The 143337-nt window shown below is 38.8% G+C and overlaps 10 protein-coding genes across 15 annotated transcripts; 4 read left to right on the top strand and 6 right to left on the bottom strand.

Annotated features, from left to right (window-relative positions):
* Window positions 1-7395: 7395 nt before the first annotated feature.
* dpt (dermatopontin) lies at window positions 7396-11503 on the bottom strand. Its single transcript, XM_020918895.2, has 4 exons — window positions 11149-11503; window positions 8156-8281; window positions 7973-8080; window positions 7396-7900 (listed from the first exon to the last, which is right to left on the bottom strand). The coding sequence occupies exons 1-4, from the start codon at window positions 11424-11426 to the stop codon at window positions 7834-7836; spliced, it is 579 nt and encodes a 192-aa protein (XP_020774554.1). The 5' UTR covers window positions 11427-11503; the 3' UTR covers window positions 7396-7833.
* Window positions 11504-28298: 16795 nt separating this feature from the next.
* On the top strand, window positions 28299-37264 carry atp1b1a (ATPase Na+/K+ transporting subunit beta 1a). The gene is made up of 6 exons (XM_020918842.2): window positions 28299-28569; window positions 33436-33564; window positions 35113-35268; window positions 35397-35581; window positions 35829-35909; window positions 35988-37264. The coding sequence occupies exons 1-6, from the start codon at window positions 28476-28478 to the stop codon at window positions 36246-36248; spliced, it is 906 nt and encodes a 301-aa protein (XP_020774501.1). The 5' UTR covers window positions 28299-28475; the 3' UTR covers window positions 36249-37264.
* Window positions 37191-60959, bottom strand: nme7 (NME/NM23 family member 7). 2 transcript variants are annotated; one of them, XM_055164659.1, is made up of 12 exons: window positions 60874-60959; window positions 58525-58626; window positions 58087-58253; window positions 56894-57004; window positions 55017-55067; window positions 54375-54582; window positions 53234-53339; window positions 47523-47587; window positions 46560-46628; window positions 46084-46185; window positions 38044-38151; window positions 37191-37329 (listed from the first exon to the last, which is right to left on the bottom strand). In XM_055164659.1, exons 1-12 carry the CDS (start codon window positions 60901-60903, stop codon window positions 37297-37299), a joined length of 1152 nt encoding a protein of 383 aa, XP_055020634.1. In that variant the 5' UTR covers window positions 60904-60959; the 3' UTR covers window positions 37191-37296. The 2 variants fall into 2 exon arrangements, with proteins under 2 accessions (XP_055020634.1, XP_020774500.1); XM_020918841.2 differs by lacking the exon at window positions 60874-60959 and adding an exon at window positions 59836-59948.
* On the top strand, window positions 60242-63513 carry zgc:172121 (uncharacterized protein LOC337599 homolog). 2 transcript variants are annotated; one of them, XM_055164664.1, is made up of 8 exons: window positions 60242-60537; window positions 60699-60766; window positions 60843-61000; window positions 61063-61166; window positions 62292-62453; window positions 62711-62916; window positions 63140-63219; window positions 63296-63513. In XM_055164664.1, exons 1-8 carry the CDS (start codon window positions 60433-60435, stop codon window positions 63364-63366), a joined length of 954 nt encoding a protein of 317 aa, XP_055020639.1. In that variant the 5' UTR covers window positions 60242-60432; the 3' UTR covers window positions 63367-63513. The 2 variants fall into 2 exon arrangements, with proteins under 2 accessions (XP_055020639.1, XP_055020638.1); XM_055164663.1 differs by having other exon boundaries at window positions 60250-60537; window positions 60831-61000.
* Window positions 63392-69345, bottom strand: LOC110154798 (basic immunoglobulin-like variable motif-containing protein). 2 transcript variants are annotated; one of them, XM_020918839.2, is made up of 11 exons: window positions 69204-69345; window positions 68104-68496; window positions 67804-67939; window positions 67515-67644; window positions 67324-67419; window positions 67118-67222; window positions 66937-67031; window positions 66490-66622; window positions 66332-66415; window positions 66153-66249; window positions 63392-65869 (listed from the first exon to the last, which is right to left on the bottom strand). In XM_020918839.2, exons 2-11 carry the CDS (start codon window positions 68428-68430, stop codon window positions 65582-65584), a joined length of 1491 nt encoding a protein of 496 aa, XP_020774498.1. In that variant the 5' UTR covers window positions 68431-68496; window positions 69204-69345; the 3' UTR covers window positions 63392-65581. The 2 variants fall into 2 exon arrangements, with proteins under 2 accessions (XP_020774498.1, XP_055020633.1); XM_055164658.1 differs by having other exon boundaries at window positions 63392-65833.
* A 268-nt stretch (window positions 69346-69613) lies between these two features.
* On the top strand, window positions 69614-76676 carry si:ch211-201h21.5 (uncharacterized protein LOC555526 homolog). Of its 3 annotated transcripts, none has more exons than XM_055164662.1 (6): window positions 69614-69635; window positions 72035-72221; window positions 72605-72787; window positions 73155-73266; window positions 73371-73507; window positions 75048-76676. In XM_055164662.1, the coding sequence occupies exons 2-6, from the start codon at window positions 72039-72041 to the stop codon at window positions 75402-75404; spliced, it is 972 nt and encodes a 323-aa protein (XP_055020637.1). In that variant the 5' UTR covers window positions 69614-69635; window positions 72035-72038; the 3' UTR covers window positions 75405-76676. The 3 variants fall into 3 exon arrangements, with proteins under 3 accessions (XP_055020637.1, XP_055020635.1, XP_055020636.1); XM_055164660.1 differs by lacking the exon at window positions 69614-69635 and adding an exon at window positions 69895-71286; XM_055164661.1 differs by lacking the exon at window positions 69614-69635 and adding an exon at window positions 69895-71286 and having other exon boundaries at window positions 72021-72221.
* Window positions 76677-76682: 6 nt separating this feature from the next.
* tmem131 (transmembrane protein 131) lies at window positions 76683-106276 on the bottom strand. The gene is made up of 41 exons (XM_020918984.2): window positions 106029-106276; window positions 103272-103333; window positions 103149-103189; window positions 99543-99611; window positions 98179-98299; window positions 95969-96085; window positions 95317-95439; window positions 95158-95238; window positions 94740-94887; window positions 94394-94450; window positions 94238-94299; window positions 94048-94156; window positions 93761-93869; window positions 92641-92794; window positions 91232-91402; window positions 90728-90838; window positions 89938-90072; window positions 89285-89389; window positions 89114-89200; window positions 88700-88852; window positions 88545-88620; window positions 87833-87947; window positions 87576-87714; window positions 87271-87380; window positions 86958-87030; window positions 86649-86800; window positions 85957-86099; window positions 85530-85716; window positions 84499-84684; window positions 83829-83981; window positions 82686-83011; window positions 82380-82561; window positions 82172-82302; window positions 81986-82098; window positions 81668-81814; window positions 81452-81584; window positions 80852-80970; window positions 80363-80426; window positions 79540-79640; window positions 78548-78702; window positions 76683-77835 (listed from the first exon to the last, which is right to left on the bottom strand). Exons 1-41 carry the CDS (start codon window positions 106150-106152, stop codon window positions 77572-77574), a joined length of 5208 nt encoding a protein of 1735 aa, XP_020774643.2. The 5' UTR covers window positions 106153-106276; the 3' UTR covers window positions 76683-77571.
* Window positions 106277-109377: 3101 nt separating this feature from the next.
* LOC110154900 (EF-hand domain (C-terminal) containing 1) lies at window positions 109378-117474 on the bottom strand. The gene is made up of 10 exons (XM_055164718.1): window positions 117336-117474; window positions 116369-116590; window positions 115994-116281; window positions 115626-115775; window positions 115164-115356; window positions 114676-114902; window positions 110665-110808; window positions 110051-110264; window positions 109766-109909; window positions 109378-109478 (listed from the first exon to the last, which is right to left on the bottom strand). The coding sequence occupies exons 1-10, from the start codon at window positions 117399-117401 to the stop codon at window positions 109441-109443; spliced, it is 1686 nt and encodes a 561-aa protein (XP_055020693.1). The 5' UTR covers window positions 117402-117474; the 3' UTR covers window positions 109378-109440.
* A 3580-nt stretch (window positions 117475-121054) lies between these two features.
* cnga3a (cyclic nucleotide gated channel subunit alpha 3a) lies at window positions 121055-128994 on the top strand. Its single transcript, XM_055164719.1, has 9 exons — window positions 121055-121233; window positions 123648-123759; window positions 124160-124240; window positions 124332-124508; window positions 124901-124960; window positions 125376-125576; window positions 125699-125800; window positions 125893-125999; window positions 127518-128994. The coding sequence occupies exons 2-9, from the start codon at window positions 123659-123661 to the stop codon at window positions 128912-128914; spliced, it is 2226 nt and encodes a 741-aa protein (XP_055020694.1). The 5' UTR covers window positions 121055-121233; window positions 123648-123658; the 3' UTR covers window positions 128915-128994.
* Window positions 128923-136836, bottom strand: ube3a (ubiquitin protein ligase E3A). The gene is given in 12 exon segments (XM_020918945.2): window positions 128923-130105; window positions 131068-131211; window positions 131297-131370; window positions 131451-131606; window positions 131690-131793; window positions 131796-131853; window positions 132049-132254; window positions 132392-132536; window positions 132637-133814; window positions 134908-135173; window positions 135364-135407; window positions 136579-136836. Coding segments are annotated over 11 exon segments (2454 nt in total). The 5' UTR covers window positions 135366-135407; window positions 136579-136836; the 3' UTR covers window positions 128923-129984.
* Between the last annotated feature and the right edge of the window lie 6501 nt (window positions 136837-143337).

Here is a 143337-nt window from a genome sequence, read left to right as displayed (position 1 = left end):
ACATCAGTATTTTCTGCTAAAACAAAGATCTCAGATCTACATTCTTTTTTTAAATATGTTTTTTTCAATGTATAATATATATGGTAAAGGAAACACACCTAAACTTGGGAAGCCTACTTAAATGGGAACAGATATGGAATCCCCTATTGGACTTGATAAACTTTCATGAACAGCGAATCTGGAATGAAATATTTAATTTTTTTACCTGTAGGCGTATTTATCTGTTAAGTGCAAGTAAGTACTTCTCTCCAGTATGTCTGGGTTTGAGTGGACGTGTGTGTGGTTGCACATCTGAGTTTGGATGGCTGAGTGTGAGGTGTGTGTGTGTGCGCATGTGTGTGTGTGCATCTGCACATGTGTAATTATTTTTTATGTTTAAAAACGCAATAAAAATATTTCTCAATATTCAATTTCAAACAAACACGCTATTAAGCCAGTAAGACATTCTGTGAAGAAAAAAAAGGAATAAAAATATAGAGGGGTAGGAAATTCACACCGGTAGTTCAGGGAGGACGTCTGCAAAGCTCTAAGCTTTCCCATCAGTGACAGCATATCAGGTGGTTGCTGCATTTTTGCAGGAATAGTCCTGGTCTGTAAACAGCCAATGATGGTAAATGGTTGAAAGAGGCTTTTTGTTGGCTTTGGAGCAGTAGCCAAGAAGAGCAGGACCAAAAAGCATGGGTCTCTGACCCCCCTCTGACATTTTACATCTGTCACAAATGGGGTAAGTTGAAGGGTAGATTCTGTCCAGCCTAACTTTGAAGCATTGCAGACGATGGACAATTTTAAACTGTATTCATTTTTGATCTGCTGTTAATAGAGCAAGAGTGAACCTTGGATAGACACTGTACCAGCTCTGCTTGTGTACAAGTCTCACCATGACCTGGCACCAAAGGACATGTGTGACATGTTGGTGCCATATGAACCATCTCACACTCTGAGATCAGGGACCAGCCCCCTGCTGGTGCCCAGAGTCAGGACTAAACATGGGGAGTCTGCGTTTCAGTTTCATGCAACTAAAACATGTGAGACAGGCCGCTATTTTGACTTTGTTTAAATCCAGGCCCAAAATGTTAAAATGTCTGTTAGCTGTGCATATGACTGACTAAACAGATAATAAAAGTATTGTTTCTGTGATGTTGAATCTTATGCTTGCAAAACATTAAAATACATGTTCACAATATCAAAGTTTGACCACATAGACACAGATAATATATTATGGTGAAATCTGTGGAAGATAAAATAAACAGAAATTTAGCCCTTAAAAGAAATAGCTTCCTTGTGTTTCTGTTGATCACATAGAATTTAGCAGTCTCTCCTTTACTTGGCGTTAGTGAGATGGGAAAGAGGGGAGGTGTTACATGAAGCCAAGAGGTCAAATGAGGTGATAAGTGCCTATTGTGAGGTGTGGTTAAAAATCATTGGTGCATTTTGATTTAGTGTAAACCTGAGCCTGTCCCAGCTGCTGCTTTGGGCCTAAGGAGAGTCACTCTACACACTGGAGACCGCCTGATACACAAACAGATGCTCACAGTACATGCCGCTAGGGAACACCCCAAAATAGGCGGTGACATCATTTGTGTTAGAGGCCAGGTGAGAATTGGATTAGTATTTGCTGTTTAACTATAATATGGAGGAGTTGACTTTGGTTTGGTTAGCCTCTCTGTAAATTTCTTGGCAGATCTACATGAAGATCTACAAAAACTGTCACAAAGTTTGAAATAAAGAAGTATAGCAAAAGAAAATTCAATTCTACACTATATCTGTCTAAGGGGATGAGCAAACTATAATGAAACTAGCACTCCTATTTGTCTGCAGTTTCTGTTATTAGATAGGCGGTGAAACGTCTTCACTTTAAAACTTTTGTCCAGTTGATAGAAATGTATTTCCTTTTGCTATAGAACCTTAGCCTGATTCATCAGCTGGTTTCATTTCGTGGAAACTGTCTGATCTTGTAGCATTAGCAGGATTTGTTCGCTTGATGGTAGATGAGTACTTTTTTTATTTAACCAATCGCTGCTATTTGATCGTGATGTATGTAATGCGCTGCTAACGGGGTTAAATGGTTTATTAAGCTTTTCCTAGATCCCATAGGAAGAAGGGGAATAACATCTTTCCCCTTGATAAAATTCAGCAAACATTCTCTTTGTTACGGCTTTAAATCATCGATCTTGGGAATCGTTACCAACACAGAATGTATGACTCTTCACTGATTGGCTGTTGCCTGCACTCACACTTCCAGGATTTTTTGTGAACCACCTAGTGTATTCCGATTCCTGACCTAGTCACTGGAGAGAAATTAAATTGAGCGGAGGCACTAGGTGGCGCCAGCCTGGCTAATGGAACCTACCTGGGCCACTGAGGGATTACACAAAGAAGAAAGTTCAAGAAGTAGTTTTTCACATAGCTTTAAAAATCTTAACTATTGTGAGCTTTAAGACATGTTATAATAATACCTAGAATTGTGATTTGTTTCATTCACACAAGTATGAGTAATCCTATTAAGTAATTAATAGTCTTAAGTAATTAGTCTGTCTACATTCTCTTTTACTTTGTCATACATCTTTTTTTTTTTTATCTCTAAAGCTCAATTCGCTCTGTTTTACCGTTAGTTCAGTAGAGATTGGCAATTCCACGGAATAATTTATCCAAATGATTCTAGTAAAGGTGTATAGAGTTTTAAAAAACAGTGGAGCACTTCCTGTATTACCACATGACATCACAAGGTGGAAGAGAGTTTTTCAGTTTGAGAGAAGAAAGGGGTTTGGGTGGGGTTTGTGAATGAAACAAAACACAACACAAGGTATGTTTATGATGAGGAAACATTATAACAGAAAACAGTTTAATATTGGCTCTTTAAAATGTGGCTTTATTCATTCACAAGGTGTGATTTTGAACGCTGACATCAGTAAGAAAAACATGTGAAAACAACAACATATGTTTTCGGTTTAGTCATTTCCTTCAAAAATAGTGAAGTGCTCATAGAGTAAGACAGACCTGCCCTATATCTGAAATTATGACACCAAAAACGTCATGAACACAATCCACTCATCACTACAGACGGAGCTTGAATTGCACTCACTTGTTGGGTTCAAAATGTTTGGCAACTAAATATTTGAATTTGTTGGAGTAATGTCTGTTTGGAAATAGCATCATATTTGAACAAACTGGAAAAAACGTGCACATACACACCTCCTCCCTCAAGGCCCCTGCTCATTTATCCTTATAAGACCCGCAAATCTCCTTATCATTATGTTTTCTCTCAAATTATCTTCATTCATGTGTTTGTGATTGAGGACAGTACTGTGGTTCTCCTCGGGCTTTCTACATGTGCTCTGAGATTGTTCTGTAGTGGCCAGTTATGATCTAACCCAAGCTCAGATGAAATGGTGTGGGAGGAGGAGCATGCACCAACACCACAATAAAAAATAAAGAGATATTTTTATTTGAGTAATTTTCAGAATTATGTATTGTTATTGCTGGTGATGATGACGACCATCAGATGTGGTGTTTTTTCTTCTTTTTTAATATATCCACAAGGAAAAGCCAAAAGTTGAACCTCATTTCAACTGCAAAAGCCACTGAACTTTTACAGGGCCCATATTACAGTATATTCAAATCTATGTTATAATGTAATTATCTCATCACAAACATAGAGCTAGAGTAGATTTGGCACTTCCAGAGCAGAAATTATCCAAATTATTCTAGTGAGGGTGTAAGGAGTTAAAAAAAAAAAAAAAACAGCGGTGCCCTTCCTGGCTGTATTATTAGACTGTTTTCTATTTGAGAGAAGAACAAAATGCTAACTATGCTAGATTTGTGAGTTAAACATGTGTGAATGAAACAAAACACAACTTCGGATATGCTTGTGATGACGACATTGTAACATAGATCAGAAACTAGCACAATGTGGGTCTTTTAATCAGTGGACTTTTAGACGAGAATAACTTGTATTTGGAAGATAACTACAGAAATCAGATTACTCATCAGCTAACATCAGATAACTTTTACATGGCATTTGAATAATCTAATAACTCCAGAAATCTGATCAACACAGCTGCTGTCAAAAGCTTTACACTGGAATGCTCAAATGTTAAAGGTGCATTGTGTAACTTTTGTGGTGGAGGGTCTGTCAAATGCTTGTCTCCGTGGAGATGCTTTGTCTGGAATGTTTCATAGTATAGTATTAAACTTTCTATCATCATGGAGACCAAACTAAACCAAACTAAACCAGATCTGTGAAGAGGCAACCCCACTCACAGTCAGAATGATTGTTATGTTCTTTTTTGGAGCAATAAAATGACTTATAATTTATAAATGTAAGATATAATGGTTTAATAAATGTAAGGTATAATGGTTTAATCTAAGGTATAACGGTTTAATAAATGTAAGGTATAATGGTTTAAAAAATGTAAGGTATAACGGTTTAATTAATGTAAAGTATAACAGTTTAATAAATGTAAGGTATAACCGTTTAATAAATGTAAGGTACAACCGTTTAAAAAATGTAAGGTATAATGGTTTATTGTCACACTACAGGGCCTCCAACCTCCAACAAAAACACCAAAGAGCTACTCATTTTAGCAGTCACAAGAAATTGAGTATATAAAGAGTCTGGGTCTTGGGGTACTGTTAGATACACACAAAGTTAGGCATCAAAACAATACATTTAGAAATAGTAATAGCCATTATTACTCAACACAATGCATATAATTCAGAAATCTCTTGGCGAGCTGCTTGGAGAGCTAGGTTGGAGATCCCTGCTGTAGCTACAGCAGGCAGAGCAATGATATATCCACAGAAAAAAAAAAAAACGTGACAGACCCCCAACCAAAAAGTAACATCGTACACCTTTAAAACTACTATTTGATCATATTTTGACTTCTCTCTGCACACAGTATCCACTTGGGTAGCTCTTTTAAACCCCAGAGACCAGAGTCGTGTGGCGGGACGAGAGAGACAGCTGTGTGACTATGTGGTGTTTGGCTCTTTTCCCTAAAACAGCAGTCGCCAAAAACAAATAGCACACAGAAAGAGCTACTGGCCTGGTCCCCAGCCTATTCACTGCTGTGCCATTTCGACCCCTTCACTCCATTAAGCCCCTATGGAGTTAAACAGGCCTTTGCAGAGCGGAGCGACGCAGAAAAGAAGAATGAGGCAACACAGTCAGTTTTTCCAAGTATCCGGGCCGTGAAAGCACCTGTTTGATCCAGCAGAAAAGGCAAATTAGTCAGTGGAAAGTTCATTCAATGCCTGCTTGTTCAGTGAGGTTTAGGAGTTGGCAGAGACTCTAAACTGCTGTAAATTTAACCAGGAGAGAGACTTAAAGGGCACCAGGACACAGGCGATTGTAAAGGATTATTTGTTAAGTTGGTGAATATTTGTTCTTAGTGAAGAGGAGGAAGCAGAGAGGCTGAGGTGACGGATGGTTCTGCTGCTTCAGTGGAGATGAGTCTGCTGAGGTTTGCTGAAGAGTGTTTTTAAAGCACTACCTCACTACTAACTCACTTTTCTGGGTAGAGGGTTCACCAGTGACAGCTTCTTTTTTTTAAATAAATATAATAATAACAAAAAGACATTTTTCAGGCAACTACTAATATTAACTAGTAAGATATTATTGTAACAAAAAATGCTGACTGCGGGAAGACTGAAAGGAATCTGAAGGCCCACAGTGTTTGTCACACATTTTGCAGTAGACTTTATGGTGACTAAGTTTATTTGCATAACAGGGAACAGATTAGTATCAATACATTTGGAACATACTTTTGGATATACTATTATTTTGACTCATAAAGACTGAATGAGCCCGTTTTGGACCAACAACCGGGCCAGAGAGACGTGCATGTTTTCGGTTTGTTTACTTTAAGATTCACTCAAGCATCGCGTAATATGAACTCAGCGTCTATACTGGAGAAAATCACACTCTAAGTTTCCAACAATGTATAGCACAGCTGTATTTACCAATAAATAGCTTGGTAACTTACGTTTTGCTGATTTACTGCCTGGATTGTTCGTCTGGAGTTTTGCGGTTGTTGCAATGAATGAATGGGAGTCTCTGCAGCATCTGTGTGCGTGTAATCCTTATTTCCTCTGCCATAAATTTATGTCCCAGTTCATTTTTAAGCCAGTGCAGATTGTGCTGGCGTGTTTAATAAGCAGGAATCAGATACTCTTGTAAGCGATGCTACAGCAGCAATACTAAACCTCATCAAACCCTTACTTGTACTCAGTCACACCTCTTCTTGTGCACATTTTCCTTTCACCTGGTGTCAGATGTAATGTGAGGCTGTTCCTGTGTCCTGTGGAGTTTGTCTTTGTGGTGAGACCGCGGGGTTTATGGGACACTCCACAGGTGTTTACAGAGTGAGCTGCTGCTGCTGCTCTGTAAAAACATGTTCACTGAGACCTTCGGGCATAGTCGGGTTTGGGTTATGGGCATGGATCTCTGGTTATGGGATGTACCCGGGTTGATCACCCTCACGCACACTGCTCAAATGCATAGGACACCCAGATGCGAGGAGCTTACTGGTCAGATTTCTCTCTTTTTCCAGAGCGCACCAAGCACAAACTGTATAAAAAAGTATATGGCCTAAGTCTAAGTCTACTATATAAAAAAGTTTATATATACAGTTTATGGCCCGAAGCAGCTCAGTTGCTTACTTTGAATCTCAGAAAATTATGAAAGTAATTAAGATATATTTTTCTTGTGATTTATGCTATTTATAGTGAACATTTATGTAACATTTATAGAATAATATATTGCAGATCTATCTAAAATTTTAATGTTAAATTGTTTTACAAATGTGCATGATTGCTAGGGAGGGCGGCATCCATTGTCCATTACAGACCAGCTGCCACTGGGGTACACCTGCTCCAATGCTCTTCCTGGAATGTTTCACAGTATGGCATTAAACGTTATCAGTCTTTATGGAGACAGGCAGGTATTTATCAAGGTATTTTTAACTTAACTTTTTTGTAATGTTATTTTATACCAATGACCTACATTCCTCTGGTTTATAGATGTTTATACACAGAGTAAATAGCCCATGTCCATTTAACATTATGACTGTTTTTTCTATGGTCTAATAATACTATACTTGTCATGTGACCATTGAATTTAACCCACATTTTATTACTGAGCTTTGAGGCTTGGACTGTAACACGTTTGCGTGTGTTTAGACAGATTTTCATGTGGACACAAAACAGATGATCCAATATGGCCGACGCAGATGTCAAACACTTGCAGCTCTGTTTGGGCAAAAGAGAGTTTTATCCTCAGGCGAGTTTAGTCCTTTAGAAGCTGCTGGTATGAAGTATGGAGTTCATTCTGACTGTGTTTAGTGCAGATTACTCCCTGGGACCATAATCTAGTAGTTTGTAAGACAGTTCAAAAGGTCAAATGTTTTTACACTTTATTCAGAGCTTCCATCCATATGTGAGGTGGTGGATGTTTACTACAATGTTATGCCCATGACCACACTTGAAGCTACATGACTAGAATGCAAAGAGAGGATGATATTAAAGTATGTTCTGCACACACTGCAGAGCTCTGCTGGATCCAGGTGATCTTTAGCATAAATCCAGATTGTGTGAGAGGCTCCACTGGTGTTTGCTTTGGAAAGCTATAATCAACAAGACCAAGGAATTAAGCCCTACCAAAGTAAATGAAAAAATAACATTTGTGTGTGGTGAGGACAGCTACCTCCAGCATCCTTTCGTTGTGAAAATACTGTGAGTTAACATGATACAGGTTAAAAAATGCTGAATATTTTGACAGGTAAAAAGTACATACAAAGTAGAATATAATGGGTATTATTATACATAAAGTGCAGCTTATAAATTCTCATAGTCACAGTTAAAATCTGTCATCCTGCAGAGGATGTACTTCCACTGTCGGTCCCTGAAACACAACAGGAGTAAAGTCAATGATATTTCACTCTTCAGACACGCATACGTGCACACACACACATACCTGAGCACTCCACTGAAGGTGGTCTGAGCTCCTCTGATGAAGTATCCATAGCTGGGCACCACCATCTCACCCTCCTCCCTGTAGAACTCCGGGACATCTGTGGTTTTCCTGTTTTCAGCATATGAATCTAGTGTGTATAACATCATTTAGCTATAATAATAAGAGTGTGTGTGCAGTGCGTACATGCAGGAGTAGGGGCAGCGGCGTTCATAGTAGCAGCAGTAGAACTGCCACTCTCTGTCCAGGACAGACTCAAAGTATTTGCTTTGGACTCCAGCGACCAGACCATTACGAGAGCAGGTGGACGTCCTGTAAGAGACAGACAAGACTCATGTCATCAAAATTCTCCATGATAGCGCCATGGAAGTCTTTGATAATGCATCGGTCAGTACACAGTGCTTTAAACATGTATGTTTTTCCGGTGAGAGCAGTGTTATGGTGACAGATGATGTGTTTAGGGCCCATACAATGATTTGTCCCCACAACACAGATGTAGTTTTGCATGTTTCTCGCTTTTAAGTGGGACTCTGCCTCAAGACCTGGAGATGGGTCCCTGGGCTCTACAGTGAATACTCTTGACAGGTTGCACAGAGCCACTGAAGTGGTCAGAAAAGCAGAACTAAGCAGATGTAGGACAGAGAAACATAGAATTATTTAAATTAAACAAATTATTTTAGTTCAAATCAAAGCAGAACAGCAGCCCTTCGTGCCACCAGAGCAACAGTAGTCTGGTATTGTACCAGTCCTGTGTTTGAAAACCTCTGCCTTACACAATAATAACAATATTGTGGATCAAATACGAGCCACTCAGCCATTTGTGGTTCTTTATGATAGATACTGGTGTTTACAATGGGCAGAGAGCTACAGTCTCCTTCAGTAAGCTTTTCTTATCGGTGATGCAGGCCTTTAATTAGATCAACCTTTCTATGGCGCTGACAGAGGTGGTTAGCCTAAACTGTTTATGTGTCTGACCATGAAGAACGCAGCTAAATAAAATGATTACACAGGCACAGGGTGGAGGCTGAAACACATACTTTACCTTTCAAATTTCTATTGTGAGCGAATGGTGAGTTACAAAGTATATAAGATGTGATATGTCAGCTTTGACTTAATGGTTCTTGAAATTCATTTTGCAGTAGCTGAATGTTAGATCATTTAGAAGAAATCTTTTAATAGTTCCTAAACATTTGCATTCATTGTTTCACTTGGACCAGACTTTTTCCATAAGTTATTGACATCATATTTCAATATTGACATCAGTCTAGATGTATGTAAAACTAGTGTATTCTTTAGAAAAAAAAAAAAAAAGTTGAAAAATCAACATTTAGTTTTGTCAGCCTCAACACTCAACAATGCAGATGGTTTCTTGTGGAGAAAAAAAAGTCTTCAAATTACTTGTTACACCCTTGCTGAAACCACCAAGCTGACCTCAATAAACAGATACTGATGCTGAAAGAGGCTGTGTTGATAAGTCCTACCCACGAAAAATGTCAGGCCTTGTTCCTTTGAATGAGCAAACTGCAAAATCATTTTCTAATGTAATTGAGGAAACTTTGAAAATCTGGAAATAATTCTGTTCAATTTTTTGGAACAGTTATCTAAAACCAAACCCGAATCTTGGGTGGCCTTTGGACTGGGTTAATCCTAATCAGTAATTTGAGATGATGTGGTTGATTACTCAAGGTTATTTAAGATTGAGTTGGAAAACTAATCCTCTATTTATTGCCAGTAATCAAGGAGATGAACTATGTTCCACGAATGGCCAATGATGGATATTTTTGGGTGAGGAACACAAGCCAAATTAAAATGAAATTTGTTATCCAGTTGTGGCTTTTAAATATCTTTATTTAACTGTGTCCTAGCTAAGTTTGCAGATGTCACCTTCACACTAGATCTTCAGCTGTTGGTGACAATAGCACCTGCCTGGGCTTATGTTTTCTGCTAATACCGACCTTTAACATTTGTGTTGTTGGACAAAGAGAGCCCAGGACCTAAAGGACTCTCCTGTATAGGGAGAAGGCAGCCACCATTGTACATGCTGTTATAGTCTTTTGTGTGATTGAAAGGGTAGCATGGCTGGGGTTAGCATGAAGAACTGGCAATAAAACCACTTGTTATAAGAATGAAAATGAATTAGGATTTTTTCAGTTTACAGTGTATACTGTACATACAGAAAAATAAGTTGCACTTTCAGGCTTTCAAAAGCAAATAGGCACTAAATCAAAACTAAAACATATTAACATTTTGATGCTCTATCAATAACCTACAGATTTGTTTTTGCCTGGCAAGCCAACCCCTCCTACTTTCTGTTTAATTGTTGGGGGATCTGGGACCAGGTGCAAATCCTTTCCCTTTTTGTATATTTGGGCCAATGCAATTACAGGTCACAGTAAACGGGTGTTGTAAGATCAGTTCCTGGCTCTGTCAATTTGCTAAAGTTTTGCATGTGTACTTCTGGTATAAACCACACATTGCTTACTGGAAACTTGGTCTATTCAAAGTTAATGAAGCTCTGTGTTGTTTACTGGCACTATAAAAGTCAGAATGAGACTGGGGCATAGCATTCTACAGAAGACTGGAACCATCAGTGACTCTCTACATGTGGTGGACATCTTTGCGCCACGGGAGAGGCTCCGGACTTCAGCTGTTTATTTATGTACTCATTCTTATTTACGGATCATGCTCAGAAGCACAGATCACATGGGACACAGACCTAGCCATGACTCACACAGATCATCTCCTGCATGTGTGAATATAATGTTTGTAGGGAGTATTAATTATTCATGGAAATCATTGCAATTGAAAAAAACATTTGGTATATTGCACTTTTAGTATCTGTATTTCTTTTTCATTTAACTTGTCTGGAATGATCTGCAGAAAGCTGACACAGCATTTACATTGTCTAGAATAGAGATAGATAAGCATTAAACTTTGATTTATCAATAAACAGTTGTATTTTGTAGTAGGATTTGTAAGGTTTTACTTATGTAACGAAACCACACCAAAACAAGTATTATTATTCTAGGAGGAAATGAGGGAGCACAAATACCATTCACCGTTATTACCTAAAAATCATTTGTTCTGATGTGAATACTCATCTACTTCCCTCAGCTGTCCCGTGTGCTTTGGGGGGTTGTCTCGCATGTCTAAAACCTGATTGAAAATGTAGCACTCACCACTCTAGCCCGGCACGGTTGATATCGTCCCACCAGCAGTCTGTGGGCTGCCCCAGACCCTCTGGAGTGGGCTGACATTCAAAGCTCCACAGCCGATCTGACCCGTCCTTTTCACTGAAATAACTCCGGATGGCCACCAGAACCTCTCCATGTGGGCATTGGAAGTTAAAACCTTGCCGATATGCGTTTACCCATCCCATGTCGTAGTGGTCATTGTGGTACTGGGGTGCAACTGACCCCAGCATCAGTGCAAATAGGACGAGGAGCGGGATAAGCATGGTTCAAGAGATGCAACGGAGTGCAAGAAGTGGCTCACAGCTGCCTGACTTTAAATAATCCTCTTGTGGGCCAGATGTTTTATGTCCAACACCCATCTCTGTAATTTGCAGCAGCTCAGGGAACACATCCCCAAGTTAAGATGGATGTGGGGAGGTAGAGGCCGGACAGGGTGTCAACTTCTTCTGTCTTTGCTGCAGATTTGGCATTGTTTTGGTTTTGCAATAGAATTCATTGGATGTTAGATGTTTAGGTTATCATTCATCACATGGAAGACTTTGTAAATATTGTTAATTAAAACCAAAAGTAAGTTCTGGGTTTAGGTTGGTCAAAATGTGAGCCTGGATTTTGTTGCGGCTTAAGACCACCTAGACTGAATTACTTGCACATTTTAGTCTACACTCTGCAAACGCTGCTTGAAAGTTATTATTTTTTTCAGAACAGCATATAAAACACTGCTGCAATTTTCAGTGGACATTTGAGGTACTGCAACAAAAAATTCAGTCCCAGAAAGATTTATGAAAGCTTTCCAGAGTTATCTAGACATATGCTTTTTCTGTTTTATCACAAGATTTACTCTCCCCTCAACAACCACTAACTAATAGCAAAATAAAATAAAGTCCGAACACAATAGTTGTCACCCTTGGACTAAATAACTACATGAAACGCATGTCACATACAAGTCATGGTATATTTCTACTAACACATGTGTGCTGAGGATCTGTTACCATGGCTGGCACTAAGCTCTAAATTTAGCAATCCAAATAAGAGTTAAAGTTTCACCAGACAGTTATTTTTGCCCCTTCTTGCACAGTGAAGTTTTACAGGCTGTAAAAGTGTGCCATGCAGGAGGACAGACTTGGCAGGATAGGTTTTGTGACTATAATGATGAGCTCTCTAATGTGGAGACAGTGATATCATCTTAATAAAGCAACTCCGCAAATTCCAAGTCCAAGTCAAGTCCAAGTCGTCTGCTTTGAGCTTCAAGTCATTTTAAGTCTTTAAACCAAAGTACCAAATGTAGCTTAGATTTTTTGCAATTTATATGAATTTTAAGCTTTCCTTTTTAAATGTCCTGTCAAGATCTCAGTGTGAATCATTACAGTCAGAACAGAAAGAATTCAGATTTAAAAGTGCTAAATAACAATTATTTTTGTCACGTAGTCTGCACTGAAATGGAAGGATCATGTTCTATGTAGTTCCCTCTGTTTTACTGTATTGTACTGTAAATACTGTAATACATTTGAGGATACTACATCACAGTACTTCAGTTACATCCAAAGTAACAAACAGAGAACTGGATGGGACATGTTCCAGTTTATTCCTGTAAAATCACGCACCGCATTTATCAAGTGTAAAGACAAAAGTATTTTCTAAAAAAATATATATTTTTTTTAGAAAAGCATCAAGCATCAGCGTTTGTCTTCTCAAGTCACACGGCTCAAGTCCAAGTAAAGTCCTAAATCAGTGACCTTCAAGTCCGAGTCTAGTCCCAAGTCTTAATCCATTTCATCAAGTCAAGTCTCAAGTCCTAAAAATAGTGACTCAAGTCTGACTTGAATCCAAGTCACAACTTTCAAATCCCCACAGCAGGATTGAGAGATGGGCCAAATGCAGAGAATTTGCTTCATGAGGGATTATTTAATTATACCTTAACCTTTTGTTGATTTTAATACTTGTATCTCACTGATGTATTCTGTTCAAACTCTGATTGAAGTGTGTCTTGCCCACCAACACAAAAACAATACGCGACTGTGTGATGTTCTGAACCTGCTACTCTGTTATTGTGATGTGGATGAACCCTAAAACCATTCTAGTATCTAATTAATTACCAGACTATGTCCTTATAATTAGTGACATTCACACTGTTGTAATGAAGGATTTCTGCCTGATCGGTCTGCACGACACTGATTGTGCACATGAGTAATGATATTTAGTCCACAGCTCTCGCCTCGTCAACACGCCTCTGCTCTGGTGTGAAACAGCTGATTGCACTGGGAGCAGGACTCGCAGTATTTATTATCACGCGCTGACGTACTTGGATCATGAGCGCAGGTGTTGATGCTTTGTCATGATGCTAACGCTATATTTGAAACTGCCACAGCAACAGAACGACTGAGGTGAATACTTTATCTGCACGGAGTTGACAGTATGGAGATAATGATGATGAATTGAACCATATGTTTTGATGATAGAGAAGATAGAGATGAGAAAGATATACACAACATTTAAACTGCCAAACACCAAATGTACTCTCATGACATTCAGAATTACATTAGCATCTTTTTGCACTGTTTTTGCACACTATCCATAATTCTCGGTTTATCACAGTCTCATTTGCGTCACTAATATAATTTGTCACTCAGGCTAGTCATTCCCAGGCCATTAACTCTGCATACACAAACTTAACATTCATTCTTCAGCAAATTACAAGTGACATGATTATTAGGCTAATTTTACTGCAATAAATATCGGCAGTGTTTACCATTATGAAAAAGATGGTGGCTACCCATAATATTATATAGGGATGTAACAATAACTGAAATATTGTGATATTGTATCGTCAAAGTTCTCACAATAATATCGTGGACTATCACATCCATCCATCCATCCATTTTCGTCCGCTTATCCGGGGCCGGGTCGCGGGGGGAGCAGCCTAAGCAGGGACTCCCAGACTTCCTTCACCCCAGACACGTCCTCCAGCTCCTCTGGGGGGACCCCGAGGCGTTCCCAGGCCAGCCGAGAGACATAGTCCCTCCAGCGTGTCCTGGGTCTTCCCCGTGGCCTCCTCCCGGTGGGACATGCCCGGAACACCTCCCGAGGGAGGCGCCCAGGAGGCATCCGGAACAGATGCCCGAGCCACCTCAACTGGCTCCTCTCGACGTGGAGGAGCAGCGGCTCTACTCCGAGCTCCTCCCGTGTGACTGAGCTCCTCACCCTATCTCTAAGGGAGCGCCCAGCCACCCTGCGGAGGAAACTCATTTCGAGCGCTTGTATCCGCGATCTCGTCCTTTCGCTCACTACCCAGAGCTCATGACCATAGGTGAGAGTAGGAACGAAGACTGACCGGTAAATCGAGAGCTTCGCCTTTCGACTCAGCTCCCTCTTCACCACAACGGTCCGATACAGCGACCGCATCACTGCCGAAGCTGCACCGATCCGCCTGTCAATCTCCCGTTCCGTCCTTCCCTCACTCGTGAACAAGACCCCGAGATACTTGAACTCCTCCACTTGAGGCAAAGACTCCCCACCCACCCGGAGAGGGCAAGCCACCTTTTTCCGGTCGAGAACCATGGCCTCGGACTTGGAAGACCTGATCTTCATCCCAGCCGCTTCACACTCGGCTGCAAACCGCCCCAGTGCACACTGCAGGTCCTGGCTCGATGAAGCCAACAGGACAACATCGTCCGCAAACAGCAGAGATGAAATCCTGTGGTCCCCAAACCGGACCCCCTCCGGCCCCTGACTGACCTAGAAATTCTGTCCATAAATACAATGAACAGAACCGGTGACAAAGGGCAGCCCTGGCGGAGTCCAACATGCACCGGGAACAGGTCTGACTTACTGCCGGCAATGCGAACACAGCTCCTGCTCCGGTCATACAGGGACCGGACAGCCCTTAGCAAAGGGCCCCGGACCCCATACTCCCAGAGCACCCCCCCACAGGACACCACGAGGGACACGGTCGAATGCCTTCTCCAGATCCACAAAACACATGTGGACTGGTTGGGCAAACTCCCATGAACCCTCGAGCACCCTATGGAGAGTGTAGAGCTGGTCCAGTGTTCCACGGCCAGGACGAAAACCACACTGCTCCTCCTGAATCCGAGGTTCGACTATCGGCCGGATTCTCCTCTCCAGTACCCTGGACCATCACAATATATCAAATTACAAGTCTCTTTGCTTAAATTAAATGTTATAGTGCAGCAGTAGCTAAAAATCAAGACAGAGAGAATTACATGGACCATGATCCTTTGCTCCATTTCAGTGCAGACTACAAGAAGAAATAACAGTTCTAAGCACTTTTAAGTCTTAATTCTTTGGATTAAGTCTTGTCAAGGCATTTTAAGAGGAAACAGTAGCATATTAACAGTTGTGTTAGCCTCCACAAAATATCGCAATAAATATTGTACAGTGAGATATATATTGCGAAAATATCATACCGAGAGATTTGGATATTGTTACATCCCTAATCATGAGCCTCCCCACCATATCGTGAGCTCTCCCGCGATGTCGCAATAAATATCGTACCATGAGGTTCATACCATGATGATATCGTAGCGTGACACTTGGATATCATGACACCACTATAATTATATCTTTAAGTCTAAAAACAAGTTGAACAAAACTAGTCCATCGCGTGTCTTCATTAAGATGTTTTTGTGCATTATGGTTTGACATTATGGCCAAGGAGACAAGCAGAGGGGACATCAAGCCAAGTTATAGGTCAGATCTGAGAAGAGGTGATCCTCGCTCAGGATATAAGCACAGGAAAGATAATGTTATACTGCAGAACAATCCAGGCAAAGCAATAACACTTTCTTTATCATGAAAGTACGCCTGCATTAACACAACATAGACTTTGTATTCTGTAGTTTTTATTTGTTTTGGGGGTTTTGTGCATAACTTACCACATCTCTGGTAACTTCTCAAATACTCTTTCTCTATTTTACTACAATAGCCAATGGCCTCCGACTTTTAACTTGTGTATGTTTCAAAATTCCACAGTCTATATGAGATATAGGATAGCATCCAACTGTATTATCTAATGGAGCCATCAGTTCTGGCTAAGTGGTTTTTCTCTTCGACCGACCAGAAGTGTACAAATCTTATCCCATGAGAGATCATCCTGAAAGTGGCTAAAAATAGACCGTGGCTCATGTTTGGGAACTGTGAGAGTGTCGAGGAGAGGAGGTTCACTGAAATCCAATGGAGCAGAGTGTATTAATAGTCACAGTTAAACATACAGGTGCTATTTCGAGGCCGGCTATTGGCACCTGCATGTTGAGGGTCTTCATTCATAACACCTTCATGCCTGAGGTGGAAGAAGTTATAATATGCACACAAGTGGTGGCAATCTTATTTTAGCTAATAAGGCAGCCATATTAATACAATAATTCCCACCAAGCATTTAATCCTTTAGTTATTTTCTTTGTGTATTTCTGATCAATCTAGGCTTTTTGGACGGGGGTGAAGAGTGAGGAGAAACATCCAGTAAAGTGTCTATATGTCTATAGCCTCTGACTACATGTACATGTATGAATGACTACAACTACTACTATTACTAAATAGTACTAAACTAAAACAAGTACTAGTTATCTAAGCTACGCTTAATCAAACTTGAGGCCTTAGTAAGTCTGTAATGGTAAATGTCCATATTATTATCAGTTACAATCAAACAATAAGAAAGGATTATGTCAACAATCTGTTTCCTAAATCAGAGCAAATTAAAAACTCCAAGCAGCAGGCGTAATAATGACCCAAAGGTCAAAGAGAAAGAGAATGTTTGAAATACACTTCAAAACTCAAGTAGACTAAAAGTCCTCTCAGGCCTTGTTTTCATGACAAAGTGAGACATCTCTGCTCTGAACTAGTGAAAATCATAGCTTTATGTCAGATTTTGTGAAATAATACAGTGCAGTGGAATCACATGAAACAGAGGTAAGACGACACGTGGTTCCTCCTCTGAAGGTAAATATTTGGAGCCTTTAACCACATCTGCTCTTCAGACGCACATCTACTCCTGGCCCATCGCTCCCTCTGGCAGCCATTTTGAAATGTCACAGCTGTCTTCCTATCTTGTCTAGAGCCATGGGAACAGTAACTGATGAGAACTGTGCAAATTTGTTGAGAATTTCACATTTTCAAGATTTTACAGCTGTGTTTATCATCATTTCTTGTGTCTCTTTTGGAAACTTTTGTGGGAAGAGCACAAAATACGCACACATTTTATTTCTTCTGTGGAACTGAAAGTTGGCTCAGTTGCACTTAAAGAAATACAAATCATCCATTCAGGTGCAGCTCTATACTTTTGACATTAGATTAGTGCATTGTTTCTTTTTTTCTTTTTTAAATTTGTTTAAGGGACAGCACATGTTAATGAACATTTAAAATGTAAATGTGCAAAGATTATAGTCAAAATGGCTAATTTCCATCTTCAGTCCCTCGGTAGATTGTTGTCAAATTATCAGGACAAGGAAAAGTACAGCAACAATCACAAAAAAGTGCGCAACATCAGCACACTCACTATACATATAATTCATTTCAGACAGTTCATTTGAAGTTAAAAGTCAAAAGTTAACCCAAAAACACCTCAATATAAAAAGGTCATTTTGTTAAACATGGTGACATATTTGATGTCTACTGTTGGTGTTTTTTATATTTAAAAAAAACTACAGTTACAAATACCCTTAGATAAAGGCAAAGCTTGATATTAAACTGTGAAGGAGCAAAACTATAAACCCATTTTGGTAACTTGTGTCTCTATGTTGTCAATAATATGACCTCATAGCTTTCAGCTCATTTCCAATCTCATTTTGTCGAAGTGGCTGGGCAACATCTCAGCCTATCACGTTTTCTCTGTTTGGACATTGTGTTCCTGAGTATGACAACACATGCTATTGAGTCATCAATGTGAACTGAACTGTTACAAAATAAAGCACATATATATATATATATATATATATATATATATATATATATATATATATATATATATATATATATATATATATATATATATATATATATATATATATATATATATATATATATATATATATATATATATATATATATATATATATATATATATATATATATATATATATATATAGGGAATAAACTTGGAAAATTATTTAACAGCAAGTTGTCTGACAGAAGTTATGATTATATTTTTAAATAATTGTTGATGTCCTGGAGGATTAAGGCAGTGTTGTCCACTTGAGATGTCCTTGAATCATCAGATAACGTGACATCACCTTTTAAACATGTACAGCCCACACTGCATCATGGGAAGTGCTATGGATGACGCTGCAGTTGCTAATGCTCACATGCTTCTTTATATCTGTTTTGTGTGATATTTTTAGATTTTGAATTTAGAATAGAGTAGTAAGTTGTTTTCATGCCACAAAGGCATGGAAGGCATACAAACAGAAATAGAAGTTAATCATATTTATTAACATTTGGTATAAATGATTTAGTCTGGATGCAGAACATTCACAGCATGAGCAGTTTGTATCTCCGAGCAAACACTCATTCATTATGTCTAAGCAAAACAAAGTTTGTATGTAATTTAGAGGGCTCCAGATGTGGCCAAATGAAAAATGTCCTCTTGCTGCTCGCCTGTGCAAAGCTGACATCTTGTGACTGTAGCAGCAATCAGTGGTGAATACTGACTTTGAAACATTTGTGCATGTATTTATACATTACAATTATTATTCTATTTTCTAGTTATGAAGATAAAAAACATTAAAAGCAATTGTTCTACAATATGAACAGAGCTTGTTTGCATATCAAGAATTTTATTTTATTTTTTTCATTTTTAAGATAAGATATAAGATAAGATATGCCTTTATTAGTCCCACAGTGGGGAAATTCCAGTGTTGCAACGCACAATTTCAGAACAGCAGGAAAAGGTAACACAGATAATAAATAATAGCTTAAAATAATTAAAAAATAGACTTAAAAATAATTGCACATGGTTATGATTGACTGGTACATGTTCAGTGTTAACAGTGTTTGTTGTAAAGTCTGACAGCAGCAGGAAGGAAAGACCTGCGAAACCTCTCCTTCACACAGCGAGGGTGAATCAGTCTGTCACTGAAGCTGCTCTCCAGAGCAGACAGAGCGTCCTGCAGGGGGTGAGACTCATGGCCCAGCATAGAGATGACCTTAGTCTGGACCCTCCTGTCCCCCACCTCCTGCACTGAGTCCAGACAACAGCCCAGGACAGAGCTGGACTTCTTGATGACCTTGTCCAGCTTCTTCTTCTCCCTCTCTGTGATGCTGCTGCTCCAGCAGACCACACCGTACAGGATGGCTGATGCCACCACAGAGTCATAAAAGGTCTTCAGGAGTGGCCCCCCCACTCCAAAAGACCTGAGTCTCCTCAGGAGATAGAGCCTGCCAGTGTAAATTCATGCAAACAAATGCCCCTCCTGTCACATTCAGCCACATACAGATTATACTTTTTGGCAATATGCCTTGATCACAGTTTTACTACTAAAGATTACATTTCACTGTGATTGGGTAAAACCAATGCCCTGCTGTTTGAGCCTAGATCCACATTAAACAGGGAAGCAACAACTCACTATATGATTATGAACTATATTACCAAAATATGTGAATTCTCAAAGTCCGAACCCTAATCAAAGCTACATCTTTGAACTTGAATTTCATTTGCCCTCTACAGACAGACAGCCATTCCTGGTATGCGAGTTGTGTAACTGCTACAGAAGCGAAAGGACAGCCTTGGCATGAGCCACTCCAATTTAGTAGCGTTTCACTGATGACATTAAGGGCCAAACCAAAAAGGCCAGTGGAATACAGCAGAGGAAAACAAAAGTCGTCCTTAGCTCTCTAACCTCATTAGAGCAATGTATTTTGGCTGGCAGAACAGAGGATGCGTCCGAGTCGGGACAGGGAGGCCGGACACTGATAAGCCTCCAATGACAGTTCTGATAAAGGGGCAGCTCCAGTGATGGGACAGACAGGGGAACAGTCACGCCCCACCATTTTAGGATCATCATGTCCTGGGCCTTTCATTGTCATGCAAATGGGTTCTACAGTCTAATGCCAAATCAGTCAATTAAAATGCTGTATTTATTTGCTATATTCCTAGGTTGTGGATCCTGTTCACTGATGATGGCAGCAAATGTTTTTCTAATTTTGATTAGTGCATTGAGCAGTTAAAAGAAAAGAAAAGAAAAAAAAACACTGTGTCAAAACTCAAAAAAAAAAAAAAAAAAGTTGAATGCAGTAGGTGGTCAGTACTGGCTTCATATGATCAGAGTAAAGACTATGGCAGTGAGAGGGACGAAAATAACAAAGGACAAACTACACCGGCACCTAAAGTACTGTGAGAGCTCAGGCTGCATTTATCAAAACAAAACAACTTCACAGCAATGATACCTTCATTGCTGACATGAAAACAGGCATGGTTTAAAAATACTTTACTGCTGCAAAACCCATGGTGCCTCAGCCGCAACAAAACAAAACAGTTATTTTATGTTGTTTGCTGTAATAGCAAAATAGAGAATAAGGGACAGATTCAGAAAACACATATAAAGCATAAGGTACTGTGTGACTTATTCAGTGATGATAACATTAGTGCATAAGAGTACTCAACACTAGAGACACTAGAGTATTTTTATAAGCAAACCAACAACACATTGCTGGCATACTAAGTATCCAAGATATACTTTTACTGCAGTACAAATACCACATATGACTGATTTATGTGCCACTCTGTCCCTGTTTTTCAACAACTAAAAAGTCAAAGAGACCTACAGTCAAGTGGGCAAAGAATACCATGCAACAGCTGCTTTAAGAATGTATTTTTAATATTTTTGAAAGTTAAAGCATTGTAGATGTTGTACATAAAATATTTAAAGACACAAGGACTGTGTTTTTGATTTGTGTTTACTGTTTGAGTGTTATTGAATGTGTATAGTGTTATTTGTTGTCTCTTGTCCTGACTACAGATGGAAAGAAGCAAAATCTGGAATATTTACATTGAATGTTCATTAATGTGCATTATCCCTTTAAATACATCTAAAAAAGCTATTTATGGCTCACATAGATCATAAAAATTGTAAAATGCCATGACATAAACAGAGATCCATGTTTTGATCACTGGTGAAGTGGGGGACAATGAAGTGTGCTGACTGGGATTATTAATCTGACACAGCAAAGGAGCCAGTATTGTTTGTATCCTGACATCACACCTGCTTATGCATTTCTTAATATTGATGGTATAGCAAAAGGATGGGTGTGTTTTAATGACAAAATGGGCAAGGCCTGCTATTTCTTTAAAAGTGACTCTATTTTGGCCATAGACTACATCTTAAAATTCCCAAATCTATTAAAATGTGATCAATTGCCAACCCCTAAAGACACACAAAAATGCAAAAAGAAGAGGTGGTAAACTGTATGTTTACTATGATAGAAGAATTTTCTTGGATACTCCACCACTGTGAAATTATGGTTAGGCTGATCAAGGCACTGTAACTGTAAAACAACATTTAGGCTCCAGCCCCTGCCTCCTGCTATGTTTCCATAAAGGCACATTGGGGTTGCTTTGGGGACTCCCTGGTGTGTTGATGGAAGTGTGTCAGACTGGGACATAGTAGAGCTGCATGTTAAAGATAAAACAATCTAAGAGCAGACGCAGGTCACACTGTACATCTGTACTCTGGAGAAAGGCTCTGATAAACCTGCCTTTTATCTCACATGAATACAAATATACAAACATTCTCTTTATAAACGTGTGATATCATTGCTTGAAGCATCCTTGCGTATGAATTTTTACAAGAATCACATTTGTACAATTTCAGAATGTTTTAGATATGGTATGCAAAGCTAAAAAATAATAAACATGCCCAATTTTTCCTGGACTTAAAGTGGGACTAAACACGTAAACTCCACCCACAACCATGTCTCAAATAAACCTGCTAAACTGGGCAGTACCTGGAGGATTAAAGTGGAGCATGAGGGGGAAAGAGGGGTGAGAAACAATGTGATTGATTTAACAGCTATTCACATTTCATACTCTCCCTGCACATATTGTCCCTGCTCACCTGGCTGTAATCAGAGCAGACCAAAAATCTGCAAATGTAACCAGTTTGCGCTAAAATTGGAATAGCAGACAATGCTATCAAAACACCACATAGAGTTAAGTAGCAAAAACAGTTTATAGCATTAAAAAATAAACACGTGTTTTTACTGAAGTAAACAGTTGTACAAACATAAGGGAGCATGTTTTGCATTGTGTTTATTTAAAACCAGTATGGACACATACATGGATGCAGGTATTATTATACCTAGCATAGTGTTTATGCTTCACATCAAATGTAAGCTTGTACGAATTATGTTTTAACTATGTTTGAATGTATTAAAACATGTATAAATAATGTGTCTGCGAGTCCTCTTCTTTTACTTCTTTACACTTTGGTAACAAAAAATTGGTAGTCCAGCTATCCAGCTTTGAGCATACTCAAACTCCTCTGCATGCAAATTGCAAAATGCATGCAATGAGCAATTGATCTGAGGTAACAGGAAGTAATCCCACATTCACAGGCAGGCATATAGGTCACATGATCATTGTGTGGCTTCACACTTCCTGTTTATGCCTCTGGATGACATCAGAATAAGGATGGGTCTATAAATTGAGTAAGTCATCACATCATTTGGCTACATCAATCATAACATCTGAAGTAGCCCAAGCCTGAGAAGTCACTATTGTCACAGTACAGTATATGGAAAATAACCTAATAATGACATGCTGTCCATTGATTTAATTTTGAAACTCAGTACTACTCTCCCATCCTCCCTGCAGGGCACCATGGCATCCTGTCCCATAGCTCTGGCTTATCACAGCAACAATGTGATTCAGAACAGAACTCAAACTATTAAACATTTAAATCAACTCACAAACTGGATTACAGAACAAGAAAAGAGACAACCAAGTCTAAAAAGATAATAGTGGAATAAAGGCTAAAAATATACAAGTCTAACTCCTTGGAGTAAAAAAGTGAATAAATGCCAAACTCTACAAACTGTGGTTACCATGAAGAGTTTTTTTGTTTACTAGGGAAATACCAATCTGGACAAATAGTTTCACTTCCCACAAAGTAGGAAATAATTGTGACATATACAAATACATATTTAGACTTTTTAGATTATTCCAATGGCTTTTAGAAGTAGCAGGTTTCCAAGAGGTGAAGAACCACTCCTTATTGCTATTTAAACTAACTTCAATCCTCGTTTAGTCTTGATTTAATCCTAGTTTAGACTTTATAACTCCTTAATAAAAAATCTAAAAATCCAGATTTAAACCAGATAAAGTTGTGGGTTAAGTTGGTTTAGTCCTTCTTTGACCTTAACGTTAGGAATTTGAAATTCAAATAATTAATTCTAGTCATTTTGACAAAATAATTACTGGATGTTTAGTGATACAGTAAGTATTTCATCCCTTGCTTATTATGTAAGATTGTATACTGACAAAAAAAAAAAAAAGAACAGTCTATCATTTTAATGGTAGATTGTGAGAGACAGAACATCAAAAAGAAAATCCAGAAAATAACTTTAAAGAAAATATATAAACTGATTTGCATTTTATTGAGTGAAATAAGTATTTGAACCCTCTAGCCAAAAAAGACTCAGTACCCTTGTTTGCAAGCATAGAGATCAGACGTTTCTTGTAGTTAATGACCAGGTTTGCGCACATATTGCAAACATATTTTTGAACAATTGCACCAGCAGTTGTCTTCTTAACACCCAGCTTCTTGCTTATGGTTTTGTAGCCCATTCCTGCCTTGTGTAGGTCTACAATCTTAGCCCTGACATCCTTTGACAGCTATTTGGTCTTTTTCCTGTTGGAAAGTTTGTAGTCTGATTGATTGACCGATTCTGTGGACAGGTGTCTTTTCTACAGGTGACTAGTTAAAACAGGCATCTAATTAAGGTGATGAGTTTATTAGGAGTGTTTAACTGATCTGTGGGAGCCAGAACTCTTAATAGTTGGTAGAGGATCAAATACTTATTTCACACTATGAAATGCAAATCAATTAATATTTTCTGAAATGTGATTGGATCTGGTTTTTTTTTAAATGATATTCTATCTCTCAATATAAACTTCAGCCCCTGTTTGGCCATACAAATGTCTACATGCTGACCCGTAGTTACAAGTGTGGTAGTAGTAACAGGTTTCTTTGGTTACAGAGGCATGCCTCAGGGACATGAATGGTCAGTTTGTCCACAGTGTGAGTGCTCAGTCAGTTCTGCTTATTCACCTGTGTCACAACATTAGGAGAAAGGGCTGCACACGAGGAGAGGGTCCAGCCATGAAAGCAAATGTCATGCGAAGGTCAAACTTACCCCCAGAGGTCAGTGATCCCTCTCATCCATGCTGTTTAAGCTGTTTAAGAGAAAGATGTGTTGAAAAATCATACACAGGGTATGACTGGCAAATATTTCTGTCAGAAAAATTATGCTTTAAAAGTATTTTGTATTGATGAATAGAGGGTATGATTTAACTTTTAAGTAAAGCAGTTGATGAAAAAGAATTAAAATGACATAACTAAAGTCAAAAGGCAATACTGGGAAAACATAACTACACAGGCACAATAAACCAAGGCGATTTAACTACACCTGACTACCATAAACATAATTATGCACCATTGTAAAATCTGCCCTCTTTAGCTTGTTAACAGTGTATCTGATGTGTACAGAATGTAGAGTACAGAATGAACAGACTTGGCTCTTGAGCCCTGAAACCTGTCCGATTAGCTTTTATTATCTTCTATTTTCATATGAACAGACTGTGTGGTCTCCCCAGGAATGTGCAGGGAGTGAAGTGTAGCTCTCCTCTGTTACCTTTTCAGACAATGACAATGTTCCCAAATGTTTTATGGGCACACACGGATACTCATTTTGAACCAGAATGCTATCACTTTCTTTCGCATGCCTTTCAGAGTTCAGTGAGCATAGAGAATGAGTCTGCTGAGGTTTTACTTTACTGTTATATGCTCGTAAAGGAGTAAAGCTCAAGACCCAGATAACCTACCTGCCACTATCTAAAACCTCAACAATGTGTATGTTTGATAAATTGTGAGGTAACAGTGTCCTGGTTTGAGTGAATACTTGAGTGAATACTTCATTGTATCTTGAACAGGTTACTTACTAATATCTCCTTCTTACTAAAGTTTAGATAACCTTAGCTAAGCTATAATACATTGTGAATTGTAATGTCCTTCTATAAACAAAGCTGGAGATTCAACAAAATATAATAACACTGGTTTCTGTTGGTGATAGAGGATATATTAATGCTGAATATGGCCTAATGTATATATGCAACAAGTAATTTAGAGTATTCTTAAAAATGACTCCTCAGCTAGGGATCATATGCCCACATAATTAATTAATATTTATTCATAATTAATAAAGAGGAAAATCATTCAGTCACTGATAAATCTACTGTTCACTGTCATGTTGTCAAATTGTCTTGAGTCTATAAGCAGTGGTAGAGCGCTAAAAGCAAAGCAAAGTGAAAAAGACAACAAACATCATTGGTGAGTTCACTTACTTGATGCCCAAAATGTCTTGTAACTCTTCTCAGTGACTAGAGCCAATCAGAGGGTTTCGCTGCTGTCAAATTTATTAGAAAGAACCTAGACAGGAGACACACGATATAGCCACACGTCACAAACTGAATTTATGTTTCTTGTCACCAGATCATGAAATAAGCTCTAAATGAGTCCTAGCCTTTGTCAACACTGCACTAATAGGAAGAAACACAATTTAGCTGCAATTCAGTCATTGTCTAAAACTGTCCATTGGCTCGTGACTTCAGCATACTTTGTGACCTTTCAGGGTCACAGAGTAAATTCTCAAGTGATATTCATCATTCCCTGAGTCAATCATTACAAAAAAAAACCTCCAACATACTTTTACACAAGGTCTGTGTATTCACACAAGGTCTGTGTATTCACATGACTGGCTGATATCTGTTTTCATTATGTAGCAACTTCATTAGACCTACTTGACTATTTGTTATTCATTCTGTGCAGTTTAATAAACTTCTATTTATTTTAATTATTGTTGTTTTACAACACCAAAATTCTGTTCCAACAGCCTGCTGTGCCACCCAGGCATTGTTATTGAATTATCTGTAATAGAACAAATGGCTAATAGCTGAAACTTGAACTAGGAGCCCAAACCGTCACAGTGTGTGAAGTGAGGTGTTTTGCCCGTGTCGGTATGTCACTACTGAGCTGTCAAATAGTCAGTGCAGGAGGCCTCTGTATATAGACTCTCTATTGTGGATGAGCTCAAGTCCAGTACAGCCTCTGCATACCACACTCAATCCACAGGCCTCCTCAGAATACTGCACCTCCTGGTAATCTTGGCAAACCCTTGATCTAAAAGTCAACACTCCACTACCATGTTATCACAGCACAATCAATAGTCCAACAAAAGGAGCTGTGACATTGTTTAACCCTAATTGAATGGGAAAGGAATTGTGGGTTTTATTTATCATTAAACAGACACACAGATAACCTATGAAATTACATTGTTATTTACTGTATTATGGCTAGATCCTGGTTCAGAATGGAACAAGGAAAAGGGAAACCTGTGTCTAAGTGCTTGTGCAGCCTCTGTTTTCTCTAAACAAGTGAAAAACACTTCCAGTCCAAGAGACACAAAATTATGGTAAGCAAACTGTGACACAACTTGATGGATGCACTGTAAACTGTAATTCAGCTCTTGCGTGATGTGCAAGAGAGTTTATGTTGGACCATAGCTTTGTCAATAGTATATTCTAAAATACTAGGATACTTAGTCATTGGGTCATACTTAATTTCAGCCAAATATTTATTTTTCGGAAAATGCTTGTGGAAACCAATTTAAGCTAGCCAAAACATTATGTCATTCTTCAAGTAATCAACCAGTACTATTACAAAAAAACAATACCATACCAACCAGAAATATTTTTACTAATGATACCTCCAATTTATGTTTAACATTTATGGAAAGATGCATATTCTTAGCTGGCCTAATCACAGCAAAGTGCTTGTAGCCTGCAGTTGGAAGACCTTGTGCAGGTGGAAGACCTTGTGCCCTTGCAAAGATGGATTGTGGACTTCATGGGTATTGTAACATTAGAGCAATAGGCTTCACGAATTCATAAAACCAAACTTAAAAACATACAGATGTGCTAGAATCAGTTTCTCTAAAATCTCTTCTAACAAGCTAAGGCTATGTAAATATGCATATCTCTAATTCCTTCTTTTCCCCTCTTTTTTTTTTTTAAATAATGATGATTACGATGATGATAGTGATAGTAATAATACTACTGTTGTCATTATTGTCAGTACTGTTGTTACTGTTACTACTGTTGCAATTATTGTATGTATATGTATGTATACATAGAGATATATGTATGTAAATATGTATGTATATGTGTGTATGTATGCATGTGTGTGTATACACATTTGTATATATGTATTTTTGGATGTATTTTCTGATTAATATCCCTGGGGGTTGGGGGGTTCAGGTCCTGGGGCAGGGTGGGGTAGTGGGTGATAAGGGTAAAATGTATCTGAAATTTTGTACTCGTGTGCTCTTATTTATTGTTTGCTAATGAATCCCTTCCACCCATGAACACTAAAAATCAAATAAAATATTGATTACAAAAAGTAATCAACTACTGTCGGCCTAGTATTATTGTTAAACTGGCAAGGCAATGAACACTGATGCCATTAAAGTGACTAAAAGTTGTTTAAAAACTGAAATAGGTTAGTTCTTTTAGCCAGATTAACTTGACTTTTCTGTCACCTCTAGTTTGCCCTGTTCAGGGTACAGTGACGGTTGCCATGGAGATAAGCAGCATCATTATGGCTCGTTACCGTTACCAAACTATTCTGGTTTTAGCCTATTATAATTTGTATTATTGTGCTATGTAGGCCTACCTATCTCCTCTGTGGCCTACCCCGTGTGTGCTTTGGGCTCTTTGCTTGCGTAGTACAGACCCCCCTTCGTTCAGCGTGGTCTCTTACGCAAAAAGAAACGGTAGGTTGTGATTTGCTGTGGCGAGCCCTCCCCTCTCAGGGTGGCAACTTATTAGACGAGTTTGCAGGCGGAGTCGGTTTCTCTGTGCGCTAAATTGTGTATGTGTGTGTGTAACATCCTTTACAACTGCTGAAGTCGGGTACGAGACTGTCCTTTTGCGTTTCCTGTAAGGGACAGTCAACACACAAGGCACAAGGCACTCTACCCGATCCGCCTTCAGACTCCCAGAGCGCCGCACAAAGGGGATTTTACCTGGGAGTATGTCGCCAAATAAAGAAAGTGATGGTGGATGGCAGAAATTTCTCTGGAATCCTGAAAAGAAGGAGTTTTTAGGGCGTACCGGCGGCAGTTGGGGTGAGTGAATGTTTTATTTTTCCACGAGTTTGTAAAAGTTATTGTGATCACTTGTTATTACAGTGACATAACATGCAAAGTGTCTCCGCTCAATGGAGGATTTTGTTCTTCTCTCGCCATTTCCTGAACACAGACGGTTAAAGACAGCACCTGTTAGAGCACACTGTCAAACGGCGTGTCGTGACTTCGCCTTTCAATGGAGGCTGCTGCGGCTCCGAGAGACCCGAGTTACATTAGCGCTTAAATACATTCATTTGACGCGAGTAGCCGGGATAGAAAAGCCCACTGACCCGGTAAAGGTTGCATGCAGGCTAATTATCAAAGACTAATCAATAAAACTATCCCTGGAAACACGATTTGCCTCGTTACAGTGGCAATACAGGCCGTTACTCTTGAAGAATCAAATGAAATGTCCATCATAAGTAATGTTTTTGCTTGTAATACATCGTTAAAAGGCGGATTACACGTGTTTAGACTATATGGGGGGCATTGATTTAAAATGTCCCCGTGAAAAGGTCATCTTGAAGGACAGACAGTTGGTTGAGTTTTTTTTTTTTTCTCTCTCTCTCGCTCTTCAAACCGTTTGAACAGTGAAAGTTGGGTTGGGTTGCTCCTTTAACACTATTCATCCAACCTCCAGGGCTTGATTAAAGTCGCTACAAGGACATTTTATTCTTGCATTAATAAGCCCAGCGTTAATCTTTTGGCTACTGCGTACCACAGGCTCAACATACACACGACCAACTCTAATCGTTTTAACCCTCTTTCGTTACTTTAAGGCGGACAATGCACGGCTTATACGGGCGGCATTTGATGGGATAACTCACTACCTGCGTTACGTACCGCTAATCACATCCACTCTAACCAATTCAGGAGTTATAATAAAGGGTATTTCTGTGTGGATAGCCGGGTTGCTTCACAAACTGCTTGGTAACACGGGGCTGAGGACCACATCACGACTCATGTCTCAAGGGCCGCCTCTTCCATATTTTTTTTCCCCTCTGAAAGAAAAAAATGACATTAGACGGCATGGTGTTTTTGCAGAGAAAGTAAATGTTCACGCACTATAAGACACTGAAATAAGTTTTGGTCAACTACATAGCTACTTTAACGTACAAATCTCAGCGTAATAGTTAATTATTCAGGAGGAGTTTGTACCGAAAACAGTAACACGACGGATTTAGTTAGCATTAGCATTGCCGTGTTTTTACTGTCAATAATAGGCTATTACATTTGCTCTTCGGAGCGAAACCTCGATGGCACGTTAGATATAACTGAGCTAACAGCGTTACAAGCAACAGGTAGCCATGTTTGTTCTCCGTTTTCGCCGAAATTGTGAATAAATGAACGCAGTTAATGGACTTGTTGCTGTAAAATGGTGTACTTTGCTTTTTCACGGGGAAGGTGTTACAAATCACGAGTGTCCGTATGGAGGGCATTTCGCGCCGTTTTAGTGTCAACATTAGTCAGAGCTTGGGAAAACAGCGAAAGCTAAAATGAAGTCGTAAAAAGAGACACGCACAGATGAAATGGGGGCGTTTAAGTGTGGTGTGAATGTGCTATGTATGTATGTCCTGTCCACATGCTGCTGCAGAGTGTGTCCGGGTCCGGCCCGTGTGGGTGGGGGAGGGTCGCTCTTTGATCCATTCAAACTCAAAACTGCACTCTGGGACTCTCATGGGGTATTTACATTTCAGCCTGTTTACTACTTTTACTTCCACATGGACTACAAACGGGGCAGATAGTGGAGTTTGGGCCATATAGATTTTTACAGTTAGTGTATGGTCCAAATGTAAGCTGTCGGCATATTGAAAGTGAAAAGACAACATTGACTGGAAACTCTAAAATTGCTTAATAACTAAGAAGTGACCCCTGCTGTGTCCATGCAAAAAGTCCCATTGAGAGGAAGACCCAAACATCTGAGATCTGAAAGTGAAAGGACAACATTGCTGGCTACCTGTATGCAAAGTGACCAAGATTAGAGAGAGATAAAGATAACAATAAAATAGCCTTGATAAAGAAGAGTCTATTGGTGACTACTGGAGTTCCACACAACTTAACTTTAACTGTTTCAATAAACTCAAGCTTGTCCACAACTGTCCAACAATAAGTAGTGACGTGGTAGTTTGTTATCATCATGTTTTGCACACACCCCTCTGTACATCTGGTGTATATAAGATAGTTATAGGGGCTATACACAGCAGTTCATCTAAGTTTACAGCAGTGTAGTAGTCGTCTCTAAGGTGAAAATGTGCTGTGTGCTACTGGGGAATCGACAAGCATATATTGATCAGGAACAATTTACATTTTTACTCCAGAAAGTCAACATTAAGTGCCAACAGCATGGACCCATGGCGTTATTATTTAATAGTGATATAAAAGATTCATTCAGTGTGGGCCAAATTATTGTGAACTGGTAACTGCATGTCCCTAATTGGTTCAGCGTCAACATGGCAGGGAGACACACCTTGTGCATGTGTATATTTGTTTTGCAAATCCCCGCCCACGTCACTAAACATGCTCACTCCAGTACTACCATTCACTATAATTTATGTTTCTATCTCTCTCTTGGAAACTTGCACATTTTGCAGGACAAGTATAAGCACGACTTGCAGCCTGATAGTGCAATGCGCCCCAGCAGGTGCATCTTGGAGCAGCCGCTTTGCTCGCCAACATGCTCATTAGAAAATAGCTCAGCACATGTCTACAGCAGGTGGAGAAATGTAGCAATTTTGTAATTAATGAAAGCCGCAAAACAAGATTTGTTGCATTTTAGCGTTGTAAATATTCAACGGACTCTCACCAATAAAAGGCAGATCTTATACCCAAATAAAGTGCAGGTAGCAGGAAAGCGAAGTGTGAATACAACACAAACATTAGACATTTGAATGCATCTAGGGCCTTAAATATGAAATAAATGTAGGAGAAAACAGTATCTTCTTACACATGTCACAAAGACCAGACATGATCAAGCAGACAAAGCAGAATTCGATGCAAACTGTGTCGTTGAACCATTAAACTTGACAAACTGGTTTTGGATCTGGTAGCACAGCGACATGTATGTGTGCTGCTGTAGTGCATATAAGGAAACAGGTTATTAGCTGAGTGAAACAGAGCAAAGTGGACCCTTCTGGTTTGGCTGGACAATATCACACTTAGACTTAAGCTAGATTTAAAGGTGTGCTATGGAACTTGCTCCACATTATGGGCATCAAACCTGCATGTATCTATCTTGCTCTTTTGCAGGAGTTGTTGTCCGAAAGAATCCTTGAAAAACATGCAGTCTCTCAATGTTTGCAGGCTTGCTCAACATGGTGACGTCACCTGCCTGTCTCCATGGAGGTAGTTTAATGCCATACTGTGGAACTTTTCAGGCAAATCCTGGACGCAAGCAAGTTGTTTGCCGTCATCAGAAAGATTGCATAGTCCATTGTTGTTATTGTGTATGGTTAATGTTCTGTATCGTGTTTTGAATAGTGCACCTTTAACAGCAAAAGTCACTACCCAAGTCACATGTTCACGAGTGTTAGTTATATGAAGACTAGGGATGGGCATTCGATGAAATTTTCTTAATCGATCGTCGGAAGAATTAACGATCGATTATCAATTAATCATTAACGTTTTTATATTAAAATGATCATCATTATTATTACTATCTGCACTACTAATCTGCATAAATAAATTCAACTTTACGACATATAAACCGTAACGACTCTAGAGCCACATCAATCTGTTTGACATTATAATGTGTTTAATTCAGTTTTGCGCAACTCTCACAGAAACCGCATGGCTAATTTGCATAAACTCAGCCAAGATAAAACTACAGCTCTTGTGCCCAGATGCGGTCAATTTCTGTTGGATTAAAAGACACGACTCAGTGGAATACAGGTTAGTGTGACCATATTTGCGTTTGTCAAAACCAGGACACCGTACGGGAGGTGGGAGGTGGGGACTCGTCATCGACATTGCGCAACTCTCACCTGGTAAAGCTTTTTCCCACTGGACACCGAAACATGTGCTGCTTTGTACACTGTGCACATGGACTCACACTTGTCCCGAACGCAACGGAAAGCGTGGAATTTCTTGTACAAGTCATCGTTAAATACGCATATGCACTTCGGTACGTTGCAGGCGGACTGATTGTTTGTGTCTCGCTCCTTCTGAGTGCAGAGAGCTACTTGTACGGACCCCTGTTTGGTCACGCTACGCACAGCAACCTACATTCGGTTTGTCGATTAAAATTTACGTAATCGATGAAATTCTTAATGATCATTTATCGATTAATCGACTAATCATGCCCATCCCTAATGAAGACTATAATATAGACTTTAAAGAAAAATCTCATGTATTTAAAACACGCTTGTAGAGGTCTAAACTACACTTAGCAGATTTTTATACATAAATAAACCCCAAAACATATTGTATCAGACTTTGTGATGTTTGACCATTCAAAGTGATTTGGATTTGACTGGAGATGAATCATGTGTTGCCCACAGAGGAGGGTTTTCATGCTGCTAAACCTGCTGTGAGTGGCAGCACTGAGGGGGAAGGGTCTAAAAGGCCGGAAAGACAAGTGACTCAACCCTGCCCTCCTGGCACTGCAGGCCCCCTACTGTTGCATAATTGGTGTAAATTTTAAATTAGGGGACCAAAATGAAGCCCCACATCACTATTATTCAACAATGGCTTCTCTGATAATGAAGAGAAGAAATCACACAGCAGGATGCAGTTGGTGTGGACTCTGAAACTTAAGAAAAAGCACTCTGTTTTTGTTGGAAGCTGAATTTGAGCTATGTTCTGGTTGTTCTGCTGTGAAGGAAAAAGACCTGAAAATAAACACTTACTTTGTGTTTTTTTCCCCCGCAGCTAAAATCACCTTGTTCTACATCATTTTCTATGGATGTTTGGCTGGAATCTTTGTCGGGACCATTCAGGCATTGCTGCTTACATTAAGCAACTACAAACCGACCTATCAAGACAGAGTCGCACCTCCAGGTAAGATCTGTAGTCAGTTTATTTTATTATTAAGATAACTCGATGTGACTGTAAGCCACATTTCTATTCTATTTATTTATATGATCATTACATTTTAAAATAACTTTTAGGTCTTTCATAAGAAGTAATATACCTCAGTAAATATCAACTTACTGTATTCTTAAGTTTGAGTGGCATGCATATTTCATGACATTGGATGCCATTGTGAGGACTAATGATGATCATTCAAAAGATAGATCAGAATGTTTTTATTGCTGTGAACACATCCTTAATTTTACATCACATGAAACCTATGGATAGATCTGAAATCTATCGCTGAGAAGAAATTCACTTGTTTGTTTATGGCATTGATAATTCAATTCACTAACATTGATAAAAGTGCAGTATTTCTTCTCATAATATGCACCTCTATGCAGCTCTCTAATATTTGACACTGGGTTATTCCTGAGTTAGATACATTTGTCCAGTAGAGCAGTTTCTATGAGGAGGAGCTAGTGGTGAGAACGAGAGTTCAGTGCTGTCTGCTGGAGCCCTGCTCAGTAACTCAGAGGTGTTTTTGGCCCCTGCCCCCTGTGGAGATATTAAAAGTGACTGTTGGGGTGTGCCTCTCTATCTGGAGCCTGCCTGACCTCAGATAGGTTCAGCCATTTTGTCCTTCACCGCTCTAAGCCCGTCAATGGCACTCCCCCCAGGCCACAGCAGTAGTAGTTTACAGTTCACACCCTCCTCTCGGGGAGCATTCATGTGCACCACGATCGAGTTGCACGTCATGTGTAACATACAATTGTAGAAGTTTGTCATAACTGAGGCCCCTAAGCCTGTGCTGCTGAAATCTAATCTGTAATCTTCAGAAAAACACTGTAAATATGGCACTCTCGTTGTTATGGACAGTCTTAGGGTTCCTGTAAACGTCAGAGCAGCTCCGGTCAGACACCTTGTGCCAGCTCTCACTCAGCTCTGGCGCTAGGGTATTTTTAGCTGCTATTGTCAATAAGTGGCTTCATATGTCAGGCCTGTAACAATCAAAGACAAGCAGAGCAGGAGCAGAGCAGTGCATTTCCAGTAGTGGCATGATAAAGGAAGCACAGAGGCGGTTTTTTTCACTAGAGCTCAGTGCGCCTCTCACTCTGGGGCTAAAAGTTTCCATTGTGAGAGAACACGTGAGCCGGGTGGGGGCAGGGCACGGGGAACTTTCACAAGCCTCCACTGAAATCCAAACGCTCTTCGGCAGCCCTCAAATGGCTCCAGTGCTGGTCATATCCAGGGGAGCTAAATGCATCGTGGTACAGCTGGCACGGCTTAATAAATGTCATGTTTCCTCCTTGTGCCATCTGAAGCCACGCCTCACAGGGCCTCGTGCGCACGCTCTGTGGAAAATTACAGCTCTGACAGAGACAGGGACCAGAGGAAATCCCCAAGCCTCAACTGTGGTCCTAAGACAATGGGCCCTACTCTTTCAGCTTTAGCTGTTATCATGCAAATAAATACACAAACATTTTCTCTTATAAACTATGTTTTACACAATCTTAACAACAAATGTCTTTGCAGGTCTATCACACACACCACGGTCGGACAAATCAGAAATAGCCTTCAATATGAATGATCCAGAGTCATATAAGAAATACATCAATACCATAGATGATCTGCTTAAAAAGTATGATGATGATCTGCAGACGAAGGAGAAAAACTATGAGAACTGTGGAGGTAGGAAAACACCAGCCAGTGGTTATATTCAAACATGTTACTACTTTTACATGTTTGTTTGTTGTTGTTTTTTTACTGAATTCATACAATGTAAGTGTTAATGAAGCCTGGATGATGTGTGATTATAGTGGAGCCTCTGCCACACAAAGATCGTGGTCCTCTGTTGAGCGACCAGGGCCAGAAGAAAGCCTGCCGCTTCAGCCGGTCGTTGCTGGGCCCCTGCTCTGGAGAAACAGACACCAACTACGGCTTCAAGGAAGGAAAACCCTGCCTCATCGTCAAGCTCAACAGGATTGTCAACTTCATACCCCGGGTATGTGCGCTGCTCACTGCATCCTTTCTTACCTTTCACTGTTTTATCAAGGTTGAGTTTTAGAAAAGAAGTTTTTTGTTTTTGTGTTTTTGTTAAGCAGCGTTTAGTCACAGTTAATCAAACGGTCCCATTATTACAGTTGAGAGCACTGCACTGAGTAGACTACAGTTCGGTTTACATTTCCATCAATTTTTCTGCAGACATTCCACATTTTTTATTAATTTTCACTTTTGAATTTGTTTTTCAGGCTCCCACTAATGACTCCATGCCTGAATCTATTGCGTCTGCCTTTAATCCCAACCTAATCCCCATTTACTGCAAGAACAAGGTAAAGTCATCCTACAGCTTTAGCCTTCGGAGAGTTTTGTCACATTCAGTCTTAATATTGTTCGTCATGTCATTGCAGAGGGATGAGGACAAAGAAAAGGTTAAAGAAATTAAATACCACGGTATCCAAGGCGGCTTCCCCCTGCAGTACTACCCCTACTATGGCAAGCTACTGCACCCCCAGTACCTACAGCCCCTGGTGGCCGTGCAATTCACCAACCTGACAGTAGGGGAGGAGTTGCGCATTGAGTGCAAAGTGTATGGCGCAAACATCTACTACAGCGAAAAGGACCGCTACCAGGGACGCTTCGACGTCAAGATCACCATCAACAACTCGTGACCTCAGCCGCATCTAAAAATACACGTAGAATTATCAAAACACCACTAGTCTTTGAACATTCACGATATACAGGACCTACACTTAATCTGTTGTGTGCTTTACACTAGCTTCTTCTGTGCGCGTGTCCAGGGTTAGAATGTAAAATACCAGAGTAGCAATAGCAAATATTTATTCTACTGTAAATGAGATATTCCTTGAGCCATGGGATGTGTTTCATCAATTACTGTAACTGCAATTCCACTACTGACGCTTCGCGAGCCGTGTGTATGTGTCCCGCCTCTCTCACCTGATGTGGTTTATATATTTTTGGAGTGTCCCGTGCCGTACCCCTTGCCTCGTCTTCCCCCCTTCCCTCTCTCTCGTCTTATGTCAGCTTCAGTGGTCCAAGGTGTGTATGTGTATGTATGTGTGTGTGTGTGTGTGTGTGTGTGTGTTTGAGGTGTGTGTGAAATACAGCATGGTACTCTGAAGCCACGGCCCGTGAATGAGTTAACACTGCGCTCCATGGACTCTTCCTTTGTGTTTCTTTGACCGAGTTTGTTGTTGGGTTTTGTCCGAGTGGAAGGACACAGTTCGTATGTTTTTGTTCTTGTTCACCTTTAGTTGTAGTTTTGGATTAGCAACATTTCTGTTCCGTTTTCTTCTTAATGATAGTGTAGAGAGCTTTGTGGGTCCAGCCTAAAGACTGTCACCTCCATGGAAACAGTGGCAACTCAGTGCTTTTAAATCTGTTTTGCTGGAGACATCACGTTATGTGATGCAACTTACTATTGAATGTTTTAGCCATTTTCATGGTGGAAGAATTTTATATTTATGCAGTTGTACATTTTTTTCAAAGTGTAATGTAAAAATCCAATACCAAAGGCGCTGGTCTAGAATATCAGAGGTGATGCAGTATGCCATGTACAAATGTTTAGTTGGTGTGAAATACTTAATTCAATGTTGAAGATCAAACACCTGTTTATTTAATCTGCATAAGGCTGAAACAATAAAACGAAAAATACGACAACTGTGAATTCTTTGTACAGTCCAGATTCTTCTCATCCTCTCATCCATCCAGAATCTTGAAGAAATACTGCACCTGCAAAACAAAAGGAAGATGCGATCAGCCTCTTTCCACTAATGTGAATTTAACAGCCTCCAGGCCCATGGGGAAGAAGGTCAATAATGCACTCCTTCTTGACTGCCTCAGCTGTGTTCTGTCTTGGGAAAATGTCCGTCCGCCCGTTCGCTCATGGCTAATGGTTAACACAGAGGCATTTGTCCCAGGGCAGATCAGGAGTTGTGCCCTGAACAATGACGCTCAACCCACTCCCTGCCACAACAACGGGTTTGTTTGAGAGCTCCCTCCATTCTTCCTCTGCTCAGACCAGGGTGATGTGAAGCTGCCTGGCCCACTGCGGTCATGGGACCCAGGAGACCGCGTCAGGGGTGAGGGGGTGAATGTCAAATGGTGTTTAAGCAGCAGCATTAAGACAATGGAGGAATTATGGGACACATCAAAGGAACTACACACATGAATGACAGGGGTGTAGTACTGCCCAGGATGGGAAGATTTAGGAACAACCGCCTGGTGTTAAATGAAAATATAAATAAAAAAGGTAGACATCTGGGTTAAACTGAAATGATGATCTTGACTCTACAAAATCTGGATGTATTTTGGCCACCCACCCCTAACAATTACAATCAGGCATTTTGTTCAGTAGCCATTACGTCTTTTGTTGAAATTAATTTTGGCACATTTTCTCGGTGTTCCTCTTTGTTAAATAAACCAAATAGTAATACCAGTACATACTTCTAACACTCCATCTTCAGGCAGGTCCGTACAGTGCACTGCGTTTTTCACTTTGTCTTTGCCGTATAGCGCCCGTAGAGTTGTAGGACGGAGATGTCGGGCAATTTCCTAGAAGAGGAGAGAAATGGATTAAGTTAGTCACCACAGTAACACACAGAGAACATGCAAACTGGATTGACCCAAGAGAATTAAACCCATAATCAAATAATTGTGACTTTGCCTTATGTGTCATACTGAATATACATTGTCCAGTCCATTGTGGCGTTCTAACTACTACTACTACTACTACTACTACTACTACTACTACTACTACTACTATTTCAAAAGACATTCGGTTATTGCAGGCCAAGCAACTTCAACACGATCCATATGCACACAATAGCAAACTTTTAAGATAAACTCAAGAAAAATAAGACAAAATGGATTCAAACAACGCATTTCCAGAGTTCTGTGATCAGTACTGGCACTGATAGTCCTGTTTAGTTTGATTATGAACAAAAAAGGGTTAGAGCAACTTATTGAAAAACTCATGGCTCCATGTAGTTCCAGCTAAATCAGTTCTTCGTGGTCAGATTGTGTTAAAACAAATGTCAGATTAAAGTCTAACTTGAGTAACAGCTTCAGGCAGTGTCACAGTTGGCATCACACCCCACGGAGTACACCAGCTTCGAAGTATCAATAAAAAAACAAAACAGAAAGCACACTCTTTAAAAATGATGTCTGCTATTTACAGTTCAATAAAGACACCGCATTTGAGTGAGATTTCAAAACTCTTGCCGTTGTCCTGTTGCCACTAATGATTACTCAGCTAACATGTGACCAAAAGAGGAAGAAAACTCAGCAACTTTTATCATCATGGAAACATCCCCAAATCACAAATGTTGACTCAAATGTGCTATGGTATTTCTCAAAACTGAGCATTAAAAAAAGGCCAGAAATAAATTGTGACATGACATACTTCTTGGAACTGAAATATCCAAGATAAGAGTTTCCAAGTTGCCCAAGTAATTTCACCATTTACTCCCAAAACCCTGAAGGAGTGAAGTAAAGTTACCATTATTAACTTGTGAATTCTTTGTGCCGTCCAGATTCTTCTTTGGTTTTGGACTTTTAACCTTTTTCACATCAGACAGGGTCAAATCAAGGGCTCCACATGTTCAAGGAAACATAACTCTCCCACAGGGTCCAGTAATAGGGGACAATGTGTCAATAAATTATTTACCAGGGCGACTCTTAACACTTACAGAGTCTGGGTAGTGGGCATTAAGGGAGAAAGAGTGAATGTGGACAATGTAATAACAAGGTAATAACTACACAAGGTATATAACTATACTGAAATGCTGTATAAACATGTTTCTACTGCTGATGCAAGACTGATCATATTTTCTTTTTCATATACTTCAAGAAAGTTCACTTCAAACTACAAAATTACCAAAACAGGATAGTCTTGTACACTGAAGAAGTTAGACACAAAGTTACTGCCAGTTACCAATTGATGAGGCATTTCTGGAGAATTTAAGTTGAAATGGCAACTATTCATGGCGTGAAAACATTTCCTATGACAGAGCCTTTCTTCTGCCGTGGTTTATGAGTGAATTTTACAAAAGACCGGATCTAACTCAAGGTCATCTGTCACACCTCCATTCTCTTCAAACTCTTTCATTCAGAACAAACAGCCAGGGTCCCTCCTCTACCATTGTTTTAGACAAGACCAGGTCTAAAGCAGAGGGGGGAGCAACTGCATTAGATAACCTAAAGTGTGTTTTTGAAGACTCCATAATTTCCTACAGCTATACTTTCACTCTCATAAAATGTGACCCGTATATGGGATAGTAACAGGATGTGGTAAAAGTGCTTCACTGTGTTTTCAGCCCAGGAATTGATCATTAAGGGTGTGCAAAAATATTGAAATATCGATATATCTTATCGCTTAATGTGATGATACAGTATCGATATCATGGACTGCTGTATTGATATATCACCAAGAGTATTTTTTGGTGTATTTTACTCAATTATTTTGTTACAGAGCTACAGTTTTAGTGCTTGTTTAGAGGAAGGGAACTCTTTTGTGCGACACACTTTACATTTTCACTGTTTTGATGATTTAAATGTTTGCGTTTCATATACACTGCACAAGAAGTGATTTAAGAAAGACTTACTATTACTATTGAAATATATCGTATTGAATCGAAAGTGCACTGAATCGAGGTATGTATTGTATCAGCAACTTATTAATGATACCCAGCTCTATTGATTATCGCCACGCTACTGAAATAAACACATCTGTGAATGAAACAAAACACAAATTTGCGTATGTTTTGATGAGGTAACAAGATTCAAGAGTCAATTTTGGGTAATATAGGACCTTTAACTTCTATAATAGCAGTTATTGTAGTGAGAAGTGGCCTAAACATAATAACATTCACAAGTTTTAATTTATTTAACCATCACTTATTTTAACCTTTAGTAAAAATGGCTAGAGTTGTGTTAGAAAAGAAACACTTGGGGCATTCTCTATGATGTTATTATTTCCATATAGCTAAAAGTCACTTTCAATCCCAGGGCAAAGGGTGTGAGTAAATCCCTGCAGAACTATAAGTACTTAAGTTTTGAGTACACACTTCTACTGCCCTGTGACGTCAGCTGGGACAGGGGCAGGTTGTCTCCATGATAAACACATTTCTCCATAGGACTGCTGCTGGACGTAATAGCATTAGTTACAGATGAGTGCGCGGCTGCCTGCTTTAATCTGATTCCATAGTCCCTATAGTGAGAGCTGGTGTGTAGTGTGCTGAGGAAAAGGTCAGGACAGACTGCCCACTGCCTCCCTGAACATTTACAAACCCCACAGGAGACATTTTGGACATCTTCTGGAGCTTGGGACAGAGCTAGTGATCAATGTGTGTCATAACAGCAGTGATTCAGATTTGCTGGAGAGACGTCGCTACTTACGGGATTTCATTTAGGCAGCATTAGGTGATTAATTTGTATTGTGATTTAATGTCTTCCTTATTCTGTAAAGCACTTTGAATTACTTTGTTTATGAATTGTGCAATACAAATAAACTTGCCTTGCCTAACGAAATAATAACTAGTTTAGTCATCTCCATTGAGCAATCAGACAACCACGTATTCACTGCACAGTACAAGATGCAAAAAGACCAGCATTTTAGCATTTTATGTTATCATGGGACATCCCTGGTTTGGGTTCATTGGTAATAATAAAAGTGTGAAACGAAAGCGTAATTAAGGAAAATTGATACGCACTTGTCACTAATGTCAGTCAGTATAGTCATGTTTTTTGTGTTTTTGTCATTTTTTAAGCAGCTTTTCTATATTTTAATGAAACAAATGCCAAGTTAGGCCCCTGTTTACTGTTGGCAGGCATCAGATTGGTCAAAAATAGGGACATTTCATGTATAAAATTGTGACAAATCAGTGGTTTTGGATAAATCTGCTGGGACAGGGGATACAGGGCTCAAAACTGGGACTGTCTCAGATAATTAGGGACATCTAGTCACTCTAGTACAGTGGCTTGTACCATGTGTGCCAGTCCCAAGTACAAAATGTGCTGTACTATTTCCTCTCTTAAAATTAGAAAAACAAAACCAGTTCATTTTAAATTGTTGTGTGGCCCAAATTGACTCCTCACTTTCTACTTCATTCTGTTTAATGATCCACCATGATTAGTTAATTACCCCGTTTTACAGCTTTCAGTTCATGAATGCAGTAAAAAACAACTGCCATGCTAACAGAGCACTGTCATTTATACCCTTTTACAAATTTAACTTTATTACATTAAAAATCAAGTTGAGCATCTTGGACAAAAAAAGTGATTCAATTTTGAAATGATGGGCCATTATTATAATTTTATGACGAAGGCTTGGGGCTTTTTGCCAATAAAACCCAACTGCTTTCTATGACCTCTTGATATAATTCTCTGTTACAAGCATGGCCCTTTAACCACCCTGACACCGCTGACTTGAAGCTAACATTATTTAGGCTAATTGGCTGAACTAAGTGGCCTAATATGATGTGCTGCACTATCAGACAGGAGTAGCTCAGAGCGCACGCAGTTTAGAAAGCCTTGTATCTGTACCTCTGCGCTGATAGTGGACATCACAAGACCTCAGTATCTTGTGACCGAGGAGAGCGGAGGTGTGAGAGAAATAATGTATTGAGAAATAACCTACACTATCTAGACATATTTCCAAATCTTTCACGCATACTTAAAGCAACATTGCACAAGTGTTTACTCTGGATTTAAGAAAATTAAGTTATCATATCATAATAGAGAACGCAGTGAATAACAAAAGCTTGAAAAGGAACTAGGTAAATACATAGGAATGTAACGATATCCAAATTTCACGGTACTATGGATATTATCACGATATGCATCTAACATTACGATATTTATTGCGATATTTGGAAAAGGCTGACATAATTGTAGGTGGAACACTTTTTTGCTTTTAAAATACAAGATTTTGGTGTGAATTATTACTGTCATAATCCCAAGAATATAAGCTGTTGCTACTATAACATAATGCATTTAAGCAAAGGAACTTGTAATTCGATATATTGTGACAGTCCACGATATTATTGTGAGACTTTTGACGATATGATATCAAGATATTGTGGTTATTGTTACATCCCTATAAATACAGTATATCTGTTTGCTAAATGTCAAGTTAAAAAACAACATTGCAAACATGGGAGCACTGACCCAATTCCCTGATTAACCATAAAAACAAGCAACCGAATGAGAGTATGGTAAGGTGGGCTATAGTTTGTTTATGTTCCTGCTGCCCCATAATGAGAAGGTCCATGGTTCACTTCTGTTCACTGTTTATTTATTTGTGAAGTTGGCTTGTTCTCCCAATTCCCGAGACGCAATGGAGCCAGGATGACTCCCTGGTAAAAGACTATGAATGTTAATGGGACTTCCCTGGTTTAATAAATGTAAACAATGTCGACCTAGCACATGCTCTTACACCCACATTGTATTCAAACAAGCTGTGTTCTGTTTATAGATCCCTGTTCAGTCCTTGGAAAGAATCAATACACACACAGCTCGGTCTAATAATAGAAGACGTGACCTCCCATGCAGCCTGGTGTTGCACTGATGCTTGGCTCCATCTGACACATAATGATTACAGGAATGTTTCCTTCAGACCAGTGGTAAAAGAAGAGACAGTGGCTCTTGGGAACAACATGTTTTCTCACCTTCGTGGTGTTCCACATGTATCTCTAGTGGAGGAATGTTCAGCAGTTACCATGGTGACACAATGCATTCATTAGCAAACACTGACAAAAGATTTTAGACAGTGTAAGACAGTTACAGTTTTAATTGATGAACTCTTTCTTTTACAAAATATATATATTATAATATATAAAATATTATGAACAACATGAAACTTTAAGAAAAATGCAATTTCAACACAATGTTTTAACATTAACTTGTATGCAAATAGAAACAAGTACATTTTTCTTGGAAAATCCCGCACTCGGCATCCACTTTTCTAATTTTTGACATTTTGCTGATGAGGGTGTCACGGTCAACAGTCAAAACAATCGTCCTTTAAGAGCGTTTGGAAAGAGCCAAGTCTTCATTTGTGCTGCTCTGGTGGGAAGTGGCCACGCACAGAGGCACTGGAAACGCTCCTATGCTGAGCACCACAGAAAATGACCAATATTTTTATAGAAAATATAATTAAAATATTTTAGCAGAAAATCAGCCGAGGGCCAGATTAAAGGGCTTGGAGGGCCAGATTCAGCCCCTGGGCCATATGTTTGACACCCCTGGTCCAAGAACTGTTCATGGTCTCACTGAATTGTTTGATTTTCAACAAAAAGGTGAGCATAACAGTACAAAACCTCTCACCTCTTTAGTTCCAACCAAGTCAGCTCTTTCTAGTCCAATTGTATTAAAATAATGCTCACATTAAAGTTTAACTTAAGTATCAGAGTTTCAGACAGAGTAGTGCTTTCAGTTAGCTTCACAACCTCGGGGAATGCTGATGACAGCTCCAAAGTATCAATACAATCTTATACAGAGGAAGTGAGAGCTAGAGTGGTCCAAATTTGTACACAAGAGTTGAATTGTCAAAACAAAAGTCAAAATAATTATTCATGAGGTTCTGCACAATAGGCTGTGGTACATATGCTGGGTACTGTATTAAGCTCCGTTTTGTGAAATGGATTTCTGAACATCTCCCCTGAGTAGTCTTTCCCTATATATTATGTTCCAGTTTGTTCAAGAAAACAAATATTGCAAAATAAAAATACTATGCCCCTGTAAGTATGATGAAGTCTATTATCTTTGGTTGACAATATTAACAAAGATAAGAAAATATTTGTAGATGCTTGAATTAAATATCTTAATTAATAAATAAATAAGGGCCCATACTATGCTCAAAAACATACCTGGAGTTGTGTTTTGTTTCATTCACACAAATCCTGCATATTTAGGCTGAATTCTTCTCTCAATCAGAACACACACCATTCCACCTTGTGATGTTCTGTGGTAATACAGGAAGTGCTCCACTGTGTTTTTAAACTCCATACACCTACACTAGAATCATTTGAATAATTTCAAGCCCTGAAATTGACAAACAAAGGTCAAATGTAGCTGTTAACTTGAAAATCACTACATGGAATCACAAGATGGAACAGGGCTTTGGAGATGTAAACAGACTAATAACAAAGGATCTTTCACATATGTGAATGAAACAAAACACAACTCTATGTATGTTTTTGATGAGGTAACAACATTCCAGCATGACTAAAAGTTCATGAGAGTCAGTCAGAGCAGAGTGGCATCAGGAGGGAGCGGTTCATTATCACATAATCTAAAGGTGAATTTGAGGTCACACTCTGAGTCGAGGGTTAGTCAGCACAAGTGTGAAGCAATCAGAGGAGTCTGCTTGACAAAAACACTGACTGAAAGGAACAGCAATGAAGAAATTGACGCTACTGTAAATATTGGCTCAATCTACACAAGACCTTGAACCTTTGGCATCACAAAACTAATGAATGAGTTTATTTAAATCAAATACAGCTGCATTGCTTACAGAATATAGTCATAATTATTTATATGACCAACTAAAACATCTCATTGTGGAAAATTATCAGTAGAAAAGTGATGTATCATATTGACCTTGTACCACTGCACAAGTCCAAACCCCTCCCCTATCATTGATCTGTGGAGGTCACTGAACTAATCAGCCACATGCTGTGCTTTATCAATCCTCTCAAAGTTCCTCTAGAAATCCCTCCGCTTTCCTTGGTCTCACTTTCATTTTATTGGAACATTAAAGCCACAGGGTGTAACTTTTTATCAAAACATAGATTGCATTAGAGTTGCAGAAAAATACAGAATCACAAGACACCAATCTCTAACGCCTGGCAGATTGTCACAGGGTAGGTCCACAGTTCCATTGTATATAGTTATATGACCTTTTCAAGCCATTGTCACATTTGAAGTGACTCTTTAAGCTCCCTCTCCAGCCAGAGTTTGCTGAGCCCTGTCTACAGTAGGACATTACACTCTGACCTGTTGACTGTATGTTAATGGTGGGACATAACTGTCAGTGCGACAGCGGTCACAGAGTCATGGCCTCTTGATGAATGAGGAAAGTGCCCCTCATTTTAAACCCAATCAGAGGTGACTCTTCATTAGATTCATGTCATGCTCTGGTACAGCCCTGCAGCACTGAACTCTCTCATGCAGGGAGACAGAGCAGTTAGATGTACTTTTTTATTTAAGAGACAACTTGTACTTGAGTAATGTATGGAATGTAATCAATGCGACCTGTGTTAGTAACAGACTGGTGGCAACAACAACAACAAAAACTAACAATGTTGATTTTGGGACAATAATATTTTAAGATCTCGTGTTTCTCCTATGTACAAATGCTGGCAGAGTACTGTTATTTCTTGCACTGCTATTATAGTACAGTCAATCTCAAAGCTTTTAAGGTCTGGAATGCGTTTATGTTGTTTTAATGTTGGTTTAATACTGAGTTATGAAGTGAAGACTTACAGGATCAGCTGGCCCACAGAACTCTCTAAACGTCTGTGGCGAGTTGGTGCCGTGGATCTCTAAAACCAAACAGGGCCCAGAACAAAGCTCTGTCACCATACTCTGCAGAAGAGGGAAAGACAATGACTATTTAAACTCCAGCTAACAATGGTTATTCAGACATCATGGAATAGTATGAATACAATAATGAATGGACAATAGAGTTATAGCACACACATTTTTTGTTTTGGCAAAGTAAAGGTCAGAATTTGATGACATTTTCACCAAAGGTCAAGAGAGAAAAAAATGTCCTTGGAGTTGATAGTTATGAATCTCTGTCGTCAATTACTATTTATAAATAATCTTATCATATACCACATTCCAAACACTACATATAAACAATAATGTGCATGGGTAGTGAGATAAAGACCTTTTGTTTTGTTTTTATAGACACTATTTAATAGTTTTTTTCCTGTAACATTGTTAATGCTACTTACTGTGTACTCTTGAACCACTCCTTTGTAAACTTCCAGAAACTCCTCGGCGTTTGCCCTCTCTACATTGAACTGTAACACAAGTTAATCAAATTGGCAAACCTCATCAATGCAGGAAATGGGTGGCTGTGTTTTAGATAATTAAATATAAGATTGGAAAATTATTTGAAAATGATCTGATACATGAAAACATAGCAACTGAGCAGCTACCAAACAAACGGGAACACTAAGTAAAATTATGAGTATGCTGTTATACATATATTGTACGAAATTATATCAAAATATCATGGAAATTTGTTCACTTTGACAATTATATCCTAGAATGAAAAAGTAAATGGCCATAAATAATAAAGATTAAAGAAGCTCAGGTGAAGTGGTGGATTAGACTTTCACTTAAGTCATTGTTGTTACTATTCTGACAGTAAAAGGCTGGCTAGTACTCACAGGCAATGAATAAATAAAGATTATATGAATGATTATATGGATGATTATATGGATGATTATATGGATGAGTCACTCTGAAGTCATGAAGAATGAGTACACCTTTTACCATAATATGAACTAGACTATTTAAACAGAGTGGATATTTTTTGCATTAATTCTGAACGTGTGCCAAGTGTTGGTGGAGTGATAAAGGCCTGATTGATTTATTTTTGTCCCCTGGCCCCCGAAAGCATCCCAGTTAATGTAGCAAAACAGATGGAGTGTGCGAGGTCATTGTCTGCTCTGATGACGGAGGCTACAGTCGTGAGGTCAGTCCACATCAGCCAATCAATACAGTGCGCATATTAGTTACATGTACTGCAGACTGGCTAATCCACTAACTCACAGGACAGCAGGGAAACAGAGGTGGGGTCAATAATCTATAATGTTACGCACATTTCCATTACTTTTCAGGAATACGCAGAACATTTTCCCCCATTACCCTATATGCAGTAGCTGTACTCATAATATAATTATCCTTACCATTTCAAGTGCAGAGATTTCGAATCCTGCTGACACTATGGAGTTGAGGATCTTGCCTGTAAGACCTGTGTGATAACATCAAAATCATTTATCTTAAGTTTTTATTGGTCATCTCCTCTGTGTATTTATACAAGGTGTTAAGAGCTGCAATAAAACAATTAACTCAATCATCCACTGACATTCACTGATAAAGTTTTACTGTTGGAATGCTCCCTCAGGTGTGCAGCTGATTTCAGAACTTTCCGACAGGACAGATTTAAAAGTGAAGAAAAAGGAAAAATAAACTTAAACTGCAAAACATCTAAAGCAATCCTAAATCCCACAATATGGTGCAAGTAGTCTGACTCCAAATGTTTATGACTTTAAAGACTGAGAAAATAGTCCCTCAACATGCGACGATTCATGTGATGCAAGGTTAGTTTTATTTCAAACATTATTCTATCAACACAGACATTCACACTGACAGTCTGGCGTTATAATTGATTTGCTTTAGGTGCTTTTTGGAGTGGGGATGACTGTTTTTAGTGGCAGGCTAACTATGGCCATTGACATGCGCTAGCCTAGCACCAGCGACCTCTGAAAATACAAGGACTGGAGGGATTTTTTTTTAAAAGTGTCTCCACACGTCTCCAACACTCTGGCTCACTAGGAAATTAGTCCAAAATTCCGAACTGTCCCTTTAAGACGATCAAAGCTCACTCTACAAAAGCCTCATGAGGTAAAAAATGCATAGTCTATGGGCCATGATTAAAGTTTGTGGTTGTGACTGACAAAAATCATTTGATCAAAATAAAAATAGCAAGGAAAGCATTAAGCCCTTCAACAAGGACACAAGGAGCTCTCCAAGGATAAGAACAGAACATAACAGAATGCATAGGCCTGTCAGTGCATTCATCGCATCTCTTATTACATAATGTTCATCTGTTCATCATCAGTTTGCCAAAGCCATAGCAATAAACAATTCCATAATTACACATACATCTTAATGGGGAAACCACATACAGCTTAATGGGGAAAAAGTAAAAGTAAAAATATTAAATTGATGCTGATGACAATTTTCTCAATTGTATGTGAGTGCCTAGTTCATATCGTATTTTTCATTGTCCATAATTCCCAGGCCTCTATTTAAAAGCCAGAGCTGGCCACCTCAGAAAGTAGCACACTACGTCCTGCCTTTAACATGTCCTTCCTATTAAAAGGGGAGGACACTCTTTTATTTTTAGCCGGGCCTTATTTCAGGACTCTGAGGGCTCACAGGATGTAGCTCTTGTCACTTGGGTTGGGCGTTACAGTAGAAATGGTGTGTCCGCGTACAGAGGTGCCACGGCGACAGTGAAGGTCAGAGCGCCGCAGACAAACCTAATTGAACAAGGGGCGCCAGTCTCATAAGCTCCGTCTGACACAGTGATAAACCACAGGCTGGATTCTCCTGGGGCCCAACTGCATCTTAAACAAATGTTGCTCTACAGGTCACCCTAAATTATTGTTATAATGACACATTGCACCTATACAATGTATACGATACTGGGTACAGCTGACACAAAACTTGAATAAATAGCATAGCAATTTTCCCCAAAAAATATTCAGGGTTTGGATATACAATTTCCAGATAGCACTGTAAGTATGAAGCACTAGGGGTGTAACAATATCCAAATCTCTCCATACGGTATTTTCACGATATACTCATATACATCATTGTATTTATTACAATATTTTGTGTAGGCTAACAAAATTGTTAATATGCTACTTTTTCCTCTTAAAATGCCTTGACAAGACTTAATCCAAAAAACATAATATTTAAAAGTGCTTAGAACTGTTTTCTTATTTCTTCATGTAGTCTACACTGAAATGGAGCAAAGGATCATGGTCTATGTAGTTCCCTCTGTCTTTTTTTAGCGACTGCTGCACTATAACTCTTAATTTAAGCAAAGAGACTTGTAATTCGATATATTGTGAGTGTCCACGATATTATTGTGAGAATTTTGAGGATAAGATATCACAGTATTTCGGTTATTGTTACACCCCTATGAAGCACCAATAATACGATTAGATTAGAGGTGCACTGATCCAGCTCTTTAGACCTTTGGGTTTTGATTATTAATCCTCCATACCAGCCAACACCAGAGTAGCGATATCACTAAAAACACAGTGAACATATTAACCCATCCAAATGCACACACATTTTCCCAGTAACATGAAATAGGAAAAGGAATTGCAACAGAAACGTATAAACAAGGGGCAATCATTATGAGCTGTTCAGAGTCAACAGTGGCCTTGGCTGTCTTTATGGAGATTGCAGTCTTTTATGACATTTTGTGGAACATTCTGGGAAAAACAATAACATCTAGGGGGGAAAAAGGCTTCAGTCCCTCCACCAAAAATATAACAAAAACATAACAGAGAGTTACCTGGTGTGAACCATGACCCATGCGGAGTGATGTCCTGCTGGAGCCCATCTGTTTCCATTACCTAAACTTAAGCTTGCCCTTCTTTCATCTCTAACTATTTCGTCTTTGACTTCTAACATCAACAAGACTGAACATGACTCGCAACGTATCATTCCTTTTTGTTAAATCTCCATGAACAAAACAGATCTACATTTTGAAAAAGGAAAAATGGCAACAATTGACTAAAGACATGGGATTTCCATTCCTCACAGTTATTTCAAAAGGTTGTATAAAGAATAATGGTGTCACAATACTAGAATAGAATGGCATTTTATATAATTCATCAATCATAATTAAATCGTAATACTTTATTTTATATTACCATGTGGCCTTATATTTGTAATCCCTCAGTCATCCAAGTAGGTTCTATAGTGGTCCATGAGCGAGCACTAGTCTATGTGCTCAAGATCATTTTAAATCTGTTTAAGAAAGGTTAATTTCTGTCCTGTTCCTGTGACCTTTTAGTATCGATACTTGCTCAAATGAGTATTTAGTTTGGATACTGGTTTTAGTATGGGTTAGTGTCTGATTTTTTATACTTTTGACAACCCTAAAATGAGTGGAGAGAGAGAAAAAATACACAAAATGATGAAGTAGACTATAAATAGACCTAATCAATTACTCTCCCTCGACACTTGTATTAGATACTACTATTAGCACCTACAGTCCTCTCTGCCCTTTCCATGCACACAGGACAAGCACACACGCACACACACACTTTCCAAAATCAGCTGGTGTTGTTGCTATAGCGATGGTGTTGCGCCACAGCTTGGCAACAGAAGCTCGTTTATTCCAGTCGTGTCTCACTGCTACGTCACGGGTTGGTGTCACCTCTATGATTGCCCCAGTAATGTCCAGTAATGCCTGATAGCCCCTGCCACCTTTTACCCACCACTTCTAACAATGCACTGGCTGCCCCTTCGAATGATGTAACCCAAGCGTGGTCGTGTATGTCCTTGGGGGGGTGTCTCAAGTGGTCCTCAAGGAAAATTCAAAGTGAGCTATTGATGCTATTTGGGACTGTTTTGGCCCAGAGCATTTGGATTCTATTCTTAGATACTGTAGGTGCGCAAGTGGTAAACATGCAATCAGGGGCACTTGGTGGGACAGAGGGAGGGTGTTATTTTTAGGTGAAGTTTGTTCCCCATCACAGAAAAAAGAGCTGTGGAGTGGCAATTCTGTTTGAGTGCAAATAATGAAGGCTTGTGTGTTTACTGAGTTTGATTACTTGAGTGTTTATATAAATGTCAAGTGTTTGGTGTACTATTGACTTAATAAACCTTTAAAGGCTACTTTGTTTTATTAGGATTTACTAATATTTTTGCCTATTTACTTAAATATTTTATAGTAAATTATTTTATTTTTTTATGAATGCATAATACAGATTTCATGAATAAATAAAAATTTACTGTTTAGACATTTTCTTGTATTAAGGGAGATAGACATTTTAAATTCAGTGGCTCTTGTGCACATAGAACAAGCTGCCACACCTAGCAAACTGTCAAAAAAAGGCTAACTAGGGCCAAGGGCGAAAAAGCCTTTTAACCAAGGAGTGAAATCATATTAAACTAATTGTGGGTGTAACTTGACCTTTTGAATTAGCCCGGCAATGAGTGTTTTGTGTGCTCTGGAAAAGTTGCATCAAAGACTGGAAACGTAATGGACAAATCCTGACAAACTAGAGTTAAATCAATCAGAAACACACTACCGTCTCCAAAATTTTCCTTTGCTTACTCTGCTGATGTTACATAAGTAGTATGGCACTGACATGTTTTAATGTGGCCCCTGGAGGCAACAACACAACATGTAACACTGATGAATCTGCACTATTCTGATTTAAATGGTTTAAATATTTAAAACATCAGAATCACTTTGAATACATAAAGAGTTTGTTGACTAGTAACAGGTCACATTATATACAGTATATTTGATGCATTTGTTTTGTTGTTGTTTAGATTTTGCTATTGCTTAATACTGATAGTTAAAACGTCTTCACAGTCTCATGTTTAATGTACTTGACATGAAGAAATGCGTCACTAAATTGTAGGGATTTGAGTCAGTAATCCCTTATACGGTAAATTTTATTTATTTAGTACATTTACATGTTATTACTTGCAGTTAGAGAAATGTTTTCACCTCTGCTCACAGTTCTAAGTACATAAGAACTATTGTAGAAAGGAAGCCAGATTTCGCCCAAACATGTCAACTACATTGGAGACTTATTTACCAACTGAACAACTGAATCTGAACAAAACAAGCCCATGATATATCCATTCATAAGGCTTTCTCACGACAGATTTTTGACTTGTCCAAACAGGGCACCCCCAGGGATGGTGTGGTAAGACTGCAAACAAGGGCTCAGAGCCAGATAGGTGTGGCGCCAAGGGGGAAACTAGAAACCAGATAGATACTACAACTGAAATAATTCATTTATATGTAGATTTAGCTTTGATCAAAGCGCCCGTGAGAGCATTATCATTTAGATTTTTTTCATTAGGGCGTTTAAAAATGTGGCAATCATTAGAAATCATTTACAACACAAGTCTGTCTTGTTTGTGTTGTTGGCTCTGACTTACTTGTGGAATAAGTTGCTAATAGTAGTCAACACTAAAACTAGTATCAAAACTATATTGATTTGACCAAGCATCAATATTGGTCAAATCTGTGCCCAAATAGTGAAATTAAATATTGACTATTCTATACTGAACATTAAATGATATTTGTATAGTATGGAGATGATAATGGTAAAGCCATCTAACAGAAAACTAAACAATAGATTTTGACTGAAAGAACTAAAGAACTGAACAACTAGGTTCCTTGATTTTACTGAATAGAATAGGTATATAGTCATGTCCTGTTGTAATATTGTGGCTGGTGGTATGGTATTCCACTGGGCTTAAACACAGTGCAGTTGAACAAAGTGCAGTGCATAGTTGGGCTCAGAGTGGAGAATTTCAGATTTCACAGGTCAAAGCTTTAGAGGCATGCTCCTCCAACAGGGATCAGGGCTGGGATTAGGGCAGAAAAATCCAACAAAATTTGGTAAGCTTTGAGTACTGCAGAGGGGGCAAGAAAAACAAACGCCTTAACAACAGTTAGAGGACAACACTAGTGCACTGCTTTACATTCAGGATCTAAACTATGCATGTAAGCAGGCTATCTTTTGCTAAATGGAAGAATAAATATGCTACTAATCGCAGCAGGATAGATCGGAACAATGTTTAGTAATAATTTAACTGAATAGACATAAACCAACTTGTGTACCTTCAGAAATGGCATGCGGTTTGATGATGCAGCATGTACAGTCTGTTAGGTTGGCTGTATTCAGGAGGCCATGGCCGATTGTGGATGGGAAGAAAAACTCTAGTTCCTGAAAAAAGAAAAGAAGCTCTTCAGTTACTTTGAACCAGAAATAAAGCTGCATTTAAGAGCTCCCAGGAATGTGCATAGTTCGGAAGTTGGATTTCCGACTTTGGAGTGCTGTCAGCGGGCTGACTCAGCAATTAAGTCAATCAAGTATTACTTAATTCTTTAAACAATACAGCTACTTTAAGTTGCCTCTTTCTGTGTGTATCGTTGAGTACTGGTAATTGTTTGTTCCTGGCCATTCATTTTCAATAACACACTGATAGCAGCTTTCATATTTCATTTGAAAAATCTATTGAAGCAATCTGGAGATCAATATTTCTAATCCAAAATATTAGAATTTTATATTGTGTTTTCCATAATCATGAGTTTCATTTGACTTCGTTCTGTTTTGAAGGACTTTTTGAGGGCTTTCAAAGTAGAACACCCATTAGTAGTATTTGTGATTGATAGCAAATAGTTCATTTAATTTTGCTATATTACATTATATGTCTATGAGTCGCCCTTTGATTTTAACACAGATGGAACAGAGTGTATCTGTCTTACATAATGAGCTACTAAAACCTGCTCCTGCCTCTACAAAGCCCAAACTTTAATAGGATAAGTGAACAGGGTCATGTGGGTGTTGGAGTGGGCGAGAAAGAGGTAGAATGAATGAATTCTAACTATCCCCAATTCTTTGTGGAAACAAAGGGTGAGGCCGTGAACTATTCTCTACAAATTACTTGCAACCAAATGAAACATATCTGTAAATGAAACTGCACAGATGCTCAGTTTTTAGTGTTGGAATACTTTGGCGCTGAGCCTATTATGTACATTTTATTATTAAGATGAAAATATTTTTTTTCTAAGCAGCGGTTCTGTGTTAAAAGCCCGCCTACTCAAACAGGGCAGCTTTGGGATTGATTGTCTTTTTCTGCATCTTGTCATTTTTGACATCTATTGATTTCATTTAAAAACTCTATTGATTTTGTGTCATTCAAACTGACCCCACCGTCTCCCTGCCTAACAAGGTCAAATAAAGTGTGTAGTGCATTACCCTGGCTGCTGCTGCGAACGAGTCAGAGCCATGGCCCACGTTCTTGATGGCGTCTGTCCCATAGTGAGCACGCACACTCTGGGGCTCGTCTCTGCGAGCCAAGGCCGAGTCTGTGGGGCCCAGGAGCCTCTTCCAAACAGACACTGCCTCATCTCCCATCAGCTCCAGGGCCACCACGGAGCCAGAGGACAGGAACTGCACCAGGTTACTGCAACACACAAGAGGGATAGACACTCCACGGATCAATACTTAATACTCTATTATTTATAAACTTTTGGAAAAGAACTACCTGAAAAGCAGGAATAGGAATAGACACAAAAATAAACCTAACTAAACCTTGGCTTGAATAATCAGATCCAACTAAACTGGAGATGAACCAGGACTAAATCAAGATTTGATGTGACTGACATAAAAATAACTGGAATTCATATCTGCTTTCCTCAAACAGTGTTACAAAGGCAGTGATACCTAATCCAAGACACTCTATAACTATTCTGTTAAACCAAGAGTCGTATTTCTATGAACTGAAATCAAACTGATATGGTAGAACTCCTTTAAATGTCATTGGGATGGTTGGTAAAGGTTGATGCTGAAAATGCCTTTAAAACAGTTAAAATGGTGAATGATTGACCATGCACTCACTTGAAGGAAGGTTTGGACTGGTGTTCCATGTAAAAGTCAGCCGCTTGGTTCCTGTGAAGTCACAAAGCCAGAACAGCACAGGTTAATCAGTGGCTACGCTATCAACTCAATTTATTATGACCCTGCAAACTGCTGATGAACTGAAGTGAAATTACAAGAAGTAGTGTCAGAGAAAGGGCATGAGTTAAGATCAAACGCAGAATAAAGTGGTTGGGGGCATATTATGTTATGGATTGTTTGTTGTGACGTTTTTTAACGCTTAAACTAGACTAAATTGTTTGAATACAGCATCTTGACCAAATGTAAAATTAAATTATTACATATTTATCTCCAACATGCACTAACAGCAGATTGCATAACTAAGCATTATATTTAACAGTGGGCTTGCATCACTTAAAACAGGATTACCGATTACACATGTTCAGTTCAGACAGAGGTACTTAGTGTGTTGTCTACATACTGTACATCACACTTTCTATGCCACACTCTCTAGCAAGTCAACTCACACAAAAAAGTGTAAGACTGCACAGACTAGTATGTGTAGACCACTATGGGACCTACTTGGACAAGGGATCACACATACAGTATAAGGCTACATGGTAATGACCAGGGGTGGGGACTTGCAAGACGTGACTTGGACTTGACTTGGACTTATGGGCTAGTGACTCGAGACTCGAATTGGGCTTGCCTGTATTTGACTTGGGACTTGACTTGGACTTGAGGTCAAAGACTTGAGACTTATTTGAGACTTGCAAAACAAAGACTTGGTCCCACCTCGGGTAATGACACTCTATTGTCTAAATAAAGAGTGTTTTTTATCATTGTGGTATCTGAATCGGAGAAGCAAGTCCTTTTCCTTAGTATGGAAATTGAGTTTGAAAATTTTGTTGTATGCATTTACTAAATATGTCACCACTGAACATAAGGAAAATGTGATATATCAAACGCACATGACTCACAAAAATAACTCTGATTCGATAGTGCTACAACAATGCTCTAATATTCTAATCTTATGTGAAATGATATTCAATTACTTAGCAGGTAAAATGCATTTAGCTTGTCATGGCAACAAGAGTTTAAAGTGACAGTTCTTATAATGGAAAAGTATTAGCCTGTTTCTGCACACCTGTGTTTCTGAGAGGTTTAGATAAGACAATTGCTCCATGACTGAGCACCCGATGAGGCGTCTGGTTAAGTGAACGCCGGTGATGTGGCCCTGGGCAGACCATATGTTGGGAATGTGGCGCAGCAAATCCTCCATCTGTTTGGCAGGGAATGGGCAGCTCCTGTCTTTGTCCATGTAAATAAATGCCCCAGAAACCAATTCTAGAAGTAGGGGAGAGCTGGCATTGTGGTGCAATGGCCATCTCATAGTCTAGTTCAGTTGTGAATGCTATTGTTGATTTCATGAGATACTGTGGTTTTATGTATTTTTTACTTAAAATTATTTATTTTTGTGAAGCTATTTGATCTTCTTTGTCTGTTGTAGACGAAATCTATAAAATATGTGTTTAATAGGTTTAATAGGTGATTAATAAATCCATCCAAAAAATGTGTTGTGATAAAATGAGAAATGCAAAGTCAGTATTTGCTTTTTGGCATAATTTAACTTTCATGTTTGATATATTTTGGGTTTGAGACACATTCACTTTATATGACTGAATATTGATAAATACATAATTTACAGTACTTCTCCTAACTACACTTAGTACAAATTTTTGACAAAGCAAATGTTAATATTTCAAGCACGTGTTTTAATGGCAATGTTTCAGGTATGTCAAAATATTATAAAATAACCCACCAGTATTTGACATAGTTATTTACTTTAATCATTATGCTTATCTTATATTGTGTTTGTGTGGCCTACAGGAACTCACCATGTTAGCTTCACCATTTTGGCTTTGGTCACAATCAAATTGGAGCTGTAGATGGTTTCAAGGACATCTCCAATTCTAGTCACAGAGTCTGGTTTTATCAGAGCAAGTGTTCTGGAGGAAGAGCAGATAAACAGCTTAGCAATAAAACATTGCACATCAAACACATAGATAATTTGGTTTACAGACGATATAATCATGTATAATATGTATTACTGTAATAATAAATCACAGCAAAACATTGGAGACATGTACAAGATCCATATATGGAGATGTATTCAAAGGCCATTCTCTGACCTTGCAATTGGATATGGACAAAGTGATTGAATCTCATGTGGCTGACTCTAATGCACGTGAATTTGATCTAATTTAGCCCTGAGAGCATCCTCCTTGGTACATTGTGATAGATCAAATCTGGGGATGCATTTAGATGTGGCCATGGCTTGAACTGACCATTTATATATCAGTCTGTAACTGTTTTGGACATCAAAAAATATATTAAAAACAGACTGACACACAAATTTAAAAAGTGTTCGGTAGGAAAAGCAGTTTATATGTTTTTAAAAAAATGAGCAGTCCTGGAGCTTTAATTTGGTTGTGTGTATACAGAATACAAAATAGGCAATTAGAGAATTAAACTGAGGAATAAATGATAAATCATATGCCCAATTCTGAAGTGACTTACTGAGTCATAGTGCATTCATACATAGGCAAGAGGAGTGAGGTTCTGGTTAAGCCCTGAAGACAGTGTATGGCCAAAACATATTGGCTTTGGACATTTAAATAAGGGCCTTTTAAACTATACTTTTCCTCATGTGACTTTTACTTTTCTAGAGTGGCTGGATTTACTTTTTTGAAATGTCTTGACCTTTGCTCAAGGACATAGCAACAGGATAAAATGGGTGAAGCTGGGATTCAACCATTAATCTTCCAATTATACAACTGTTCTACCACCTGAGCCACTGTCTGTCACAACAAAACAAGATCTGTGTGTAATGCTGTATGAAATGCAAACTGAACGATTGGCAAAAAATAATATTTGGAAGTTTTTTGATGACATATTGACATACAGTATTGGCCTGGTAAGAAAAATATAGGCCTTTAAACATGTTTACAGATGGCGAGCTTAAATGGGTTATATGAATAAGGTATGCAAATAGGTAATAGCAGAAGAAACAATGATGCTACTACTGCACCTTTCTTTTTTGCTGCCGAGTTTGTTTGCTGTGAACTGATCTCCGTAGTCAATCAGATTAAGCTGCCGTGAAAAGACGTTGACTTTATTTCCCACAAAAAGGTCCTCCATGTGCAAGTCCTCATATTTAGTCCTTCTTAAAAACACTCTTTGGTTCTTCACATCATACTGTGGACAGAACACAATATAGTTCAATTAAATTAATATATATATATATATATATATATATATATATATATATATATATATATATATATATATATATATATATATATATGTAACAGCAGTGGTAATTACTTACAACAGAATAGTTAATTTGTTAATATGTTAAATTAAAATGTATGAGAAGAACATTTTTGATGGAAAATTAAAATTATAATAATAATAATAGAGTTACAGACTCCTCTGTCAGAGAAATGATTATGGCAAGTCAGTTCACCATTTCCACTGAGTTGTCTCTGGGGTAGAAGAACAGTTGGTACTTTCGCAGGAGACCAGCCGTTGGGTCATACCACTCAGCCAAAAATGCAAACCTGTCCTCCTGAAACACACACACAGTGAAAAGAAGAGAGAAAAAAAGATTATGAACATTTATTTTAGAAATAATTACTGTATAATGAAAGATTAACAACCTTTAAAAAAAGCGGAGCGTTTTATGAAGACCAATACAGTGAAAATCACAATTCATTTAATCTGGCCAAATTGATGTAAGCCCAGACAGGTTGAGTGACAGATAACCACTGGGAATCTGTCCAACTGAGTGACAGATTCCAATTATTCTGTCTGGTGAAAACAATGATAGAACAGCTTCCTCTCTATGCATGCCTGTATCATGAGCCTGTGTCATGACTAAACTGCTGGCAATGGATGAGTCTGCCCACTGGTATTTTAATCAGTAACCTGATCTTAACAAGTGTATTTGTTTTTCCAGTGTACAACAGTCTTGTGAGGAAAACGTGCAGAAAACATTTGAGATAGTAATCATAATAGACTGGTTCACTGGCATATTTCATGCTTATCGCCTGTTATTGCCCACCTGAATAAGCCACTGTGTAAAAGAGCAATCTATGTAACTAATTGAGCTAGATTGTCCTTGTTTTCTCAGTGACACTAAATGCACTAATATGGACACACATTCACTGATAGTAATGTTTACATATAGTAGGCAAGGTAACCAGAGGGCTTAGAGCTTGCACAGCTCTAGAGGGAGTAATAGGGACTAATTAGGACTAATAGGGAGGATGTGGACAATCTGGCTTTAATAATGTACGGAAGACTGTCTAACCTTTCAGCCTCTTTATTTGTAAAATTAACTATTGTAGTTCTATCTATATTAGTGCCATTATTAGAATGTGTTAAGTATATACTCGCGTCTATTCTCAGATTTTCAAACAATATATCAGTACTATATTAAACAAATGTGTTTATCACAGATTAATAAAACCAGTTGCGATAACTGCTAGCTAGCGTTAAATATATTGTCTCACTTTTTTACTTTACAGCGGAATGTGCAGTGTACTTTGTACCAAAATAGCTCGTTCCAGTTATTCTCTATGTTAAGGATTAAAATAAAGTACTAAATCATATTCAGCTGCTGTAAAGTTACTGTACTTATGGTTAACACCACGGACGCTATGCTAAGCTAAGTTAGCAAACAAACGCACATGTCCCTCCAAATGCAGCGTATCGAAGAAACTTATTGAACGATATTCACGTATCATAACTGCTGTAGAGCTAATGGTGCACTCACCATTTTTGAGAATGTATAACACCTTTGATGTTGTAGTAAAGTGTAATAAATGAAAGCTGCTAGCTGCTAACTCCGCGCTTCATTTTATGGTTTCTATGGTAACTGGGCTGACAAGCTGAGGTGCGTTCAGGGAACAACGTCAGATTCGTAAATCATGCATAAGTCTTGCATCATCATATTTTTGCGATATTTATACATACATGGATTTTACATCTTTGCCTTTGAGAAGAAAAAAAGAGCTTTTATTATTTAGATGTTGCTGTATAAAATGGGTTACTCATTAAAAAAAACTGTGGAGCCGTGAGCTGTGCAGCCCCATGTGGGCATCAGACAGCACGCAAACATCTCAAACATTACCGAGCTGTGCGCTGACAATTTGTTTATATCTTACGCCATCTACTGGTGTTTTAATATATCACATGATAAATACCGAGTTGTCACAAACGCACCGCTTGTTCTGAACCCGGAACAAAAACAACAGTCTTGGCTGGGTCGCCTCGCATGAGCATGAAACACATCTGAAAACCACTGTAATATAATTGCAGATGCTGTGGGACCTGAAATTCTTCAGAATATATCTTAAGATTTGATTCATCAATGTGTTCATCTGTTAGTTTGAGGGATTTTATTAACGATAATAAACCTTTAATTTTAGATGGTGGTCTTGCAACTCAGCTAGAGGCACAAGGATTTGATCTTGGGGTAAATTAACATTAAGAGAAGTGTGACCAAAACACAGTGTCAGCGTCAATCTCTCAACTCGTTATTTACCTGTAATAAAAAAAAAAAAAGTTATATGTGTGTTAAATAGACGACTTAATTATGGTTTAATAACTGTCATTCTAAGATTATTTCTGCCGTAGGGGGACCCATTGTGGAGTGCCAGACTTTTGCACACAAACCCGGAAGCCATACAAGATGTCCATTACAGGTTGATTTACCATATAACATAAAGATTTGTAAGTTACACATAACCACAATTATTTATTTTCTAGATATCTTATCAGTGGCAGCGATGTCATTACCACAGCTACTTACCAGGCCAGTGTTGAAGGATTTGTCCAACATTTAGGAGTGACATGTGACCGTGCCAGAGAGCTGCTGATGTCTGGAGTCCATGTGGCCAAACACACATTGCAGAAATTTATATCTGAAAATAAAACTGGTAAATATCCACAAAAGATACTGTATGAAAGTATGTAGTATATGTATTGATATATTTTGAAGGTCGAATACATGGATTAGTGGCTGGCTCAACTGGACCTTTTGGAGCATTTCTTCATGATGGCTCTGAGTACACAGGGAACTATGCTAAAGAAATGAGTGTTGAGGTGAGACGAGCTCCACACACTCTCATTTAGAACTGCATTGTTTACACATTTCTCATTTAGCAATCTAATCTAAGAATACCATAACAAATGGACTTTATTTGGTTCCAGATTTGTGCTAATAACAAGAAGGTCCAGGGTTCAACTCCCAGGTGTTTGCATGTTCTGCCTGTGCCTGCATAGGGTCTGGACGGTCCTATGACTAAAACATGTACAATAAGACCACCTCTGGGCAAAATGAAATTCCAAATCTCAGTGGGACTTAGTTAATTAAGAATTAATGAAATAAATAAAAGATCAGGTTATTAGGTAACCTGGCCAGCAGCTCCCACTAACAAGGAGATTAGAATGGAGGCCAGGCAAGTTGTGTAGATGGATAAAGAGTGTTCATTAGTAAATTAATACAATGTTTCGCATAATATTTCTATCAATCAGGTTTCATTATAAAACATTCTGTAATTGAGATTATTAGGCCAGAGAAATCTGAAATTTCCTCACGCAGGACGTGCTGCTCCATATGCGCACCAAGGGCTGGCAGTGTGGCCGTCCGTATTCAGTTTCAATGCATTCGAAAAACATACACGTCCTAAAGATGCAGTTTTTATGCTCGCGTAGGGCGTGCAGTGTGGCCAGGCCCTTGGGGTATAGGAACGATTTTTTTTTTTAATGCACGTAGAATCATGCAATTTGACAAAGAACTGGATCATGACAAGATGAGTAAAAATATAATTACGTCAACACCATCTGCTCCATTAGGGGTCAGCAACATTGTATTAAACTTTGCAAAGCATTTTCGGTTAACATTGTACTTTCGCGAATTCCTCCTTGGGTATTTACCTGAACGGCCTCAAATTTGGTACACATTATCTCAAAGAGTGGGACATCAAAAGTTATCAAAATTTTTGACGCAAGTCTTCGCAGCAAAGCCTCAAAAATTTCACAAAATGTATGGCCTTTTGCATCTATAGAAATGGATTCTATTTGCACATACAAACTTTGATTTCAGTGAAAATTTGTGTTTGCCGGACGCTGTGTTTCGGGGCGCAGCGTTTGCAGGGCGCGTTTTGCATTGGCACATATGAGGGCTGATTGTCGCTTGCGGCTATATATTGTTTTCTTCTTTTTCAGGATCTGAAGTCATGGCACCGTCCACAGGTGGAGTGTTTAACTGCAGCAGGGGCAGACATTATTGCATTTGAGACGATCCCCAGCATTAAAGAAGCAGAGGCTCTGGTTCAGCTGCTCAGAGAGTTCCCCAACTCTAAAGCATGGCTCTCTTTCTCCTGTAAGGTAAATATCATAAAGGTATTTCATCCACAATGGGCTGGCCACTAGTCAACTATTCCATTGCACCACCAGTCACTACTTCTACTACAACTAATCAAATTCACAAATCTACAACTTTATATTCACGGCCAAAATAATATTTTTGAAAACCCTTAATCTTGGTGGTACTACACACCTGGACTACTATTTTGTTGTCTTGTTTCTACCAAAACCCTGTACATTGCAACTCCCATTTCCTGTCTGTGCTTTACTTCTGGTAGGATGAGAAATGTATATCAGACGGCAGCCTGTTTTCTGATGCAGTGCAGGTGGCTCTTAAATGCCCTCAGCTTGTGGCCATTGGAGTTAACTGTTGTTCTCCAGATCTGGTGGAGCCAGTCCTGGACTCCGCCAAAACCCTGCTGACCCCAGACCTGAGCTGGGTGGTCTATCCCAACACTGGCGAGGAGTGGGACTCACAGAAGGGGTACTAAACTACAATTTTTTGTTCATGTACAATATAAATATCCATATTGCAGATAAATAGTCTTATATTACATTTCTCACAATGTCTGGCATTATTAATTCATTTCACACTTAGTTGTAAGCATAACTTGTTATACTATTCCATTTCCCTCATCAAACATACAACAGCTTAAGATGAGGTAAATAATTCTGTAAATAAGTAAAAAAAAATTATTTTTTTTAAGGTGGCTGGCTCAAGTAAAAAAAGCAGGATCTCTTTCTCAATTCTGTGAAAGCTGGATGAGACAAGGAGCAGCCTTCATAGGTAACAAAACTACATACTCACAAATTCATGTTTTGTTAAATTTGTATTCATTTTTTAAAATGTATTTATCTTCTAGGGGGCTGCTGCCGTATTGGTCCCATTCAAATTACAGAGTTGCGCAATGTATTAAAAGGACCCACACAGTGATCAAAAGCAATTTATAGAAAGCCTGTTTGGTATTCAATTATGAAAATCTTACTTTATTGAAAAATAATAAACAAATGCAATACAGATGTGGACAAAGGTTAATAAATATTAACAACACATGCAGTTTTAACCTGCAGTTTACAATTTCATGTTTTGGAATCATTTCTCTCTGACTTTTTAAATTAAACATTTTAGCTGTAGTAGATTTACAGAAAACACAAGGAAAAGGTCAAAACATCTTTCACAACACAGTTCACAGCATCACTGACTGGAAAAGCCCATTACACATGTCACTAAAGCAACAAATGCCATGTTATTCCTACAACATCTGACCAGGGACGGATAATGTCATAAAGGGGATGCTGTATCCAACATGCCACTAAACCCAGATATCTTTCTTATGTTGCTTTAGCAACCTTTTCTAGATGAGGTTGATATTGCACAGGACTGTCTCAACACAAGATATCAGGAGACTAAACAAAATCTATCTTTAGCCCATTGCGAATATTTCCTGAAAATGTCAATACTTGATCATTACATTCTGAGTCATACAGATGACATGAAACATGCAATGCTGGTGGAAACCGGGGAGGTTCTGTAATAAGGAAAAGTAGATTTTCAAACACAAAAAAAAATATATATATTTAAATTATGTTTTAAACAACAGTCTGGTTACAGTGTACACTCTTTGCTTTGTACTAAAGAGTGGAACTTGACTTCCTCCTTTTGAAGTCACACCACGTTAGCAGTTACTTTTTAACCCAGTGATAATTTAGTTTCACTTCTGAATGTTGGGAAAACTACTCCCATGTTAAAATTGGGTATACAATATTATTTAGTTGTGATGATTCAAATTTAGTTACTATATATATATCATATCAACCCTCTGTTTGAGGAACTATGGTAGCCTAGCAGGAACTGTTGTCTCCTAACACAAATAAATGAAGTAAAAAGTTCTCCAGTTGCTTTTCAGGTAAAATGCATGAAACAACCCCCACATTACGATTCAAAGAAGTTTATAAATGCTAAAGATTATGATATGCAAACTATGTACTGAAACAGAATATAAAATGTCTCTGTTTGTCCTCTCTGAGCAGCACTGGATAGGCAGAAAATGTTCTTTTTCAAAGCAAAAGTAGGCTATGTGTTTGAAACCTTCTTATTTACGGCTTTGTTTACTCCTAAATACAATTACATTTTGCAATGTACCAACGTAAGGCCTGCATTATGTAGAAAATGAATATCTCTTGCATAACTCGAGATAATATACACACATTTTACAGATTAACATAACTACCTCCTTACGTGCATACAGTTTATATAAATGCACTAACCCAAACTATCATGTTGTGAACCTTTACCTTACAAGTTTTTTGTTTCATAAACAGACCAGTTCAGCTCTTTACTTCGACTACAGGTACGTTCTTTTAATACCATTTTGATGTTTTGGGTATTTTGTTATGATGATACTGCTATAATACTTGTTATTGTTTTTTAAACTCTGACATATCTACTTGTTGTAGCACTTTGAGATGTCCTTGAAATGTATAGTGCATTATAAAAATTATTATTATTATTATTGTATAACTGGCAGACTAGGATGGCACTGAAGTCAGGAAAAGATACAAAATGTGCCTTGAAATGTGCTGGTATTAAGCTGCCAAACTAATGAGAAACTAAACTAAAACAAATGCTTCACAAATAAATCACTACAGACAAATCAATTTCAATATTTGACATAAAACAGAGTCAAAACTGGACTCAAACAAACAGAGACACAAACATTATCTGGCCAGCAATAATAAAACCTTATTTTCATTGCAGTGGTACAGATAGGGTCAGAAGAGCTGAGTTTTGTATTTGTAATATTCTTCCATTCTTTTCTTTATGTTTTGTATTTCTACATAATAAAAAAGCATGGTTATCTTTGAATTAGTCAACTAAAACACTATATTTACAAAATGTAAAAATGTGGCAAATTGCAAAAGACGCTGAACCGCAAAAATCTAGCACACAAAATCTCTCGGACACAGTACAATAAAAATCCAAGCTTTGCTGGAGTTGCTTGAATTAAAATTTTGATTAACTGTGCCACATAGACCTGACCCGTACCACTCAATGAAAGAGCTATACATAAACCTGCAGTAGTCAGCAGCGTGTATTCAGCCTCTCAGCTTTTGTTTCCAGACTCAGAATGTTGAGTGTGGTTTGTGCGTCAGTCCACCATGTCCTCCTCCAGCTCACTGTCAGGGGAGCGCTGTCTGAACTCAGAGTGCTGTGGCCGTCTCCAGCTCTGCTCCTTGTGGCAGCCTGTGCTGTGGGAGCGTCCCAGATGAGACAGGCGCTTGTTGGACCGGTTGTCATCCTCCTCGCTGCCAGGGACCCCCTCTGTGTTCTGGGCATGGAAGTCGTGCCGTAGGGTTTCCAGATTCAAAGCCCAGGGGCCAATCTTCTGCCAGTTCACCTTCTGGAAGGCAATAATGCAGTGAAGGTTGCCCCCCACCTGAGGCACATGGAGTGATTAAGAATAAAAATGCAAATATGATCAAAAATGAAATTAATTAGAAATATTTGTAATATTTGTGTTATGAATATTTGTTGCACCACAGGTGGGCAGCATAATATATAACATGAAAACAATCATATCAGCATACATTACATTACATTTGTAAACATTTAGCTGGGCTTTGGATGCAAGTGTAGTAGAAAGATGGGTCCAAACTTATGGATGTATCGGTTGGATACCAAAAAAATGTACAAATGGTGTATTTGTATAATGTCCAAACCTTTTTAGTTTTGCGTCTCTGGATCCCTCTCTCTAAGTGACGGATATCCAGGAACTCAGGGTTTTGTGTGTTCAGGTCAGTGACAATGTCCACCCACCTATACACAAGGATGATTCATTGACATATGGGGTATGCACAATTTAGCATAATATACGATGAGATTGCAAAATAAGCGTCACCTTTTACAGTGAATTGCTGGGTGTTTTCTACTTGGCTCACCGATCAATATCCAGTGCTCCATCTCAGTTACTGGTAATGGGCCCCTTTTAAAAAACATCATAACATTAAAAAACTTAAGCCTAAAATAATCTTACATTTAGAGAGTAGTTTGAGTGACCTGTAGGCCTTGGCAGCCTTCAGAGGTGTGGCCTCAAACCCCACAGGGCAGAAGTAGTGGTTCTGGCAGTGATAGATGTAGGCCATGGACTCATCCTTCAGCCCCTGGGTCAGCTTCATCAGCGCCCCTTCGGCTACAATATGTTCACATGATATGCTGGTGTTTTTGTAAATGTTTCTATATTATTTAGTTTTAGTGAAAAATACCCATTTTGCTATGTACTGTAATACATTTGATTGCATGCACATTATTCACAATAAAACACAAAAGAGAAGCTTGGAGCCTTACATTTACATTTGTTCAATTCTCAACCTGTATTCAAGTGTTCCAAAGTGATTAAAAAAAAATTGAATTTAACAATTTGAACAACAAAAATATCTTGCTGAAACCCATAAATAGTTTTTACTAGTTTCAACAGGTTTGGAAAATAATTGTTAAATGACTTACCAGTTTCCCCTGCTGTCTTGTGTTTCCCATGAGGTTTGTACAAAATGTAGGAGCAGCCTCTGACTCTGAAGTTGTCATTGATTTGTCTGAACCAGCTGCAGAATAAAGAAACATTTTCTGTTATGACAAGATGTAGAAAAAGATTTCAGTTTATTTATTTTATAGGTACAAGCTGACAAACCGCATTAAAGTAGCATTCCCTGTAAAAGGACCAAACTTGATTTCTTCGAATGGAGGCTGAAAACCCAAAATGTGCAGTGCCTCTTCTTGAGAAATTGGTGGTAGACTATGAAACCAGTGAGAAAAATGGATAAAGCTATTTTATGCAATTGTATTTTATATTGAAGCATTCAGTCTCCACTGTACTGAAATTTGACACATCCTGACCTGCCTGCTCCCAAAGTACTGAAGAGGAAGTTCCAGCAGGAGACCAGAGAGGAGATCCCACAGGAGGTTTTGTACTGCGGCCGACTGATGCAATACCTGAAAAAAAAAATCAAAATGCCAAAGTGTATTCCTATGTTGCTATAATTTAGTCTTTTAAAACTCTCAAACACATGGATTTAACAAAGCAGTACCATCTCCTCAGGTCAAGCACTTTCCTCTGTTTGATGTCATCCAGTGAAGTGTGAGGAGGGATGTCCTGCAGGTTTCTGACTGGTCGAACTGACGACTTCATCTTTTTTGTGCTGGACTTTTTCACATTACCTGAAACACAGGGAGCTCTTCATCATCAAAACAAACTGTAAGAAATACAAACCTGCAATCAAATGATTAAAATAGCAAATTTCTTCAATTGCACAAATGTTCACAGATAAAACTTTTATCTTTCCCTTACATTGTAATAAAGAAACAAAAAATTCTTACTCGTTCTGAGTTTTCTGGTGGGCACAGCTCTGAAGTCAGATGTGTCTATCTCCCAGGCTAAAATGGGTTTAGTGTTGGCGGACACCTCCATGTCACAGTCCTCATCTGACTCCACTGCTCTGCTCTGACTGAACCCCTGGGAATAATAGTAACATAATAAAAACCAAGAAAACCCAACATTAATTTTGTGCTTAATATTTTGTGTACAGGGTGGGAAAAGCCATATTTGGTCTCCATTAGCAGCATAAAGATTTAAGTAGCTGAACGACAGTATTCATTCTTGATGCATCCCTGTTGTACCTGTGAGGGTTTGGCCTTAATAAGGAGGGGCTCATCCTCCGTTTTGAGCGACCCCCCAGTCCTGCTGCTGATACTGGGGTACACAGAGGCCGCCTGATTAAGAAAGGCGTAATCTGAGCAAACTGTGTAAAACTTCTCCCTGGAGTGCGTGACAGGGCAGGTCCATGGCAGGTGCAGCTCCGCACTTGAGGCCCTTCTCGCTCTGTAGGCGTCCCGGGACAAAGGGCTGAGCAGAGGGTCCTGTCCCACATTAGCTGTCCTCTGAAGGGAGGTCTGCACTACAGGCCCAGGCGGGGATGGAGCAGGAGGTTCAGGCGTGTTCGGCATTGGAGGTACTCACAGTTCAAGATGCAGTGAATAGACTGGTGTGGGATACTGGGATGAGACTATGAACTGGAAAATAAACAGAGTATTTTACACAATAATCAGTAAAATACAAGTTTGTTTTTGTTTTTCTTACAAATCACCAAAGGAAAAAATGCATAAACAATCTGTGCATATAATGGAAAATAAATTTAACAAATAATACATAGATTATTAATTAAAATCATGCTCTATGATATGGTTCAAGAGAATTAGAATATTAGGATATTGGTATATTTTATTTAAGTAACTTGATCAATGTCAGGATCTCATACGGTTTATAATAAAAATATGAACTTACAGAAAGTATTTGCTGCATGAGCTTGATTAGGCATTGTTATTCTCTGAAATAAATACGGGTTCAAAATCGGATCTCAACACTCATCATGTTTTCCAGGACTGAAACGTTCCAGGTTAAATAATAAACTTAAATAATAATAAATAATGCAGTAACGGTTGCAAATCAATCTTGAACACGTGAACAGGTCAAAAACAGAGATCTCAGAGAGGTTTGCAGTCTTTCCCTTTAAATTCACATCGCATGCACACTAGATTTTTGTTTTCCAAGCCTAACTACCCTCTTTATTGTACATTAGACGGAATAATGTTTACATATCACCTATTACACCTGCAGTATTAAACTGTGTGTGCTCTGACAGCTGAGCCCACAGCGACACGGAGATGCTCTCTACACACCCACTGGAAAACGCCTTTACAAATGGCCATATTTCACAAACCTGATGTAGTCTCTTCGGACCAAGCGGCACAAAGACAAACTAGCCACATAACAGTGAACTTAGTAAGCCATTACACTGATAATATGTTAAAAATACACCGCGTTCACAGCAACTGAGTCGCTCCGTTGACCCGTGCAGCTAACCGGCGCGTACCATTATGTGTGAAAACGGGGGAAACCACGAAGAAAAATCTAATTAAAATAAATGTAAAAACGCAATCTGACGACTTCTAACGCAATGCTTTTACAAAATAAAATCTAATCTTTTATTGTATAGTGTTTATGGGTTGAATTGTGATTTAAATTCTGAATAAAAAATTAAAAATAAAATAACAACCCCATCCAGCCTTCAATTGGTCAAACCAGGAAGTGTAAAATAAATTTGACCAATCACAAACGCGCTTCGCACAACTCCACTGTCTCAGGTTTTGAGGTAAGTTCTGAAAATCCTCTTATTTTTATGAAAATATTTAAAAAGTCAATTACTCAAAATGAATTGCTGTCGTGCTAATTAAACGTCTCCCTGTCCCAAGACGAAATAAAAAAAATATACATATATATATATATATATATATATATATATATATATATATATATATATATATATATATATATATATATATATATTACTTGATCGTTTTAGTAATAAACGTGTAATGAATGTGAGATCAACTTTGAACCTTCGGAGAAAATCTCGCTGTGTCCATGATGTTGCAGATCAGATGTTATATATGTGGTGGTTTGCCCTAGGATTAGAAAGTGGCTTTTGATTGCATTTAACTATTTGTATGCTAAAAGTAGATTAAAATTTCTTTCAAACCACACTTGCATATTGTTTGACCATAAAGAACTGACCTGGACCTAAAACACAAACAAACTCACAAACTCACACAAACCAAATTACAGTCACAAGCTATCTTTTTTTTTTCTTCTATTTACTCTGACTCATTATTTTTGCTGAAAATCTAACTCTTAAACAGGACCATGAATGCTCATATTGATCACATGCTTCTGAAAATGTGTAGTTTACATACATGTAGGGAAAGATGCCTGTTCAGGGCCTGCTTCCCTCCATTCTGATAGAATCCACAAACCAGGAACCTAGAGAAGTCGGTTCTGCCTGACTGCCTCTTGGTATTTACAACCCCAAGAGAACCGACCTTCGGTGTTTTCACACCTCCCTTCCCCCACGCCAAATGGGACATGAATCAGAATGGGGAATTGACATGGCTCTGCTAAAGTGATAAGGACTGTTAAATAATGACTTTCTTCATTGTGCTTGAAGAAACAGACCCACATCATCTACATACCAGACCATCAGGCGCCAATGCTTGGACCGGTTAAAACCGCGATGGACTGTGGTTGCCACTTTTGGACACTAGAGAAGGACTGGATTAAACGCATCTCAATAACTAGTTAAAAATGTTTTTAACTGTGTTCTATATAAGGCTCATGTTGATACAAGACAAATATGCCACATTGCTTAATTCATGTGTTCATAGTCTCTTGTGTGTATTTCATGTCATGTTCCCACGGAAGTATTTACGGTAACTTCACGGCGTGTTTTCAGACAGATATACCTTTGATTTCTTTCTATGAATCGTTGGCTAATGTTATCATAAACAGTTAGTACCTGAATGTGGGAAGTTATCAATTTAATATTTGCAAATGATATTTGTACGGGGACCAGTTCAGCTCAGACGCGGGCGTGCCTTAAATTTGCATATAACAACGCCCACCAAGCGCACTGACCAAAACGAAGCCTCACGCGCGAAAACTCCGCTTTTCGCTTCGTTTCGCATCGGACTTTCGCTTCGCTTCGCCTTTCTTCGCTCTTCGCCTTGCCTCGCCGCAGCGAGGACCTGCCGAAGAGGACCAGGGAAGACGGCCGGTCGGAGAGACCCAGGGGGAGCTGTAACAGACCTGGAGTCGCACCTGCCGAGAGCTGAGGACCAGAGCCGGTGAAGGAGGCGTGGACCGCCCTGCCCGAGCACCATCATCACGCCGCTGGCTGCCCGTGCGCACGACCACCGCCGAACCCCGCCATCGCCGCATTCCACACGGACCGAGAACAACATCGCCAAGTAAGGCTGGTTCAGACAGTGAATGAATAAGGGTTGGCATCCCTCTTACGATTGCGTCCAATTATTCCCAAGGCAAGCGCAGTAGCGACTGAACCCCGTTTTATAACTACCTCAGGTTGTTAAAATCGGTGCTTTAATGTTACGTAACCAGAACTTGGAAGCTGGTGTCTAGTTATTGTTTGTTAATAAACCACACAAAGGAATTTGCTGGTTTCAGTGATTTTTCTTAAAGTTATCATCAGGTCACTTTTTCGGGTACGTTCCCTTCAGATTGATTTAATTGATAAGTTGTTGTTGTCGCATATGGTTAAGTTTGATTCGGTCAGAATCTGGTGCCCCGCAAATGTATAATTTCAATAATTCGTCAAAAGCTAAACCACATGCTCAAACACGCACATCTTACAACACGTTAAATCGCATTTTCTCCTACATACATTTTCTTGAGTTTTAGACAAACTGCAATGGATCAATTTGCAATTAATCGCACAATCCCATTGTCAAGGAAACCCAAAAAAAGATTCCTCTCAATTAGGCTCTTTACTCTCATTACATAAAACAATGCCAGGTTTCAGAAGTCTCAGATAAAAGCTTATGAACGTAGTATGTAGAATGAATGATTGTGCTTAGTATTTAAAATTACTAATTTTTGTTCATATAAGATAATAATTTACCATTTTCCACAAACTAAAACTAAGTTCCAGTCCATCTTTACAGTCCCTAGTAGTGTTCAGAAGTCTTCTCGTTACAGAGCCATGTCTAAGAAGCTGGTGATTGTTGACACAGACTGTGGCATAGACGATGCTCAGGCGATTCTGATGGCGCTGGCCGCTCCTCAGCTCCAGGTGCTCGGCTTCACTTGTGTCTTTGGAAACACAGATGTCAACAATGTGTGTCAGAACATTCTCAGGGTGCTGTCAGTCTGCGGCAGAGAGGAAGTGAGTGTGTAAACTTCTTCATTTTTGGCTCTCATAGGACCTCACAGAAAGACTGAGAACTAAACCGCACTAAACCCAGATCCAGATTAAGTTTAAACTAGGATAATAGCAAACCAGGTCAAACATAATTTAACTTTCTTCGTGTGTTGCTCAGGGACACAACAGTACGCACTGCTGAAGTTTTAACCCCTAATCATTAGGTTGGTAGGTAAATGTCTAACATGCTGTGCCACTGCTTGCATAGTTCTATTTATTTATTTAGATGTACATGTATTTTTATTATTTTAGATTGTAGTACTTGATAAATTAATAAATAGGATCTGAGGAGGTGTCAACAAGTGTTATGTGTCAAGTCCTAAACAGAGGTTGTCTCTCCTCTACAGATCCCAGTGTTTCGTGGCTGTGGTGGGCCTCTGGTTGGAGCTGATAAACCGTTCAGTGATCACTTTGGGACAGATGGTTTAGGAGATGTGTTCAAAGACAAGGACCCACAGTGGGAGCATAAGATCCAGACAGAGCACGCAGTCAATGCAATGATCAGACTGGTGACAGAACACCCAAACCAGGTAGGACTACATTATTTATACATTTAGGAGTCCTGCTATATACAAATGTAACTTTGGCACACACTCCTGATATTCTGTGCCTAAGGCTTCTCCGACCCCACCAATCACTCACACACTAGTTTAAACATAGGCAGGGGTTGCGTGAAGTGTCTAGCCAACGGACTCAACAACAGTATGCATTGGTTAGATCTAGGATCAAACCACCAACCTGTCGGTTTCTTGAGTCATTGCTATCCCAATATTGCAATAAAATAAACTATTATAAATAATGCTTTACACACATAATCATTATGTGGCATCTCTATCTATGTTCAAAAACATTCAAAATTTTATGGGTTTTTTTTGTTTTGTTTTTTTCATTATACAGGTGTCGTTAGTGGCTCTTGGTCCACTCACTAATTTAGCCATGGCCGTACGACTAGATCCTGACTTTCCAAAGAAACTGAAGGATTTATACATCATGGGAGGCAACAAGGAGGGTGAGCATTTCTTTGGGAGCAAATGTCAAAGTTTATTATTTTTGGACAGAACAGTAGATGCAATGTCCCCCTCTGAATTTGTTTGACCCAGACTCCTCTTTCAGGAAAAGGAAACGTGACGCTGTGTGCAGAGTTTAACTTCAGGATGGACCCTGAGTCTGCCCATGTGGTTCTGGAGGAGTTCCTCTGCACCACATACATCGCCACCTGGGAATACGCCTGCAGGAACAAGCTCACCTGGGTAAGACATTTATTTTTAATCCGTGTATCATTTGTTCATTCATTTTTCAATATAAAACCAAAAATAAGAAAACGAAAAAACAACAACAGTTTTCTTCATTATTTGTCTCCAAAACCAAAATGGAAAAAGAGATAACGATTTGTTTTTTCAGTTTTTGATTTTGTGTTTAAATGAAAAATGGAAAGAATGGATAACGACCGTTTCCCGTTTATGTGACTTCCGTGACTGTGAGTGTCAGACTTTTGCAAAGCATACAGACTGAACCAGGACTGATCCAGGTCCGAGACCACACCGGGACCAGACCGGGACCAGAGCGGCACTGAGACCGGGACCAGAGTGGGACCAGACCAGACTCCAAGCTTTGACTCCGAGCCTCCGCAGGGTCCGAGCCCCAGCTTCGTGTTCCGGCCCTGTCGTGGGCTCTAAGCCTCCGGTCTGGTCCCAGTCTCGTACACAGACAGTATTTGGTGCGCACCAAACGGTCCAATCGAACCAGAAGCTCTTAGTTCGTTTCATTTGCGTTGGTCTGAAAGCTTCAATCGGACTCGGACCCACACCAAATCAAGCGGGTCACATCAAGAAAGAGATGGTCTTGATTCACTTGAATCTGCACCAAATACCAAATTTTGGTGCGGTTCCTCTGATGTGAACACGAACTTGGGTTCAAACCAGAGACAACAGGTCCAAACGAACTATTCCAACCAGTGGGAGCAGCTCCGGTTCAGGCCAGGCTCAGTTAGAGCAGCAGCGGGGAGTGGTGTCAGGAACCTTGGCCTGAGAAGTGCTTTACCCGGGTAAGAACCAAATGCGCGGAGGACGAATGGTCAAAACAATATAACCAGCCAAACAGGACTCATGCTTCTGTCCAGATGCTTTGCACCACCCCAGAACCAGCTGCGGTTCTTGAGCATGGAGAACCGGAGCAGCCCGTCCGAACCTGTAGTTCTCAGCGCATTCTTGCTTTCCCTGCACGGAAGCAGCGAGCAAACGATGACACGGAACCGTTCGGACCGCTGGTCTCGGTCTCGGTCCTGCTCTGGTCCCGGTCTGGTCCTGGTCTGGTCTCAGTCTCAGTCCCGGTCTGGTCCCGGTCTCAGGCCGGGTCTCAGTCCCGCTCTGGTTCCGGTCTGGTCTCGGACTTGACCTGATCAGTCCTGGTTCAGTCCGTATGCAGTGTAAAAGTCCAGCATCGCAGTCACGGAAGTCACATAAACAGGAAACAGTCGTTTCATTATTTGTTTTACTTTGTAAGCTGTACTGTTCTGTAAATATTCAGTCATGCAAAAAATACTCTGTAACAAACTAGTCTGATGGGCTGAAGATCAGAGAACATTTAAACAAGCTTAAAAATGATTGGGCTGTACAATAGACTACAGAAGTAGAAGTGCAGGTTTCTGTATGTATATTTCTATAACTTAATACTGTTCAGGAGTTTCTGAACTTGGTATCAAATGAAAAAGTGTAACGAGTAGCCTATAATTAGTCCTAAACTGAAAGAAAAATAAAAACAACCATTTTAATTCACCTATCTCTTTGACAGGAGTTCTTCGAAGCTCTGATAGACCAGGACGCCCCTGCGGCTCGTTTCATGAAGACCATCACCTCTCAGTGCTGGGCCTACTCCAAAGAGACCATGAAGAACAAGCGCGATGTGTATTTCGGACCTGGTTTTGTGTCGTACGATGCTTATGCTATGGCAGCGTGCATAGACAGCAGTGTGGTGACAGAAAGCATTCACTGTCCCGTTCGCGTTGAACTGCAGGGGTCGATAGGACGAGGGATGATGGCACTAGATCAGGCAAATCAACTAAAAAAGATACATAAGGTTTTTGTATTTGATAAATGTGATGTGGAAAAGTTTGGACAGTTACTGATGATGTCCCTCAGGCAGCCATAACGTACATACACAACAGATCGGCAGCTGGAAATGCTGACGTGGTTTGTGTGATTAATTTCTTTTTTTCTTTTTTTTTTCTTTTAAATTTAATTCATTTCATTTATAATGTGAAATTAAATAAGAAACTAACGTATTTTATGTAGATCTTAAAATTGACATGAAGTTATTGAGATTTTATTTAGGATTAATATTAATGAATGCAATTTATCCACATACTTTAGAGCAGGCATGTCCAAACTATGGCCCAAGGACCAAATGTGGTCCTCAGACAAATTTTTCTTGGCCCTCAGGCTTCCAGGAGAATTGACCCAAATTACCTTGCATTAATGAAAAATCAGCTTTTGCAAGTTTTTTGAAAATCTACCTTGAAAAAGCCAATATGTAATATTTAGTGTGTGGTTTTGAGAATTTTAGCATGAATAAAGGACTGACGGCTCATTCTAATGTGTTAAACATGCATATATATCAATTATTCACTGTAATGAGCACCAGTCTATAGCCCGCGATCGGCCCTCTGCTTCATCTGTGTTAAGATATGTGGCCCTTGATGAAAAAAGTTTTGGACACATTGCCACATGACCACATCAATCCAAAAGAAAAAAAAAGTACAGTAAATTATAAAAGAAACTGTGAATGTGTTTATCCACAACGCAATCTAATATTGAGTTGCAATACCCAATTCTGCCACAAGAGGTCAAACTAGATTGTATTTATAGCATTTGCCTTTGGTCTTTACTCATTTCATAAGAATTATTTTCTTGAAGCTCATCATTATTGGGGAAAAAGAATTTAATACCTTTCCATACTGTGTTTATGGACATTTTCTGTAACCTAACTTGTAACCTTACCCACCTCTATAGTTCGTACAGTACTGAATTAAATCAGCAGGACTCGGATTGAATATACAGACTAGTAATGGTACATTTATTTAGTCACAATGTTTAGAAGGTCCTGGTTCAATTGTCAAACCATAGAGAGCCTTGTTGGGTCCTTCTGTGTACTTTCTGGTTTCCAAAAACGCTTAATTTTCCCATTTAGGACCCCTGGCCAAGATCTTGTTGCCTGACAGTGCTATCCGTCCAGTTCCTTGTGTATTAGGATGGCATCGTCAGGTAAAAAATCTTGGCCGAGGTCTGTAGATCTGGTCTTGCGTACTGTACAGTGTCCCACCATTTGCACTTTTAAAAATGGGCTTAATAAAGAAGTCAGATCTGCAAGGTAGTAATTTAATTTGCACGTTTTGTAATAAAAAGGAAATTTAATAAAACACTAAGACAGTTGCTGCTTGCTGAAATCTTTTATTTAAATTTGTTGACAAATATTTGTAACGTACAATACAAACCCCAAATGTAGAGGCCATATTGAACTTAGAGACTGCTTTTAAATAGACATAATGCTTTGGGCTATTGAATCCTTATTTGATCAACCCAATTAAAATCTTTAAATAATCCTTTTTTGTATTTTGAAATCACAAACCAATAAAACCCCAGATGAAAAAAAAAAGACACGGCTAAGACTGCATCCTTCTGGCCATGTACTGAAACGATACTGGGAGCGTTCTGTATTGCCGATAAAATTTGTAATGGAGGGGGCGAACAGTTAAAACAAATAAAAATAAAAGCCAGCATATATCGCCCTCATAAATAAAAAGCCATGGAAACTAAATAAACAAACAAAGGTCGCCTGCAGTGGTGGCTTCCAATAAGTTACACTTGAGGTAACGCTGCTGTGGGATGGGGATTCTAGACGCTTTGAAAGGTTTAAATCAGGGCTGCACACTATAAGGCAAAATTATTATTCTAGAGTTATTAATATAAACTTGGTTCTGTTCAATTAGCTTATTAAGAATTTGAGAAGTTTAAAACTAAAAATGTAAATAAAAGTATTGCACCCAATTTGTAGATTTCTTCTATCTGTAATATATGGAAAGCTTTGGAAGAAAAAAAAAATTTAGACTAAGATTATATTAAAATAAGTATTATATTTATTTATCATTTTCTGCAATATTGGACTATATTAAGGTCAGTATATTGAAATTGGCCAAATGTTTTCAATTACTGGCCAATATTATGCCATGGTACACCTTGCACTTTGGGTGTCAATACCACATTTGCCTCATAATGTTCAGCCCTAAATTAAATTAATCAGCTTGATCATTTTGTCGTCTTCAGTTGTTTTCCGTGTTGTTGGAAGTAGGCCAGGGCTCGGAGCTGCGGCGGCTCAGAGTCGGTCTCCAGATACTCCAGGGGTTGTAAGTGCGGCTCAGCTCGTTTGGGGAGGCGGGGCTTGAGGGGGACGGGCTAGAGACCAGGTCAGGCGTCAGAGGTGAGCCGCTGGAGGTCGCTGAGGGAAATGGGTTCAGGGTGGAGTCAGCGCTGGTCGACCAGATGGAGCTGCCGAACCAGGGGTTACGGACGCTGCTGAGGAGTGACTGGAGAGAGTGGAGAATAAGGATGAAGAAATTATTTAGTGTTACAGAGTTTCAGATGATGCCACAACATGTCGTAAAGCAGTGATGGCAAAAATACTTTGACCCAATTACCTTATTTTCCGGGCTATTAGACGCACTCTTAAGCTTCCAACCGTATCAAAAAACGATTGCGTGCCCCGCAATCCAGAGCGCCCTATACATGAATCCACTCTGGTGTCCCAGCAGAACTTCAGTTAACTTACAAAGCCGCTCCACACGCAAACATGCACGGAGCAGAAAGCGACGGTGCAGCGAAACACACCCACAGCCACACTCATCACTCCATGTGGACGAGGAACAGAACAGAGGAACAAACCGAAAAAGTGAGTGCAATGTGCCACTTCTAGACACAACTGAACAACTGAGTCACTGCGAACACGCCAACAATCCAGCGGTCCCAGACAGCACCCTCCCTACGCGCCACAACTGAACAAAGCCCAGAGTCACCGTGAACGCGCCAAACAAAGTCCGACTGAGCCATCCAACTGTTGTGTTTCTTTTAAAGTCTGGTGCAGTTTATTTGTGAAAAAAGTTTGAAAATAGAACATTTAATGACAATGTGTCTTATAATCCAGAGCGCCTAATAGCCCGGAAAATACGGTAATCATAAGTCAAAAGGCCACAGTGCCTTAGTGTGTGATGAAGTCCCAAAGAGTGTGTATATGTGTCTTACTGCGGTGGGGGCGGTGGGCGAGCCGGAGCTGCTAGGCCAGGAGTGCAGGGGGTCGCTGCTCGGGACGTCCCAGATGGAGGAGGACACAGGGGTGAAGTCAGGCCAGGTCTGCTGCTGCGGCTCCGAGCTCTTTGACAGGTTCATCCCACTGAAAACTACAACATAAGAACAACTTTCAGCAACAGCAGAAGGACCATAACTTCAAAAGAACATCTTACAGATAATTGCTCAGACTTTAATCACAGTTAAAGTGCATATGTTAACATAGACTATTATTTAAACATAACGTCATAACGTCATAACATTTAAGATGTGACTAAAATCTTCCAGAACTGTTACCTAGCAACCATACTGTAAACAAGGGCCAACATTTGTCTAAATTGCACAATAGTTATGATTAAATTAACACAAATAAATGACAACACCTTTACTCCGATAAATGAATGTTTTCTTTACATGTAAATTGCTCTTGAATTTTAAATAGAATTTTTTGCGTTGATGACACAAGTAGAGGTTTTGTTTTAAAACTCACCACTACTTCTTGGAACTTTTTTCTAATTGACACATGACTGATGTAAAACTAAATATTTCTACAGGTACTATCCCACCAAATCAAGTAATAATTACAAAAAATAAAAAAGTTACTTTAATTTGTTTAATTTAAGCTACAGGATCTACCTATTAAAATTGTGGAGCTCTTGAGCATTATGCAACTCTTCCTTGTTCTGGTAATGTCATTTATTTATCAGTGAAACAACATTTCATTTGAACAGTAACTCAGGGCACAGATGGGAGATACACAAGGATTATTGTCTGTATGTACCTGTTAAACTAATGATAATAATGACTGATGAAAATAATTATTTGAGTGGGACAAATGAACATAAATATAAAATAGAATTTATGGACATCAAGTTTAAGGACAGAACTACGAGCATTCTGGTCTAGTCCCTCTGCATTCTTGGTTTACGGGCGCAGGCCCATGCACCTACCTCCTGTCAGGTTGAAGTTGTTGTTAGGCCCAAAGGCAGAGAACGAGTTGGAGTGGATGCCTGGACTGCTCACGGTGTCGATGGGACTCCACAACCCGGAGCTGGAAACAAGACAAGACCCACATCTCACAAACTGTCCAAGGACTAGACTAAAGACTCTTATTTTATTAATATGATTAGTGCTTCATTTTTTTTGCTGTTCAATTTTTTAGAATTTGGTGAGAATATAATGTGATTTGTATTCCTTAAGACTGGCCTATTCAACTGGAGTCTGAAGCTGACCCTGTTGAACTTTGATCTGGCCCGCTACTTTTACTGACACAAATCTAATCCAGTTCGATCCTTTCTGCTCCACACCACTGAGGGCAGACTTGAAAGAACCAACATGAGCCATACAAGATGGGGAGTATAAACACTCGAACAATCCAGCTTGTATCTAGAAAAGGTTTTATCTGTGGTCTTGATGACTCCCATCCAGAACCCATTTGAAAGTGTAAATTGAACAGAGAAGAATCACGCGTCCGAATGTGTTCGTGTTTTTGTGCTGCTCCGTCTCCTCCAACAGACCTGTTTTAGGAAATTGATGTGCAAAGTTCTTATTCTTTTAAACTGAAAATTTAAAAATTGAACGGGAGCAGAAATGTCTTGATCAATGAGGCCAGATGACCACCAATGAAACATTCTCTACACTGAACCACTCCTGGACACATGAAAGATTACACTATTTCAATACAATTGGGCTTGTAGCACAAGGTAAACAACAAGCCAGTGAAACTAAAGTAAACTACAAGTAATATCAATTACAAGGTATGTAAGCAATTACCTGTCTGAGCTGTCACTCTCCACTGAAGTCATGTGATTCAGACCTTTTCCTGGACCAGAGCCTCCTGATGGGCACAAAAGAGGACAGGATTAGTTTGACTCATTAGTTTCAGGTTTTCAGGTTTCAAACAAGGTACATTTAAGGGAGTTGGGAACAGGGACATTTACAAAAACAACTTCACTGAGAGCATAAATCCCAATAACTTTGAATACCAAATGTATATGAGAATATTAAAGTATATTTCACTTCTGCTCTTTATAGCCACTACCCTCACATGTGGCTGTCCCTGGATGAGTTTGCAGTTGACTGAAAGTACATTGTGAAACACCTCTTCCTTCCTCTTCTTCTTCCTCCAATCACTCATTTGTTTACACAGCAAAACAGAAATCAGACACCACAGCATTAAGATCTTTTTCCTTAAGTTATGTAAATAAAGCAGAACAATCTCCATTAAACATCCCTACTCATTATCAGCATGTAGACATTTACCTGGGCTCTTGTCGTAACCAGCAGCGGCAACAGCAGCAAAGGTGGGGTTTCCATTTTTCCCTGGGAGAGGAGGGGCTGCGGGGAGTTTACTTCCTGGAGCCTTCTTTTGGTTGGTGTCACTGAAAACACAACATCAAATGAAAATAGACTTTTGGTACAGAAAACTATAATATATTTAAGTATATTATATTGAAGTTTTTCATAATTTCATATTTTCAATTGTAAATCCAAAATTTAATTTGAAGAAAGTACGTTTTAAGTAAGGTGTACAATTCTCATCTAATGTCATGTTGATGACATATTAGATACAAAATAATTACAAAGGAATTTTAAATATATGATTAAGTATGTGACCTACCCGCATATTATTAAAGACATATTACACAAGCTAGCAAATAGTATAAAACAGGGGTGAAGGGTGGGAAGAGACATATAACAAACTGCTGGGAATTTCAAAACAGAGGCTGGCACAGTGCCCAGCAAAGATCCAAGCTTCCCTCACAAGAACAAATAGTTTCAGCTGCTGTCTATGAAGGCTTTGTGTTTAAAGAAAAAGCAGAGTTATCTGTTTTCGTTTGGCACAGTGCTTTCTGGGCTGACCTGTTGAGGACGCTGCTGTAGGTGCCCCGGGAATTTAGACTGGGCGAGGTGGGGGGAGGGGAGCAGTTGGCTCTTTTGAGAAATGGGTCTGCGTGGATTGTCTGGAGCGAGATCTGATGAAGACTACCAGCTTCTACAAATACACAACAAATAAAATGAATAGGCTGAGATAGTATAACGTGAACTTCTGTGACTGTGATTGTGATGAGCTCTTACGGATATTATTGTCTGGGATGTCCCACTCTGGAGAGGCAAACTCTTTCTCCCCCTCTGAGCTACTGCTGTGGCCCAGCTCTGGCACTGAGCTGCTGGACAACATTTTGGCTAAAAGAGAGGGGCGCCCTTCCTCCGATTTACCATCTTCTGCAAAAAACACAGAAGACAGTCAGGCACAGAAGGGTTAGGCAAATAAGTTGTTTTATATATACAGTATTATCAATGGTAAAACATGGATTCATTCTATAATAATCACTGTCCCTTATTATATATATTTTTTTGTATTCAGCAGTATAGTTTGTAAAAGAAGTAACTCACGTCTGTTTTTCTGGAGGGGGCGGGGCTTGGGGAGGTTGGACAGAGGGTGCAGACCTTTAGATTGAAAGTTCTTGCGTTTTTCTTGAGGAATGGTGTATGGCAACTCCAGAGAACTGAAGACAATACAATTAATATCACAAAATATAGTAGAGTTTAAAACGTATAGTCCGGATTTGTAAATCTCACCTAGATTTCTCAGGCTGGTTCTCTTTTTTTGTGGTTCCTTGTTTTTTGGGTTTGGGTTTAAGTATAAAATTTGAAGATTCATCTTTTTCGTTGGTGGTAGGTACTGATCGTCCTTTCTTTTTTATTGGTTCCTGGAAGACAGACATACATTCACTTACACATCTTGGATGGAATGCATGGGTCCATGTGTCCTGTGTGTAAACAGCACCTCTTTGATGCTGGTCTCCACATCTGGGTTGGAGGTTTCTGTCGTTGTGGAGGAGCTGTCATCATTATCGGCCAGATTATCTTTGAGCTCATCTCCCTGAGTTTTTAAAGTCACTTTTTTCTCTTTCTCTTCTTTCTTCTTTTGAGACTTTGTTTTTCTTACTTTCCCTTTGGATTCCAAAGCTGAAAAAATACATATATACACAAATTTATGATCATTTCAATATGCAAAAACTGATTTTGCCAATAGACTTCTACTTATAAACTGTTGTGTTTCATGTCAAGGTCCTTCAGTTTTATCCCTCACCTTTGTGTTGTAGCTGAGTGTTTGTCTCCTGTAGCACCTCTGAGCTGACCGCATCAGGCCGGTCCAGGTCATTGTCCATCGCTCCGATCAGACTGGCATAGTCCTCATCAGGACAGAGTCCTCTCTGGCCCTCTGTCTGCTTGTTGGAGCGGGTTTTGCGGTTGATGAGCTGACTGTCCGGAACGCTCCCTTTGGCACTCTGAGTGGAGGCATTAGGCATAGAGGAGCGGGTTAGGCCCGTTCTGTGTCTCTGGTCACTGTTCTGTCGCCCGCCAAGCCGAGCAGAACCATTGGCATAGTATCCTCTGGTGTTCTGGGGCAGGTCACTGTAAAAACAGTAGACATTCAAAAAAATGTCTTTAAATGAGACATGTAAACTACTGTAATCAACCTTTGATTTATAAAACAGTACTGTACAAAGCCCTGGGTTACAATTAGCCCACAATAAAAGGACACAGAAGTAGACTTAAGACACTTTACAGCCCAATAAGAGATTAGGCTCATATGTAATAGATCAAAAGTAATAGAATCAAACCAGGCCAGCTGGGAACAATGGCATCTATACAGAAGCATTATTCCAAAACTATAACGAAAAGTACACACAAAGCCTTGTCACTACTGGTGAACACGACTAAACAATAAAGAATTTTAACTGGAACAAACATCTCAATTTCTTTACTATTATACAAACAGAGACTTTAAATCTATAGGAACATGGCTATATAAACAACTGTCAAACATCACAAGCATTCTACACATTTAAGGTTAATCCCTCAAGGCAAATGATGCAAGATTTTAAACATTTGTAAACAGAACAAACTGAACACATCCTTTCATCACCTCACAGAGAAAGAAAATCATGTGTTGCTCTGACTTTCTTTGTAAACAGACTGGCTAAGGGTTTTATGCCCTCGATAAATTCTTAACCTAAATGCATTGAATGTATTTCAACGTTGATTTAACTACACTGACTATAGTTATATATTAGTTATATTCCACTACTATACTGATATAATCAGGGACAGGGGAAGAGGAGCCAGTATTCCTGAATCAGTTATTTGGTATTTTACATAAGCTGTGTTGAATTAACACAATTTATGTAAAACGGCACTATCATAAGTGAAAACATGGTAACTGACTTACTGTGAGTTACTGTGGTCATGCACTATTTCCCTGAGATTAAACGGTTTCCCAGTCTCCAGATTATTGGACTCCACTGAAACACGTCTTTTGAAAGGCTCCCAGATGCTTTTAGCTTCAATCCAGGCTGTAGCAATCACCAGAAGGAACATGGAGCTGAAAACAAAGCACATTTTTTACATTCGTTCAGGCAATTTTAGTTTTTGAATCTTGTACTAGTGTGACATTGGTCACACTAGTACAAGTGCGAATGACTCATTTTTGAGATGAGGGTTGAAAAACACCATTTAAATTCAACAGTAACACAACATCAGAAGACAAAAGCATTCAGCAGCACAGAATGGTATGACAATTTTCTTTTTCAATTTAATACATTTTAACACTTTATTTTTCAGGCTTAGTTCCATTTGATCCCTCCTGCGCATGTGCAAAGGGAACATTCACAGTCTGGCAGTCATCAGTCATTTATAGATCTACAGTGACATTACTTCCAATTGACTTAAAGTGACTAAGATCAAGACATTTTCTACAAGTAAACATATGTGCCAGTGGAGTCAATAAGATGCATTTGAAAAATATGAAAATATAATATAAAAATATTGTATTAAAATATTTTTAAAGTGTAATAACTGAAAGTAACTCATTTCTGTTGCAGTCTGTTTAGTGTCCTCACCTCATGATCAGAGACACAATGATGTAGAGCTCCAGTTCCCAGCTGGGCCGGGGCAGTGTCTCAGCACACGTGGCCAACATGTGGTACGGCAACGATGCATTCAACACAAACACAAACTCTGAGCCTCCCAACGTGACCAGCTTCAGCTCCCGGATCACTCGAGAGGATGTGAAGTCAGGCGTAAAGCTGCACAACAAAGGAGGAAGTCCGTTAGTTTCAAATGCTCAAAAGATACAAATGCGACCACAACATAGGGGTTGGAAGAAGCATTTAGTATTAAGCGCTAAGTAGAATACATAGAAAATTACATTAAGTAGTAAGTATAATACATGGTACAACTAAATGTACAATTCCCTGAGTCATCCAGGGCATGTTCCATATTACTATAAAAATAAATAATCCAGATTTTGAGTTTTGTAAAGGATCAGATCTATACAGTACATTTAACACTGCTTAAGACAATATATTCAGTTAATATACTTGAAACTTTGAACTGCAAATAATCTATTTTTGCCTGAAGTCAGATCAGTTACACTGGTGTTAAAAAGAGGAACTTAAAGATACTTTGTGGTGTGATTTTTCTAGACAGAATGTTACTTAATACCACAGCAACACAGATCATTTTTAGTTTTTGCAATTTAGGAGTTAAGACAAAAACTTCACTTATGAATAGCTCGAACCAGCTTTTGTAGGTGAAGAGGAGACAGTTCTACACACAGAAATATAAGCTTCCCTTACACAACATAACTTGCAAAAAGTGACCTTAAGTAGGCCCTCGAAGTGAAACTTGGTCAGAGTAAGGAAAGCTCTTGTAAATATAGCCAGAAAATGTTCATGTGATGAGTTGTTTATAGATGGTAAAAACACATTTCTATGGGCACGTTTGGTGCACTGCATTGTCGCCTCTGCGTTGGCGTCAGCTTCAGACAAATAAAAGCAAATACAAGTGTTCTATTGATCTTTGATGGGTTAAATAGGTACATCTTCTTTTGACTAAATGTAAAAGTTGACAGAACAGCTCATGCTCTTACAGAATGGTGAGGTCCTTAGAGGTGTTTGGTTTGAGGGTGAACTCCTGACAGTTGAGGACCTTGAAGCCATAGCCTTCACAGATCTGACCGTTAATCTGGGCGGGCCGCAGGGTGATCGGGAGCAGGCCAGTGTTCTCCACTCGGAATGTCCGCTTCAGAGTGAAGTTGGGCTCCCTCACTTTTGTTTCTGGAGAAGAAAAAATAAAGCATAATGTATCAAGTTTTGACATATGCCTTTTTATTTTGTATATATATTATTTTCAAAACAATGTCGTAGTCGTTGCATTAACCACATGTTTTTCAATTTCTGGTACCTCTGACATACAAACTTAAAAAATTAATTTTTAAACAGGGCTAAAGAAATGGGTAATTCAAAGAGTAGAATAAAAAACAGGGTCATTAAAAGTTCTAGTCGGCAAATACTCACTGTCTGTGCAGTCTCTGAGCAGCCCTTCTGTCATTTTAAACCTCAGAAAACTGCCCTGTCCTGGTGCCTTTCCTGCTACCTTCAGACTTTCTGTGGTACCGTGTCCATGGAGCACAATGGTGTCGATCACTGTCAAGTTATTCCTGAAAACACAAAGTCATATTTAGAGTGGAGAAGTTTGTGTTTGTCGAAGGTGGATCCAACACTAGAATACAGAGGACAAGACATAACTGCAATTTAAGAGATGCTTAGGGGTACAGGTCCATTTTATAATTGCCAATTCTCAGAGGAATCTATCTGCAGACCTCTATCCAAAGGAACTTACTTTGTAGGCTCTACCAAGAGGCCCTTAACATGACAATCCAGTGGTCCCTAATATAACAAACATCTGCCAAGCTCAAACTTTCCTGTGATTTGTGATTTCAGGACAGCTTTTTTCAACATAACGTTAATATCGTTTGATTACTTGATCTCATATTAGAAAGTGACTAAATTCAAAAACTTTCACTTTTAATTCTGTTTAATAGAGAGCAGACTAAGGGTAATTAGTAACTGATTAAGTAAGTAAACTAATGAAAAAGGAGCGACATCCTGGTAGAGGCTGCGGCGTTGGGTCCTGTGGATACATTGTTGTCTATTCCAGTAACATATTTTTAGTGGTTGTAGCAGAGCAATAAAAACACACTTTATACCTGACAATGAGGAGAGAGGAGACACTGTGGTTACTGATGGGAGTGAACCGGACATTGAATGATTTGATTTCTCCAGGCAGCAGGAGCAGGTTGAACACGAAGGGTTTAGTTGATCCCTCTACAAAGCCGGAGCTGCCCTTCACTACTGAGGTCTGAGGAACAAAAAAAGACTGTGACGGTTAACAGCAAACACATATCACATGTTGGACTCTCAGCAATAATAACAAAGGGACTGTGTGTTGAATGAAATTAGAGTAAGTGACATTGAAGTCCCACTGAATTGTTAGAAAATTGTCATGAAGTACTTACTTGGTTTCTGTGAACTTGGAACTCGAGTGTTTTTAGATCAATGTTGATATTAGATAAGTTTCCTAAAGGGAACCTGGAACACATAAAAAAAAGGCTGATTATATCTAAAAGAAATCTTGGGTAAAAGGACATTGGATACATTTGTTAATTAACAGATATATATATTTTAAGTATCCAAATAACTGATTTAGATTGTAGATTAAAGCAATTAGAAAACAGCATCTATTATCTTACAATATTTCTATAGATTAAATACAACAACAGCAACAGCGGTTTTATTCATGTTTTACTAAAATGAACGTAGATTCCTTACCTGTCTGCCAATTTCCCAGAGAACACCGAGGGATTTGGTAACAGGGCCAAAGGGAGGACTTGAACATAAACTGGGACATCCGCTGGGTTTTGAAGTATCACCTCCTCATCCTGGAGGCAGAACACATTCAAATACACACATCGCTTTAAACACTAGAGAATTTGAACTTGACTGAGTAGCAGTCATCCAAATGAATATAGTCTATAAAAATATGGACTTTGAGAAACATTTAGACACAGTTGTTGTAAACATGTAACAAAACTAAGAGATATCACAGAATGAAATACTATAAACAGTCTACTCACAGAGGAGGAGTTTGTGTTGGTGAGAGGAAAGGTTATTCTCTGTGAGGAGTTGACGAGGGAGGGCCAGGTCAGTTGAGCTGTAACTTTGGCCTGAACGTTTTTCTGCAGATCTGTGTTCACTTCAAAAACCGCTTCAATCCTTTAGAACAACAAAGAGACAGATCCTGTGACTGGCCCCTATATAGTCTGCTGCTGTGGTGTGGCCGATTTAAGTGTTAAATCAAATCACCAAACCAATGTAGTAACACTTTGCTTACTTGTGTCCCATGCGCTCTTTCAGCTCCATCCATCTTCGCAGGAGTTTTTGATGAAGGTCGACGTCTGCATCCCAGATGTCTTCCTGCAAAGCCTGTACATGAGGCTTTGACTCAGCTGTGGTAACAAAATGCAATCAATTTGATGCTGTGTTTTGATACAAATTAGGGCTGCACAATGTGTGAAAATTACTGTTACCTATGCTAGCTATAGTAATGCCAAGTAAACTTGAGGCATGATTTGACTCTGAAAATAATAATATTACACAAACCGCAGTGAATGTGATTAAAATGACATTCTTTTTATATTCCATACTAAAACAATATTGGCTCTATCATATTAAGTAATCAGTCGTCATAGCCAAGCAATTAAACTGTAAAATATGATTTGATTTTATGATTTTTCCACCAAAATATTGAACTCAAATATTTGCAGTAGTTGTATAGTTGTGTAGTACAGTAAGACATTCAGACACTTGAAGTTTAGTTAATTTTGATTTTAGTCCATGAGAATATCTTGTTGATGCTGTTTGCAAACCCTAAACTGGCCAATACTGTTTACTAAAAATTAATTTACAAATCAGTCATTCAAAAAATATAACTATCAAAGGTGAAATTGAGGACAAGTAACGTAACATAGAATGTGGTCTAATACTGTGCAGCTCCAATACCGTGCAGCTCTAATATTTTACAACCAGTTTACAACAACACTTACATTTAAGCACAAATGGCAGCCCCACATAACAGTGATCACCACACTGCAAGCTGGCATCAAAATAAATATTTGCCACCTGGAAAAGATGGAGCGGAAAGCAAATAAGTCGCTGCTTAGGGACAAATGGCATTCGAGCTTCACCGGGAGAAACAGACCTTTGATTTTCGTCTGGGCTCCAGCTCGTCCTTGTTGTTTCTGAGTCGTTTGTAAAAGAAGCGGATGTCTTCAGTGAGGGAGCGAATCTGCTGCAGACGAACTCTCTGTGTGAATGAACTCTGGATACTCAGGCTCTGGTGGACCACTTTACCCTGAAGAAAAACAAAATACAATGTTATAAGTTTTATTTTATTTATACTTTTTTTTTTTTTAATTATAGGTATACTCTCAGATGTAAGAGAAGATAGGTTAAAAAGAATACACAGAAAATATATGTCTTTTTAGACTGCAGAAGTCTGAAGATAAACCAATATTAAAAGGGCAATTACACAGACCTAGCAAGGCAACAAAGCAAATAATGTTTTCTGCTAATGAAACGCACAGCAGTATTCCAAGTAATTTTTAGTACTCACTGGAAATGAAGGCGGCAAAACTATGTGTTTGGGAGAGCTGCTTAACGCTCCCACAGCGATGAGCGCTTTCACTGGGAGGGTTAAGATCTAGAGAGCAAATGAAACAACAAAACCACATTACATAAAACACTGACATTTTGAAAGATTTCCTGCACATGGGATTGTGCCCACCTCATAGTCTGTGGTTATGTGAACAGCTCCGTCGTATGTGCCCTCAAGCGCCTTGGCAATCAGCGTGACTCGAAACACTGCGTAATACCCAGATGCCAGTATCGCCTTGAAAAGAGATGCCAGGCCTGTTAGACTTAAAATGTTGATTAAAAAAAACATACTGAATGGAAGGAATGGAAGCAGCAAAAATCAGTAAATGTGAATGAACAAGTAATACCAGAGTTAAGATTAGTGAGTTGTGAGTAATTACACACTGTGACAGTGGAATGAATCAATCAGTGCCAAGTAAATTAGATGCTTTATTAAGTTACAAACCAGTTTTGTTGCATTTCAGTGATGTGATGCAGTTTGCTGAACACATGTTCCACAAGCAAATGCAATCACAATTTCTGTATAGCCCCCTAAATTAGATTTATGTATACTTTGAACATAAGACTATGCAAATAAACTGAATTGAAAGCCAACTACAGTGAATTTGTCCATTTCAGAAAAAAATTAATTATAAAAATATTGAATAGATAAAAAAATGTACAGAAAAAGAAAAGACGGACTAACAAAAAGTATATCTGCTTTTTCAGTTTGTCACAATTGAGAATTCTTCAAATAACTGAATTAGACACAAAAGAATCCCAGTGGTGTCCCAGTTGTATTACCGTTCTGTGTGAAGAAGCAGAAGCGTTCTGCAGTTCTCGGAGGCGACTCAGAGCCACGGTGCTGTTCCCCCTCTCTGTCCTCAATAGCTCCATGGAGAGGCTGTCTCCAGTCACCAGCCACGACTTCAGCTCCAACTGAACAAGCAAAATGGGCTTTAGAAAAGGAGTTCCACAACAAACATATACTAAACATTTAGATTTGTCAACCGAGAATTAATTATGTGTGAAGTGTGTGAGTGAGTTGAGTAAAATTATTGAATTTCAAATGAACTCAAAACTGGACATTTCATACATTACTTTATGAGTTATTATGTGCATTTTGTAACAAAAAAACTTTCCCAAATACATGTTACAAATAATACAAATATAATTTAATAAGTTCACTTACTAAAAGAAGAAATTATGCTTAAAAGGTGCAGTATGTAACTTTTCTGATGAGCGGTCTGTGACATGCTTGTTGCTGAGAATATGTTATTGTTTTTCCTAGAATGTTCCACAGTATGATATTAGCCTTATCCATCTCCATGGAGACAGACAAGTGTGATCACTAGGTTGAATTACAGTTCAAATCTGTGGAGAGCAGATAGATAAGTTTAATGCCATACAGGGGAACATTCCAGGAAATATCAATGTCAGTTCTGGTATAAAAGTTTAAGTGTTTTTTTACATTGGTCATTTAAAAAAAAGTCTGCACCTCTAACCTTATACCTATGAACGTACACATGTGTTACAAAAGAGACATTTCAAATATTTACAGTACAAGACTGTGACAGACAACATGTTCACAGACCTCTATGGGATTGCTGTTAACCACAACAAACGTGATGCTGCTGGTGTCAGTAGCACTGCGAATGCCAAAGTCCAGCAGGTTTTCCCTCAGACTGGGGGGCAGGACTAGGGGCTGTACACAAACAAAGGCACATGTTACACGAGTATGGACTTTTTTTACTTAACTTTGTAAACATTGTCCCAGTTTAAAAAGATTTTCTTCCTACACGGCAACAAAAAGCCCAAACGTGGGTGTCATTATTTTAGGTTCAAAGAGATTATTTGTGTTATGTTTTATTTGTATTTCACCCTCATTCAATTTTTTTTTTTTTTTGGCAAATACATCATATATATATTAGGTTTGTTTTTTTTTTTCTGTAATAGGACTGATAAACATGTTAACAGACCACAGACAATAGGTAATAGGCCCAGGACAACAGCATGGTCCTCAGTCCAAGATAATCAACCATACTCATCCCAATTTAAAAGACTGCAATGGGGTGAGTTTCTGTGGTTTCAAACATACCTCGAGGAAGCCAGTGTAAGCCCGGACCGGCAGGTGGAACTTGGATGCGTTTGTGATGAGGAGGAGGTTGCTGTCAATGTGAATGGATGGTCGGATCGGTCTGAACAAAAGGGAGAAGATGTTCCGGGACTCGTGAGGTGGGATGACGATGGGCGCGCTGAAGTTCTGCACCTGAACATCAAAGAAAGTGGTTACAAAAAGGTTCAGAAATAATAGTCCAATTGTAATGTCAAAATTGAAGTTGTTTTATAATGTCTGGGTAAATAATTTGTTAGGGCATTATACTGAACAAAAGCAAGGCTGCCAATCTGCACCAACCACAAATAATGACTCATTTACAAACTATAATTCATACTGGGCATGGTGGGTGGAGTGTCTTGCCTAAGGACATATCACCAGTATGCTTTATAGCCACTGCTGCCCCATTTCGACCCCCGGTATTCCGAGTGGTCTCCCATGTAGATACTAATCAGGCCAAACGCTGCTTGGCTTCCAAGATCAGCACAATAATAGAAAATCTACCAATATTTGGTTAGAGGTAACTTCAGCCCTGAGCTATAACTATGTTTAATATTGCAATAAGGACAAGATTGGTTGTCATCTTTTTGTGAACCAGTCCTATTGCCACATTACTTACTTTGTCCACACATGTATTCCACTCTAGAATTAAGTGTCTTACTCAGTTCATTTTTAGATCAACAATTGCAGACATTTTGGGTCACTTTGCCACTGGTTAAACTTGTTCCTTCACTGTTTTTTAGAGACTTGTGACATGAGGCTATTACTGCTTTCAGAAGGTAAACACAGTATCCTTTATTAATTTTGTGCAAATGCTGACACATACATTACATTGTACACTACAAAGCTGACATCTACGATATAAAATCAAATGCTGAGGTTTAACACACAACGGGCCTCAAGGGATCTTATGAACAGTCTTTGTGGATTAGGTGGAAAAAGATCAAACGGTCAGGCCACCATATAAATTTGACTAGTTTCATTTAGGCCTGGTTAAGCAGCTTTATCTTTAGGATTAACAGAGTTCAGTCATATTTGGTGAGAGATGTTAGAGAACCACTACCATAGAATATTCAAAAATATGTGAAAGACAGATGAGAAAAGAAATAGCTCAAGTCAGGTAAGATTCAATCACCTTATTGAGCCAAACCCAGCAGAGAAGCAGAGAACCCTTAAATGGGACATTGTTGAGAATGTTTTGAACTTTAAACATTATGTAAACAAGTGGAACCAGCAAGTAATTTTTTCCTCATACACCTTCACTAAACTTCAAATCAAACACATTTGGAAGGTTGATAACAGCCATGCTGCTAACTTAAAATGACCAAATCCATAACTCCCAAAAGTTGCCAGCAGAGGCACTGCTGCCAACTAATTCAAGCAAGACTTACATTGAACATGGTTTTTGCCTCCTCCGGCAGTGACACATTATGGATCCTGATAGCAAAGCTGAAGGCATTTGTGAGATAAATGGGCCTGTCTACTGGGTCGACTGGACTGTCCCGGATGTGGAACAATGTTGCTGTGTGGTCAAACCCTAGGTACCTGCCAACATAAAAGAAAACATTTAGATGTTTATGTCAGTTTTATTTAGATATCAGGTAGGCAATAATGCAGGCAATACCAATTTAAATAACCCAAACATCATAAATATAAAAGAAACAATTACGTGACGAAAATATGCCCAAACAGAAATAATTAAACCAGTGTCTTTAGGTTTTGTCAATGATAACTACATTGCATTTATTTATTTATTTTGGATCTCCAGTAGTTATGAAACCCGTCCAGGGGCTATAGGTGGAAATTAGCACTGATGCTACAACCTGGTACAATGCATCTCTCCTGTTAAGGTTAATGTAAAAAAAACTGTGCGCTGTCCCTGTCTCAAATAAATAAATAAATAAATAAATCAGTAATAACTATTCTTCCTGGGATCCACATGAATGTGAAATGGTTATCACTCAATAGCACAAGTATTATCTCTCAAGTAATATACTGAAATAAGTGTTTTGGAAGTGATATCGTTGAAGAATGGCAATGGAAATGTAAACCCAAACCCTACAGGACTGCTACAGTCAATATGTATGCTTTTTTTTAGTAAGAAAGTAAGTAAGCAAGTCTTTATTTATATAGCGCTTTCACAGACATTTTCTGTCCCCAAAGACGCTTTACAGAGAATTATTCAACATTATTTATTCATTCTATACCTGGTGATGGTAAGCTACTATTGTAGCCACAGCTGCCCTGGGGCAGACTGACAGAAGCACGGCTGTCATGCCACTCAGCGCCATCGGTCCCTCCGACCACCACCATCACTCACACACACACCACTTTCATACTAGGCAAATTGGGCAAAGTGTCTTGCCTAAGGACACAATGATTGAATTGATTGTATTTAACTGACCTTTAAACAAAGATTTTTAAAATGTGTCTTATATCCATAGACCTGTAAAGCTTTCTCATTACTTTACAAAATCTTAACTAAAGCCGTTATTACGCAAAAGGACTCACCCTTCTAACACTTCTGCTTGGTAAGGGATTTCAAGCTTGGAGTAACTCTTTTCTTTTGCTTTTACTGTTATTTTACCCGAAGTCTGATATGGTCTTTTGGCTTTAGATGCTGCGAAGATACAAAAGTGACAGATGAAACAGGAGATAGACAAGCTAAAAAAAAATATGCAAACCACCCCACAAAAGAGGAAGTTGTGCAAACACGCAAAGCAGGGCATAAAGGGCCACTGTCAGAGGCGAAGTGGCTAAACAAATGACTAGACAGACTTAATATGGTAAAAACTTACCATCAAAACTTATACTTGCTACTTTGGTATATCTGCTTTCTCCTGCTTTAAGTGTTACTGCTTTGAAGTCTATTGTAACAGCGTCATTTGACGGTGTTGTGCGTACACTCTGGAAATTGGGCAAAATAGAAGAAAAGTTTTAATATATAAACTGCTATGAATGTTTACAAGTCACTGAAATGCCACATACTGTTATTGGAACGTCTTTGGTTCCTGAATTTAAGAGGTGTAGATTTAGCAGTTTTGGCCGATCTGTTTGAGGAAGTAGAACAAACCACAAAATTAGACAAAGTTGAAGGCGGACCATTTTCCTGTCGAGTTTCACAGTTGTTGTAGGCGGCCATACCTTGTGACCGCAGTGTGCCAAAGTCAAGCATTTCTGTAGAGGAGTATATACCAGGTGCTACAAAGTGAAAAAAACAAACAAACATTTTAAAGTTGTTTGTTACACTGGTATGTATGTTTACGGCAGTGACTGTCTGATAAATACATTATCTAAACATGTATGGGAGGAAAAATGAAGGCAACCACAAGCTACAATGGTAAATTCTGAATAAAACCTTGATTGACCCGGTTCAACGTGAGATGTCAAAATGAACTAATGTTGTACAACTGTGCTGTGTCTGGAGATTCATTTTTATATTGTTTCAACCCACAACATTGTGTTTGTGCACTTGTAAAATGGTTCAGACCTGACGAGACCTCCACTTCCACTGGGAGGATGATGAACTGATCATCCGCGGCGTTGGTTTTTATTCGGATAAACGCTGTGTGGTTGTCTGCGTCTCTAGACGAGAAACTGGCTCTCATCACTCCCTTTGTTTCAAATGGAGGAATCTCCTGGAATCAGTACAATTGGAGCACAGTTACAACTAAACTTCTAAAACTGTAAAATTAATGATGAGTGAGTGTATTGTAAGTGTAAAGACAGGTTAGAGATTGATAGCTAGAATAGGCTTATAATTCCACAACAGCGCACAAAATTTATAAATACTTAAAAATAAATTTCAAAGTCAATAAGTAGCTTTAAGTTGCATCATAGTGTTTTAAGTGATATCAATTATTGTCAAACTGTGAAACTAAAAATACATTTATAAAACAGTAACTAACCCATAGTTTCCCAGTCCCTCCTTGTTGTCCAGTGGGAAGCTCTAGGTGCAGGTCCCCACCACTGGAGTACATCTCCACAACCTCCGGTACAGAAATAGAAACCCGTCAAACAATGATTCACTTCTATTCTAAACAACATTAAGCAGGCCTGTGCTTCACCTGTAGAGGCTCACTAAACGGGTTGTGGATGTTGATGAGAGGAGAGAAGCTGCTGTTCACCGGGACACGGGCCCCTATAAACGGACGCAGCCTGTATGGGTTTGGGATGCCTACCCCAAAAACCTACAGGGACAGGAGAGACAACAGAATTATATAGAAATCATGTTTATATGTTCTTTCACATTTTTTCTGGTTTGTTGGTATATATAAACCTATTTGCTTTTTAAAATTAATTAGTACAGTACTGCTAATAACTAGGTGTTGAACAAGATAGTCCTGTCTGCAAAGGTGTGTCAATATGCAGCAACCTGATTGGTCAAGCAAAGAGCCAAAACCAAAACAACACAGCTAGTTGTGCAAAACATGGCATTGCTTTACATGTGAACTAGTTCATTTAAATTTGCATTGCGCAACTTTTTTGGTGGAGTGTCCATCTTCTGCTTGTCTGCATTGAGATGTTATTACTTGCTCTGGAAGATTCTATGGGATGACATTAAAAATATCGATCTAGCATTTATCCATTATGATAGGAGTGACTCTCCACAGATCTGAGTTAATGTAGCGTAGTGCTGCAATCACTAAATCATAGTCATTTATTTACTTTGATACAACTATCTATGACAGCAGACACGCCCTAAAATGCTATTTATACCTGGTATGTGAAGACTCCATGATGTGAAGTATTAATAAATAAAGTGTTTTCTACATTTCCAACTACTCGAGCGAGAAAAACAACATCAAATGATGTGTTTCCTCCAGGGGGAATTATCTGCAGAAAGAACAGAAAAGAAAAGACACATTATTAGAATGTAGTGACCTCCAATCACCCCCGACAACACCTGACCCTAAAGGTGCCCATACAAACACATTACAGCTGTGCGCCAAGTTTAGCATTTTGGTGGAGAGACTGTGATGTCTGCTAGTGAGTGAATGAGTGGTGCTGAGGGTTTGACTAGTTGCAAAATTGCAATACAAAGTGAAGTAAACTGGAGTCCATGGAGCCAGAAGCAAGCTAATGCTCACTCCCTATTTAAAACGTGGCATTTACATATACATTGTATGGTAATAACTGATTATTCTCTTTTAAACAAATATTTATGTAATTATAACTAAATATGTACATTAGCCAGAAAATAGTAAAAAACAAGGCCTTTGATGCAGATGTAGGTCATTTGGCAAAAAAGTAGGAGTGCCTCTCTCACTTGCTGCATTGTTCACTGAGCCTACTTTACAGCACTTTTTAACAAATTCAAACAAGAAAAGAGGAAGCAAGAATGCAAAGATGAGTCACTAGTTTTTCACTAGAGCTAAACCCAGTGTGTGTGTATAACCACTGCCCCAGACATGAGCGGAACTCAATAAATATTCAAATAGGTAAACATCACTATGTATCAAAGTACTAGTATAATATATCCAAAAAGAGTCCAAGAAGGATAATCAACTTCAAAACAAATCAAAGGTTGTCTATTCTCTGGCTTGTTTAATAAGTCTCATAGTTTTAAAAACATACTTCTAAACCACATATTAAAACTACTTTTGTGAGCTCACAATGAAGGCTACAGCAGTGGTTCACACATTTTCAAGTGGAAGGACACTTAATCAGAAGTCTTCCCTTTTTATTTTTATTTTCAGTTTTGATATGTAATTGTAGTTTTTGATGAGTTTATTTAATTATGATATAATTTCAATTCAATTTCAATATCTAATATTTAGTACAGGTTAAAAGCAGGAAGATAGGATAAGATAAAATAAAGTCTGTATTTCTGTTTAGACAATACAGCTTATTGTCATGCATTTAAGAAGAACAAACAAATCTCTAAGCTCCAGTACACTTGTGTCTCTACATGTGTTTTGCTACAATATCTGTCAACTGAAATATCATCGCAAACACCAGTCTATCTGCTGTTAAGTATGTCCTCTTGTATTTCAGTTTACATGTCAAAAGTCCCGGATCACAGTAGCTTCTTTAAATTTCTTCACACTACTGTCTATCACCTAGTAATGCCCCAAGACACAGAGCAGATATTTCCTGAGAAGAGAGTGTTTACCAACTCAAAATTGTACTTGTACTTGTATAGACAAAACATTCTTCTAATTAAAATATAATATAAATAATTTCATGACATTCACTAAATGCTGTTGCACAATTTTTTTAGATTAATGTATAAGTGTATAAGTGAGCTATTTGCAGAATTCCCTATGGGCACTACATCATGAAATGGTTTCAAAGAGTAATCTATTAAATTCACTCATTACAAATATTTCACGACTGCCTTTCCAAATCTAGGCACACTGCAATGAAGAGCACATAGTTGTCATAGTAATAACTTTAGTACGTAAAGATGATGTAACAAGATACATATTTTTTTCTTGAAGAAGTTGAAGTAGACAGTCATATAAACATAATTAGACTTCTATTCTTAGCTTGTCAACTTCCATTTTGTGGCAAGAAAGAAGAATTATTTATAAATGTCACGAAATCTAAACTTAATGCGAATAAAAAAGCTTTCAGTATAAAAAAAGGTTTATTTTATAGGCTTATAATCACACACCAATATCTAGGTGCGAAACAAGGATAATGTGCCTCTTTTTGCTATTGCCAATAGAGAATCAACTGCTCTTTTTAGTAAACAGAAGGGGGCTGTGGATAGAGTAGTGTCAGAATAAGCAAAACAAATGCAAATCTACAGTGTGATAGAATCATGTGTGGCAGAACCCATGACTTTGTGACTAATGCGAAAACAAGATGGTGATCTGGAGGTTCTTTAAAGAAACCAATATTAGATTTGGAGGAAATTTGCCTAATGGCACTGCTATCCCCAGACCTTACAATACCTTTATTCACTGTGAGAATGTACTTACCCTATTTTGGAAAAAGGATGCATGAAAATGTGCTGTTGTTGCTGATATTGATATCAAACTTATTTCTTCTGAGCTAGGATTATGTAAATAAACTTTCTCCATTTTTGGCATTCCAACAGGTCTGTAAACAAGAAACATGAAGTTAGAACAAGCTTCAAGCTAAAACTGTAGAGAAAAACACAAATGCGTTACAAATTGATAAATGGCTAATATTAACCGCTACTTAAGTGTTATGATAGGGTTTTATGAATAGGCATAGTCTCCAGAGCAGACAAAATCACATTAGGACTACAGGCTTTGTATTCAGTAATGAATTTTGCCCATTTAATATAGTTTACAGAACCTTTTACAGAGCTCTCAACAGCAAGAACAGTGGCAATGCATTAATATGTCTTAAACATACTAATAATTCAGATTTTTTGTGTTGTGTTGGACCTTGGAGAAACAAAAGATTTAAGATTTGTAGTCATAAAACATTACATCTGAGTGGTCGATGAGTAGGCAAGTGTGATTGTTCATTTATGGTCAAGGGTTATAAAAGCATTTACATACTCCGCCCTAATGCCCGCTCTGTGCACACCACTTTGCATGGCCACAGCTTAAGTTTACCATCTTCCAGTTTTTAAGATCAGGTCTGAATGCTTAATTTCCATCTTCTATTTGGTTACTTAAGTCTTATTTAACTCTAACCAAAACTCACTTCATCATTAATTACATTATTTGCTATTGTATTGTTATAAGAAATATCCAAAGGTAAATTTACAAATGCTTAACCTGATCATTTCAGTAAGTGTCTAAATCTAGATTTTTAGCCAATCACATCTGTACTAGTGGCATACAGAAAGTTGTGATGTTATCTGAAAGCGAAGAATAGTTTAGTTTACAGCTCTACAAACATGTGCTTAAAGGTTTGTGATTCTTATTATTCTTAGGTTTACAGTACATTTCAGTGCAGTACTGCCTCAAGTGTTAATGCATCTAGTTTGGTTAAAATGAGCACAGTGAACTGAATATTGGTGCTGTTATAAACGTTGCAAAGTTTGCTGTAATATAATGTAAAAAAAATATGGTTTAGACAGTCACTGTGCACGTTACTCAAATAAAAGATCGATGCAGGTGCGGTTTGGTTGCAGATGGAGGTGTGCACTGGGCTGTAAGGGTGGAGCAGGCAGCCTTAAGTCCCGTCCATTAGACGTGGCATTACATGGGTTTGGTTCAGAGAATACCACAGATATGGTTAATGCTTTTGGTATGCCTTCACCACATTGGCTTTGCAAGCTACAAGGTGTGGCTCGATCATATTAATATAAATCACCGAGTCATGTTTTAAAACAATCAGCTAAATAGGAGAATAAAGCACTCACTGTTCATGGAAATCCAACATTGGAGGTTCAAATCTTATAGGGCGGCAATTCCCTCGATGCGGGGACGTGCTACGGGACAGAAAAAGGTATGTCATGAGGAAGAGAAAGGTAGGAAAACTCGAACCCATGCTGGACTGGTTCAAGCTAACAAGCAACTAAAAACACTGTGTCCCGAACTTTCTGTTTCAGTTTTTTATAAGTGTCGCTGGCAGCCAAGAACCACTCCCATCCACGGTACACCATTTCCATATGTAAAGTCTTCACAGGTGTCCATTGCAAGAGTGAAACAACAACACAACAAACAAAGCTCTAAGTTTGAAGTGCTCCCAAAGCAGAACGACGCACAAGTGAGCATCGGCTGCGCACCCTGAGCACAGGACACACACACAAGCTACCAAACCTGTTGGACGACAGGTGTAGAGCAACAATAGGCTGGGCTGTCCTTGAAGAGGAGCCAGGTCTGTCTTTAGTGGAGGTACATTTCGAGTAATGAGAGCTGTATGTAAATCTTATGGAAAAGTTCATTAACAATGCAGGTGTGGTGTGTACAGTTCAGAGTGACAATTTATTTCAGGGTTCAAATGGTCCACACCTAAACACTCACAATAGACACATGCATTTATTTTCATTAAGCGTTGTTACTGACCTACAATTCAGTCAAAAGGAGCTACTGCCCTTCCTGTCTATACAGAAGAAAGGAAGAACATAAGTCATAAAATTTTCCAAATTTACACGTAAACTATGAAGCAGATCATTGTCTTTGGTGGTCATAAGTCATAAGAGAGGAAAAAATAATTACATGTATAGAAATGTACTACACAAACACTACTGAGTCACAAATGTGTAGAATATCATTGAAAGTAAAATGAAATTAAAAGTATTATGTCACTGAAGTGTATGCTGTTAAACAATGAGCGTGTTGACTGGTATTACCAAAAGTCAGCAATTTCTACAAAAAAAAAAAAATACTACACACACTAACCCCACTTAACTCTTTTTCAACAAATACCCGATAAGCTCATGTGAACCAGGATTCAGTCTCTATGGATACTCATCTGTAGTGCTAAAGTCATTACTCCGAGATTACCCTCTAGTCAAATGCTCAGCTCATATCCATTTCACCCCTTTACTACACAGTCTGCATGTACGTAGGACACAATGGCCACAGCCGCTGAGCTCAGAGTAGACAGGGATGGATTTCTCTCCCGGGAGGCACTACTGGAACAACCCCACACGCCTCTGCCAGCCCACACTCATCACAATAAAACAACTACCAACTACATTCTTTTGGGATTAAACATGTCCCTGAGTTGACAGTGCAAAAGTTACAGTGAAGTGTGAAAAATGTTGTTAATAGGAGGTCTTTTAAAAGGCAAGGAGAGGTCAGTAATGTGTCAAGAAATAAATTATGTCAAGTTTGAAACCAATTATGCTAACATCAAATCACTGCAAAACAAAATCTATACATTCATTTCAGTAGATCTTTTAATTAAGATAAGTAAAAAGGAAATATTGGATTGGTGATAATTTGTTGGACGTGCCTGTGATGATGTGATTCAGTGTTATTGTCTTTTATGCAGCTGAATGCTTTTACACCAGTACAAGATGTGTACTTTGCCCCACCCACTCTCCTATTGGCCGACAAAGGAGCAGAAAGCTTTAGTTGTCTCTTAAAAGCAATATAAAGCTACGGTACTATGCACACATGTATTCTTTTGACTGTGTAACAAAATTGCAATATGACCCTATTTTGTTTATTTGGCCAAATTGCCTCTATATCATTGTAAGATAAGAAAGAATGTTTACTTCTGTACTTCTTGATTTAAATAGTCCAAGTCTGTACACTGTACTGTGCAACTGCAACATAAGAGCAGTGACATAGTAGTTTGTGATCTACTGCGTCCATATAATGTCACTGTGGATCAATAGTTTGTCTAAAGGCAAAGTCTAAGTTCAGATATATATGCCCCTATACAGCTTACTTCTTTTCAGTGGATTGATACACCTTTCACTTCTTCCTACTTTCCCATCTAACTTGTGAAATATTTGTCACGTTAGCATACACAGGACCACGAGGCTATAAAATCTGTGTAGTCTTAGCTGGGTTAGTGCTGAGGAGCTAATGCTTTGGGCTTGTAATTGGAGTAGGTGCAGATCATGCCGTCTCTTGGCCTCTCCAGCTGCTTATGTCCAGAGTCAAGCTGAACTTTACATACAGCTTCAAAACCAAGAGCCCAAGAAATGAGGTTTAACTTATCTAGATATTGACAACAAAGACCAAAGGTACTTTCTATTTGCTGAAGCGACATTTTGGTTGTTGACTATGAATGATAAAATATATGGGTTTGTTTATTTTGTCTATTGTCTAAAAGAAAATTGTTTTTATTATTTTTCTACTTGCATACAACTGCGATAAACAGTTCACACAATTATATTGATGTTGTTGTTGTTATGTTATCAATAGACAATGAGAGTTGAGAAAAATATGACAGACATACAGCCTTTCTAAATTATGAATGTAAAAAGAGAAGGGAGTGGTTCTGGTATGTCTGTACAAGATAACCCTTTTATGGGCAAGTTCGCGGTGCATACATACAGCAGACGCCATACACTGCAATTAGACAAAACAAGTGAGGAGTAACTAACATCTAAATGGAAATCCCTGCCCTAGTTTAGTGTGTACTTGTGATTTAGGTCCAGGTTCAGGCCCGGGTTTTGATCCAATTTTTGGCCGAGCTTTAGTCTTAGTTTAGTTATTGAGTTAAGTAGATTCACAATTGTCCTTGTTTGGGCCAACTTTTAGTTTATTAGTTGGTTTAATACTAGGTTTAGCTCTGTTTAAGCCCCATCTTAACAGAGCTTATTAGAGGTACTTTCAGTTTAGTGAATTTGACGTGTTACTTGGTGAGAAAAGATGGAGAATTACTTAAATAAACGTTAATCGCTTGTGGTTTAAAGCTGGAACAAAATCTGTGCCTGAAGTATTAAATGCAATTATAGCCTCTTCCCTCCCGTGTAGAAATATTGCCTTAAAACAATGATGTAATCTCCAGCTCAGTACACCAAGTCCTCCAGGTGTTACTGCTCTCAGAAAGCCACGAATGGATCCATTTGTCATCATGTAATGCACTACAGACTGACAAGTGGAGCATATCATAAAACCTGTATATCCAGAGTAATTTGGAGTGGTAAGAGACTGATGCAGCTGATACAACAAGTCACATAAAACAGGTTTTCATGACAACTCATTGTCACTGCCACTTACACATTCAAGAGATCAATGAGTTTTTCATTCCCTTTTCACAAACCAGCATTTTAAATTTAGGATTAGTCTGATCTAGCGGTCATACTAAGGTAGCCAACATATGGATGTGATATCATGACTAAAATATTTTGACTTCCAACGCCTACACTTTCAATCTAATGCCTACGTAATAATACAGTTACTAACAACAACCCGCGAAGTGTAGAAATGTACAATCAATGGATTATTATATCCCTTGTGTTGGTGGAACAAAAGCCAAAATAATACACTAATAATAATGATGATAGCCCTTTCATTAAACTTTACTTTACTTGAAGACAGCAGATATGTGAAGCACCTACCTTTGTTGGTGATATAAACTAAAATCAATATCGGAGTCCGCCTGCGAAAAGAGAATAGTTAGACGCCTGATGTGAGTTGTTAGGGCAAGCTAAATTTGGACAGAAGGTAGACCACAGCGTTACCTGTAATAGACTCCCCTCACCAAAATGTAGAACTTCTAAGATGGTGTCTGATTGTATGAATGCTGTGGAGACAGAAGAGAGGTTTCAATACAACAGTACACACAGGTTAAATACTATTCATATTCACAACATATTGTCCAGAACAGTTTATAAATAGTTAATTAGAAGATCAGTGTTCCAGACTATACAATTTTAACAGAGGCAAATTGTGTACTGTTCACACTTTTCTGAGCTTTCCTGACAATTTAAAGCAAAATTAAGAACAAGATTCAACTCACATTCTGAATAAAAAAAAGAATAGTAGGATGAATATTTGACAAAATCAGTTATGATATGATATCCTCATATAGTTATTGGTCAAATATAACAGCAGATAAGCGGCGGAACCTATTTATGTTCCTCTTTCTGATAAACAACTTGCTGCTTTCCCATTATTATATTTAAATTAAGAAATTCTCAAAACTTCAGTGGTTATAGAACGTTCTATTAATAGAAAATATATATATTCACAGACTAGGAACAACAGTCTAATTGACAGCTGCCCCAGACGTGTGCTTAACAAACACTAGAGAATTTCACTGGGGTCTTCTATCTTTTATCAGATACAAGTTCAAAATAAACACTAAATAGAAAACGTAAAAGTAAAGAGACGTTCTTTATTCGATAGGTTGGCTGTTTGCTTTCGTAGTTTTTTCTTCTTGCTAACTTCTGCTTTAACTTCTGCAGCCATCATACAGCCGACCATGTAACTAATATTACCACTAAAAAGATAAGAGTACATTTGAACTTTAATCTCGGGTCCTTTCTGACCACACTACGACAACAAGGCACGTGGGCAATATACTAGTATGTAATTATAATTTATCACAGACAAATGATTACTGATTTTTGTAATCTCTGTAACCACAATCATCATTTCTAGATAGCTTCAACCAAGGTCATGAGAACTTCCTGCAAAGCTAAACTAAAAATATAATTACTTTTGCTTTCACCAAACAGAAAAGCTTTTATCACCACAGCAGCGACATAAACCCCCCTATTAATGCTCTTATGCCACAGTTTGAAAACAAATCCAGCATTTAACCAGTAATTAGCCTTGACATGTAGTGACAAATGAAACGCTACATTGAATTAACCGATGCTTGCTAGAGCAGGAGTGTGTGTGTGAGAGAGACCTGCTGTAATCCTCATATACATTATCCTCCTCTATGTGGCATCCCTGAACTTGAATTGAACCCAGTTTGATGTCTTCCAGTGCTATCTCCTACCCTCCCACTAACCCTCAGATCAAGAAATGAGGAAGAAATATGTTCCCAACATCTTTGATGTATTTTACAATGCAAGATAGTGTTGTCACGATGCTAAAATTTCAAACTATTTTGATACTAAAGAGTAGACGCAATACTGTTTCTGGTACCATGATGATGTGATTTTAAAACACTGAATTATGTTAGTTTCTTTTATATTACGATGGTCTTATGGTCTTTTATCTATGTATAATACCACAGTCATCCAGTTATGTTCATGATAATGGTTCGTGTGTGTTTACTAGTCTATGTACTCTTATACTTAATCTGATACAGCTCAAGATCATTCATAATCTATTCAGGACAGGGTCATTTCTGTCCTGTGAATGTGACTTTTTTAGTATTGATTTGGTACTAGTTTTAGTATCGATAAGGATTTAGTAACTGTACTTTTATAAGTGATTAACAAAAGCTATGAAGAGGAAATCTGCGGCTCTCTCTTAAAACGGAAAAAGCCTATTGCAGTACAAAAACTGAAAAATGTAACAACAAGAATCAACAAAATCCAAATTCTTACACGAGTAAAAAATCACAATGTAACTTAATACAGAGGCCAAGCACAAGGCTGACAACATTATCAATATGCTAATGTGGTATGTATTGTTTTTTGTTTTGTTTTTTGGCTCATGCAAAATTATATATGCTTTAAACTATCAGAGAAGACTGCATTTTTTGATTGTAGATTGCCAGCTGTGCATTCAAAGTTTCCCACATCTACAATGTTTGCAGAAGTCCCTGGACGTTTTATGAAGTCTATCTATCAAGCACTGATAAGAGACTAGGACGTGTTGCTCCATTTTGGCACTACTGTAAACATTGTAAAGGCACGGGACACGTTTCAGACTTGGCACAGCTTATCATAGATGTCAGTGAATGACAGAAGTCCACTGAAAGCTGCTGTGTGTGTCAGGGTGGTCTGACATGATAATCTGACATAAACATGCTCTTATGACTTTGCTCACTGGACCCGTCACAAAAAACTAGCCACGTTTACGTTCCGTTTTGAGTTTTATGAGGAAGCTGACAGCACCCAAGCAGTCACTTTTTATTCCAAGTGTGCATGACAACTTTTCATTCCAATGAATTGAAATCACACAGTAAGTGATGTAAGCCCGTGCAAATAATCCTTCCGGAGCTAAACTATAACAGTGTTTAAAGGCTATAAAGTTGTCCAATGCAAGCTTTTAGGAAATACTAGTACAAATGACAACGAGTTCTGGATGGGACCTCTGTCAACACTCAGTACTAGCTTTATGTGTAGGCTACTGCTAACAACATAAAACATACCACAAGCAAGCAGTTTTCTGTAATAAATAATGTTAGAGAGAGGGCAGCAGGGGTGGTAAAAGTGGCCAGTTAAAGGGAAGGCTAGCCCCAAGCCACACTTCACCAGAAATGTCTACGGAAGTTAGCCCAGGCTAACGTCAAAAGCTAAGTTAACGTTACAAACCTTGTTGATTTGCCCGCGTCGTGTGAATAAAAGCAATAAATAACATCCGCAGTAAAGCGACAAATGATGTTCTGGTTTCTGTTAATAAATGGCGAGAACTGTGGCTCCTTTCTTCACTCGCCATTTCTGCAGATCTTTTAGTTAGGATAAAAGCCGAGCGAATGTGAGGACATGCCCGTGTAAACCTCTGCTGCGTCTGTCAATCATAGCGAAGAAAAACTCCAGCGAGCAAAGCCCAAAGCCACTGCAACAGGAAGCGGCCGCGGTCCTCTTCCGCCGCACCGTACCGCGCCTTTGTGCGCGCCGCTGCCGCGCGCCGCGTCTATCAGGGCGCACACGGGAGACAGCGCCCTCTGCTGTCTGACACACAGGGAGTAGGCAGAGATTCACACCTGAAATACCAAGTTCATTCATAATTTAAAGGAAATGTATGTAACCTGTAGTTTTTTCCATTCTTATTATATGGAGAATTCGCACACTAGCACTGATTTAAGATGGCTGCAGGTGCTGGGGTTTAGGGAGGAACCATCTATGCAGTTGCAGTACTTTAATATTTACAGTTACATAATTTCAAAATTGATCTATGAATTTTGCCAACAGCTTTTCCTAAACAGGAGTTTTTTTGTGGGGGCCCTGAGACCAAACGGGGCAGAGTTGGGAGTGGACCTTATCAACCTTTGATGACCCAAGACATAAGATAACAGGAAATAATTGTGAAAAAGCAAAAAATATCCTCAGGAGTGGACCTGGCTCTTGGCCTGTAGTCATTATTCAGATCATAGAGAGTCCTTTCAGGTTTAAGCCAACAGGATTTCAGAATCTTGCAGACCAAATGACTCAGTGAAGCATATTTTGTTTTTGTGGTTGGATAATCATCTTGAGATCCAAAACACACACACACACATAAAGTACTGAAATAAACATTCTAATTTGAAGTCGTACATTTTGGCAGTTTACCTACAATATTAGGATTTTCTTGATCATAAAAAATATTTGAAACCGAAAGAGCTAACTTTTGCCAGCTGTGGCCAAATACATAATCCTGACACGTGTTCAGAAAGTCAGACCCATAACCTCTTCAGTGATTAAACTGGGCTGTACTGTATTTATATATGACATGTTTCTGTCACCTCAAATGGGCAAACATGTGAGGGTTTGGTTAGTGTTTCTTCCTGTTATTTTGCACGATAGGCCTACTCATTTCCTGTAACTGAATGCGATGCTGTACACTCAGAATTACACAACCTCAAAAAGTGATCAATATAAGTAATATTTCTTCATTAACAGGTTACACATGTTTTAATTGACATATTATAGGCCTGCCCTGATAAAGTAAATGTAAGGTATATAGTGTACAAAAGCCTGGCTTAATATTCACCAAAATATTTAACATGTAAAAGAAATAATACTTATGAAATACATTATATTTGAGACATTTCAGTGTGGTAAGGAGCATGAAATGTATAATGTTTATTTGGCTTGATTTTAATCATACCACACCATTTGGCCTATATCTTATTTGGATTATGTATACAAATGAAACTAGAGTAATTGTGAATATTTAACAACAATAAACCTATATACCCTGTGCCATAAACACATTGATAAGATAACAAAAGTTGCGGGAGCTATAGACAAAATGGTATCAAGAGGAAGAGATTGTGTTTGAACTTACTGTTCATGCAAAAAAAGATTGTCTAATTGCCAACTGTTGCCTTGTTGGAAAGGAAACATAAAATTCTTATAGTTTTAGATATTAATGGTGTGAAATGCTTCTATTTTAATACAGTCTGCTAGAAGACAAAAGAAGACATTTTTGACTTCCTTTTGTTGTCAGTATTTAATTTAAACTCTGATGACACCATGTTTATCAAGTTTTTGAAGATATTTTGGAAGACAGTTTTACAAGTGACTGGCAGTTTTTTCAGCATAAATGTGACAAATATTTCCTGTTACTGGGTTTCACATCACATCACACTATTCTTTAGGCCAAAATCATTTAATACAAATGGGGCCAGCTAAAACAAATATTGTTCAAATGCAGATTTTTGTTGTAGTATAGCATGGTCTTGTGTCTAGTCAATAATATAAATGTTCAGGTTACAAATTTGGGAATTTACCTTTCCAATATTTCATGGCAAAGTACACAGTGTAATCAACAGCCTCTTGCCCCCCATCTGGCAGTATAACGTCATCACTTTCTAGAATCTGAAACCCACCAGTAGGTCAAGTGCTAAATGATAGAGACAGCTGTGAGACACAACAACTTTTACAAAGCAAAGCAGCGAGACAGATCATTTTACTGCTGCCAGAAATGTCCTCCTTTAAGTTTGTGTAAAGGAAGTGTTCACAAATTTTATTTACGTTGCATTTTAAAGGTTCACTATGTAACATTGTAAGTTGAAAGTGTGCCACCTACTTGTCTACATAGAGGTGTTGAATTTGCCACAGTATGACATTAAGTTCAAGATCAAATGGCCAAATTTAAAACTATTATGACAGATGTAACAATATCCAAATCGTTGTTGTAGGAATGCAAAGTCTTCCCTTGGACTATAGTCATTTGTAATAAACTACACTAAAGGGACAATATTATTACTATTGTCTGTTCATAGTTTGCCCAGTTAATTATCTATTACATGTTCCCCATAAGAGGCATATTAAAGTTTGTTTAATATGTTACCACTGTGTCAATATATCTATCTATATATATATATATATCTATATATATATATATATATATATATATATATATATATATATATATATATATATATATATATATATATATATATATTTATTTTTTTTTTTTTTTTTTTTTTTTTTTTTTTTTTTTTTCCCCTTTGTTTTTTTTACAACATAACAGTAATTGCATCAGCCTATATTTATTACCATCATGGAAAAAATACTATGTCTCAAAGTCAATATTTGAATCACCTTTAGATCTATAATTTCCCACAATCAAGGTCACTTATGTCTGCCTTTAAAGTACAATGAGAAAATGCTACATCACTGAAATAGTATCATAGTACTTCTACGTGTGAATGCTACTTATGTACATGATAGGATATTTTTAAATTGTAATGCATCAAAAATGTATTCATGAAATAAAATTTACTCAAATTTTACTTTTCTGGACCCAGCCTTCAATGCAACTTAGAAATCTCTTGAGTGAATTCTTATGGTGGCATTTCACTGGCTGCCTGTAGAAGGCAGAGTTGTACAAGTGATGACAAAAAGGTAAATCTGATGAACAGTAAATTATTTTTGTTGGAATGTTCAAAAATTTTCAAAAACAAGGAGAAAACATAATTACTTAAAGTAGATCATCAATCAATATTTTGGTCTAAAAAGATTTACTGATATTAGCATCAGTCAAGTCTCATTTTCTCCACAGACATTTTAACAGAGATTAATTCAGAGATGAGGGTTCAACCACAGCATCTTCACCTACAGACAAACAAGAAGGAAAAAGTGAAAACATGTTATTCTTATTGGGCGATTTTGACAACATGATTGATTTTACTGGTTTCAGGCACAATTTTCAGGCAGTAGAATATTTGACACTTTTTAATTTTTTATGTTGTCATTTTTTCTCATGGCGGAATACTGTATAGTACTTGTACAGAATTAATTGGTTCCTTCTTTCACACATTAGAAAAAAAGGAAACTGGGGATAAAAATGTTATATTGATATGATATTATTTTTGCGGTGAATATTTTTTACTTAGGCCTACCGTGTTTCTCTGTGGTGTCTGTGCCGAGTCCAAACCACCTCCTTAAAGAGTCCAAGGTCTCTGTAGGGACCTGACTCTGGATGGACTCCAGATAGGTTAACACGTAGCGGTCAGCATCGGTCAGCACAAAACGATGGCCGAACACTGAAAAACAAAAATCAAATATGGTCAATTCTATTTTCTATGCAAAAATCAATAATTTTTCATATAAAATAACAAGGCATTCTGCCACACAACTCTATGGAGTTTTAAGATGTCAGTGCTCAGATGTATAATCCAGTTTACCCTCCACTGTGGCGCCAATAGCGAAGTCTGTCGGCGAGTAGAATTGTGGGCTCTCGGTGGATGAGTCAGGTTTGGGGATGCGCGTCTTTTCCAGGAACTTCCCTCCGATGATCCCACTGTTTCGGGAGGACTTTTCATAGATGCTGATCATGTCGTTGGCCAGGTAGTAGGACAGGACAAATGTGCGGTCTTCATCTGCTTCAATCTGGGATTCCTAAATGCATTCAAACAGCATCGTTAGAAACTACCTTATGTTTACTACCGATTATTATTTGATTATATTAGTTTGTGTAGTAACTTCGTAAAATATGATATACATTTTGAAGTGTAATGTAATGCAATTAATGTAACTGGAGGGACAAAACATTGCACAAAATCTGGTACAAAAATTGGAAAACATTAAAATCATGTCTGAAGGAGTGGTGCAAGAAACAGAAATGTTCAAATAATTTCGAATTGTCAAGATAAAACTGTTGGGCAAATAACTTGCACACAATAGAAAGAGTGGCTATCATTTTTACTCAAGTTAAAAATACTTCTCCCCTGTAAAATATATTTTTGAAGTTGGAGTCTAAATACTATTCAGATAAGTACAATGGCCTAGTCTGTCTCACCAGTTTGGCTCGGTAGCGCAGTATTTTGTTGTCATTCTCCAGTTGTTTAATCACGTTCTTTTTGGGAGGCGTTGGGACCAGGCTCAGGCAGTTCTGCAAAGAGTCCTCCAGGGTTCCAAAGCCGTTGTATGGTGGCACCTGCAGCTGTAACATGTGCACAATACAGTACAGCACAGTCAGGGAAAATGGCAGTGTTTTAAACAATTAATACTTTTACAGTGAAGATGGTGTGAAAACTCAAAACATGATTAATACGTGTGTGTGATTAAAAACTGCTGGCTGACGGTAGCTTTAATGTTATTTGATTTGTTTAACAGTGCAAATCAACTCAGCAGCAGTAGCAATAGAAGTAGTTGTTGTTCACTTGTGGAAGAAATAAAAGTCATAAATAATACATTTGTTAATTTTTTTTTCAATGTCTCATCTTATCTAATTCCATCCATCCATTTTCGTCCGCTTATCCGGGGCCGGGTCGCGGGGGCAGCAGCCTAAGCAGGGGCTCCCAGACTTCCCTCACCCCAGACACGTCCTCCAGCTCCTCCGGGGGAATCCTGAGACGTTCCCAGGCCAGCCAAGAGACATAGTCCCTCCAGCGTGTCCTGGGTCTTCCCCGAGGCCTCCTCCCGGTGGGACATGCCCGGAACACCTCCCGAGGGAGGCGCCCAGGAGGCATCCGGAACAGATGCCAGAGCCACCTCAGCTGGCTCCTCTCGACGTGGAGGAGCAGCGGCTCTACTCCGAGCTCCTCCCGTGTGACTGAGCTCCTCACCCTATCTCTAAGGGAGCGCCCAGCCACCCTGCGGAGGAAACTCATTTCGAGCGCTTGTATCCGCGATCTCGTCCTTTCGGTCACTACCCAGAGCTCATGACCATAGGTGAGAGTAGGAACGAAGACTGACCGGTAAATCGAGAGCTTCGCCTTTCGGCTCAGCTACCGCTTCACCACAACGGTCCGATACAGCGACCGCATCACTGCCGAAGCTGCACCAATCCGCTTGTCCATCTCACGTTCTGTCCTTCCCTCACTCGTGAACAAGACCCCGAGATACTTGAACTCCTCCACTTGAGGCAAAGACTCCCCACCCACCCGGAGAGGGCAAGTCACCTTTTTCCGGTCCAGAACCATGGCCTCGGACTTAGAAGAGCTGATCCTCATCCCAACCGCTTCACACTCGGCTGCAAACCGCCCCAGTGCACATTGCAGGTCCTGGTTCGATGAAGCCAACAGGACAACATCATCTGCAAACAGCAGAGATGAAATCCTGTGGTCCCCAAACCGGACCCCCTCCGGCCTCTGACTGCGCCTAGAAATTCTGTCCATAAATACAATGAACAGAACCGGTGACAAAGGGCAGCCCTGGCGGAGTCCAACATGCACCAGGAACAGGTCTGACTTACTGCCGGCAATGCGAACACAGCTCCTGCTCCGGTCATACAGGGACCGGACAGCCCTTAGCAAAGGACCCCATACTCCCAGAGCACCCCCCCACAGGACACCACGAGGGACACGGTCGAATGCCTTCTCCAGATCCACAAAGCACATGTGGACTGGTTGGGCAAACTCCCATGAACCCTCGAGCACCCTATGGAGAGTGTAGAGCTGGTCCAGTGTTCCACGGCCAGGACGAAAACCACACTGCTCCTCCTGGATCTGAGGTTCGACTATCAGCCGGATTCTCCTCTCCAGTACCCTGGCATAGACCTTACCGGGAAGGCTGAGGAGTGTGATCCCCCTATAGTTGGAACACACCCTCCGGTCCCCCTTCTTATACAGAGGGACCACCACCCCGGTTTACCAGTCCAGAGGTACTGTCCCTGACCGCCACGCAATGTTGAAGAGGCGTGTCAGCCAAGACAGCCCCACAACATCCAGAGACTTAAGGTACTCAGAACGGATCTCATCCAACCCCGGAGCCTTGCCACCAAGGAGCTTTCCAACCACCTCAGTGACTTCAGCCAGGGTGATGGATGAGTCCGTCTCCAAGTCCCCAGCCTCGGCTTCCTCCTCGGAAGACGTGACGGTGGGATTGAGGAGATCCTCAAAGTATTCTTTCCACCGCCGGACAACGTCCCCAGTTGAGGTCAACAGCTCTCCCCCCGCACAGTAAACAGTGTTGGTGAAGAACTGCTTCCCCCTCCTGAGGCACCAGACGGTTTGCCAGAACCTCTTCGAGGCCGTCCGATAGTCCTCCTCCATGGCCTACCCGAACTCCTCCCAGCTCCGTGTTTTTGCCTCCGCAACCGCACGCGCTGCAGCACGCTTGGCCCGCCGGTACCCGTCAGCTGCCTCAGGAGTCCCCCGAGCCAGCAAGGCCCGATAGGACTCCTTCTTCAGCTTGACAGCATCCCTTACTTCCGGTGTCCACCACCAGGTTCGGGGATTGCCGCCGCGACAGGCACCACAGACCTTACGCCCACAGCTCCGAGCAGCCGCATTGACAATAGAGGCAGAGAATGAAGCCCACTCGGACTCCATATCTCCAGCCTCCCCCGGAATCCGGGAGAAGTCCTCCCGGAGGTGCGAGTTGAAAGTCCCTCTGACAGAGGGCTCCGCCAGATGTTCCCAACAGACCCTCAATCCCCGCTTGGGCCTGCCAGGTCTTTCTGGCTTCCTCCTCCGCCAGCGAACCCAACTCACAACCAGGTGGTGATCAGTTGACAGCTCAGCCCCTCTCTTCACCCGAGTGTCCAAGACACGCGGCCGGAGGTCAGATGACACGACTACAAACTCGATCATTGACCTCCGGCCTAGGGTGTCCTGGTGCCACGTGCACTTATGGTGTTCGTTATGGACAAACTGTGACTAGCACAGAAGTCCAATAACAAAACACCGCTCGGGTTCAGATCGGGGAGGCCGTTCCTCCCAATCACCCCTTTCCAAGTGTCACTGTTGTTGCCCACGTGGGCGTTGAAGTCCCCCAGGAGAACAATGGAGTCCCCGGTCAGTGCACTGTCTAGTACCCCTCCCAAGGACTCCAAGAAGGCCGGGTACTCTGCACTGCTGTTCGGCCCGACACCACAGTGAGAGACCTGTCCCCGACCCGAAGGCGCAGGGACGTGACCCTCTCGTTCACCGGGGTGAACTCCAACACATAGTGGCTGAGCTGTGGGGCAATGAGCAAGCCCACACCAGCCCGCCGCCACTCCCTGCGGCCAACGCCAGAGAAATGGAGAGTCCAGCCCCTCTCAAGGAGTTGGGTTCCAGAGCCCAAACTGTGCGTGGAGGTGAGGCCGACTATATCTAGTCAGTAACGCTCAACCTCCCGCACAAGCTCAGGCTCCTTCCCCCCCAGCAAGGTGACATTCCATGTCCCCAGAGCTAGTCTCCATGTCTGGAGATCCGGTCGCCGAGGCCCCCGCCGTCAACTGCCGCTCAGATCTCTCTGCACCGGCCCCATATGGATCCTCCCGCGGGTGGTGGGCCCACGTAAGGACGGCCCCACGTCACTCCTTCGGGCTGAGCCCGGTTGGGCCCCGTGAGGGAAGGCCCGGCCACCAGGCGCTCGCTGGCGAGCACCCACCCCAGGCCTGGCTCCAGGGTGGGGCCCCGGTGACGCCAATCCGGGCGACGTAACTGGCCTCGTTGGTACACTTGTCATATAGGGCTTCTGAACCGTTCTTTGTCTGACCCGTCCCCCCCGGACCTGTTTGCCTTGGATGACCCTACCAGAGGCATGAAGCCCCCGACAACATAGCTCCCGGGATCATTCGGGCACTCAAACCCCTCCACCACGATAAGGTGACGGTTCAAGGAGGAGATCTTATCTAATTATCATAAGTATTTGCTTCCTCATTTGAGTCACGATGCACGCTCAGTCAGTTTGGTCTGAATCTGCCCCTGAGGAGCTCCATGGTTTGAGAACCACTTCTCTATCTCTGTCCTCCTATTTGAAGTAAACATTTTGGATATCTATTCTATTAATAATAGGGCTGGGCAAAAATTAAAAAATTGAATCGCGATTAATCACATGAGTTCGAGCGATTAATCGCAGTGTCGTTGTAGTTGTGTACCTTCTTCTTGTCTGCTGGCTGTGGTTCCTGGCGGGTCGGTTCCACTGGCCTAAGCTCCATGTCAGGGTAGTGCCTCTGATAGTACTGTTTTGTGAAGTCATCACAGTCACACAAGAGGAAGTGTCTCCCCAGCATGCTTATTTTCTGACCCAGCTGGAAGTCCTGTGGAGAGTAGTATTCTTCTACCTCATCTTTGGACACCTCCAGGACACAGGTGGGGAAGTTACCTGCACAGAGGACATAAGATATTCATTAGGGCTGCATATTCAATAACTATGCCCAAGATTGCAAAAAGTCTAAACACAGAAAGCACTGATAATATTTACTTTCCTGATATCTGTGCCATTGTAGGACTTTTGACCAATCAAAAGAGTATTCTGAATAGCTAATTACACCTAAGAATAATATAACAAGCTTGTGAAGCCATATCCTTCAGAAACAATTCTTAATCATGAGAATGTTCTATCTAGGGCGTAAGAGCACATTACTTATGTGTGCTTTGCTCTTCTTGGGCAACCGCTGTCTTCTCATGAGGATGGGAAAAGGGTCTCGTCCGCTGTTGGGCTCATGCACCTCTCTGACCTCCACAGTGTCATCCACCAGGTAGTAGTGAATGGTGACCGGGCGCGTGTCTCCAAACAGAGACTCAGAGTCGTCCCACAGCCCAGAGAAACGCAGCACCTGCCAGGAGAGAGAGGGGAGCTTTTGCTACATGTCGAGTAGGAGACTAGAGTATGTAGTGGCAGGGTGGGGAAGTGTGTGTTCAAAGTATTCCTGTTGACAATTTATATTTTTTTTATTTTATGTACCTGTTCTGCTGTTATTGCATTGTTTGATATATATGATTATTTCATAATGTAGTCATGTTGTTATTATATGTTGCAGCTTAAGTAAAAGTTATTCCCCTGGCCTGTGCACCCTTCTCCTGGGCTCCTGGGTGCATCCGTTACCTTGCGGTCCATGGTGAGGAACTGGTTGACCCGGTCATATTCGGAGGGAGTGGTGAAGCTGGGCACGGGTTTGGTGCGGTCTGTGATATATGGGTCTGAGGGCATGGGCTCCGGCACATTTAGAATGATGCCTTCACTGGCCAGGAACTCCTGTCGAGGAAAATGTCCAGCAATGTCTTCAGGTTAAGTTAATTTGACTGCAGTCTAAAATATAATTTATTTGCAGGGTTTTGCCACAGAAAGCATCAAGATGAGGTAGCTTTAAAAACCTGAATACATTGTAATATGGGACCTATATGCTGTTGCATCATTCAACTTTATAATGATAAATTATAAATAATTTCTTCTTTCATATGTGTACACTGTACCTTAGTAAAAGCGTCACAGTCCACGATGTGGTACTTGACTCCGTACACTTCCATGTCCGTAGCTACATTCAGATCAGTCCAGGTGTAATACTCTCCAAACTCATTCTTGGGCAGGCGCTGGCGCTTGATGCGTTTGCCCTGTGGTATCCCTGAATTCTCCACGGCCGGCTCGATGATGCACATGGTGTCATCCTCCAGGAAGTAGTAAATGACCACAGAGCGAACCCGGTAGTGCTCCTCTGGGGAGTACAAGATGTCCTCTGTGAAGTATGCATAGAAACGCAGCACCTGGATGAAGAATAAGGAGAGGATTTACAGTGTAGGAAAAACAATTATTAACAATTGACCAGCCCTAGTACTGTAGGTATCCTGTACCTTCTTGTCCAGTGCCACATGGGCAGGGATAAAGTCCTCGCACTGGCTGATGTCATAGGCATCATAGGAGGCCTCATGTTCTTGTAGGGGCAGCTGGTTGAGCTCCTGTAGTATGAGCTGAGCAGACAGGAGGGGGCTCTGACCAATGCCTATGGTGGGCCGGCAGGGCAGAGCATAGCCATTCTTATATCCCAGTGTCTGTGGCCGGTGGAAAGCTGTCTTCTGTGTTAAGAGACAAACAATGGATGACAAAGCAGCAAAAATGGTAAATATTCTGGTCACACAATATAATTCTAAAAGCTAAATACAAAGTTTAATTGTGACCATTTTAGAAGCAGAACTAACTAATCAATTCTCCCAAACGTAGCTCTAGTTTTTCATCTGGCTGCATGTCACAGTAACTGTTATCATTTATAAAGTTTGACTTCATAAAGCTGGTCACATAAATTTTAGTTACTTCTGTAACAAAAAAAAACAAATCCCATTCAAGATAAATGAAAGATCTGATCCTGAAAGAGAAAATAAAAGTGCAATATTTAAAAAAAAAAAAAAAAAAGGGGGTATAAAGCTGTTTGAGCAAAATGTGGGCAAATTAATTTTACAATAGCAACGTTACGTTAAATGTAAGTTAAGAATTCATCAGTTTTGTGAGTGACCTAAAAGACACTTTGCATGATATAATGGTGAGCTTACTTGACAAATGTATAAAAAGACAGAAAAGTAAAAAGTTCACCTAAAAGCTTATCTAAACTCCAGCTAACAGCTAGGTTAAATAACTAGTGTTAACAAATGCAGATGCGACTGAAGGAATGCACACAAAATACACTTTGCTGAAATTCTCGCTGGTTTCGTATATTTAAACGATTTTTAAGCAAATCCACGCCATGCTCTAGACATTTCTAAATAAATTACTAACGCTAAATTTTTTTCTTCTTATGTAACGTTAGCTAGTTTTAACATGTTTTACCGTTACATCCTGAAAGCTGTATCCAGGCAGAAAAGGCAAACCATGGCTATTCCAGTTCCACGACATTTCTACTTTTTCAGATATGTGGCGTCAAACTAAAGAAATTAGAAAAACTAATAATTTATTTCAATTTGTGAAATGTGAGGTGAAAAGGCAGCTCACGGACACCGGCGTGGGATGTTTAGAGGTTACCATGGAAACGTTACGACAGCAACAATAAAATAGTTTTACGCTTAAAAAGAAAAGCATAAACAAATAAAAATATTAATATATATTTTTACCATGTTAATATCACGACATGGCTACTTTTAAAAATAACTACATTTGCTTTTAACGGAGCATATTGAACGTACCTAATCAAGCCACGAGAGGGCGCGTTGACATTATGCTATGTTAAAATAAAAAAATAAGATAAATGCAATAAATAATTTAAATCATAGACCTATGTAAGCCTGTACAATTTATTTTAACCACAGTTATTAGAAAAGTAACCATTTAAATTATCTGTATTATTTTCTTTCTTCTTTTTTTTAATGGAAAGAAAATGCCTCCTTATTATTGTAATTTGCATAAGTAGTGTTCTTGGTAAAGCTGGCTTTGTAAATCCTCTTAGTCCATTGAAGAATAAATATGAGAATTAAGACACAGCCTATAACTAAAATTTTATATCTTTTTTATTACATTTGCAGCCTATATTTAACTTACATTTTTTACAGTTATGAATTTGGCCACTTAAGCTTTGATTTAAAAAATAGATACAAAGCAAGTCTGTTCTATTTGTAAGGGTTTGAAAATATAATATAGCCTAACAAAAAGTAAACATGGTCAGTGTGGTATGTTGACTGATAAAATCTTTTGAAATACCCCAGGCAGCATACATTTTTAGTAGTCACTGTAGTTTGACCTAGCTTACAAAACCACCTACTGCTTTTGCTTTGTGAAACATCAGTGACTGCAGTTTCACTTCCCCCATTAACTGATTAAACTGTTTTCCTTTTCCACATCGGTACACAGCCTGGAGAATGCATTGAATCACAGAGAACACTCAGCTCAAGGGCCCAAAATCAAGTTATGTCATTGTCCCAATTTGAGACAATACAATTACAGATACTTGGGCCTTTGGAAGTGATTAGTCAAGGATTGGACATAATAACCACATTATGTCCAAAGTACTTTATTCAAATGATTTGTTTAAATGTCTTTTAAAACAATTACTATAGCATACTTGTCTAAAATGACTTAAAGCTATATGATTTTCAAAGGAAATACATCGTTATGTGGGCAAAGTTTTGGCAATTCAGCAGTATCAACATAATTTCGTCATCATTTATTGCTATTTGTTTGAGAGCAAATAATAAACTTTTTATCCCCACTTTTTTCTGCTCAATTTCTGTGAGTTTTAATAACTTTCATTCAAAACTGTGGTATTTTTGGCAACTCTACCCACATGTGCACTATGTATGTATGCCTACCTCAAAGAATCATGTAGTGAATTTCTCTTGCTGTCCATTGCCCCAGTTGAATGTTGGCATGACAACACAGTATGAGTGTTTGGCACAGGATAAATGGTCTGAATATGTCTATAACAAAAACAAAGAGGATGTAATCATGTTTGGAGCTGATGAACAGGGCACAGTCATCACCAGGAGAGCACGCTGAGGACTCTTGAGCACACGACTGCAGCTGGAAGACCAAAGAGAGAGGCCATTTAAATTAGCGTCGCACACATTCAGCCACAGATGGCATGTTCATTCATTCTCAAAAACATTCATGAATTCACAATCTATCATAGAGAAGTAGCCTATATGAATGTTGTTAATGCAAATGCTGTATGGCAAAAATAAATATGTACTATGTTTGTATCAAGCAAATGATCGCTTGCAGCTATGGTCCAGATATTTTTCACTTCAGATATGATACTTGAGTTTTGAACATTGATACCTTATACCAACCAGTACTATAAATTGTATATATAACTGAATAAATATTTTTGGTCTTTTAATAGCTAATAAATAGACCTAAAAGAGCATTAACCAATTAAGGGGTTTCAGCTTCCTTATATGTTATTTACCTATACATATTGAGGACTTTTTCACATTCAAATTATTTTGTTAAATTGTTTTTTGCTATAGAAACAAGTGCTTTCATGTGAAACCCATGGGTATACTAAAATAATTCCAAATCCAATCATATTTCTTGATTGGACCTGGTGACAGTGTAGGTTACATACAACAAAAATACTTTTCACATAAATGCATGGGTCAAATGCAAAGGGAAGATTTATTAACTTAGCCAAATGTTTTGTCTCTGTTTATACTGGATGTGTATATTTTTTCATAATTAGCCTATAAAACATCATCACACGTGCAAGTAGTTCAACTGTTATAACTAAAATAATATTACAGTATTAAACTAGGTAAGTATTAAGTGTGTGCTGCAGCTATTGTCAGGTTCCTCAGACTTGAGTGGCTGGTTAAGGGACACTAACAGTTGTGTCTCTAATGTGATATGACTGGTTGAATGACTGCCAATGATCATAGTGGATTTGGGTAAAGCACGGCGTATATTAACAACTTAGGTCTTCTGAGGTTTCCAAGCACCTGAAGACAAAAAATAGGCAAATTCAAAATAATTTTAAAATTTATGATGAAATTCTTCCATATTGCTTGAGTTAAGTTAATTAAAAATATTATGGAGGCCAGTGTTAATCATCTTCTTTCTACAACCACAGATGTATAAGAATGTGACACATTTTCAGTTTGCCTAAATGATGTTGTGGGTTAAATCAGGTAAATTCTAAAGATAATGGAATTCATGACATCTATGAGTACCCACACATGCTATTTTCTGACCATCAGATTCTATTTATGGATTACCTAAAGACAGGTTAATCTTTTAAAGAGAAAGAACACACACAGGAAAATAAAAAAAATAAACAATTAAATCACAATTAAATACACTAATCAGAATGTTTAGCCTGATGAATCCTTTGTATTATTCATATATCTGATTAACGTGTGTGTTCATCTGAGCGCACATATCCAGGAGGGGGCATTAGGGCTCTGAAGCAGGTTCTCAGGTCTAAGCTGGGATTATCAGAGCAGGCTTGTGTACGGCAAAAGGATTTCTCTTTTAACCTTCTGCCTCAGGGTGATGCTGAGGGGGCAGGCCTGAGATAGTCTACTATAGTATATATATAGACATTTTAACCACAAGCAAAATGATATATTGTAGGCTTACATGGTAAGGTGCCCTTACACTTATCTTAATAAGGCTTGGAGGCTATAGCCTATACATGTCAGTGGTTTTAATAAATGCCCCAGTTCAAACAAATAAATAAATACAGTACATTGTTACAACCCAGCTCTGCTAGGGTCAGGGTCGTAACAATGTACTTGTAACAACAAACATACATACATGAATAAATATCATTATAGGTCTAGAGAAACTAAACCAAAGACAGATAAACTATAAGCAAGGTAAGCGTACATCTTCAGATGAAGTGGATAATGTGTTGCAGGAGTTTCAGACAAATACACAAATATTGACCTAATTTAAGATAGTTTGGGAGTGAATGAGCATGGACCAGACACAGTACTGGTGCCACTGCAGGAGCAGGTCCTGGATCTTCTCCTATGGAGCAGGTGCAGAGGCCCAAGGCTCCTCCCCCTGGCGCTCGGACTGTCCGCTCCAGCTCACTTCATCCTCCGCCTCCCACAGCCATGGTGCGCTCTCCGGGCCTTTTCAATGACCCTGTGCGCGGATAAAAGGATGACAAAGGCCATATTTCGGAGATTATAATACTTTGCTTTGGATGATGGAGTTGCACGGGAGCAGTCACATGGGAACGGTCTGTTTTGGAGAGTTGGAAAACTCATCGTGAGAAGGCTGCTTTCAGGTGAGCATGCGCCTTCACAAAATGTTATCTTTTCTCTTAATAGTTTTCGTATTCAGTGAAAACAACATTAGTCTCATTATTTACCTTATTTTATTAAGCTACGTAACGCATTGTATGTACAGGCTAAATCAGACTTGCGGCAGCAAGAAGGGACTATACATACATGATCTGAGCCATCCCACTTTCTAGGTGTTTTGGATTAATATGTGACAAACATAAAGATTTAAAGCAGTCTAATTTGAAAAGACATCTTACAAGTTACAAATAGGCTAAATCACAAGCCTCTTAGTGGGTTTTGACCCGGGGAACCTCAGAACAGATAATCTCCAGCAATATCAATCATAATGCACATTTCGGCTTTGTTGAGGAAACTGTTCTAAGTGATCATTAAACAGACAATGGAGCTGATTTAACATGTCTGACAGTAGGCTGCCATGTCACAGAGGCTAATGTATTTACTCTGGAGCCTTGTGCGGTCTTTGGATTAATAAGGGGAGCCCCAAATAGCTGATTTTGCAGAATTTCTCTAGTTTGGCAAAAAAAATAAATAAATAAATAAATACATAAATAATATATAAATTAAATAAATAATACATTTTAAAAAGCCCCCAAGAAGACTCTTGTGAACAGGACGACATGGCTCAAAGATCACATGAGAACATCACACTAGAGATGACAGTAGAGAGTTGAAAAGCTTTTGCCTCTTGGCTCTGTTACTACTACTGTGAGTTGTTTATAGCATTGTTATTAGACATTTACATTAGCAATTATAATAATTAGTATTAATTAACAACAGTCAATGTTGTGCTGCCCTATTACAGTATAAGTCAATCCATATGTGATACGTATCTCTGGCAGTGGGTTGAGAGTGATGTAACTTAGAAGGTACAGACACAGGTTACTTTTAGTGCTGAGCCTCACTGTGGACCTGCTGCACTGATTTGATTAAGAGGGGGCTGTTAACTCCCTGGTATTAGCTGTAATCTACAAGAGCACGTGTTACAAGCATTGGTGTTTCCCAGAGATCACACAGACATTACTTACACCTGCACTGTTAACACACATATTTATCTATGTAAATTATATTTTTGTTAATTAATGTAGTTGTTATAATTTAGGAAACAGTACTTTTTAATCACATCTATAATTATTTTTATTATTTAGACATATTTTCTCTTTTTAAATAAACTAGAGTCTAGCAATACATGAAACAAATCATTCATATAAAAATCACTATAGGCAGAATCTGAGTCAGTGTTTGTCGTGTAGGTTCTCAAACTATTTTCCTTTTAGCCCTCACACCCACTTTCATGATAGCACATCACTGACTGCATAGTGCAATCATTACAAGAACAAAACTTAAAGTTACATTAGTTAGACAAACTGGAGACTGTTTTTGATTCCATTCTCTCATAAAACTAAAATATGGATTTAGTAATTCATTAAGGTTGTAATGTAATTTCAGGCACTCAGTAGAGAGTTTTGTAACCACTAGCATAGCATATGCATTGGTTCCAATACAGAAGAATAATGGTGCTTTCTTGTCTAGTTTGCTCTGTAAAATTGTCTGGAAAATACATTAGCACAACAAACCATACTTCTTGTTTCTTTGTATTATAAATAAACATACAGTATATAAACAAGTGCTGTAACTAACTAATTGTATTAAGTAAATGTATTAAAAGAAGGATGACTTCTGGCATGATGCAGTGGAAATGTGTGGGTACCATTCTCATTTGTTTGTTTGTTTTTATTATAAACAGTGCGTTGTCTTAAGGGCAGTAAGAGTGTAGCCTCAGTGTACTCATGTCCCCGTGGTGCAGTTTTTTTAGTGGAGCTCTAATGGACTTAACCTGTGCAGACATGACTGAACATAGCAGCAGCAGCGCTCACACATAAGCCATAGCTTAGTTATTTTAAAAAGCAGTTCATCGTTGACAGAGAGAAGCTACTGATCCTGTTTAGTGTTAAGGACATAATGAAGATTTATTTTAGGAGCGACGAGACAGACAGATGTAGTATTTACATGGCTAACACTGCATTATTATATGAACAGGTTATGCTCATGTTCTGCAAGTAAAATGATGTGACTGTGTGCTTTGTTCACTGTGTAAATTTTAAATAATAAAAATACTTCATCAGTGCTGTGAAGAAATAATGTCACGTTGGTAAAATACAGTATCTTGACAGACAAAACTGATGGTACATGATACAGATATGACTCTATGCAATATATGCATCATTTTTATAATTACATTTTTAAAAATGGGAAGACATAAACAAAAAAACTAAAAATGTCAAAACATTTACTTTTTAAATATTTGGCAGGATATTTTACTATATGAATGGAACCACCTTTTTATCTCTTTGTGCCTTTACACTATTAATAATAATGCTTAATGTTATTGTACCAGGAGGAAGGAAAATGTCCAAAATCCATAGTGAAAAGTCCTTCGTCACGAGACACCGGCTGTCCACCCACTCCACTGACGATGAGCTGGCTGTCATCGAAAATGGAGACAACAGGTGTGTGCCACTGTTGAATCAGACATAATGGACTATAACTGAAGTCTGTTTACCTCTTAACTTAATGTTCTAATCAAAAATAGTTGCATTATTGAAAACTCTTTTCTTGTTATTCAATTATTAGCTGTCGTTGTTCAGTGATTAAAAATGCCACTGGGTTGTGAATGTTTAGTACCAGTAATACTTAAAGAACACCAGCACCTGGACAAATTTTTTGTACTTGTGATCATTATCTAAATTCTAGATAGATTCCTGTAAAAGAGTTGTATCATGTGTCAAAAGTTTTGTGTATAACTAGATTTTGGCACAATTTTAGTTTTTTTAGTAGTATTAGTGGTTATGTACTGCCTCTGTTATAATTCATCAATATCTTTCTTTTCCCCTGATTTAAATGCTTCAGAGCTCATTCGTGCGATGAAGAGGTGTCAGACAGAGCCTTGTCCACCCGAGCCTCGTTCACAGGGGCTGGAGCGATGGCGCGGTAAACTCACCATTATAACACATGTTTGAATAATGCTGAGTGTAGTGTAGGCTGGTGTCACTGCTGTGTGTCTCCTGCCCTGACTGTGTAGGCTCTCTCACTTCTTCCTCATGCTGCGCTCCTGGGTCACACACAGAGGTCACATGGAGGAGGAGCGCCATGACTCATTCCTGGAGAGATTCAGGGGTCCAGAGCTCCAAGATATCGCAAGTCGAGGGAGCAACGCCACCCAATCTGTGGGGGTTAATGACGCAATACGCAAGAGAAAGTGAGTGAGCAGGCATGAATATTCAGTAGTGGGTGTGGGTGGACATGGGGTGTTCATGAAGAAGAAACATGCACATCCTCAAACTTCTGAGCAGGATCTGAACATTTCAATGTAAAAGTCTGATCCAGGCAGCATTACAAATGATGTAAAGGGAAAGATCTTCTACGGAAGAATCACAAAATACGAGGCATTCTAGAAAACAGGGTGGAGAGAGCTGCTCGGCTGAATGAAAAGTGTTCTTTTGGAATATAGGGACAAACCACATTGAATTGAAAAAGCAGGGACCTTACTGCAAAAATAAAAACTGAAATAATTTCTTGTTAATGCAAACACCAAGGCTGATTAAGTGGTTAAATTTTAAACACAGCATTACTTTTTCCTTTTTCTCCAAGTCTTGCGAACAAGTGGCCTCTGGCTGCTTACAACATGAATAACTGCAACAACACAGATGAGTAAGTGTGCACAATGTAAAAAAAAAAAAAAAAAAAAAAGTAGTAGAAAACAGAATATGGATTGTAGAACTCAGTCAATACATTCAGTAAAAAGTAGCTAGTAGCCACTGTTGTAGATACCTCCCTAGTATCTATTTCTCTTTACATTCCCCATTAAAGTCCACTGGTCCTTTGCTTGTTTTCACCCAAAAAATGCAGGAAGAATATTTATAACACAATTGTATGATTGTACAGTAAGGGAAAAAAAAACTTACCTTGTACTGCCATCTGCTGGACAGAGTATGACCTGCATTGTACAATGGTGAAAAACAAAAGCTGATCAAGAAACCCTCAGTGGTAGTGATCCTATAGCCCTGTGGCACGCCCTCATCCCTATATCCCACAAATAAAAATAAATTGAACCTGTGATCTATAGCAAAAAGGAAGACAAAAAAGATGAGATTAAAAAAGAAGAGAAAAAGGAAGAAGAGAAAAAAGACGAAGAGAAAAAAGACGAAAAGAAAGACGACAAAAAAGAAGAGGAGAAAAAGGACGAAAAGAAAGATGAAAAGAAAGATGAAAAAAAGGATGACAAGAAAGATGATAAAAAAGATGATAAAAAGAAAGAGGAACCGCCGTAAGTACTGTGATTTCAGTAACAAATGCCAGTAAAATGTAAAGAATTTTCCAAAGTTTGAACAGATTTTTAAAGATTTCATACCATACTTTAATGTGAATTGATGTTGATGAATTTTTTAGGAAAGAAATCTGGATTATGGATCCAGCTGCAGACATATATTACAGATGGCTGACTGTTATCGCTGCACCAGTATTTTACAATCTTATCATGATTGTAACAAGGTAAAATGTTGTTTTATTTTTGTGACTTAAGATGAAAATATTTAACTCTTTATTGTCGCATTTGTGTGTGTGTGTGTGTTTTTTTTTCTCAGAGCGTGTTTTAATGAACTGCAAGACACCTACACAAAGTTGTGGATTTTCCTCGACTACACTTCAGACTTCATCTATTACACAGATACATTTGTACGGTCAAGAACGGGTCAGTCTCTATTGGAAATTGAATGATATGCTATTAGATTTATTCTAATCTCACAGTTTTATAATGCCACAGTGCTCAGGTTTAATGCAAGGTGTGTCATGTATTTGCTTCATTTTATTGGTCTCCTAGGTTTAGATGTGCATTGCAAATGTAGCCTACTTTACAGTATGCGCACTGCATCTCGAACTGCCAATAATTTTCCATGTACTTTCTAGTCAAATCAGGGGCGCAGTAGAGGGAAGGAAAGAATGATACCAGCTGCTCTGAAAATCTCAAAAGAATCCTACAGGTTAATTTTTCACATTGACAGAACCTTAAAACTTCCCTACAAATAACTGTAAATGTTGAGTTTTTTTTTTTTTTTACTTTTGTCTTGAATCTACAAACTTGAACACATCCAACTAGTTTTATCTTATATACTCGTACTACTACTATGATGTACTCTGAATGTACAGCCCTGATGTAACCTGAATGAGACAGCAAGTTGGGCATGTGTTTCCAAAAACATAAAAGAAGTTGAAATGTGAAAAGATGGTATTCATAGATGGTGGTGAATAGGGGTGTGCAAAAATATCGAAATATCAATATATCATATCATTTAATGTGATGATACAGTATTGATATCGTGGGCTACTCTATCGATATATCGCCAAGAGTATTTTTTGGTGTATTTTACTCAATTATTTTGTTACAGTGCTACAGTTTTGTTGCTTGTTTAGAGAAAGGAAGCTTATTTATGCAACACATTTGATATTTTCACTGTTTTGATGATTAAAACAGGCGTTTATCATATTAAATTTGCACAAGAAGTGGTTTAACATAGACTTTTCGTATCACAGCCATGATTTTGCCTTTATTTTTTATTGAACCGTATCGAATCATTTTGAAATATATCAAATCGAAAGTGCACTGTATCGAGTTATGTATCGTATCGGCAACTTCTTAATTAAAACGAGCCCTAGTCGGTGAGGTGTGCAAAAATATCGATATATTGTAACACCTAATGTGATGATACAGCATCGATATCATGGGCTGTTGTATCGATATATTGTCAAGCGTATTTTTTGTTATATTTTACTCAATTATTTTGTTACAGCGCTAGTTTTGTTGCTTCTTCAGTGGAAGGAAACTCGTTTATGCCACACATTTGACATTTTCACTGTTTTGATGAGTAAAATTGGTGTGTTTCATATGAACTTTGCACAAGAAGTGGTTTAACAAAGATTTTAGTATCATATTCATTATTTAGCCTTTATTTTTATTGAACCGTATCAAATCGTTTTGAAATATATCGTATCGAATCAAAAGTGCACTGTATCGGGTATGTATTGTATCAGCAACTTCTTAATGATACACAGTCCTAGTGGTGAAGGAGGACATGAAGCTGATTTGCTGATGTGATAAGATGCAGAGTATAGGACAGGACCAGATCATTCAGTGTAATGGCTGAAAGGAAAAGAAGAGGACTTTGTTAGCTGTATCTGCTGGGTGTCTAATCTTCCCTAATCTTCTCTGCAGGATATCTGGAACAGGGTCTGCTGGTAAAAGATGCCAAGAAATTGCGAGCCAAATACAGAACCACACCTCAGTTCAAATACGACATGATTTCAATGATCCCAACCGATCTGCTGTTTTTTAAGTTTGGATACAATAATCCAGAGTTTCGATTCAACCGCCTTTGTAAAATGGCCAGACTTTTTGAGTTCTTCGAGCGGACTGAGACCAGAACCAGCTTCCCAAACATGTTCAGAATTAGTAATCTTGTGCTTTACATCCTGGTTATTATCCACTGGAATGCATGTATGTTCTTTGCCATCTCAAAAACAATTGGATTTGGGACGGACACTTGGGTTTATCCTAATATCAGCCACCCGGAGCATGGACGATTGGCAAGGAAATACATTTATTCCTTATATTGGTCCACTTTGACACTCACTACCATTGGAGAGACCCCACCTCCAGTCAAAGATGTGGAGTTTTTGTTTGTCATTGCTGATTTTTTAACCGGTGTGCTTATTTTCGCTAGTATCGTCGGTAACGTGGGTGCTATGATTTCTAACATGAATGCCTCCCGTGCTGAATTTCAAGCCAAAATTGACTCCATAAAACAGTACATGCAGTTTCGAAAAGTCACCAAGGATTTAGAAGCCAGGGTGATCAAGTGGTTTGACTATTTGTGGACAGAGAAGAAAACATGTGATGAGAAAGAAGTCTTGAAATTCCTACCTGATAAATTAAAAGCTGAAATCGCCATCAATGTGCATTTGGATACATTGAAGAAAGTGCGTATTTTCCAGGATTGTGAAGCAGGGTTGTTGATTGAGTTGGTGCTCAAACTGCAGCCACAGGTGTTTAGCCCAGGAGATTATATTTGCAAAAAGGGAGATATTGGAAGAGAAATGTACATTATCAAAGAAGGGAAGCTGGCTGTGGTTGCCGACGATGGGGTAACGCAGTTTGTAGTGCTTAGTGATGGTGCATACTTTGGTGAAATTAGTATTTTGGGAATCAAAGGTAGTAAAGCTGGGAATAGACGAACAGCAAATATCCGTAGTGTGGGGTATTCTGATCTTTTTGCCCTATCCAAAGACGATTTGATGGAATCTTTAACTGAGTACCCAGAAGCTAAAAAAGCCTTGGAAGAGAAAGGTAAAGCCATTTTAATGAAAGACAACCTTATCGATGAGGCAGTCGCTAACGCAGGAGCGGACCCTAAAGATCTGGAGGAAAAGATAGTAAAATTGCAGACTAACTTGGATTCAATGCAGGGTAAGTTTGCACAGCTCATGGCAGAGTTCACGTCGACACAAACCAGAATGAAGAAGAGGGTCACAGACATGGAGGCAAAAGTGAAATCCATACAACCGCAAGATCTGTCTGAGGTAGTGGCTGACAAGGACAAAAAAGTACAATAGTCAAACAATTTGCTTTTCAATTTTTAATATTTAATTTGTACATTCAACTTGTGTCAAATGTGTACAGTGTATGCAGATGTATATTCTTTATTAAGGCAGTTGGTTCATGTCCTGCAAGTGTTTACCAGACCATGGAAAGTTTTTTTTTTTTATAGACTTGTTTAAATAGATGTGCTTAGTTTCGGCACAAAAATAATTGACCTTTTCACGATTGTTCATTGTGCTATTGTATACAGCAATTCATTTGTCATCTCGTGCATTTGATTCATAATATGCCCATTTTCTGTGTCAGCAAATGTGCTAAATTGGAAATATGCAATGTTGTAAATAATAATAAAATGATAAAAAGTGAGGTGCAAGTTTAAATTTTGTAAGAATAAGTAACAAACTAAAACAATGCCATCTCATGCAAATAAATTAGTTTGGGTTCAGTGGACTGAGTTAACAAATTTGCATTATCTGTGCACGTTCCTGAGACATTTGACTGAAATATAGGTGTAGAATTACAATGAAAATGGCACTGCAAATGTGCAAAATGTGATCACAGCAAACAAAAGGAAAACATACAAACCTGAATGTATCATAATAGTGTGACTTAGGCACTCAAATCTCTTGGTGTATGCAATGTATGAACTTCATTGTCTCTTGTCTCGACTGTGCATTATATAGCTCTGAATTTAGCAACTTACACAGCCACATAATAACAGCTACATTATGACAAGAGCCATACTTCAAAGCACCATTGTGGTCTGTGAAATCTACACCAGTCTACACGTGCAATAAAAGGCTAAAAATAAATTACATTATATAAAATATCTACTTGTTAAAACAATAAATCTCAGTGCACTTTCACAGTTTTAAAAATGCCATGCTACAAAAAAAAAATACTATAAACATAATTTGAATACAGGTGAACAAAATCTTTGATAAGCCTGATGGAGTGTAATACTCAAAATGCCCACCAGGAAAGAGACAGCACCATGAATTTGTAAGGCACAGGCACTATAGTAGTATATTCTGGCAAAAGACATTTCCCTGTTATGCTTATAGTACCCTTCCCCTCACAAAGATCAAAACAGGCCAAATCCTTTGGCGTACGTGATGGCCTTGAGGAGTTGATCCCTCAGTTTGTCCTTGGAGGAGTATTCTGGGAGCAGCAGGGCATTGAAGCAGGTGTGGGAGGTTGGTAATCTGTAAAACAATGCAATGGGAAACACCATTACTAATAGAGCTGCAGTATGTACAGTACAGTACAGTGTGGTATGGTACAGTACAGTGTGGTATAGTACAGTACAGTGTGATATAGTACAGTACAGTACGGTACAGTACAGTGTGGTATGGTACAGTACAGTGTGGTATGGTACAGTATAGTGTGGTATAGTACAGTACAGTACAGTTACAATTATTTTAATAGATCCATGAGTACAGTACAATTGAGTTCAAACTAAGCAGAATGGTCAGTTAGGATTGATAACTGAATTCCTCTTTCATGACACAAATATGAATACTGAAAAATAATATTATACTGAACATTAATGGTCCTGTTACTGGTACTTTGGTATTTCCTTCAGTATAATTTATGTGTCTGCACTCTAGATACTTCAAAGTGTTAAATATCATGCAATATGTATACAAGACACAGGCAGAGGGTGCAATGTCTGCATCTGCTGGTTTACTGGGGAAGAAAGCCATTTGTATCACCCAAAAAAAGATTGACAGCATCAAAATAGTTTAGTGGAGGTGGAATCTGAGCAATGAAAGTTTAGTGAATGTGTATGGATGCTATACTGTGCTAACGACTAGTTCATTATAAACTTTTTGCAGCAGTGAAAAGTTATTCCTCACTTTCCAAATTCATTCTTGGAATCTTAAATATTCACATCCATGTTGAACAACTTTCAGTGGTCATGGTGAAGTTTGGAAGTCACACTACTGCTAACAATAACTAGCATGCTAACAGTGCATCAGCATTACTTCCTGATTTGATTAAAAAAAAAAAAAAACATAATTAGATTCTAGAAGATCTGTGGATAACATATATCTGTACCGAGTCAAAGCAAATTTTACTTGATTACATGAAAAAATCTGGAAAAACCCTGCTACATCAGAAGAATATTGCTGAAATATTGCTTTTACATTTGGCTGAATTGTACCTGTCAGTATCCGGTCCATTTTTGGCGATGATCATTTTGAGTTTCCCGAGTCCTCCGACAGGAGCTCTGTCTGTCCCTGTGGTGAACTGAAGAAACAACTTCTTCTGCTCCTCACTGAAGGAGTGGATTATCTCCCAGAAGTCTCTGTGTCAATGTCAGCCAACCAATTAAAACAGATGAAACTAAGTTTACAAGATTTATATTAAAAGTATGCAACTATTAAACTTACTTGATTATTTGGCTGTCCTTATTATATCCTCCATCATAATCTGTTGTCTTTTCAAGTGCATCGAAGTCCAGTTGCTATTATACAAGCATTTGTTACAATAACAAATATTAGGCTGCTAAAACTATGAAGAACAAAATAAACTATAACTTTTTACCCTGCTTCCACAGATGAGCAACTCCACCTCCTCGGGTCTGTACAAATATTTCAGTGGTGATTCATTGGTGACCATTAGAAATCCTTTTTTAAATGCTTTGAATTGGCATTCCACACTTTTGTTCAGGATGTAGTCAGCATACATCTCTACAAATTCCTACAGGAAAAAAAACATAATTAAAGCGCAATATATTTAACAACAAATCAGTAGTGTGTACATACTGTATCATTATCCCTCACCTGTCTATTTTCTTTGGTTACTGGTATCTGGTCTCCCTTTTCCTTGAGGTCGTATAAAGTTGGGTTTCCGAAAAGGTCGGTTTGAGAGATCTGAAAGGTCAGCTCAGGTCATCCTGCACATTCCCAGTGTACTCCAACAAATCCTTTAGACTCTTAAATAACATCTGTACAGGACAAAATACAACAAAGCAATGTTGACTTATTTTATAACATGTCAAGGAACGTAATAACAAGGAAAATGCACGTCAACATATGGTTTAGTTGCCAAGGTCTGAATAGTAAAAATACCTTGAAATCAAAATGACAGGAAACCAGATTTATGTTTTAAAATACAAGCAATGCACAAATGTTATAGTTACCGGGTTGAGGTCGGCCAAGTCCTGGTAGGTGCCCTTTTTGCCCATGAGTTTCCGGTACACCACCATGGGGAAGTGCACATCCAGAATACAGTTGTTGTAAATGGCCAAACCCAGGACAATTCCAATCAGAGTGAACTGGGCGTCGTTCTCCAGAGACGACGGGTTGAACCAGAACAGCTTAGTGTCCTCGTCATATCTGAACATTCCTGTCCAAAGAAGAAAAAAACCCTAAGATTTCAAATAGATGTACTGCAAGGTTGTCTAATGTGTGGTGACCAGTAGTAGCACCAAATAAGAAACAGAAGACAATTTGCAGTAAAGATTTCCACTAATTGCATCTCACCTATGTCTGGGTTGAAAATCTCCTCTAAAAACAATTGAAAAAACTCTTTGGAAATGCCTCCTTCATCTACACCTTGCTCTCCTTCAAACTCCACCACCAGCTGCTTCTTCAAGTCAGATGGGTTCTCCATGGCTATAATCTCCAGCTGCAAATTTAACACATTATAAAGCACTATTAATAACACTATTCATTGTTATTTTAGATTTTTTTTAATGAATATATTGTTATGTAATTTTGTTCCTTACTCGGATCAGTGCATCATCAATAATATGGTCTCTCCGCACTTTTAGCTCTAGAAAAGGCGTTGGCTCACGTCCTTGCATCATGCTGTAGAAAGCTGTCAGCCTCCTCTCTCCATACATCCTGATCCTGTTGTCATAATACAACCCTTGATTCTTAGTAATTGTATTGAGTATAAAGGGGCAGGTCTGAAACGAAAACTTGCTTTCCTCATCCACTTTGAAGAACGTAAAATCCTTGTCCATCTCCAAAACCTCATTGAGAGACTCGTTGATAAACTCCTCAAACGGGATGAGTGGTTTTCGACTGTCTATTGCTCTCATGCCTAGTTCGGTCTCCAAAGGGTCCACTCTTGGTCCCTTCTTATAAATACGCTCCTCTCCCATTAACTCGTGAAGTGATAGCTCCTCTGAATCAAAATCCTCTTCCTCTTCTTCATTATTCCCTACGTCTAGCTCCCCTCCTAAAAGACTTGCATAGAAAACTACTTTTAAGCACTTAGTTGCTGCTACTACCGTCTCATCGTCGTTGACTAAATTGTCTGTGTCATACTCGCTGCTGACTACAGTGAAAGTTATGACTTGCTGAAATGTCTCCATCATACGGCGGATGTGAGGCAGACCGAACTGGGACCAGATTTTGGCTAACCGGGCCAGTGCCTCCTCCGGTAGTTTACTCATAGCTTTGCAAAATTGTGGTAAAGCAACTTCTAAATATTCAGGACTATGGAGGTTTGTATTTTCCATTACTATTATGAATATATTAAGGTAGTCAGGGTTAGTTTCATACACATCAAGGTACTCCAAATCCAGCTCCAAATTTGGCGTAAGGAAAATCAGGGCGTCCACAAGAGCGCCGTGTATTTCGTCAATAGATAAGATTTTTTCATAGACTCTTCTCACTACATTAACATCTACATTGATATCACTCAAGTCCAAAATTTCACTAGCGTCTTGTTTTGGAAAAGCAGCAGCACCCATTTCTGATTCGTCCTGTTTGTTTGGGTGGTTTTGGGGAGGTGGTTGTGTGGTATTTTTGGTGTCTTCTCTTATAAAACTCTTCATGAGAGAGTCAGAGTTGGAGAAAACTCGCCCGATGGCTTGAGCAGCGGCAGAAAAATCGTGGACCTCTTCACAGTAACTTAACATCATACAAATGTTGTTTTCGGTCAGGTGGTGGATGTCTGTAGGGAGAAAAGGGCATTCAGGAATAAATAAATCCTTATGAACACCTTTAATTATTATTAGGGATGTAACGATATCCAAATCTCATGGTACGATATTTATTGCGATATTTCGGAGTGGCAAATATAATTCTAGATAAGATACTTTTTTGTTTTTAAAAATACCATGGCAAGATTTTGGTGCGAAATATTACTGTCAGAATCCCAAGAATTCAAGTAAAAACATATATCTACATGTTGTCTGCGCTGAAATGAATCATGGGATATGTAGTTACCGATGTTTATTAGCTGTTGCTACTAAAGAAGATAGCATTTAAGCAAAGGAACTTATAATTCGATATATTGTGACAGCTTTCAATATTATTGTGAAACTTTTGACGATACAATAACATATAATATTTCAGTTATTGTTACATCCCTAATTATTATGAAATCTTTTTGTTGATAAAGGGATAAAAATGTATATGGGCTCATATTACGGTATTCATGTTATAATCTTGTTTCCTCATCAAAAACAAACCTGGAGTTGCATTTGGTTTCATTTGAACATGTTTACCACACAAACCTTGCATAATTTAGACTGAGTAATACAGGAAGTGCTCCACTCAATACATCTTCACTAGAACCATCTGGATAATTTCAGCCCTGGAATTGCCAATTGTTACTTAACAGAAGGTAAAAAAAAAAAGAAAACTACTGCTTCATGACATCGTAAGGTGAAAACATACTGAGCTTTGGAGATGTAGACAGTCTAATAATAAAGGATTACTCAAACAAAACACAAATCTGGACATGTTTTGGGTGAGGTAAAAGCACATGGTTTAAAACTCAACATTTTGTGTAATATAGGACCTTTAAAAACATAAAGTTAAATGATGATATTGGGGTAATTGGCCATTCAAGAGAAATTGTTACATTATGGTTCAGGGCTGTCGTTAAATGAAGCGCTGTGCATAAATGGCCAATCGAGTCAATTGAGGGGAACCCAAGACCCAGCTATAAAAGGCTGGGCTGGTTTTTCATTTCTTCACTCTCTTGTAATGTAAACGTGATTTATGCAGTTATAATTATTTTGTGAGTGTAGACAATTTACCAGAGAAGTCGCCTTTGCGGTCCTCAGTGCTGAACTGTCTGTCCACTCCAGAGATGGAGGGTGGGTCCTTCTTAGAGATGTGCAGGTCGCAGAGTTTGGCATTGTTCTTAAACAGATCCAGAGCTTTGACCGCTGCTGCATTTTTATCCAAAGGTTTAAAGTTTCGAGATGAGGCGCAGAACTCATTTGTGCAGGAGCCATTTCCACAGCCGTCTGTGAGCTGCCGAAAGTACCGCTCGATTAGAGTCTTGGCAGCTGATTTATTCCTGTCAGGGGAAAGGGAAGGGTAAATTTATGTGTTTTAAATGAACAATAACAAACATGGTTACAAGGTCATTGCTGTGTTGTCAGTACAATGCATTTCAGAGAAAATTAACAAAATGCAAATTAGTATTACACTCTAAAAAGCAGAACTTGAATATAAGTCTTAACAGTAAAAGTTAAGATTTAACTTACATTCAGCTTGTAAATGGTATAACTCCTGCAGGTCTGAAATGGCACTGTTAATGACAAACAATGATAAAACAAGGCATTATTCTATGTATTTTCTCAACCTCTGAATGCGATGTAGCCGTCTCAAGCAAGTCTTCCATGGATTTAAAGAAAAATTATAAGATAGGTCAGTATTTTCTAACCAGTACAATCCTACTACTCCACACACAATGGACAATTAATAAGCCAGTTACTAGGATAGGACAATTACTAGATCAACTTATCATTCAATAAGTGACATCATGTTAGGTGGTCAACATTTAACTGTGGAGGGTTGAATAAGTAACTTCTATAACTCATTATGTTGTTCTGCAAGTTAACTAGTGTTTAGTGTTTTATATTAGTAGTAAACCTAGGGTGACCAGACGTCTCTATTTCCCCGGGACAGTCCCAGTTTTGAGCCCTGTGTCCTCTGTCCCAGTGGATTCATCCAAAACCATTGATTTGTCCCAGTTTTATATTAAAAATGTCCCTGGTGTCCCTATTTTTAACCAATTTGATACCTGCCAATGGTAAAGCGATGCACACATTGTGACTTGTTTAGGTAAAATACAGAAAAGTATGCTTAAAAATGACCAAAACACAAAGAAAATCTGAATATACTGACACACGTTAGTCATGAATGGGCCAAATGCATAACAATTTTCCTTAATTACACACTTGATGCACAATTTTATTATAACCAACCACCACACACCAGGGTGTCCCAGTTTTTATTTTACAAATCTGGTCACACTAAGTAAACTTACAGCTACTACTAATAATAGATCATTTACATACTGAAGGCAACAAAAAATAGATAACAAAAGCACATTTTCTCTTTTAGGCCAAGAAACAACTGCTGCATTATTTATTATTCTATGAGCAGGTGTCATGTATAAATAAAATGTGTTATGGCTTTAAGGGTTGTCACTGATAAATTTAATACTGATATTTTAAGCAGCAAAGAGGCATAAAAACAGCAGCGTGTCAACATCCTAGACTGCTCAACATCAACATGACATTGCAAAATAGTTGTCAGCTGTTCTTCCTTGCTAGTGCTAGTCAAACACAATAAACCTTTAAGCCTTTAACACTTCAGCTATGGCATATTATCTATTTACAACCAGGCACACCTATGCATCCACGATAAAGCTCTTTTATTTTAACACCACATGATTTGTAATGTACTAACCTGACCTGGGGCAGCGGCTGATGGGACTGTGACACTGCAAAATCACACGAGCACCTCCAAGAGAAACTTCAACATCAGATTTTTGTGACAAATCAACCCGCAAACACCGAACAATCCGCAGTTTAGCACTAAGCCCTTGCGATTTCCTTGAGTATCGATGCTAAAACAGATATAATATTAGCAATGTTAGCTCAAATAATAGTTGTTATTGCACTGTGCTGCTGTACTGTAAACAAGAGCACATATCCCAACATGCAGCGCGTGGAGCCCCCACCTCCACAACAAATATGGACATGTGGGTGGTCCAGAGGGTGGGCTCTGGTTTTCTGCGTAAATCTATGCACGTTTAGGCTATTTATTTACTTACTTATTCTTTAATTCATTCACATAATCCCCTTTCATTACGTTGATTGAACATTTAATCCCATTAGTAGCAGGCCCTTCTTCTGGAAGGGGGGGCGCAAAAAAAACTAAATTCAGTCGGTTCTTTGGAGGGGCGCAAAAAGCCTAAATGCATTTAGACCTAAACCAATGAACCAAAATTTTTAAAAGTCTAATATTTGATCTATATTTACTTATTTACGGGATCCTAGTCCTATCAAGCTCACACAAATGTTCGAAACTTTTGCAGCATCCTATCTAGGCCTGTATCCAAAGTTTTCAAACAATGCTGCACTTAATCGAGCTTAAAGTTTTGATCAATTAGGCTTATATATAAGTATTGCCAAGAAATAGCTTACTTAATATGCACAACGGAGCCAAATTGCCCCAAAGACAGGGTTGATAAAGTTTTTAATAAATAATAATGTGAAAGTGTGAAATGATTAACCGAAATGGGGATGCCACGTGGGGGATTATGATGAATTAAAACTATGATGGCGCAGAACAGGGACGCTGATGGAGAAGATGCAAAGCCCTTCTCATTTTCATCCAGATATTTAGTATCCATAAATCATATCGAGCATAAAAACTACAGCGGGTGCTCCCTTGTCATCTGATTCAACAATAGGCCCGTCTAAATTATGCATGATCCGATCCATGCGCATTTCTCTTGACGCTGTTGCAGGGATGTTTGTTATTCTGTCTGCGTGCCCCTTTCACGCAGTTTTACATACAGCGATGGGGCAGTCAGGCTGTTGACATTTTCACTCTGCTCCCACCTTTACAGCCTATAGCTTAGAATAAAAAGACAATTCATATAAGCCAGGTCAAATAATAAACATTTATGAAATAATTATCATACGCTCGGGCGCGTGTTAGGTTTAAGCAAGAGAACAACATATAAACAGCACAAAGATTTTATTTTATTTTTTATTATTGTATGTTTAGTTTCCACGTGCTTGTTGTTTGCAGTACATTCTGCTGTCCACTAAGCGCCGCTATAATTCCACAAAAAGGACTGGGCTAAATTTGACAAATTGTGATGAGGCTTTAACTGAGGTTTGCCCTTTCCAGTCTATTTCTTTATTATTCTATATATATTCTATATAATTAAGGGGCCTCACGGGGTTATTAGCCTACTTTTTAATTTATCTTAATCTTGTTATCACTGAACAAGCCAAAATAAATAAATAAAAAAATTTAAAAATCATTGTTTATACAAGAATGCACAATGTTTTTTTTTTCATATATATATATATTCAGTGTTTTAATTTTTTTCATTATTATTATTATTATTATTATTATTATTATTATTATTATTATTATTATTATTATTATTATTATTATTATTATTATTATCAGGTCTAAATCAGGATGATACTGGGTTGAAACTATTGGATTAAAATTTGACAATACACTTGTTACAAACTATTAATTCTGAAGGACTGACAGAAAGGTGGAATAAACTGACAAAACTCGACAAATACATGAACTACAGAGAAAACCACACTTGAAGAAACCAGTAGTAAATTTGTCACAGTTTGAGAAATACATTTTAAAAGGGTGGGGGCATTGAGAAATACAAATTAGTTCTCCTTCACTGACAATATACACTCGACCTCAGATATTTCAACTTGTACTCTTAATTGACAATGTATGCAAACTTTCATCCACTAGATTTGTATACAGAAACCCGTGTTTGTAGCTCATGTAAACTTGCACCAACGCAACTCCTAAGGCTCATCGTGTTACTTCATGCAGCACATTCTCTTAATTTTTAATACACTTTTATCTATAGTCCTCAGCCTCCAACACATTTTATATTATCAGCCTGTTTCACACCTTAAGGCTATATACAGTATTGTTTTGTGTGGTGTGAATAGCTGAACACCTGCTCTTATTTTCAGAAGACTTACATCGGCTCATTATAATTAAAAGCCGCATCTACTTTTGTTCAGATGCAGAATGTACTGTAATTATATAGAAGAAAAATCCTTATAAAACTGTGACAGAGAAACACAATATTAAGTGCAATCTGAAGCAGCATGGCTACACTGAAATACAATAGTTTTAGAAATAGCAGTAGAGGTTGTAATTGTAGTATGGGCTTAGTAAGAGGTATTTCTAGCATAGTAAAATAGAAGTAGCAGCAAGAATGTACTTGAGGCATTCAGCAGACAAGATGGGTGAAGAGTCTCGATCAAGGGCACATCAAGAGTATATTGTGATGGTTAGGATTGAACCAGCTTTACTGGACAAATGCTTTTAAGGGTAACACCACATAAGTCAAAAAGCCCTCTGTGATTCAAAATGTACAGTGACTTTTTACCCTTAAAGGAACAGTTCTGAATTTTGGACATAGGACCTCATTTCCTAGTTAGTTAGAGTGTTGGAGATGTGTGGAGACACTTTTTTAAATATTCCATCCAGTTCTCAATCTTTCCCACTCCATAAAACACTCGAAGCAAAACAATTATTACGCCAGGCTATCAGTGTAAATGTCTGTGATGATAGAATAATGTTTGAAATAAAACAAACCTTGCATCGCATGAATTGTCGCATGTTGAGGGACTATTTTCTCATATATCAATCCACTGCTGCCAAGCTTTCTATCAAGAAGTACAACTTGCTGCTGCTGCTCAGACATAAATCTTTCAAATGCAAGGTTGTTTTTACTTCTATAATTATTTTATTGACACAGACATTTACATCGACAGTCTGCCATAATAATAGATTTGCTTCGTGTGTTTTATGGAGTGGGTAAGACTGTTTTTATTGGCAGGCTAACTATGGCCATTGACATGCACTAGCCTAGCACCAGCGACCTCTGCAAATGCAAGGAGTGGATGGAATATTTTAAAAAGTGACTCCACACGTCTCCAACACTCTGGCAAATTAGGAAATTAGGTCCTATGTCCAAAATTCTGAACTGTCCCTTTAAAATATTGCAATAGAGAAACACAATAGTAGTAGAAATGGCAGTAGAGGTTATAATAGTTTGCTTGGGAAGAGGTGTTTCTAGCATATAAAAGTAGTAGTAGCAACAATGTTCTTGAGTATAGCTACATCTCATTCTGCAGGCAGGGCGGGTGAAAAGGGTTGAACCATCATCAACCTTACTGGACAAATGCTATTAAGGGTAACACCAGATGCGCCAAAAAGTCATATTCAATTTCAGTCTTCTTGTCTCTAATGGCTCTTAAATTCATTATAACCTGATCTTTTCCTCTTTTCTGGCTCATCCCAATCAGCCCGTCGCTTTGTTTAGGAAAATGGCCGGAGGAAAGGACAGTGAAGGTTGATTCTTGCAGCGCAGCAGAGGCGATTTTATCAGACCAGGTAAGCATTAGTGGGTACTTAAGGCACAGTCACATTAGAATAGACTGGGGAAGTTTGTCTTCGTACATTGATGCTAGCTGCCCAATTGACCTTTTGACCTTTGAATGGTAACTCAAATAGCGCTGTCAGCCCCTTGAGGCAACTGCTCCTGCACAATATGAGTATTAGCATTCGCACAATATAAGCATTTAGACATCTGGGATTTGCTTATATCAGCAAACTGTATAGAGCACAGGCACTTTATAAACACATGTGCAGGTTTAAAATGTTCAGCATTTTATTATGAAGCATTATAAAGGGTAGTGTATGTAGAATTTGTATTGCACTTCTACTTTTAAAAGACATGCCCTATAAACATGTTTAAATCAAATATTGCTTGTTATATTATTTCACAGATAAGAGTGTAATTTTATTTTTTTTTCTGGTGGAGGATCTGTCATCTGCTTGTTTCTCATGTTGCTCTACCTGGAATGTTCTACAGTAGTATGACATTAAACATTTATTAAATTACAGATGTTTTTAAAGCTCAAAAATATCTAAAAATACAGGTATTGTGACTGTGAGCAGGGGCGCCTCTCCACAGATCGTTCCTGTAACTTGGTCTGGTTTGGTCTCTACGAAGATGGAAAGGTGTAGTAGTAGTAATAGTAGTGGTAGTAGTTTTATTTGGTCATTTTGCAGTACTACAAAACAAAACAAAACATACTACAACTACAACCCCATGGATCATGACCGAAAGGGTTTAGGATGAAGTAAAAAGTACAGAAAGACATAAAGCAGCGTATGAACAAGTTTGCATTTACAGTTTCACTTACGACTTACTGTATATATAAGAGACAAAATATAAATTAAAACAAACAAAATTTAATCCATCATTCATTTATTCATTTCCATGGAGAAAGTCATTTTATGGACCCTTCACCAGAACAGTTACACAACGCATCTTTAAGTAGTCAGTAGTTGAAATGGCAGTTACCAGAGGTGGGGATTTGCAAGTTGTGACTTGGACTTGAGTCAGACTTGAGTCACTATTTTTAGGACTTAAGACTTGACTTGATAAAATGGACTAAGACTTGGGACTCGACTTGGAGTTGAAGTCCAGTGACTTGGGACTTGACTCGGACTTGAGGCTTGTGACATGAGAAGACTGGAGAAGCACTTCTAAATCTGAATTTGTTCTATTATGTAATGATTCTCTCTAAGATCTTGTCAAGACATTTAAAAAGGAAAATTTTGCATTTCTACAACTCTAATATACCCTATAAAAACTCATATATAAATATACTGTGAGTTTATAAGTACAATTTATCTTAAAAGTCATATAAATTGCAAAAATCTAAGATATATTTGGTACTTTGGTTTTGGTTTTGAAATGACTTGAAGCTCAAAGCAGACGACATGAACTTGACTTGGACTTATTAGCCAGTAACTCGAGACTCGACTTGGACTTCCCTGTATTTGACTTGGGACTTGTCTCGGACTTGAGGTCAAAGATTTGGGACTTACTTGAGGCTTGCAAAACGATGACTTGGTCCCACCACTGGCAGTTACAGGAGAGGGGTTGCTGAAGTAGTTGTTGGCAGTGCAACACCACATTTCGTCTGCGTTACAAGACAGAAGTCAAGTGAACTCAAACTTAATGTTTTATAGCACATTTATTAGAATCATCAGATTTCATTACAGGGTTTTAATGTTCAAAAATACCTTGAAAACCTACACTGTAACTGTGACCATCAGTTACTTGTCTCTCTCTCACCTCTCTCTGTCTTTCTAAGCCCAGCTCTCTGAGTGTGCTACATGGTGAGAAGAAGAGTCTCATTGTCCCCGTCTCCTGCAGGACAGATGGCCGTGGCTCTATGAGAATACATTAGTTTTTAGAGGAAAGTGATAGAAAAGACAGACAGAAAGAGAGAAAGAGAGAGGGAGTAAGAGGGAGAAAAGAACTGAAGTGACAGAAAAGAGAGAGAGGGATCTAGAAGACACCATTTTGGACAGATCAATATTGTCTCTGCTTAATCTAATATAGTCGTTTGCTCGCAGTTACGCTTTAAGAGGGGGTATTATGCAAAATCTACTTTTAGGAGCTTTCTACCATTTTAAAACGTTCACCAAAAAGTGGTTTTATGTGTCATCCATGCATGCTTGAGTAATTTTACAATCTCTCCCGGGCCCTATTTGAACGTTCTTTACAGTTAACAGCAGAGGTGGGGACTTGCAAGTCATGACTTGGACTCAAGTCAGATTTCAGTCGCTACTTGTAGGACTTGAGACTTGACTTGGGACTTGTCTTGGACTTGAAGGTCAATGACTTGGGACTTGACTCGGACTTGAGGCATGTGACTTGAGAAGATGCTTCTCCTAAAAAATATTTTTAGAAAATACTTTTCTTTTTCCAGTTGATACTCCCACTTCTCTATTTGTTACTTTGGATGTCACTGAAGTACTGTGAGATGGTGTCATCAAATGTGCTACAATAATACACAGTACAATACAGTATATGCAGTACAATACAGTAATATACAGTACAATACAGTAAAGGAGAGGGAACTACATAGAACATGATCCTTCCATTTTAGTGCAGACTACATGACACAAAACTGTTATTAAGCGCTTTTAAATCTGAATTCTTTCTGTTCTGACCATAATAATTCACACTATGATTTGTCAAGACATTTAAAAAGGAACAATTTGCATTTCTACAACTCGTATATACAGTAAATACTCATATTCCATGACTATTTAAGTACAATTTGGTTTAAAAGTCATATAAATTGCAACAATTTATGCTATATTTGGTACTTTGGTTTAAAGACTTGAAATGACTTGAAACTCAAAGCACACGACTTGGACTTGACTTGGACTTGTGGGCCAGTGACTCGAGACTCGACTTGGACTTGCCTGTATTTGACTTGGGACTTGTCTCTGACTTGGGGTCAAAGACTTGAGACTTACTTGAGACTTGCAAAACAACAATTTGGTCCCACCTCCGGTTAACAGTACGATTCTGTCTAAGACTCTGCTCACAACCCATGTCCAACGCAACA

This window comes from Boleophthalmus pectinirostris, unplaced genomic scaffold, assembly GCF_026225935.1.
Source record: "Boleophthalmus pectinirostris isolate CB_2022bp ecotype Guang Dong unplaced genomic scaffold, ASM2622593v1 HiC_scaffold_7, whole genome shotgun sequence".
Lineage (NCBI taxonomy): Eukaryota > Metazoa > Chordata > Actinopteri > Gobiiformes > Gobiidae > Boleophthalmus > Boleophthalmus pectinirostris.
Note: the sequence above shows the minus strand (reverse complement) of the source record. Positions and strands in the feature narration are given on the sequence as shown.

Excerpts from the sequence above, each read along its gene's own strand:
- atp1b1a (XM_020918842.2), top strand. The coding sequence starts at position 28,476 with ATGTCGCCAAATAAAGAAAGTGATGGTGGATGGCAGAAATTTCTCTGG. Across the intron at positions 28,570-33,435 it reads GCGTACCGGCGGCAGTTGGG|CTAAAATCACCTTGTTCTAC; the intron begins GTGAGTGAATGT and ends TTTCCCCCGCAG. Across the intron at positions 35,582-35,828 it reads TTGTCAACTTCATACCCCGG|GCTCCCACTAATGACTCCAT; the intron begins GTATGTGCGCTG and ends TTTGTTTTTCAG.
- dpt (XM_020918895.2), bottom strand. The coding sequence starts at position 11,426 with ATGCTTATCCCGCTCCTCGTCCTATTTGCACTGATGCTGGGGTCAGTT. Across the intron at positions 8,282-11,148 it reads AACCGTGCCGGGCTAGAGTG|GACGTCCACCTGCTCTCGTA; the intron begins GTGAGTGCTACA and ends TGTCTCTTACAG. Across the intron at positions 7,901-7,972 it reads ACCTTCAGTGGAGTGCTCAG|GGACCGACAGTGGAAGTACA; the intron begins GTATGTGTGTGT and ends GTTGTGTTTCAG.
- nme7 (XM_055164659.1), bottom strand. The coding sequence starts at position 60,903 with ATGTTGGACAAATCCTTCAACACTGGCCTG. Across the intron at positions 54,583-55,016 it reads CAGTCCAAACCTTCCTTCAA|TAACCTGGTGCAGTTCCTGT; the intron begins GTGAGTGCATGG and ends TGTGTGTTGCAG. Across the intron at positions 46,629-47,522 it reads AAATCTCTGCACTTGAAATG|TTCAATGTAGAGAGGGCAAA; the intron begins GTAAGGATAATT and ends CTTGTGTTACAG.
- zgc:172121 (XM_055164663.1), top strand. The coding sequence starts at position 60,433 with ATGTGTTCATCTGTTAGTTTGAGGGATTTTATTAACGATAATAAACCT. Across the intron at positions 62,917-63,139 it reads GAGTGGGACTCACAGAAGGG|GTGGCTGGCTCAAGTAAAAA; the intron begins GTACTAAACTAC and ends ATTTTTTTTAAG. Across the intron at positions 63,220-63,295 it reads ACAAGGAGCAGCCTTCATAG|GGGGCTGCTGCCGTATTGGT; the intron begins GTAACAAAACTA and ends TTTATCTTCTAG.
- LOC110154900 (XM_055164718.1), bottom strand. The coding sequence starts at position 117,401 with ATGTCGTGGAACTGGAATAGCCATGGTTTGCCTTTTCTGCCTGGATAC. Across the intron at positions 116,591-117,335 it reads ACAGCTTTCAGGATGTAACG|AAGACAGCTTTCCACCGGCC; the intron begins GTAAAACATGTT and ends CTCTTAACACAG. Across the intron at positions 110,265-110,664 it reads TGCGCTACCGAGCCAAACTG|GAATCCCAGATTGAAGCAGA; the intron begins GTGAGACAGACT and ends GAATGCATTTAG.
- si:ch211-201h21.5 (XM_055164662.1), top strand. The coding sequence starts at position 72,039 with ATGTCTAAGAAGCTGGTGATTGTTGACACAGACTGTGGCATAGACGAT. Across the intron at positions 73,267-73,370 it reads CATGGGAGGCAACAAGGAGG|GAAAAGGAAACGTGACGCTG; the intron begins GTGAGCATTTCT and ends CTCCTCTTTCAG. Across the intron at positions 73,508-75,047 it reads GCAGGAACAAGCTCACCTGG|GAGTTCTTCGAAGCTCTGAT; the intron begins GTAAGACATTTA and ends TCTCTTTGACAG.
- LOC110154798 (XM_020918839.2), bottom strand. The coding sequence starts at position 68,430 with ATGCCGAACACGCCTGAACCTCCTGCTCCATCCCCGCCTGGGCCTGTA. Across the intron at positions 67,420-67,514 it reads GTGCTTGACCTGAGGAGATG|GTATTGCATCAGTCGGCCGC; the intron begins GTACTGCTTTGT and ends TTTTTTTTTCAG. Across the intron at positions 67,032-67,117 it reads GGGAATGCTACTTTAATGCG|CTGGTTCAGACAAATCAATG; the intron begins GTTTGTCAGCTT and ends TTTATTCTGCAG.
- tmem131 (XM_020918984.2), bottom strand. The coding sequence starts at position 106,152 with ATGGCGAGTGAAGAAAGGAGCCACAGTTCTCGCCATTTATTAACAGAA. Across the intron at positions 98,300-99,542 it reads ATGTTGGATTTCCATGAACA|ACCTGTTGGAATGCCAAAAA; the intron begins GTGAGTGCTTTA and ends TCTTGTTTACAG. Across the intron at positions 82,562-82,685 it reads CACTCAGCTACAACACAAAG|CTTTGGAATCCAAAGGGAAA; the intron begins GTGAGGGATAAA and ends GTATTTTTTCAG.
- cnga3a (XM_055164719.1), top strand. The coding sequence starts at position 123,659 with ATGTCCAAAATCCATAGTGAAAAGTCCTTCGTCACGAGACACCGGCTG. Across the intron at positions 124,961-125,375 it reads AACTGCAACAACACAGATGA|CAAAAAGGAAGACAAAAAAG; the intron begins GTAAGTGTGCAC and ends TGTGATCTATAG. Across the intron at positions 126,000-127,517 it reads ATTTGTACGGTCAAGAACGG|GATATCTGGAACAGGGTCTG; the intron begins GTCAGTCTCTAT and ends TCTTCTCTGCAG.